General features: G+C 39.9%; 4 protein-coding genes and 1 long non-coding RNA gene across 12 annotated transcripts; 4 read left to right on the top strand and 1 right to left on the bottom strand.

Moving 5' to 3' along the window:
• The first annotated feature begins 11245 nt into the window (after positions 1-11245).
• LAPTM4A (lysosomal protein transmembrane 4 alpha) lies at positions 11246-29021 on the top strand. The gene is made up of 7 exons (XM_025454581.3): positions 11246-11851; positions 19732-19852; positions 23151-23227; positions 23333-23455; positions 26254-26349; positions 26906-27004; positions 28350-29021. Exons 1-7 carry the CDS (start codon positions 11741-11743, stop codon positions 28422-28424), a joined length of 702 nt encoding a protein of 233 aa, XP_025310366.3. The 5' UTR covers positions 11246-11740; the 3' UTR covers positions 28425-29021.
• An 11819-nt stretch (positions 29022-40840) lies between these two features.
• On the top strand, positions 40841-58023 carry MATN3 (matrilin 3). The gene is made up of 8 exons (XM_025454582.2): positions 40841-41060; positions 45826-46392; positions 48972-49097; positions 49816-49941; positions 50658-50783; positions 52211-52336; positions 54946-55056; positions 57052-58023. The coding sequence occupies exons 1-8, from the start codon at positions 40841-40843 to the stop codon at positions 57105-57107; spliced, it is 1458 nt and encodes a 485-aa protein (XP_025310367.1). The 3' UTR covers positions 57108-58023.
• Positions 58024-60376: 2353 nt separating this feature from the next.
• On the top strand, positions 60377-118802 carry WDR35 (WD repeat domain 35). Its single transcript, XM_025454585.3, has 27 exons — positions 60377-60564; positions 61255-61372; positions 63151-63222; positions 64486-64578; positions 66073-66201; positions 69576-69709; positions 70960-71125; positions 71263-71408; positions 75732-75857; positions 78951-79136; positions 84640-84700; positions 92113-92257; positions 95054-95123; positions 96141-96194; positions 98086-98195; positions 98660-98870; positions 104428-104508; positions 106950-107086; positions 107637-107840; positions 108672-108818; positions 109677-109809; positions 111726-111836; positions 113161-113325; positions 114201-114341; positions 114990-115146; positions 117251-117491; positions 117792-118802. Exons 1-27 carry the CDS (start codon positions 60541-60543, stop codon positions 117940-117942), a joined length of 3513 nt encoding a protein of 1170 aa, XP_025310370.1. The 5' UTR covers positions 60377-60540; the 3' UTR covers positions 117943-118802.
• LOC125752715 (uncharacterized) lies at positions 63218-122070 on the bottom strand. Of its 2 annotated transcripts, XR_007402844.1 has the most exons (5): positions 120198-122070; positions 118818-118934; positions 81736-81780; positions 64993-65061; positions 63218-64269 (listed from the first exon to the last, which is right to left on the bottom strand). It is a non-coding gene; the product is annotated as an uncharacterized LOC125752715 (long non-coding RNA). The 2 variants fall into 2 exon arrangements; XR_007402843.1 differs by lacking the exon at positions 81736-81780.
• A 282-nt stretch (positions 122071-122352) lies between these two features.
• Positions 122353-136973, top strand: TTC32 (tetratricopeptide repeat domain 32). 7 transcript variants are annotated; one of them, XM_049095310.1, is made up of 4 exons: positions 122353-124548; positions 128215-128381; positions 129134-131891; positions 135330-136973. In XM_049095310.1, the coding sequence occupies exons 1-3, from the start codon at positions 124397-124399 to the stop codon at positions 129265-129267; spliced, it is 453 nt and encodes a 150-aa protein (XP_048951267.1). In that variant the 5' UTR covers positions 122353-124396; the 3' UTR covers positions 129268-131891; positions 135330-136973. The 7 variants fall into 7 exon arrangements, with proteins under 7 accessions (XP_048951267.1, XP_025310371.1, XP_048951264.1 ...); XM_025454586.3 differs by having other exon boundaries at positions 134763-136973; XM_049095307.1 differs by lacking the exons at positions 129134-131891; positions 135330-136973 and adding exons at positions 125154-125251; positions 127178-127356 and having other exon boundaries at positions 128215-128351.
• Positions 136974-144179: the final 7206 nt, after the last annotated feature.

The following is a 144179-nucleotide window of genomic DNA, read 5'->3' as shown; positions in this document are numbered from 1 at the left end:
ACTTAAAAAAAAGATTTTAAAAAATAAAATACAATAAATTAAAAAAAAGATTTTATTTATTTGTTCATGAGAGACACGCAGAGAGAGGCAGACATAGAGGCAGAGGGAGAAGCAGGCTCCAGCTGGGAGCCTGATGCAGGACTCAATCGCAGGACCCCAGGATTACGCCCTAAGCCAAAGACAGATACTCAACTGCTGAGCCACCCAGGTGTCCCTAAAACACTTATTAAAAGTATAGTGGTTCTCTTCCCTAGCTCTCTCAGCTCTCCTCAATTCCCTGACCCACTTTCCCTGTACCTTCCTCATTTCCTTAGATCCTCTCTCCAGAGACAACTACTTCTGATGCTTATACCCCGTATTCTTTCCATCTCTCAGTCTACATCCTTCTGGAATGTGACTTTGCAGGTCCTACCATTGAGGGGGAAGAGTCTAGTTTTCTATCCCTTGAATCTGGGCTTAGCTATATGATTTGTTTGGACCAGTGTAACTTTAGCCAATGTGAAGCAAGCCCTGCAAATGTGTGTGTGCATTGGGTTTGCTGTTTCATGGGGCTCTTACAAACCCTGCAAGAACTATATGAAAGAGCCTGGGCCAGCTGTTTGCCTGATGAGACACAGATGCCTAAATCATCACCATTACCCCAGCTGACATGGAACCAACCACCAGATGGGTGAGAACATTCCAGACCATCCAGCCTTAGCTACGTTCACCAGATGACCACAGAGTTCAGCTGAGCTGGCCCAACCAGAAGAAATGCCCAGCTTATCTACAGAGTTATGAAAAATAAAAAGATGTTTGTTGTTTGAAGCCACTCAGTTTTGTGGTGGTTTATGACATAGCAAAAGCTTACGCATACATTCTTTCTGCTTTTTCTCCCACTGACATGCACATACTTCCATATTTTTAAAATAATAGGTATATATTCTATATTTTTACAAATCAGCTTTTGATACTATCTATTGGCTTCTGTTATGATAATGATTTACTACTCTTGCACCGTCATCTACTCTGCCCCCAAATACACATATTTTCAATGTTTTGTGAAATCAACAGTCAGTGTTTACTTGATGATGCCATGTAATCATGACCCACATCTAAACACTGTGGTATCCCCTGGTTAAATTTCTTTTGCAACTTTCTGTTTTTCTCAAACTTACAATAATTGCCTTGTTTACTCATCTGCTTCATTTTCTTTGTGCTTATTGTTTGCTAAGTCTTGCTACGCTTTCCCAGGGACTTTCATGACAATTTAGGGGATGTGCCAGTTCTGTTTTCTTCCTGACTTACCTTCTGGAGACCTTCTTTTTCTTCTATTGCACTGGCTGCTTCCCAGGCCTCCTGCACAGCTGTCATCCTGAGACTTTCCTTTGCACTCAGCCTTTGGAATTCCTTTTGCTTTTCTCCCAGATTTGATTCCCTAATTCCTAGTTCTTATATCTTCTTCTTGCTTGGTTTAAACCTTTGTTTTGGTGGCATGCATCTTCAAGCAGCTTCATCAGGATGAAAACCCAGTAGACCTGCAGGAGACAGCCATGCTGGTAGCCCTCTGTGTATTTTGCTCCTGAGGAGCAGCACTCCAGTCTGGACTGGTTGACCTCTTCAGGCAATGTGTGGTTTTCACACTGAGCCCTTCATCTCCTTTGGGAGTCTTCATCCACATCTCACCTGTGTCAGAGCTCTTGTTGTCTGTACCTCATACCTTTCTCTTTTGTGGCTTCATTTCACTTCCCTTTCTTTTTTTTTCTTTTTCTTTTTTTTTTTTTTTTTTTCACTTCCCTTTAATGTACCACATCCCCTGGTGGCTTTCCAAAGTGCAAGGTAAAATTTCTGAGCCATGTCTCAAAATACAGTTATTCTATCCCCATCCTTGATAGGTAGCTTGGCTGTGTGGAGAAATAAATTGGAAATCATTTTTCGCTCAGAGTTTTGAAGGACAGCCACTATTGTGTTCTGGTTTCCAGGGTTGTTGCTGAGAATTTCGAGGCTATTTGATTCTGATTCTTTCCATATGGCTTGTTTTTCTTCCCCCTCTCTGAAAGCTTGTAGAAACTTGTCTTTGTTTCTAGTGTCTTGACATTTTACTCTGATGTGCCTTGACGTGGATCTGTTTCACTCCAATGCTATGGTCATTGAGGAAGCTTTTCTTTCAGTCTTGTAAGGTCATTTCCATAGTTTTGAGAAATGTTACCAGAGTAATGATTTTCTTCTATTTCCTCTTTCTCTCTTTTAGGAATCTCTATTATTTATATTTGGATATCTTTGACTAATCCTCTCATTTTCTTTTTGTATGCTTATTGTATATATCTTTGTCTTTTGCTTTCTGAGAGACTTTCTCAACCTTCTTTTCCAACCTTTTGAAGTTTTCATTTTTGTACTTAAGCTTTTTTCTCTTTTTTAATTTTTAAAATTTTATTTAAATTCAATTAATTAACATATAATGCATTCTTGGCTTCAGAGGTAGAGTTCAGTGATTCATCAGTCTTACATAACACCAGTGCTCATCACATCACATGCCCTTCTAATGCCCATCGCCCAATTACCCCATTCCCCAACCCCTTCCCCTCCAGCAACCCTCAGTTTGTTTCCTACAATTAAGTCTCTTAAGGTTTGTCTCACTCTCTGATTTTGTCTTGTTTCATTTCTTTTTTTTTTAAGATTTATTTATTTATTCAGAAAGAGAGAGGCAGAGACACAGGCAGAGGAAGAAGCAGGCTCCATGCAGGAAGACCGACGTGGGACTCGATCCAAGTTCTCCAGGATCACACCCCGGGCTGCAGGCCCGGGGCTGCCCTTGTTTTATTTCTTCCTCTCTTTCCCTACAGTCCTGTTTCGTTTCTTAAATTCTACATATGAGTGAGATCATATGATAATTGTCTTTCTCTGATTGACTTATTTCACTTAGTACAATATCTTCTAGTTCCATCCACGCATCATTGCAATTGGCAAGATTTCAATTTTTTGATGGCTGAGTATATATATATACATATATACACACACCACATCTTCTTTATCCATTCATCTGTCCATGGACATCTGGACTCTTTTCATAGTTTGGCTACTGTGGACATTGTTGCTTTGAACTTTGGGGTGCAGGTTCCCATTTGGATCACTATATCTGCATCTTTGGGGTAAATACCCAGTAGTGCAATAGCTGTGTCATAGGGTAGCTCTATTTTCAACTTTTTGCAGAGCCTCCATACTGTTTTCCAGAGTAGCTGTAACAGTTTGCATTCCCACAGTAGTGTACTGGGGTTCCCCTTTCTCTGCATCCTTTTTAACATCTATCCCTTCCTTACTTGTTCATTTTAGCCATTCTTACTGGTGTGAGGTGGTATCTCATTGTGGTTTTGATTTGTATTTCCCTAATGACAAGTGATGTGGAGCATTTTTTCATATGCTTGTTGGCCATGTGTAGGTCTTCTTTGGAGACATGTCTGTTCGTGTCTTCTGCCCATTTCTTGATTGGATTACTTATTCTTTGGGTGTTGAGTTTAATAGGTTCTTTGTAGATCTTGGATTCTAGCCCTTTATCTGATATATCATTTGCAAATATCTTCTCTCATTCTATAGGTTGCCTTTTAGTTTTGTTGACTGTTTCCTTTGCTGTGCAGAAGCTTTTTATCTTGATGAAGTCCCAATAGTTCGTTGTTGCTTTTGTTTCTCTTGCCTTTGGAGATATGTCTAATATTAAGTTGCTGCAGCCAAGGTCAAAAGGTTGTTGCCTGTGTTCTTCTCTAGGCAGGATGGATTCCTGCCTCACATTTAGGTTTTTCATCCATTTTGAGTCTATTTTTGTGTATGGTGTGAAGAAATGGTCCAGTTTCATTCTTCTGCATGTGGCTGTCCAATTTTACCAAAACCATTTATTGAAGAGACTGTCTTTTTCCCATTGGATATTCTTTCCTGCTTTGTTGGAGATTAGTTGACCATACAGTTGAGGTTCTATTTCTGTGTTTTCTATCATGTTTTTAATTTTAAGAATGTTTTTTGCCCTGTGAATGTTCGTATTATGACATTTTATTCTTATTGTATGGATACCGTAGCTTCTCTTTTTTGTCTGAGGTTCTGTGAACATTTTCTTTCCTGTCATGGCTGCTCTCTCCTCCTTCTCCCTAATTCCTGATGGTTTGGCCACTGTCTTGCATGCCAGAGGATTTCCTTAGAGGTTGGCACCCTTTTATTACATGTCCTACATTAAAGGTGGGAAATTAAAAGTTTGATTGTAAACTCTGAACATATTGGTGGGATTTGTCAGCTTTCAGCTTCACTATTTGTTGATCTGGGTGGACCATTTACAGGAAAAACTACCAATGCTACTATTCCTAGGTCTTTCCTCTTGGGCTAGTCATAGTGGTGGATTTGGGTTTTGTGGGGTTATAACCTTACACACATGAGAGCACATTTTCAGCAACAGAATTCAAAATCACAGTTTCAAAATTAAGTATGAAAGTTAATATTTATTTCAAATTACATAAAAATCACAATAATGTACAAATGTTTAAAAGCTGATAACTACATCACAAAATTTTTTAAAAACTCAGAATTTTTAAATGAATTAATTACTTGATGCACATCTATATACTTTTTTCTTCTAGATTCTTCTATTGCCTCTTCATTGACAGTGATTTTGTAATATCCAAAAATAAAAGACAAAGAATTTGGTCTTTCTTATAGCATGGCTGTTGTTTTTTATTGATTTTTTTTTTAAGAAACAAAATTTATTTATGTATTTGAGAGAGAGCGAGCACAAGCAGGAGGAGGGGCAGAGGGAGAGGGAGAAGCAGACTCTCTGCCTCTCCCCTGAATGTGGAGCCTGATGCAGGGCTCAATCCCAGGATCCTCAGATCATGACCCCAGTGGAAATCAAGAGTCAAATGCTCAACTGACTCAGCCATCCAGCCCCCTTATTGATGGTTTAAGAAAAGACTTTTTTTTTTTTAAATTGACTTCATAACTCTTTACTGGGACTGCCAAGTAAGTTGTAGGATTGTTGTCAGATATGGGAAAACTGTCAAGAAAGTGGATTAGTGGTTCCTCAGGATAGGAGATGGGGATTAGAGAATGATGGCTGCAGGGCAAAGAGTTTTGCGGGGGAGATAAAATGTTCTAAAAGAGATTATGGTGATGGTTATATAACTGTGCTTATACTAAGAAACCACTGGGCTGTACACTTTAAAGGGATGAGTTTTTTGGTATGTGAATTACATATCAGTTAAACTCAATACAAAACTCTGTCCATATGGTTTCTTTCAAAGCTGGAAGGTTGGGAAGTATTCTGCACAGACTCATTTCTGTCTTGGAGTATTTCAAACCTTTTTTCTCTTCCATGACCAAGGTACTTCCAGGGCTGGTTGTTGAAAGACCTGCTCACAGGTAGTGAGATCCTTGCTTTGCCTTCCACCACACACCACCAGGTGAGTCAGCACAGTAGGAATGAAAGCGGTCCTGACAGCCATTCCCACGACAGGGAAATGCAATTGAGGCATGTAAATTTCTACCACACTCAAAATAATGAAACCCCAATTCAACTTCTCACTTGAATGTCTCACATCCCTATAGTCACTAGGACACCATCTGATATAAGAGGAAATATAAAGGAAAAGCAGAGGTGGAAACAGCCAATTGTCAAAATCTCTCAATTTTTGTAAATTAAACAAAAAACACATGATCATTTCTTAACACACAGAAAGAGACTTTTCCAGACCCCAAACAAGAGAAGTGTCCTGAAGCTGAAGCATGTTAGATCAAAGTCTTAAACAATTCGGGAATTAGTAGGCTTAAAGCATTTTGAAAGCCTTAATTTAGAGTAAGAATTATAGATCTAGAACTTGACATTGTTTAGTTTAACTCACTGGTTTTGCCCATGAAGAAAATAAAGCCAATTGAACTATGTAGGGGGTTGCCCAGGAAAGTAGCATAATATAAAACCCTCCAAAGTAACAATAAGGAAATTTAAGCAATTGAGAGAGTTCCTCAGAATATCCAGATAGGGGCTGAGGCAGGACCACAGAGTTTCCTACTTAGACAGTGGAGCCTGGACAAGGAAAATTTTACTTCTATTATAAAAATGATCATAGACAACTAACATTCTGATTACAGTTCAGCTTATCTATTTATTAATGATGTACTAGAAGTGAATAAAACTAGATTTCTTTTAAAACATTCTATAACTTGTTCTTTTCACTAATTTAGACCCAGGGCAAGAATTTAGAATGTTCTAAGGTTGCCTGATGTTTTATTATAAAATAAACTTTTTCAGGGTGCCTGGGTAGCTCAGTTGGTTAAGTGTCTGACTCTTGATTTTGGCTCAAGTCATGATCTCAGGGCCGAGAGATTGAGCCCTGCATCTGGCTCTGTGTTCAGTGCAGACTCTACTCCAGATTCTTTTTCCTTCTCCCTCTCTCCCCCTCTGCTCCTCCCTGCTCTACCTCTACTCTCATTCTCTGTCACTCCTTAAAATAAATAAATAAACAAAAATCTTTTTTAAAAAAGATAAATAAAATGAACTTTTTCAACAACCAAACACACACACACACACAACACACACACACACACTTACTCATTCACTGGAAATTAGATAAAAGGAATATCATAAACCCATAATTTTTACCAGCTTAACAAATACTGGTTTCCATTTTGATATATTTGCTTCTGGTTTGTGTTTAGCATTGCTGTAAACAGAGTATAGACAATTTTGTATTCTCTTTTCACTTAACATATCACAAATATTTTTCATTGTTTCATAATTTTAATAATGTTAGAGTATCTCATCACATAGGTGTGCCATAATTTACTAAACTATCACTGGTTGTTTAGGTTGTTTCTAATTTTTTTCTATTATAAATAATGCTGAGATTAAGGGTGCCTTCGTGCAGATCATTTCTTAGACTTTAGGAATAGGTTTTTAGAAATGTGAATTTATTGTGGCTCTTCATACACACTATCAAAGAGTTTTCCAAAATGGTTGTGCTAATTTACAATCCCACCAGCTATGTACAAAAGTATTAATTTCATGATATCATCAGATAAGGATATTTTCTTTTTAAGTTATATTCCTTCACTAAAGGGAGAGGAATAATATTTCATTTATATTTAATTTCAATACTTTGATTTTTCATTTTCCTGCATGTTTCTTAGGAAGCTTTGTCACTGATTGTGAACTGTCCAATCATAGCCTTTGCCCATTTATCTGTTTCTCTTGTGGATGTTTTACTTATGAATTTCTAGAATATATGTAGATAGCAAAGACGTTCAATTTGCTATAGATTATATTTTCACTGTTGCCCTTAGTTAACTCATTTTCTTTGGTACTGTTACTTATTCAAAAACTCAATTTTGGGGTGGGAAAGAAATCAATTGATTTATAATACAGCTTAAATGTTCTATTGACTTTTTAAAAGATATTTATTTATTTGAGAGAGTAAGAGAGAGCATGGGGGCGGGCAAAAGGAGAGGGAGAAGCAGGCTCCCCACTGAGCAGGGAACCCTCTATGGGGCTTGATCTCAGGACCCTGGAATCATGTCCTGAGCCAAAGGCAGACACTTAACCGACTGAACAACCCAGGCACCCCTGTTCTATTGACTTCTACTAATGAACTATTCTGTGAAGCAGAATTCAAAATTTCAGTTTTCTTCTCTTGAGTAAGTTTCTTTCAGGTATATAAAAAATTCATGAAGGAGTGCCTGGCTGGTTCAGTCAGTAGAGCTTGCAACTCTTGATCTTGGGGTTATATGTTTGAACCTCACATTGGGTGTAGAGATTATTTAAAAATAAAATCTTAAAAAAATTCATTGAGTGCTATTCATATTAACTTACAGAGAAATAACAATTCTAACAAAGCACAGACTTTGGGCAGGCTGCTTAGTTGTTTCTATTAAATAGTTGTGTTGTTTTGGGGCCACCCTCCTGTGTGATTAAAAGCCACACTTCAACACAACCATGAAATGTGCCAAGTCCGACTTTTAAAAAATGGATGTGACAACAAGAATTCAAAGGAAAGAACCATTGAGAAGATGGTTAAGGTCATCTTTTGAACAAATTAAATGAAGTGCTTTTTGAAATATTTCAGTAGAATATTAAAGGAAAGTAACTGGGTTCTATTATATTAAAGAGCATTTTTCAGTCAAAATAATTTTTGCTTCATGAAGGAGGATGGGAGAAAGACTAACCTAAATATTCCATCCATATTTTCCAGCTACCTCACTACTGATGAAACAATCTAATGAGGAGTAATGGGGCTTCAAATTGATTTTTAACTAATTCCCTTATTTCTTGGAAGTAATGAATATATTGCATTATGGATCCATTCATCTGCTATAAATGCTTTTATAGGCAGTCAGACTCTCCATGGTAGAAGTCTTTAAAAATAGTCTTTTCCTGGAGTGCTATGATGAAAGTCGATAGAGAAGGATAATGTAGAAGAGTACATTTTAACCATAAATTATGGTGTGAAAGGTGGAATTAAAATAACACATAATGAAGTAAATGAGTTGGGGTGGGAGTTTTACAGTTGAGGAATTGGAATCTGCTCATATATCCTTTTTATCTACCTTCCATGTCGTCACTGCTCATATTTTATTTTTGTATCTCTCTGTACCGAGTTTTGGGTCACTTTATTGGTGCAATTTTCTAATTCACTAATTTTCTCTGAAAATGACTCAATTAAGAATTTATCCAATCTATTGAGATTTTTGTTTTTTGTTTCATACTTTTCCATGCCGGTGGAATTCCTCCTTCTGTGAAGGCTGACCCTTCCATTTGGGCCCAGTAGCCAGTCTCCTCCCCCATTCTCCCCTTTAGCAGTTTACTGAGATATAATTCACACACCCACAGATTTCACCTAAAGCGCATGATTTAATGGTTTTTAGTTTCTTCAAGGTTGTGCCACCGTCCCTGCAACCTAATCCAAGAACACTTTCTTTTTTAAAAGATTTATTTGAGAGAGAGAGAGAGAGAGAGAGAGATAGGGAGAGGGAGTGAGCAGGAGCAGGGAGAGGGGCAGAGAGAGCAGCAGATTCCTCACCGTGCAGGTAGCCCTATGCAGGGGTGGATCCCAGGACCTTGAGATCATGACCTGAGCCAAGGTCAGGTGCTCTGAGCCGCCCAGGTGCCCCTGACCCTTTTAAAGATTCTAAGGACGTTTTCATCACACGCAGAAAAAATATTTTCAACACTGAAAAAAAACTATATTTAAAAAAGAAGATAGAAATTCCATCCCCTTTAATAGGTACCAACTATATCCACTGGCAACTACTAATCTACTTTCTGTGTATAAATCTGAGTCTTCTGGACATTTCATAAACATGTTTTGCACAATATGTGGTCTGTGACTGCCTTCCTTCACTTAGCGTAATATTTTTGGAGTGCATTATGTGTCATTTCTTTTTAGCCTATTAGTATGGATATACGACATTTTTTTTTTTTTTTTTTTACAACAGATGCACCATTTTATATTCTCCCCAGCAATGCATGAGGGTTCCAATTTCTCCACATACTGGCCTTGTAATCTTGGACACATAATTTAACTTCTCTGTGGAGTTAATATAAAAGTACCTGCCTTCTAGAGTTATTGTGGAAAGAGCGAAATGATTCAAAATAAAGTGATTGGTCCAAGCATGGAACACAGTAATGGCTGTGTAAAACTGAGGGGAGTGTTATAATCTAAAGTGGAGAGATTTCATAATTCATTATGAGTTGAATTGCTTCCACTCCACTTCATCCTTCGATGTAGCCTGACATACCTGTGGCCTCCCAGGTAGTTTGGAAGTAGTATCCAAACAAGGATAATTGTCCACGGACAATTCTTTCAATGTTGCATGAGTAAACAAAGTCTCTATCTTCTCGAATTTACATTTTAGTGGGGAGGTAATCAACAAATCAACATATAACTTCAAGCAGTGTTCCCTGAAACCATGTCAGTGCAATAACCTTTAGTCTGAATTCACTGTGGTCTCCATCTAAGAACATACTTGGCAGAGGAGAGGGCCTTTCTGTTCTCTGAAGGAAGCGTACTTGCCAAACAGTGAAACCATGTTTTTGTTTTTTGTTTTTAAGATTTTATTTATTTATTCATGAGAGACACGGGGGGGCGGGGAGGGGAGGAGAGAGGCAGAGACACAGGCAGAGGGAGAAGCAGGCTCCACGCAGGGAGCCCAATGTGGGACTCGATCCCGGGACTCCAGGATCACGCCCTGGGCTGAAGGCAGGCGCTAAGCCACCCAGGGATGCCCCAAAACCATGCATTTTTTTTTTTTTAAAGGTAAAAGCCTTAAGCCTCATGCAAATACGAAATGAACACGTGTCAAAGATTACATTTACCCAATGGGGAAACCAATAAACATAGCAGAACCGGTTTGCAAGGAAAATTTAAATCACCCATATTGCGGAATTGTGAATGAAAGATGAATTTACAAATAGATGCAAAATGGCTTTCTCCAGGGAGTGGTTAAGACTCAAACTCCAGTTTGACGGACAGGAGTATTTCCTCCTGCTATCGTCTGCAATAGTTATACAGAGCTCCACAGAGACAGACGGACAGCCCACGGAGGCTCAGGACACGCAGAATGACGTGTCGCGCCGTGGCTGGTTTTCTTTCTTTTTTTTTTTTAAATTTTTTATTTATTTATGATAGAGAGAGAGAGAGAGAGAGAGAGGCAGAGACACAGGCAGAGGGAGAAGCAGGCTCCATGCACCGGGAGCCCGACGTGGGATTCGATCCCGGGTCTCCAGGATCGCGCCCTGGGTCAAAGGCAGGCGCCAAACCCTGCGCACCCAGGGATCCCCGTGGCTGGTTTTCCACTGAAGGCACCCCGTAGTACGCGATCTGTCGGTCCGTTTCAACGTATTCAATTTTTCCCGATAAAAAAATCACTTTTCTCTGTATAAACCAGCAACTAATTAGTTCCTCCACTTTAGCTTTTATTTCCCTCAATCTTCTTGCCTCTTAGTTGCCTAAATGTTTGATGGCACTTAATTGCTCCCAGCAAGGAGCCTCCAGAGCGAGGGAACGGGGAAACCTAAACCTGCACTCCTCCCACAAGCCCCAATTCCCACTCCCGCGGCGAAGGAGGCCCGGGAGGGGGCACTGGCCCCGCCCCTTCCCGGTGGCCCCGCCCCTTCCCGATGGCCCCGCCCCCGGCCAGCCAAATAATCGAGCAGCGCGCAAAACGGTCACGTGACCAGGCGCGGTCCCGTGACGCCTCCGAAGCAGTACGTGGCAGAGACATCACTCAGAAAAGGCCCTTCGTGCGCATTTTCTGCCACCAACTGATCTCGTCCCTGCGTCTACTCACTAAATGCCTCTTTTCTTGCCCCTCTCGCCCCGGGAATGGTAAACTACCAGGCTACTCCGTACTCTTCCGAGCCTACGAGCCAGCCCCTGCTCTCGCGTAAGAGGCGGGGATCCATTAGCGCTAAGGCGAGTCGCACTTCTGATTGGGCGTGACGTCCTGTCAATCTCCAAGGTCTTCCAATCAGGGCCCACGTCCACCCCGCTTTCTGCTCTTCCATTGGCCTGTGTGCGGGGAAGGTGGAGAAAGAAGGGTAAACCGAGGTCGCGCGAGAGCGGCGCTCGGCACTCAGTGCGCAGGTGCGAAGGAGCTGGCTGGGGCCCGGGCCGGGGGCGGGCTTGAAGACGCGTCGTTTGGTTTTGGAGACTGCGGCGGAGCTATCTGGGTTGGACCTCTGGGCGGAAAGCGTTTGTCAGGGGCCCGTCCTAGAACGAAGCCTGTGGGATTCCCGATGGTGTCCATGACTTTCAAGCGGAGCCGCAGCGACCGGTTCTACAGCACCCGGTGCTGCGGCTGTTGCCATGTCCGCACCGGGACGATCATCCTGGGGACCTGGTACATGGTAAGGGCGGGCGGGGCAGCAGGGTTGGGGCTCGGGGCAGTGCGCATGAGCGGGAAGTGGGGGAGCCCGGGCTCAGACGGAGGGGGTGGGCCTGGAAGCGGGGTGTTGGGTGGAGCGGGAAGGCATAAGCGGACTTTTTTAGGTTCCTGTAACTTTGAGGGAGGAGAATGTGGCCGGGGGTGGGGGGTGGGGGTGGGGTGGGTAGGAAGGGGGAGATCGTTCCTCGGCTCCAATTAGAGGAGAACATCGGAGCAGGAAGGAGCCGGGGCGTTGTGGGCGGGGGCGGGGCGGGGGAAGAGGGGTAGGGGTGGGAAGGAGGGATGAGGATACTGGGGTTTCTTGGGGATTCCTGGAAACTACCTGGTGTCGGTTCTTTTTTCTACCTCCGTGATCAGAAGGGTTCACCGGCTCCCACCTATGCTCCCTGGGATTTTTTTTTTTTCCCTCCCTACAAAACAACTAGGAGTGGACCTTGAGAAATGCGACGCTTTCGACGTTGTTTTGCCTGAAAGGAAATGGAAAGATCCTTCTGTAAACGCAGTTGCCTGTGGCTTCGGACGTTATTTGTTACGGTGTGTTTGTGATGTGTTAGGCAGAAAGGCCTCTGTTGCGAATCTGGATTCTCTTGGAGGCGGTGCCTTTTGCCAGGATTTACACTCCCACCTGCCTTCTGGACGCTTTTTGTATCAGGCTCGTTCTGTTTTTTTTTAAGAGCCCTTTATTGAGAGCCTTCTCTCTTCTGGCCACATCCACTAGCCATTTCCTGGATTCCAAGATCTATGTCATTCTGTGTCATAACCAAGTTGACAGTAATACTTTTGTGATTTCTTAACCACCATCTCCAGGACCCGTACACATTGAAACTAATTTGTGACTGTTGGAAATAGCTTTAGGCTATAATGATTTCACCGAGGCTTTGACAAACTTCTCATCCTGTTGACTTGATGAGCTGCTTTCACTGACAACTTTGTAATTTGTTGTCTTTGTGTTTCGGTATGGAGGGTTGTGGTGCAGGGATACCGTATGGTTTCTGTTAACTTCTGTGAACTGCAAAAACAAAACACAAAAAAGGAAAAGCTTAAAAAAAAAGGGAAAGCGTATCACATTTCTTTTTGCCTGTTATCATTACTTCCCTACCCAGTTCCTTGAAATCATTATTGTTTGAACAAACACCAGATGAGAATAATCTTAGGCAGATTACGGTTTCACGGCGCACACTGAGGGGACTACCTGGCCCTCAGATTATTTCTGACCACCTTGTTTTTTTTTAGTTTTGCTTTATTGATGTACATTAAAAACAATAAAACTTGAATGTGTAGGCTTATTTGCTTGTTTCTAAGCTTATTTTAATATCTCCTGTACTTTCATAGTCAGAAACCTCATTTTATTGGTATATCAGATTTTCCCCCCAAATTCCTTCTTGTTTTATATTCTAACTGATTTAAATTAATCAATTAACGGCAGTAGCAGTATTATATTTCTAACCTCCTTTTATCTCTTCCCCATTTTGCTGAGGGTCTGGGTCTTCAGTTTCTTTTGTCTTTAGCTCTGCCTTCCATTCCCCTAAATGGATCATTCAAATATTTAGGGTCCTCAAGCCTCTTACTCAACCCTGTCCCCCTCATCCCTAGGAGATGACCCTCCTCTCTGCTACTGAACTGAGAAAGTGGTGCAGGGGTCCCCAGCTGGGACTCATTGCCTGCAAACCTAATCTTCCCGTTTCTTCTCAGACCCTTCCCTCCATTCACAGAACAAAGGATTTCTAACTTCGCAAGGGAATAACCACCATCCCAATTTCAACCATCTGAATATAATTGGCTGTATTTCTTTCCAGTCTTTTCTAGGCAGATTAAAAAAAAATTTTTTTTTTTTAATGCTATGGGCTCAGCTCATAAAAATGAAAGGAATAGCAGGGAAAATTTTTAGTTATATACAGCAAAACCCAAAATGCAGAGAGAAAAACTTTAGTAAGGATATTTATTCTTATAGGGAGTGAGAAGTTTAAATTTATTCACCACTGGAGGCACTTGACGTGAAAACAGTTTACATCTCTCCCTTTTTCCCTGCTTTAGTTTTTGCAATTTTAGAAGGAGGCCGTAGCTGTTCTTATATTGCATGGACTTTTGGGTTAACAGAGCAGTAGAAGTTGCTAGAATCAATCTGTCTTAAGTAAGGGACTTGTTGATGATTTGCAATGTAAAAGGCTTTAGTGGATATACAGAATAAATTGCAGGGACCATGTGTTGTCTTTTGTATTTCTATTACCTGCCACACAAAGGCTCTCAAAGGTTCCTTGTCTTGAAAATGATGCTCTGCCTTGGGGAACGGTATTACAGAGATTTCTGGAGCACATATACAAAAATGAAACTTATGGTACAGTGACAAGAGAGGAAAATGTGATTAGTAACATCAGATTCTAATTGGATGAAGGACTGGGAAAAGGCTGGGAATTTGTTGGTGACTTTCAAAAGTGTAGCTTCAATACCACAGCAACATAAGCACAAATACTGTCTAGTTGGGAAGACGTGTAACCTTTGGGAGAACAAGGCCACCTAGACAAAAGTGTAGTATAATGCCTCTAATCAAAGAAGACTTGTCCAAACTGTTATTTTCTTGCTAGAAGCTTCTTTACTAAGAAGTAATAAGGGATTGAGGGAGGTAGAATGTTATGTGCATCCTCCATTACCTTGTCAAGATACTCCCTTAGTTTCAAGTGGGAAGATATTTATGATCTTCAGATTGCAGCTGTGCTGTTTGAAACCTGGGATTGGGGGGTGCAGGGGACAGCCCTCCCTCCTGCTGGGCCAAGACCAGGTACTGTGAATGTATCTGATACAGTGACATTGCTTTCTGGCAACTGGTCTACTGTTAACACCATTTTGACACTGTATACTAAAGTATTCTGTGGTATTAAATAGTGCAGTAGTACATAAAGAAGCTGGAGCCAGTTTTATGCATGAGAGAGGTACTGGCCCTGAGGCGTTAGCATTTGGGGTTTTAGATAGGAAAGAAGCATAATCTCTAGTTAAGTAATACAAAATTTCAGAATGAGCTCTAGTTTAAATTCTAGCATTCCTCAAATTGTTTTCTCTATTTATTAAAAAATTTGAGAGGCGCCTGAGTGGCTCAGCTGGTTAAGCCTTCGGCTCAGGTCATGATCTCAGAATCCAGAGAGGAAGCCCTGCATCGGGCTCCGAGCTCTGAGGGGAGTCTGCTGCTCCCTCTCCCTCGGCATGCAACTCCCCCTGGTTGTGCTCTTCCTTATTCTCTGTCAAATGAATAAATAAGATATATAAAAATAATAATAAAATTTGAAGCCATATGATTTCAAACAAGTTTGTTACATAGCATAAGTTCAAATGTTCATTGAATAATTGAAAATAGGCTAACAAGTGGGCGGTAGGAGGCATCCTTCATGTTTGAAGGGCCCCTGGGTGGCTCAGTTGGTTAGGTATCTGCCTGCCTACTGCTCAGGTCATGATCCCAGGGTCCCGGGATTGAGCCCTATGTCAGGGGCTAAGCAGAAGCAGGGAGCCTGCTTCTCCCTTTCCCACCTGCTAGAGCTCTCTCCCTCTCTCAAGTAAAATCTTAAAACCAAGAATACATTTTGAGCACTTGTAATAATTATAGGTCTTGGAAAGACTTAATATATATGGCTGATTTTGCATGAATGTCTCAGACATAAAATGTCTGTCTGAAATTCAGTAGCTGTGTGAGAAGTGAGGACAGGTTTCCTCAAGCTCTTCCTTTCCAACCCTAATTCCTGGTTCCTTTAAGTAACAGTATAACCTATTTATATTTCAGAGTTACTGTCTTTCCTCAAACACTTTTTTTTGTGCCTCAGTACTTTTGCATGTACTATTTCTTCCCTCTCCCTGTCACTTTTTAAAAACTTTATTAAGGAAAATTTCAAATATAAAGAATAGTGAGGTGGTATTAACATCTCCCATTTACTCATCACCCAACTGTGACTATTAACTTTTTGCCAGTTCTGTTTAATTTTTTAATGGTCAGCTCAAATGTTATCTTGGTAAAGCTTTTCTTGTTTCCCAGCCAGAGAGATCTGGTTTCCTCACTGTGTACCTGGAAAAGTTTCTACATACCACTTGTATGTACTTATTAAATACTACTTATTACATGATTACTAGTAATTATTTTTCTCCCCTACAAGATGTTCTTGAAGTAGAAAGTTGATAGATCTTACTCTATAAAAGTGTATAGTTAAGCTAGCTTGCTACTTAGAACATTTGAAGTATTCATAAGACATTTGTAAAATTAATTGTCTCATCCCCAAAATAGTAAGAATAATTCATTTGTAACTGCACATACCAGTAAACAACAAAGTTTATATGTGAAACATTTAACATAATTTTTAAAGATTGGCCATTTTGATCTTTATCTGCTGACAGTTCTTCACTGACTCACTCCCAGTGGAGATACTCTGCCTATGAAACCCTTACCAGAATGCCCTGAAGCACATACATTGTTTTAATTATAATCTCAGCCTGTGCTGGGTTGTGGCAAAATATACTGTGGGAACCTAAAGAATAATTATTTAGAACAAAAATCAGCCCCCAAAGAATCTTCTGGAATGGGTGTGGCAGTGAGATGAGGAAGCAAAGAGGAATTCCTCTCTGGAGGCTGAGTACTTCCAGGAGTCTGATAACTGTTCCTTTGTAACAAGTAAAATCTACACTCTGGTTTTTGTAATTGTTCACTTACACAAGGTATGCAAAAGGCTTGCAAAAATAATGCAAACCATATAATTTGACCCAATAAATTTACAGGACTGCTTCTACATTGAATGGTATGCCTGCCCATGCCGTTAACATATTTGCTATATTCAGTACCCTCCATATTGAGAGCTTTAGAAGTTATTTTAATTGCATTTTTGTTTTCTTTACTGAAATTAAAGGGAAAAAAACCAATTGGGAATAAATATCCTAAAATTGAAGATACTTGCTATTTTCAGAGAAATTGTATATCAGAAATTTTATATTGCAAGACTATAAAGCTGATTTTATGTATTTTTTGGAAAATGCTATGTGGAACTTAGTCAAAATACTGACCCATCAGAAGTAAATAGCACAGGGCCTAAATAGGAGCACAGTTTAAGATAGGTGCTCAGTTTAAGATCACAAGGATGGATTTTCCAGGAAAATGCTTTAAAATGTAAGTTGAAGTTCTAATGAAATACAACTCAGTGAAGATTTGAAGAATGGTTTGAGCTTTTAAAGAAATAACACTGCAATTTATTTTATCATTTCTTGATCATTTGATTAGAGCTATGATTTTTGTTTAATACGCTGGGTTGTGACAGTGCAATGAAACTTGAAGTGTTACTAATACTACAAGAGAAGATAATAGTGGATGAGTCTGGCTTATCCATGTAAGAGAACAGATTTTTATAAGTCCAACATGCAATAAAGTATTTAGGAAGAGAAAAATTAAGCTCCTAAGTATTTTAGTTGTGTCTTTTCCTTCATTTACTCATTTAGTTTGTGTGTTTCTCTTGATAAGAGAATGTTTTTACTGTGCAGAGCTTTTTAACTAAGACCGTACTGTGTTTAACAAAGGATACTTTGCTGAATTGATTTCAAACTGATTTCAATACGCAGAATCTATAAGATTTCAGTAGATACATCTAATTGTTCAATAATTAATTTCCCGAGTTGTATGAGCTCCTACTCATACACAACATGGTAGCCAAAACCCGTTGCAGTGAAAATGGGGGGAAAAAATCAGCCTTACTAGAGAGCCACCTTGCGAGTATGATTATCCTCTGTAAGACCTTTCAGGAGTTGAAAAGTAAAGTACTTTGCTTTGGAGCATTGCAAGGGAAAATGCATGTTACCAAACATACTTATTTGGACAGTAAAGTATAAATATTTTATAACCTTAGATAATAGTTTCTTTTGGAAAGACCTCAAAACAGGAGTTGCTTAGGAATAGACATAACTAACCATGTGCTATGAAGCAGGTTGTTTTAAAAAATCAGCTTTGTATCCTAGCTCTATCCTCTATTAGCTCAGTGAACTCATCACAAGTTATTTCGCTTAACTTTCCACATCTGCAAATGGGCTTTAGTAATATTTGCTTCACCAGTGGTTGTGAGGAATAAGTGAAATAATATATGTAAATATAACTGGTGTATAGTATAGACTCAGTAAATGTCAGTTGATTCTGAATTTGATATTGTGACATTGTTTAGATCCCCTAATCTTTTTTTTTTTAGATCCCCTAATCTTACTGAATGATAAAACTTGGGTTGCTTGTTTAAAGAATATGAAGTGCCTTCAACTGAGAAACTATTATCACCTAGTTGTATGAGCTTAGGATGAACAAGAGAGCTACATAATAGAGTTTGTTTAAAGTACTGTTGATGATAAGGCTCTAATATATCTTAAAAGTATCAAATATTCAAATTTCACAAAGGGAGAGGACAGATTTGGTAAACTTTTAAATAGGAAGCCTAACTCCAATCCAGGTGGTTTTCTGTATTGAATCATTAACAGGACTGTTCTTGAGCATCTCAAGGAAGTCGTGCTTCCTGGGATACTGTAGGGATTCACTAACCATTAGAGGCATGAGAATTTTTTTTTTAATAGATTAAATTAGGAAAATACATCAGATATTATGATGGAATTTCAGCAGTAAGTTTGACAAAAACTCAAGATGTTTCTCTGAAAGTGATAAAGAATTATATTCAAAGATTTCTGATTAATGCAAAGAGGACAACCTCTGGATACCTCCTGTGGTTGGTCCAGTTCTCTTTTACTAGTGACTGACATGGAGATACTGATTGCATGCTGATCATATTTTCAAATGCTGGAAGCTAAAAGAGATAGGAAATCGGTGGGGTGTCTGAATCTAGATCCAGAACATCTTGATGGGCAAGAATATAATGAGATTCCAGTGCGAATGTATAAAGGCTTATGCTTGGGCCTCTGAATCTAACTGTATGGGTTCAGGTGGTAGCTTAGCAGAATCAAATGTGAAAAAGAATGAAGGGGTTTAGGGAGTTACTCTTATATGACATTCCATTTATCAAGCCAGTACCATTTCAGGCTGTGCAGGTTAAACTTTATTAGCTTAGGCTATAAGAACCGAGATCCCTATATGCTGTGACCAGGCTGATCTTAACTCATTTTAATGGTATGTCCAACAAACTGGAGCGTGTGTCTAGAGGAGAGCAGAAAGGAAGTAGTGAGGTAGCTGGACAGTGTTAAACCATTAGAGAAATGGTTTAAGTACCTGAATGTTTATTCTAGAAAAGAATATTTGGAGGCTCATGTCCACTCCCCTTAGGTGTTAGAGGAGCATTTACTCAAAAGGGAGAGCACATGATCTCAAAAGGTAGAATTAAGGCTAGTGGGTGATAGTCAAAGTGACATAGTTAAAATCTTGGAAAGTCTTAAGCATTTGAGTCAGGTCTAAGAGAAAATAGTTTTCTATCATTAGGACACAATGTGGAGGAGTGTCAGGCTTATCTGATAGATTACATATATATGTTTAACTGATGGGTATTCTGTTTTTCTGCTGGATGAGTATATTGGATGAGCTGTAGTTTCTTCAAGCCCAGAAATTCTTAGATTGGTGTATGAATAAATACATAACTCTGAACACAATTTGTAATGATTCCTATTGTTTATTAACACAGGTTCAGCCAACACATCTTGTCTCTGAAACATTTCGGTTTATTCTTCAAGAAATACTATTTTTCAACTATTTTTAGAGTGGTATTGCATGTTATTTTATCTATAGGTAGTCTGCTTCTATTTTCTCTTTGTTACTTCAAGTAAAAAACAGTTTAAACATGGGAAGATGACTGAAGATGGTTTCCTGATTAATATAATTGATAACATCTTTATCTCTCTCAGGTGGTCAACCTGTTGATGGCAATTTTGCTGACCGTGGAAGTAACTCATCCAAACTCAATGCCAGCTGTCAACATTCAATATGAAGTCATTGGCAATTACTATTCATCTGAGAGAATGGCTGGTATGTTTTTAGTTGAAAATATCTCCTGCTAATTATACACACAAAATATTTAGAGAATTGATTATATTTAAGTTATTCTACTTGCTGTGGCATGAAAGTATTTTTATGGGTTTTTCAAAGATATCCAGTGAGAATTATAATTGAGAACTTCCGGCCAGAATATGCTACAGACTACTAGAAGATTTCTTGAGAAATATACATTGTGTACCGTGATTCCTGTCAGTCCTGGGATGATAAGGAATTACAAAAAGACCTGTGAGCCTTCTAGGGTCAGCTGGCAAATGTAGTAGAGGATGGCGAGCAGATAAGGTTACAGGAAAATAGGGAATATGAATTACTGGAATATTTGCTGATATCCTTCCAGGGTCACAATTCTAAACATATTTCTATCATTTAGATGAAGGAAGACAATGTTGGAGTTAAAAGTAGAAGACATTTGTGGAAATTACCTTTTTAAACTTGTTTATTCTTTGACAGCATTTTCATTATCTTTCTCTAAACAGGTGCAGAAAAATTCTAGTTTTTGTATTATAAATTGTTAGAAATTTAGTGCTTAAACAGAAAATTATGCCTCAAACTTTTCAGTGTGGAGTTTTTGCATGTTTAAAATTTCACTTCAGAAAAATATTGAGTTTTTTTGTGTATAGTTATAATATTACAGGATCTAAGTTATATTTTTAGGTTATTAGCTCTTATTATAAATTCTTGAGCTTCATTATATTTATGATCTTCTCTGATAAATTTATGAAGTTTTTTAAACAAAATTTTGGTTAATTCAAATAACTTACTGTCCATAGGGCTCACTGCTGTATCTAGGATTCAGTAGAGTTTTGTGGCCATCTATTGACATTGTAGTATGAGAACACTTAAAATTGTTTACACTGTTTTAAGGGCTTTTTAAATGAGTCTGCTGATTGTCTATTCAGATGTCTATAATCCTTTAATTCTGTTGTCAAATGTGATAAAATAAATAACCAAGAATGTATTAGAAACATCCCTCGTGGTGTCGGTTTTTTTCTTCCTGAGTTAGTCTATTTCTATTTAAAAATCAAAATACAAAAAAATAAAATAAAAAAATAAAAAATAAAAATACAAAAATGAATAAAACGTTAGTTTTTAATGGCTATTTTTGGTACTTTAGGCTGTAAAATTATACAAAACCTGATAATGTCAGCATTTTTTTCAGGATGCAGTGTCAGTATGTGTTTCTCTTAAAATCAAGGTGTAGAAAAAGATTGATGGCTGTTGACATTCATGTAGGTCTGTAGAACTGGCTGCCTTGGCTAGAGCTGCAGGGATGAAGTCACGGGTTTCCTGCATGTTGCATGAGTGCTGTGCCTGCTGTTGAGAGAATCACATGTATTTGTTATCATACTTACGTTGCTTGCAATTGTGCCAAAGCCCCGATGCTTGAGAGAATGTAAAAATGCATAGTTCTTGGTCATATGGTAGTTTGTGTCTCTTTGGAAGTGGAAAGTTGACTTTCCCACGGACCCAGTGTTACAATGGCAAGTTGAGTTCTGATCTTTGGCCTGCTGGTGATTTTATTTTATTTATTTATTTTTTTAAAGACTGTTTATTTGAGAGAAAGAGAGTGAGTGAGAGAGCACAAGCTAGAGGAGAGGCAGAGGGAGAAGCAGATTTCCCACTGAGCAGGGAGCCCCACACAGGGCTCCATCCCAGGACCCTGAGATCATGACCTGAGCTGAAGGCAGATTGTTAGAAGGCATCCTGGCTTGCCAGCTCATTTTAAATGATAAGGTTCATGGTTAGTTATTTCTAATCAGCTAAACAGGATATATCCCACTCAATATGTATGAAATGCTTTTGCAACACATACAAGCCGTTTTTCAGTCATGAATTTAACTTTATTTACATTTACCTTGGTAATGGGTGAACAGTTGGGGCCCCCTGGAGGAGGTTCTTGAATGTGGTGGTGGCTGGAAACCTGAGATTCATATATGGGTATTTAGCCCTCATATTTTGTTTGCTTTATTGACTCACAGATATTGGAGCATCTCTTATTATTCTAGGTATTATATATGTATTTTTCCCCCATCATCCCATTTCTCCCCTATTTTACTACAGAGCATCTAGAGGATATCCTATATCCTCTAAAAAAAAAAATCTAAAGAGGGCTATTCTTACCCAATTTATTGCCAGATACTGATGTTTGTACTGCCAAGTGACAAGATGATACATGACATTTGTCTAATAGTGGGAATATTCAGCAGTTATTCTAATCATTATTATTAACACTCTTCTTGTTCTTAATAATCTATCTAAAGTCAAAGAATTTATTTTATTTTATTTTTTTTTTTTTATTTTTTTATTTTTTATTTTATTTTTTTTTTTAAGAATTAATTTTAGATCTGTGTTAAGAAACTCAAGTCGATGGGACACCTGGGTGGCTCAGTGGTTGAGCATCTGCCTTTGGCTCAAGTTGTGAGCCCCCAGGTCCTGGGATTGAGTCCCGAATCAGGCTCCCTGTAGGGAGCCTGTTTCTCCCTCTGCCTATGTCTCTGCCACTCTGTGTCTCTCGTGAATAAATAAACAAAATCTTAAAACAAAACAAAACAAAAAAACCTCAAGTCATATGTGGCTTAGTAATGTTGAGATGTTTTGTGAGACAAATAATGAACTTGGGTAATGTAGAAGAAGGGAACAACCTGAGAAAGAGGCCTGTAAAGTCACAGAGAAATCTTGGAAGGAACAGGGAGTAGTGAGTTCATATGTTGGGGTGGCAAGGAGGTTGTTAGTGGAGAACCTTGAATTTCTGATGATGTATTTTATCTGAGGCCAGAGAGGCGCAGCTGTGGCACTCTCTATTTATTACATCTGTGTGTTTCTAGTAAGTACCAGCCTCTCCCTCCTGTTGAACTCTGACTCAGCCTGCAAGACCCAACTTGTGTCCTTTCTTCCATATTTTCTTCCTGATTCTGCTTTTGTTGTAGCACTTGCTACATTGGATTATCATTCTCTTTTTGCACACCTTCAGACTCTAAGACTCTGGGCAGAGATCTGTCTTCCTAGCTGAGTGACTGATGATCAGAGTTCAGTGAATTGTAGCCAATTTAATAAACAAGAAAAACAAATGTGAAGATTCTTCAAACATTGTTTCTTAATGCTGAGACAGATTGTTTTTTTAACATGCCTGGTCTTAGATTTTTTATTTCATAGCCAATCTTGAAAATACTTGTTTTTTTAAGCTAGCTTGAAAACATGATTTTGTCATGAAGAGTTTTGTTCTTTTTATTATGTAAGTGGCTTAATTAGATTTTTGTTTTTGTTTTCTTAGATAATGCCTGCGTTCTTTTTGCTGTGTCTGTTCTTATGTTTATTATCAGTTCAATGCTGGTATATGGAGCAATTTCTGTAAGTATCCTCTATTTTTGACTTTTAGAGTTTGACCTTTATCGAGTGGTACTTAATAATTTCTTATTTGTGCTGTGACTTTGTGGTTGTTATTTTTTTCTTCAGTATCAAGTGGGTTGGCTGATCCCATTCTTCTGTTACCGGCTTTTTGACTTCGTTCTCAGTTGCCTGGTTGCTATCGGTTCCCTCACTTACTTGCCAAGAATCAAAGAGTATCTGGATCAATTAGTAAGTGTGTTTGCCAACTGAGTCTTTTTCTTTATTTTAAGTAAAATATTTAAATTGAAATTTTGAGTTAGCTTTAGGGACTATTTTTAATCTACCCTACTTATTTTTGAAAGTGTTTTAAAATAATCATTACTACTCTTAACTACCGTGTTGAAACCAGTAAGGTGTAAGTAGCATATTTTCTTGCCATACCATGTGGATATTCCAGTATTAAAAGTCTCTAAAGATGGATGTCATAAGAACATAAGGTGTAGTTGAACTTTTGTTTTGAGCATACTGTAATAATTTGGCTCTAGAGGTTTCCCCCTCTATTCAAAAGTAGAGCATTCCTGTGAAATCTTTTGTAAGCTGAAATATTGTAAATGTTTGTTCCCAAACCCTCACCCCCACCCCCAAATAATCTTGTTAGTCTTTTCTGATACCCAAGGGCACATCTCGCTAAGGGATGCACAGAATAAATGGAGGTAAAGCACAGATATGCACAGACAGTTCAGAGCTCTGGCAGCTGGTTGCTGAAGATGCGAGTGTAGCTCTTCAGGAAGGAGCTGGGCGGGGCCACTCTGGCTGCTGGGGGTGTGCTCTGCCTCTCTAGCAGCTTGCTACAGCACAAAGCTGGATGCTGGTTTTGCTTTTCCTCTTTTTTCTTTGTAGGCATCCATAGCAAATACTTGAGTACTTACAGTATCCTTTCCTCTATTTGAGACAAATCATTGGTGAATGGTGTACCTGTAAGCATAGCTTCCCTCTCTTTGAGGAGCAGCCCATGGATTGGAGGAGTTAAGAAATGAAGAGGTTATCTGTGATAATGACCTAGAACTGTCATAGGACAGCATTTGTGGAGCTTAGATTAGCGCTGTATGATGAAGCGAATGGGAACTCTGTGGGCCGGGGTATGGTCTGGAAGGATGCATGGAGTCCAGATAAACGAAAGTTCATTTCAAAAGTGCTGTCTTTTAGGAATTTTCTCTCCACTTTCATATTTCCTGCCTAGTCCATCTTGCATAAGACCACATTTATCATTCATTCATTCAGAAAACATTTGGTAGTTGTTTCTTATGTGGATGGCACTCTGCTGGGTTCTTGGGATACATCAGTAGAACTTATTTGCTAGTGAAGGAGTTAGAAAGTTGACAATTACTGCATTAAAACTGGTAAAAAGCTGTGAAGGAAAAGTGTGGGCTGCATGAGTAGATGTCACACAAGGGTTAGACCTGGGCTGGGAAGCAAGACTTGAATTGTGCGCAAGAGTCTTGAGTAGGAGTTAAGACAGAGCAAATACAGAAGCAAATGTTCCAGGTCACAGAGACCCCTTGAGGCTGGAAGGAACATGGTGAGTGTAGTCAGAGGACTAAAAGGTGACCATGGCAGCTGGCACTGAGTAAGGGAAGGAAGCAAAGCAGCATATGATTAATGGGAGAGAAGTAGCTGAGGGCAGGGTCTAGTGTTTTGATTGGCAGTGGTAGAAGCTTCCTCATTCTAGATCTCTCTTGTCATGTCTGGCTGAAAAATTGCAAACCTTCTGAATAAAAGCTGTAGCATTTCCCCATGAGCTGGTCTCATTCAGTTTTGTCTTTTTATTTATGAATGAAACTTAAAGAACAATTGTATCCCAAGGATACACTTAGCTAGGGTTTGGAGTTGGTGCGTGCATACTTTTTTGGTCCTTTGGGATTTTTGCATGCTGCTTTTTTAGGAAAATTATTTGGGCCTTTGTGTTGACATTTCCATTAAAAACATCAGATTTTAAAAATTAGATGAGCTTTAAAGGAGAACATTAGAATGAATTTTTTACTATTCTTTTAGACTCCAGTGGTTTCTCCCCTCTGTTATATTCACTTGGTCTCTCATACTGGCAAGTACCTTTACTATTGGCCAGCTTGTAAATCCTAAATTATTCTTTGAGAATGCCTTTTTGGAACTCATCTCAATTGCCTTGTACACAGTAAATGCTATATAAATATTTAAGTAAATAAAATTGACCCTTCACAGTAGAATGTAGTAGGTCTGCAGTAAATCAGAGTCTTGCCTGCTTTGATAACCAGGGATGTTCCTTCTATTTGCCCCTTTCTGAGGAACGTTGAGATTGATGATTGGTTTTTAGAAAAATTACTTTACCAGGTAGGAGTCAGTGACCCATGGAACTTAGATTTAGCACCTCCTGACTTAGTGACCCAAGGACAAATCTGCAGTTGTATACAGGAGGTGGTGTTTCTCCAAAGGCCAGAAAGATCTAGAATAGTGAAAAGTAGAGAGAAGATCAGCTCAATTTGGACAGCAGTGTTCAGATGTGTTTTAAGTGTTCAGTGGCGTGCTTTGATGATGATGAGGCTTAAAAGTACTATGAGTTAAGTGCTGTTTATAAGTTTTTATTAAAAATCACTTCTGACTTTGGTGCCCTTTTTTGTGTGTATTTTTAAGATGCTCTCTAGACTATCATAAAGTACAAGTGCCATAGCTGAATTTTTAGTGTGTGTGTGTTAATAAACTTCATGGTTTAGAGCAGTTATAGGTTAACAGCAAAACTGAATGGAAAGAGCCACCCCTCAACCTTCCCCAGTGACCACATCCAAACCATAGTGGTCCATCTGTTACAGTTGATGCACCTGTACTGACACATGACTATCACCCAGAGCTCGTAGTTTACCCTAGGTTCACTTGTGGTGTGCATTCTGTAAGTTTGGACAAGTGTGTAAAGATGTATATTCATCACTGTGGTATCAAACAGAATAGTCTCACTGCCCTAAAAATCCTCTCTACCCTGCCTGTTCACCTCTTCTCCCCACCTCCCTTTTTTATAGCCTGATTTTCCCTACAAAGATGACCTCCTGGCATTGGACTCCAGCTGCCTCCTCTTCATTGTTCTTGTGTTCTTTGCCTTATTCATTATTTTTAAGGTGAGTTACTGACTAAATACTTGGGCGACCAGTTAGACTGTGACACTGTCTAAACCTTTTTTGCCTTTTCTCTTTAGCATTCACAGTGAGGGGACAGTATTTATTATGACACGGTAGTAAAGATAGCATCTGGGGGGATGTCTTCCCTCTTGTTTCCAGAGAGAGGTTGGAAATGGCCAGGATCCTCCTGAATGTAAGGAACATCGTATTTTTAGTTCATGATTTTATTTTAGTTCATGTTTTAGTTCATGATTTGACTGAAAATCTGTTAGAATTCCAAAGGTTCAGAGAGAATTTCTTTTGCAGCACAGTAGTTACCGCACCTGAAATGAAACCTCATTTATGGTTTCTCTGTAAAATACTGTCAATAAAACTTGGGATATTTAAGTGGGAGCAGGTAGGAAAAGGGCCTGGCCTGGCCTGTGCTAGGTTCCAAATGGGTATCTGTTCCCTTCTCTCTAGAGCACATGTGGTGGAAAGCATAAGTCCCCTTAATTTTAGAGTAGGTGATCTGTTGAGTTTCTAGCGTATGGAAATTTTGTTTGCATTCTTTCAGGCTTATCTAATCAACTGTGTTTGGAACTGCTATAAATACATCAACAACAGAAACATGCCAGAGATTGCCGTGTACCCTGCCTTTGAAGCACCCCCACAGGTGAATGACCTTTTAATATATTAAATCTTCAGTAGCCATTGACTATTCTCAAGAACCTAGATCTTGACTTCCTCTTCAATGCCATATGATTTTGGGCGTGGGTAGCTTACATCTGCAAGATTTAGCATTTCCCTTTGGAAACATGGGTACTGAGGTGAGAGACACCCCCCGCCCCCCCCCCCCCGCACTGCTCATTCAGCTTCACTCCTAGGTTGTCTCCGGGGCAGGGGGTTGCATTTTGTAGGAGAGATCAGATGGAAGTGGCCCTGTGAATCATGCTGGCCCCTGGAACTTCTAAGGATGGGGTGCCATCATGTGCAGCTTGTGTTGCTTTCAGAAACATCCACGTGATCAAAAGCGGAAACTGGTTTTTTTGTGGGGAGATGGGTTCTGTGAGTCTTTGGGGAGATCTACTTCTAGGGGCCTTTAGTTACTGCTGTATTAACTTCTCTAGGTTTTCAGCAGAATATATATGTGACCCCTGTAGGGCCAGTCTGTCACACTTGGAGTCACTTAGGTTGGAATGGCACTCCTACACAGATGTGCCCTTTTACCCTAGAGGAAATGATAAAAGTGCCTGATGATAGATTCTGATGAAATTCAGGATCCAGCATCATTTATTGGAGGCTCCCTTGAGCGTGATTCGGCGGTGCCCTTAACCTGGATTCCCAGCCCCCAAGGCACTGGTCCTTAGTCACACGGAGAGCCATGCCACCTACTTCCTTTCCCGTCAGGGCTTCCTAGTAGCCTCTGTTTGTTCAGAAGCAAAGTTCTGCCGCCTCCCCGCCATCCCTCGGTCTTTAGTAGTCTCAGACCAGACAGCTCCCCTCCATTACCAGTCCTCTCTACACCCGGGAACTCTTCAGCTAACAGCTTCTTCAGCTAAAATCTGAAAGCTGGGGGCACCTGGGTGGCTCAGGGGTTGAGCGTCTGTCTTCCCCTCAGGGCATGATCCCGGGGTCCTAGGATCCAGTCTCACATCAGGCGCCTCCTGGCAGGAGGAAGCCTGCTTCTCCCTCTGCCTGTGTCTCTGCTTCTCTCTGTGTCTCTCATGAATAAATAAAATCTGGAAAAAAAATCATTATTTAAAAAAATTAAATCTGAAAGCTGAATTATTCCAGGTAGGATTTTTTTTTTTTTTTAAGATTTTATTTATTCATGAGAGGCAGAGACACAGGCCGAGGGAGAAGCAGGCTCCATGCAGGGAGCCCGATGTGGGACTTGATCTCGGATCCCGGGATCACGCCCTGAGCCGAAGGCTGAAGCTCACCCACTGAGCCACCCAGGCATCCCATCCAGGTAGAATTTTAAGTGCTTTAAGTCCAATATTTTTTTCTCTCCTCAGTATGTTTTGCCAACCTATGAAATGGCCGTGAAGATGCCTGAGAAAGAGCCACCACCTCCTTACATACCTGCCTGAAGAAATTCTGCCTTTGTCAATAAACCCTATACCAGCTTTTTGTCTTGTTTATTTTACAGAATGCTGCAATACAGGGCTCTTCAAACTTGTTTGATATAAAATACAGTTTCCTTTGTTTAAGCATTTATTTTTAAACACTAACAAGCTTTTTGGACATCTATTCAAAGTCAGGAAGTCAGGTTTGGGGTTTTTTGGTTTTTGTTTTGTTTTTTTGTTTTTTTTGTTTTTTTTTATTTTGGTAAGTCTATTACATTTTAATAGTTTCTGGAGACAATCTAGGTTAAGCAAGAGCAAAGTGCCATTGTTTGCCTTTAAGGGGGGGAGGGGGTATTCTCTACACATTTTCTTTTTTAACTTTGCACTTTCTTTATATAATAGTTTGCATTTTGGTTATTTGCTACCCTGGATACTTTCAGGAAGAATGAATTAAATATTCAGGGTGACTGAGTTAGGTATAAGATCTGAAGTTTTCAGCTGTGAAAACAGGAAAAATATATAACATTTTAACTTGACTGTGGAAAATGACGGTTGCATGTTTCTAATTTGTATGTTTCCATCTTTGTGATAAGATGCTTTAATAAATCTCTTAAATATTGACTGTTGTCATTTTTTAAAAAAATCTGTTACCCTTTTTTGGTAGGTAGAATCTTAACATTTTCCATTACAGTAAACTCAGACTGTCAGGTCTTTTGGCACTTGGAGAATACAATGCAGACTTAATTAGAAGGCATTTCTTTAGTCCGTAGCTCACATATTATTTAAAGTTATGGTGAAGATATGCTCGAATCACAGGCCAGAAATTAATATTGATGTTTTGTTAGAAAAATCATGGGATGAGGGTAGCAAGCTGTGGTTTATGTGGAGATTTAGTATTTAGGTAATGAGTTCATCAAGAATAATTCAAGAATAATTTAAAAGTGCATCAGTTCGCCTTCAGAGGAAAGCCAAAGGAGAAAGCAAGTGAACTGTGGCTTATAGACCACACAACTAAAAATTTTCTCCTGAAAATATTCCACCTTGCATCTTGCTAAGAATGTAGCAGTAGTGGCCTTATACACATCTACCATGTAGACACATGAGCGTATTTCACACATTTCTCAAAGGGTGAACAGAATTGTTTGGCTGCAATATCACTTTTATAAACACCACCACCAAAATAAAGGGTAGACAATATTTAGAAAGGAAGTACAGTTGTGTCTGGGAGTATACCCAGTTTTGGGTAGTATAAGATATTTTACTGACCTTAAAATTTTAGAACATTTTGGGATGCCCGGGTGGCTCAGTGTATGAGTGTCTGCCTTCAGCCCAGAGTGTGATCCTGGAGTCCTGGGATCGAGTCCCATGTTGGGCTCCCTGCATGGAGCCTGCTTCTCCCTCTGCCTGTGTCTCTGCCTCTCTCTCTCTGTCTCTCCTGAATAAATAAAATCTTTTAAAAAAAAGATTTTAGAACACTTGAAAATCGGGGTAACTTCTCTGGGCTAGGTCTTAACTTTGTTTCTTTATCAAAACTACAATAGAAATCTCAAATTCCAAGTTTCCTTAGATATTACTGTTGGGTTTAATTGTGTTTTCTGTTGAAGATCATGCTAAACAGTATTTGGATACTAACTGAACTCTTACTAGCTCTTTATTAATGATGGGATTACATCAAAATGTGAACACATCAGGACCCTGACTTGGGGCTCCTTTTAGGGCTGGGGATGGGAGTGGCATTTGTCCACAATCCATAGCTCAGTGGGCCCAACTGGGCATTGTTCCTCCTAGAGTGGAAATGGTGAGCCATTATGACCTTTAATCGCAACTTCATTTGAAGCAGGTTTATCTTCTGGAAAAGGACACAGGCCTTGAACTTGATAAAAAATAGTCACAATGTGTTAAACCCAATCATTTCCCCTAAGGAAGGGGAAAAACATGATTGTTAAGGGGTCCTGTTTCCAGTAAAGGGAAATTTGTTGTGGCATAACAAATATCCTCGTAAATATGCCAAAATTGTTTGCTTTAAGAAGGTAATTTTGGAGAAAATTCTGTTTTTGGAGAAAAGCATAAGTAGTTTAGAATATTTTATTCTAAAGTGCAGGTAGATATAACACTGAAAGATAAATATTTAGATGTTTGGGCTTGTTTTAAAATAGGAAGTAGCTTCAGCTTAAGTAAGGAGCTCATAAATCTCCCCATTCTGACTTCTGAGTTAGGCACTGCCTCTGAAATTCCCACAAAAAAGTCTCATGAGATCCTAATGCCCTCCTAAATCACAAATTCGTTATGCTTGCTTGCTTTTCTTTTTTTTTTTTTTTAAGATTTATTTATCCAGAGAGAACAAATGTGTGAGCATGGGGAAGAGCAGGGGGAGAGGGAGAGAGAATCCTAAGCAGACTTCTCGCTGAGCACAGAGTCCAAAGTGGGGCTCAAACCCAGGACCCTGAAATGAGCTGAAGTCAAGAGCCAGATGCTCAACCGACAGCCATCCAGGTGCCCCCCTATTATGCTTTCTAACCTCAGTTTTGGCTTTTATCATCCAACGTTGTTAAGTACCCAACCTCAGCTTTTCCAACTTTTTGCTGAGGTTTGCCTTTGTCATCTGAGTTTCCTTCTGTACCTCCATCTGTTTTTGTCCACTCTGTGCTCCACTTTGGCCTTCTTGCTTCACTTTCTCAACATTTACTTAAATGAATGTGGCGGGCTATAAAGCTCCATAAAGTTCCAAGTGTTTCTGAGACCTATCAAACAAAACTTGAGCCCTGTGAGGCCCTTGTTTCCAAAATTGAACTCACAGGAGTATGCATATGCATATTCCCTGACCTCATTAGCACACTTGATGTAATGGAAAGAGGATGGTCTTAGGGATTATCTGCTGGGTTCAGTACCCAATTCACACTCTAACTTTGATCAAAAGTTTAATATGTTTTGAGCCTGTACTTTATTCTAAGTGCAAGAGACAGAGTGATGGGCAAAACAATAAAAGTTCCCTGGTCTCCTTTTGGTGAGAAGAGAGATGATTAAAAACTATATAGTAAATTAGTGATAGAGCTATGGAGAAAAGGAGACCAGAAAAGGGGGGTTGTGGGTACAGTTTTAAAGGATGTCAGGAAAGGCTGCAGTTGGAATAAGGGGACATGTGAATGAGACCTGAGGGACGAAGAACATCTCAAACAGAGGGATCTGAGGAGCACACTTGGCATGCTCAAAGAATAGCCAGCTCCAACGAAGAGAGTGGAAAGGGCGGAGAGTGGTGGGTAGTAAGTTTGAGGAGGTATGGGGTTGGCCACCATCCTTCATTATGACTGTTTTAGTGGGAGGGGAACCAACTGGAGGGTTCCAAACAGATGAGAGTCCTAAAACGACCTGTGATAGAACTTCTCTGAATCTATTTTCTCATCTAGAAAAAGAGTCTCATAACTCACGGAGTTGCAAATAATAAATGATAGAATTGATGTACAGAATCTAGAACAGTGCCTAGCACAAAAGAAAAAATCAGTAGATACTATAAAGCAGGTTGTATAGAGGAGTTGTTGAGAAATCAGATCCTGGATTCAGATAAGCTTGGTTTTAAACTTCAGTTCTGCCTCTGTTTTGTTGTGTGGGTCTGGCCCTGTCATTTATCCTCTGTGAGCTTTAGTAAGCCCCAAATGACTTCCTAAGAGAAGGCGTTGTATACAGTGCTTAGCACAACAGCTGACTGACTTGCAACAAGTCCTCAAAGAATACATCTACATATTGAAATAGGCCAAAATATTACTTAGAGGGTTTCACTACATTAGGTAACTTCTGTAAATTGGCCACTTTCTCTTTTGATCATTTGGTAAATGGGCTACCAATGACTATGCTTTGAAGAATGATTTGTTGAATGGGCCTGCTTCTTTTCCTCGAGTACCTAAGACATCCCTCCATTACAGCTTGTGTTTTATTGCATCTGTGTCTCTGTTAGCAAAAAACCTAGAGGTGAGGCCTTACTCTTTTTTCCATTTACAACACTTGGCACAATGACCAAAGTTGGGAGGGAAAAGGAGGGTGGTGAGTGTTCAGTGAATGAAATACTTAGTCTCCATAAAACTTTACACTGCTAATAGACTATTTTCAATATGAATTGGATATGATCTAAATGTCGAGGATACCACACCTACATTTAAGGGTACTTGGAATACAAAACCAAGAGACTTTCCACAGATGAATTGTACATTTTCTTCCATCTGTACCTAATCCCTGTTTTCTAGTCTGACTAATCTGTTCATAGTCATCGTGAACTGAGTTCAAATTGTTCCGATGTCCCTTGCAGAAAATGATAAAAGTCGTGATACTTTTCTCATACTTCGAGTAAAATAAGATGAGTGCCAAACAACATGGAATTCAGGCACATGAGAGACGCAGTAGGGGCTGGTGAAATGAGCATGCAATCTGGAGTCAGAAGATTGAAATTTCAGTCCTCACTCAAGCTATGAATCCCTTATGCTGGGGACTTTAACTCAGGTCTGAGATTTGATTTCTGCATATGTAAAATCAAGAAGATGCACCCCTGACATACACACTTCTGGGAGTTGTTTTTAGGATCAAGTGAGAACACAGACATAGAGGAGTTGGGAACTAAAGTGTACATACTATCACAATGGGTGTGTGTGAGTAAGACAGGGCCAGAGGAAGGACTCAAAAGAGAGAAGAGAATGTGACCTGGAAACCAGAGAGAGAGCAACTGTTTCTGGTCTCTTAGGAGTTTGTTACCTGCCACCATTCAGTGAGGTAGCTTATAGGAAACCTGATTTATATTCCCTGGCCCTCCCACCATTCAAGTGACAGTCAATAATTAATTTGCAAATGAGTGGCTGACTAGGTTCCTTCTTGTTTTGACTTTCTGTAACACTTATTTTTAGTTACAGTTAATTATCTTTTAAAGAAGAAGATAATTTTTTAAATTACATATGTACCCATTCAGTTACCATTTCTGGAGTTTTTCATTCTTATTGTAGATCTACATTTCCACTTGGTATCATTTTTCTTCTGCCAGAGAACTCCCTTTAACTTTTTTTTTCAATGTGGTTCTGCTGCTGCTGAATTTGTTTGGCCTTTGTATGTCTGACTATGTCTTTATTTTACCTTTGTTTTCAAACAATTCTATCCCTGGATTTTGAATTCTTGGTAGTCAGGTGTTTTGTTTTGTTTTGTTTTCCAGTGCTTTCAAAATGCTTCTCCACTGTTTTTTTTTTTTTTTTAAGATTTTATTTATTTATTCATGAGAGACACACAGAGAGGAGCAGAGACATACATAGGCAGACTGTCTTCTTGTACACATTGTTTCTACTTAGAAATTTTCCATCATCTTTAACTTTGTTTATTTTTTTCCTTGTCTTTTGGGGATTAAAAGTTTTGCTCTGTCACTGGTTTTAAGCGGTTTTTTTTTACATGTTCCTTGATTTAATTTTTTTTTTTTTTGAGATATAAGATAGACAAAAAATGCAAGGTTTTTTTTGTGTGTGTTCCTTGTGCTTGAGGTTCATTGGGTTTATCAGTTTCATCAAGTTTCAGATGTTTTTCAGCCATTATTTCTTCACATATTTCTTGTCTTCCCCTCCTTCTTCAGGGATTGCGTACAGCTGGAAAGATAAGGATAAGCTTCTGTAATGAAGCGATTTGAGATAGGCTTTGAGAACTGGACATTTGAGAATTGAGATTTGAACTGGTGGAGATGTGGGTAGAAGACTTGGTAATTTTATTACTTTTTTTTTTTTTTTTTTTAAGATTTTATTTACTTATGACAGACAGAGACAGAGGCAGAGAGAGAAGCAGGTTCCCTGCGGGGACCCTGATGTGGGACTCGATCCTAGGACCCAGGGATCACACCCTAAGCCAAAGGCAGACACTCAACTACTGAGGCACACAGGCGTCCCAAGACGTGATAGCTTTAACACAAGGGGATCAATAGAGGATAAAGGACATCAAGCTTCATGCTCACGTGGCTGAGAGAATGCTGATTCCACAGGTGAAGATGAGGTGTAAAAGGGAGCTTGTTGGAGAGGAAGATGTGGAGGGTCACCTGGCTGGCTCAGTCAGTGGTGCATGCGACTCTTGGTCTCAGGGTCATGAGTTTGATCCCCAAGTTAGGGCTTTAAAAAAAAAAAAAAAAAGGAAGAGGAAGATGTTGAATTCATTCATGGAGATGGCTGAGGTGCTTTTGTGACTTTTGAATGGAGCATACAATAGGCAGTATTATTAATGTAAGTCTGTTGTCCAGGAGCAGGACTGGGACAAGAGATATTGATTTGAGAATTACCACTCAAAAGAGAGATGGCAGCTGAAACCACACGCAATGGAATTCCCTTTTTTTTTTTTAAGATTATTTATTTATTTACTTGAGAGAGCGCAAGCACTAGCTGGGGGAGGAGAGAGGGAGAGGGAGAAGCAGACTCCCGGGGTGGGGAGCCCAACATATGGCACCATCTTGGGACTCTGGGATCATGACCTGAGTTGAAGGCAGACGCTTAACTGACTGAGTCACCCAGGCACCCCTCAGTGGAATTCCTAATCTGATGGTACACAGAGGCCCAAGAAGGCCTAGTCATTGAGTCATTCTACTTCCAGCAAGTTCTTCTATGGAAAGAATAATAGTTCATAATGATTCATAAAAGGAGATTCATTGAAGCACTGTTTATAATTAAAAACAAGTAGAAACTGGGACGCCTGGGTGGCTCAGTGATTGAGCATCTGCCTTTAGCTCAGGTCATGATCCCAGGGTCCTGGGATCGAGTTCTGCATCGGGCTCCTCTTAGGGAGCCTGCCTCTCCCTCTGCCTGTGTCTCTGCCTCTCTCCGTGTCTCTCATGGATAAATAAATATTTTTAAAAATTAAAAACAAGTAGAAACTAAGTGTCCCACAATGGAGAACTGCAGAAATAAATGTAATATGATGGAATACAGTATAGCCATTTAGAATGATGTATTAGAAGAATATAACAAAAATGTTCACTATACATTAAGCACAAAAAGCAAGTAATAAGATCACAATATACAGTGTGATCTCATTTTTAATAAAAATATATGAATATACAAGCAGAGAAAAAGATAATACCACATAGCTTATCTTTGGACGGTAGTGTTTTGGACAGTCTTTATTTTCTTATTTTTTCTGATTTACATTTGCTAAACTCTCCACAGTAAGTTGTATTACTTCTATGGTTAGGAAAAAAATCTATTACAATTTTTTAAAGGCTGACCTAGAAAAATCTTGTGGATATCTAGACTGTGGAATATGGGAAGCAAGAAAGGCAGTAGAAAAGGATTTAGACAATTCATGTAGAATCAAGATTACACACCAGCTTTGCTGAAAGGTGCTAAAACTGGGACACTTGCCAAAAGTGGAGCTGTCTGAACTTTCTGAAGAAGACTTTGGATTTGGTGATCTGAATTTTAGTGACTGCTCTTGAGAAATGTGATGAAGGAGAGAGACTATAGTCACTCCCTGGCCCAAGATGTCTTATGACCACACAGTCAGTCCCTCAAAGGCTGTCTGTGTTGGGTCACCACCTCCTTGCACCTGCCCTTGCATTGGATCCTGGTCTGAGCCCGGTGTTGAGACCATTAGAACCAGGACATTGCAAATTCCCTGAGGTGGCCGTTGCCTACGGAGATTGTTGAATGCAGATTCCTAGGCCCAGTCCCAAACCATCATCATAAAAGAATCTGGGTACTTGCCTTTTAGTTCCTGAGTATCAGGAAGCTGCCTTTTAATAAGCCTCCTGAGTGATTCTTAGGCTCAGCCAAGTGGGAGAACCTCCGCCTTGAGGCATGTACAATATAGGCCTCCTTCCTTTAGGTTTCTGGCTCACAGAGTTGGAGAGAATTGAATCTGGGAGTTTCTTAAATTAGCATAACTAGGTGTTTTGGTCACGAATCAGTAAGTCCAGGATGTGAGAAAATAGCTCTTGGAATCCAACTGACACCGTGGCCTTGCCTATGTTCTGGAAGCTTTTTGGAGCTGGGCAGCAGTACACAACCTGAGGGTAAGAAGGGGCATGGCTCCTGGTGGTGACAACATTTCAGAACAGGCTTACAGAGACATTTTGCAGTGGGTCTGAGCTGAGAGCTAGTGTGGCTCCCCTACTCGCAGGATACCAAGCAGCAGAAAGAAATCAATCCACTGAGGCTCTCCACCTGTGTAGAGCTGTTAGATGGGGTCAGGATTAGGGAAGCCTGGCTGGCTCAGTTGGTGGAGTGTGGCGCTTTTGATCTCAGGGTTGTGGGTTTGAGCCCCACCTTGAGCGTAGAGATTATTTAAAAATAAAATCTTAAGAAAAAGAAGTGGTCAGGATTAGATGGCCCAAAGGAAGGGGCCTCAGGTGAGAAGTCGATTAGGATTTGGAGGCCAAAGATTCTTACTAATCCAGAGAGGAGACATCAGGGGGCACCCATCCATCCCATTATAAAAGATGTATAAATAAATTGTGCTAGATTGTATTATGGTTTGCAATGATAGGCTGTAAAAGCCTTCTACTCCTGGAGGAGAACACAGGCAGCAAGCTTTGTGACCTTGGCCACAGCAACTTCTTACCAGACACATCTCCAAAGGCAAGGGAAACAAAGGCAATAATGAACTATTGGGACGTTATCAAGATAAAAAACTTTTGCACAGCAAAGGAAACAGTCAACAATACCAAAAGACAACCAACAGATGGGAGAAGATAGTTGCAAATGGCACATCAGATAAATGGCTAGTATCCAGGATCTATAAAGAACTTATGGAACTTAACACCCAAAGAACAAATAATCCAATAAAGAAATGGGCAGAAGACATGAACAGACATTTCTCCAAAGAAGACATGCAAATGGCCAACAGACACATGAAAAAATGCTCCACATCACTTGTCCACAAGTCAAAACCACAGCGAGATACCACCTCAAACCAGTCAGGATGGCTAAAATGAACAACTCAGGAAATGACAGATGTTGGTGAGGATGCAGAGAAAGGGGAGCCCCAGTACACTGTTGATGGGAATGCAAGCTGGTGCAGCCACTTAGAAAGTAGTATGGAGGTTCCTCAAAAAGTTGAAAACAGAAGAGCGACCCTAAGATCCAGCAATTGCACTACTGGATATTCACCCCAAAGATATAAATGTAGTGATCCAAAGGGGCACCTGCACCCCAGTGTTTATAGCAGCAATATCACGATAGCCAAACTATGGAAAGAGCCTAGATAAAATGAAATCTTGCTATTTGCAATGATGCATGGATGGAACTAGAGGATATTATGCTAAGTGCACTAAGCCAATCAGAGAAAGACAATAATCATATGATCTCACTCATATGTGGAGTTTATGAAACAAAGCAGAGGGTCATAGGGGAATAGAAGGGAAAAAAAGATGGAAATAGAGAGGGAGGCAAACAATAAGAGATGGTGAACTGTAGGAAACAAATTGAGGGCTGCCAGAGAGGTGGGGATGGGAGGATGGGGTAATGATGATGGACATTAAGGAGGGCAGGTGATGCAATGAGCACTGGGTATTGCATACGCTTGATGAATCACTGACCTCTACCTCTGAAACCAGTAATATATTATATGTTAATTAATTGAATTTAAATAAAATAAGATTTACATTTAAAAAAACCTTTCTAATTCCCCACTCTGGGACCTGGCTTGCCCACATGACTTGCTTTGGCCAATCACATGTGATTGGGATTGATGTACTCCGCTTCCTTACAGAAATGTTAAGATCTGTCATCTGGTTCTGCTATCTCTCATTTCCTTCCTTTGCCCTAAGACCTGGTTGTCTCAGGTTGGGTCCGCCCCTAGCCCAGATTCCAGAATGAAGACGACATGGGGAAGAACTGCAGCCAGCCTGTGAAAGCCACATAACGGAGCAAGAAAGAAATTTTTCTTGTTATGAGCACTTGGGATCTTACGGTCATTATTACTACAGCCCAACCTAGCCAGAGCTGACCAGTAAAGAAATAGTTTTTTAGGATTGTAAAAACAAAGTAGCAGTGTTATAATGGATTTTTAGGGAAAATTACTCATAATTCCTTCCCTACCCTAAACAGTCTTAATCTTCACATATGCTGACATGCAAATGTGCTGAAACAGACCATTATGTTTTATGTTGCTTCTACCTCTGAGTTTCTTCGGAGGAGCCTGGTGGTGGAGGAGGACCTAGTCCCCACTAGAGGAGGCCAGAGGGAAGGGCTGTCTGTGGAGCCACTGCTCAGCACAGAGCCTCCTGTTGTCAGGCAGTGAAGTGAAACTGAGCAAGACCACTTCCTCAGCATCCTCAGGCTCTTGGAAAAAGGGATGCCGGGTTATTTCTTCTTTTAAAAAATATTTGATTTAAATTCAATTTGCTGACATTTGGTGTAACACCCAGTGCTCATCTCATCATGTGCCCTCCTTAATGCCCATCACCCGTTATTTCTTTTATCACAATCTATCGTGCCTGTTTACTATCCTGCCAAGGCAGGGTTAACATTCAGCTCTCTATGATCTTCTATTTCCTAAATATTCAGTCCCACTATAGACTGTGAACCTGCATGCAGTAAGATGGAATTTATAGGAAGTCAGCACCAAACAATGCAGGCAGGCGTCAGCTCTTCCCTTCTGGAGGCTACAGTCTGGTGGGGTGTAAAAATAAATAAATTTAATATATATCGAATAATTACAAATTGAGTAAATCCCTCAAATGAAACACAGGACGCTCTAATAGATTGGAAAGGCAGAGACAGCAGGAGAGAATCTATTTAAGACAGAATTTTTTAAACTGCCAGCTGTGGGAAATATTAGGGAACCCTAAACTTATGTGCTCATGATCACATTAAAAAAGAAACGAGGGGGATCCCTGGGTGGCTCAGCGGTTTAGCGCCTGCCTTTGGCCCTGGGGCCTGATCCTGGAGACCCCGGATCGAGTCGTGGAGCCCGCTTCTCCCTCTGCCGGTGTCTCTGCCTCTCTCCCTCTCTGTGTCTCTCATGAATACATTTTTAAAAATCTTTAAAAATAAAAAAAAACTTAAAAATGAACTAGAACTGAATGGAGGTGAATAGAAGAGCATCCAATGTGGTAAGCGTTAGTGTCGTCTTGTGCAACCATCATCTCTGTGGATATACGTGTTATCTATTTATGTAGCTGCTGGCTCATAACATAAAATGTAGTTGTTATAATGGATTATGGTTAAAAATAAGTTTGAAAAACTAATAAAGAGCTGGCCTCTGATGACCAAGATGGGAACAGGATCGGTGTCCTCCAGGACACGGGGGAAGGCTAGCATGGTCGAAGCATGGAGAGCAGGAATATAGTTCTGATGTTGGTCAGTGCTGCAGAGGAGGTGGGATTGAATCTCAATGAGCCAGGTTGGCCCTGAGAAGGAATGTGGATTTTACTGGAAGGGAAGGGGCAAGGTTTAAGAAGAGAAGGGATTTTAAGGTTACTGCCCGAGTGTGGATTTTAGAGGGCTCACAGTCTGGAAGCAGGAAGCCTGGATCGGATCCTTTGGAACTCACATTCATTGTGAGGGATTTTAGGATCCAGGGCAAACCTCACCTGTTTTTAGAAGCCTTCCTGCTTTCCTCAGGCAGAGCCAGTCTCTTTTTCTTAAATTCACCGTGTTCCCTTAAACAGGTAGACCATTTATGCTTTCCTCCCAGTAGACAGGGTCCCCTGGGTGGCCCCCAGCCCTGGGCTGCCACATTGCTCTTCCGGGGAGGAAATGGGATATGGGGGCGCCTTGGAAGCCTCTGTGGGCACAGGCTGCCCGTCCAGCTGGCAGGGGGCTCCCTGGGGAATGTATGTTTGACTTTCTATTCCTGGTTAATATAAGTTCAAATGTTTACGGATGTTTGAAGCTGGGATGAAAGCGTTTCTATTCATGCTGCTCGAATCTGTGAGGCTTTTTTTTTTTCTTTTTCTTTTACTGAGAGCCCACAGCAAGACTCGGGTTGCTTGGCGGGGGCAAGGAATGCGGTGCGAGGAGGGGGGCGGACCCCGCCGCAGGCACCGCGGGCGGCAGCGGGAAAGCAGAGCCCGGGGCCTCGGCTGCGCCCGGGTCGGGCCTGCAGCGCGCAGGAGGGCGCGGGGCGGGCGGGCGGGCCGGGGGTCCGCAGGCCCCGGCACAGGGTCGAGGGGGCGCGCGGCCAGGGGCGCCCGGCCGAGCCCACCCAGACGGGCCCGGGCTCCGGGCTCCGGGCTCCGGGCACCGCGCCGCCGCCGTCTCGCCCCAGACATTCCGTTTCTGCCGCCGGAATGCGCCGACCGGCTCCCGCGGGCCCCGGGCGCCGCGCCCGGTGGCTCCTCCCGCGCTCCGGCGGGGGGCGGGGCGGGATGTGGGCGGGGCGGGGCGGGGCGCGGGGCGGCGGGACCTTTAAATTGGCCGCCAGGGCGCGCGGCTCGGCGCTGGGCTGCTGCCGCGAGCCGACCTTCGACGACCGACCCCTGCCGGAGCGCGGAGCCCGCTATGCCGCGTCACCTCTCGGGACTGCTCCTGCTGCTCTGGCCGCTGCTGCTGCTGCTGCCGCCGCCGGCCCCCGCCGCCCCCGGCCCCCTGACCCGGCCGGGCTGGCGGAGGCTGGGCACGCGCGGCCCAGGGGGCAGCCCCGGGCGCCGCCCCGCTCCGGCCGCCCCCACCCGCGCGCCCCTTCCCGGGGCCGGCCAGCCCGGCGGGGCCCGCGGCGCAGGTACGGGGGCGGGGGCGGGAGTGGGACCCCCCGCCTGGGAGGGAGCGGCCGGCGGGAGGAAAGGGGGCGGGAGGGATGGGTCGTAGGGAAGCGGAGCATCGAGCAGGAGACGCCCCCTGAAGCCGCCAAGTGCTTGGTCCAGCCCAGCCTGAGCCAGACTGCGATGCGGGAGAAAGAATCCCCTCCCCCAAGAAGCCTGTGGGGAAACAGGTCCAGAGAAGGGAAGGGGGATGCCCAAGGTCACTCGTAGTCGGGGCTAGAATTTGGGTCGCCTGAAGCTCAAACTCCAGCCACTTTCCCTGGAAGACGAGGCAGCGAGGGAACACCTGCGCCTCCCAGCCCCCTGTGCCAGCCCCTAACTGCGCAGCTGAACAGACCCTTCCCGGGACTCTGCCTTCGGTTCTCAGGAATCACTTCATCTATAGCCCCAGGTCGGTGTGTGACCCTCCTTCCTCTGGCCTCAGCCTTCAAACCGTCTCCGTCCAGTCTAGGATCTGGACCAAATTTCAGACTGGAATTCACACCAGGGAGTGGGGGTGGGAAGCCAGGAAGGAAACCCAAGGTGCCCCCTGGATGGCCCCAGACCTCTCTTGTGACCATCCTGTTTCCACCTCGTCTTCCGCCCCTGACCAGGTGTTCTGTTTGAACAGACTGGGTCCCAATCCCAACCCCTACTCTCTTAGATCCTCAAACACCCAAGACACTGGATCTTTCATGAACAATTCCATTGCCCTTTTTGGTCAGTCGTTGGTTCCTCTGGCAGAGGTTCCTAGAGCAGCAGTTAGAAGCTCATCTGACACAACCCCTAAAAGCATATAAACTGAGGCTTATCAAATGACTCAGGAAATCAGTGTCAGAGCCCAGAATAAAACACAGGGCTTCAAAATCCTACACAAGGATCTTTCTGCTGCTACCATCTACCAAGCTCTTGAAATCGTTTATGTAAAATTTGGTCTTCATTACCAAAACATCCAGTGTCGGTCTTGCTGAAGAGAGGCTGCACCAAACCATTTTCTGGGTCTCCAATCTCATTCATCCAGGGACTCAAGTCGGTCTCTTTTGTCTATGCCCTTCTGCACCTTCCTGGATAATGTTGAGAAAGAGCACAAAAGATTCTTTGCTGCATCAGCTCCAACGGGCTGGATCCGAAATGGTGACAGCATTGTCTTTGAGCTGGAGTACCACGGTTCACAAGGATTAAATTCAGAGGGTGGGTGGGTTGGCAAGTGTAGGGAAACCTTTCTTCTAAAAGGCAACCTGGCCTCTGGCCCTGACGCACCTCCCTTGGGAGCGGGACTGGGAGAGGGAGGAGGGATCTGCGCCAGTTGTTCATGTTCCCCCAAAGCAGCACTGGCCCTGCATTGCTTGGAATCCAAACTGATCTTGCTTGAGTGATAACCCCTTAATAAACATCATATTTCACTCTTCCCCAAATTCCCTCCTTTTTGCAACTGGAAATTGCTACGCTTTGCTATGGGCTTTTGTTTCTAGCAGGACTATCAAAAGTCAGCAAAATTGTAAGTATGGAAATCTTTTAGGAAATTCAGATTCTCCCTTTCTTGGTTTCTGAGAGTCAAAGTGCTGCAATCTAGTAAAGGGGAGTGAGATTCAAAAGCAATGATGTTGCAGAGGGGGTCCAAATCGGGAGTAAGCAGATGCTCACAGAATTTCCCGCCATCCTTGTTGAAGCCCTGTATTAGATTTCTATTGCTGCTGTAACCAATTAGCACAAACTTAGTGACGTAAAAACAGTACACAGTTATTATCTACGAGTTCTGTAGATCACAAGTCCAGTACTAGTCTCAAAAGGCTAAAGTCGTGTCAGCAGGACGGTGTTCCTTTGGGAAAGATTTTGGGGAGGCTGTTTCCTTGCCCGGTTCAGCATGTAGAGGCTACCTTCACTCCTCGACTCATGGCCTTTTCGCTATTTTCAAAGCCACCAAGGGCAGGTTGGGACCTCCTCACATCTCCTCACTCTGATCTCTCCTGCCTTTCTCTTCCACTTCTCAAAGCCTCTGTAATTACACTGGACCCATCCCAATAATCCAGGATAAACTCCCTATCTCCAGGTCATTAATATAATCACATCTGCAGTCTTTTTTTGCCATGTAAAGTAACATATTTACAGGTTCTGGGGGTTAGGACCTGGACATCTTTGGGGGGAGGAAGCTTTATTTTGCCTACCATACCTCCTGTAACCTCCCATAAAGGATTCCGTGTGAGAAGGAAGGAATCCTGCACATTAACCATGAGAATATAACCTTGACATTAGTAAGGATACCATTTGGGTATTAGTGAAATCACTGTCAAATATGGATTTTGTATCACCATGTATTTTTCTTTTTATTCCAATTATGTAAAAATACCTACATCTATGTCCAGGAGGGATTTTCATCATGATTATTCTTCCTTGCTCCTGTTTCATGGTAATTAAGGGATGAAATGAAATTCGAGAGTTGTTTTAAAAAAAAAAAAAGACTTAATTCCTTTTGACTTAACTAAATACATGACATACAGCATATTTCAGGTGGTGGCTCAAAGTCAACAAGCAGGATGTTTATTTACTGGGTACATGAGATAATGTTGATTTTTTTGTGGTGGAAAATATTGCCTCAGAAAGAGAGGCAACCATTCAGTGGAAAGCCCCATTAGGCTGGGAGTCAGGAAACCTGGAGTCCAAACCATGACCTGCTGTTTTCTGGCTCACACACCTTCCAGAACCTCAGGCTTCTCGCCTATAAAATGGGTATTAAAAACAACCTCTGCCTCTCTGACTTCACAGGGTTGTTTTATTTGTATCCTGTGATCTCTAAAATGTTCTTGAAAGTAGGGTATGGTTTATTTTCTTAATTGAATACCTCTAGGAAGCAGGATAAAACTGAGAGGATAATTTTCCATTTTTAGAAGAAAACTATATGGAGGCATCATTCCTGTTCCAGATAGGGCTTTTTCTGTCATAAACTGTCTTGCCCAGGAGTTTGTTTTGAATCTATCTTTTCCCCTTAGTCACTGAGTAAATCGCTTTCTTATAGTAGCGTCACCGTCCAGATCCTGGAAGGAAAGAACCCTGGTTGATGCTTTATGCCCAAGCACCAGTCACATTTCCATTTAGGACATTAGGGGTGTGTGTGTGTGTGTGTGTGTGTGTGTGTGTGTGTGTGTGTTTGTATAGAGGAGGAGGAATGACTCGGAAAAGATGTTTAATTACTGTTTTTTCTCTCAACCAATCCTGACTTTTGGACTTGATTTTGGTGGCTAGGAGAAGAAGGAATGTAGAACAAGACTGGGGGGAAAGGGGAAGAAAGAAGAGATGAAAACGAGCACGTGTGTGGTTTCTTTCTTTTTTTTTTTTTTTAAAGATTTCATTTAGGGGCATCTGGGTGGCTCAGCTGGCTAAGCATCTGCCTTCTGCTCAGGTCATGATCTCTGGGTCCTGGGGTTGAGTCCTATGTCAGGCTCCCTGCTCAGTAGGGAGCCTGCTTTTCCCTCTCCCTCTGCCCTGCTCCCCTTCTCCCCCAACCCCCTCTGCTCTCCTGTTCGCTCACTCTATCTCAAATTTCTCAAATGAGAGAGAGAAAGGGAGAGGGAGAAGCAGACTCCCCTCCCCTAAGCAGGGAGCCTGATGTGGGGCTCAATCCCAGGACCCCAGGATCATGACCCAAGCCAAAGACAGACGCTTAAATAACTGAGCTACTCAGGAGCCCCAAAGATGTGTGGTGTTATTACAAGGTACTTGGTACTTTTTTTTCCCCCAGAGATTTATTTATTTGAGAGAACACACACACACACACACACACACACACACACACACAGGATCTCAAGCTGACTCTGCACTGAGCACAGAGCCAACTCAGGGCTTGATCTCAAGACTCTGAGATCATGACCTGAGCCGAACGCTTAACCCACTTGTGCCACCCACGTGCCTGGTGCTCGGTACTTTTGAGTAGGAAACATACAAGCTTCTTTGCTTCTGTAGCCCCGGGGTTGAATACATGATATGTCCCCAGAAAAGTATTTGGTGAATGAAAAAAATGGAAGAGATGACTGCGGGAGTTTGGGGGGGGGGGGGGCAGAGGGTAGACACCAGTGGGCATCTCTGCTCCTGAAAACCAGACACACGCAGAGTTGGAAGCATGACAGACATGGATCAGATTAAGTTGTCATTCCTCTTTTCACTTTTAAGTATCTCAGACTCACGAGGTTCACTAAAGCCTGATAAATGATGAGAAGGAGAGGGTGCTGACTGGGGGCAGTGTTTACCCTGCTGGTGGTGAAGTAGAAGAAGAAAGCCTCCAGGAAAGCACCAGTGTGCTTGTCTCTGATGCAGCCATTGCCTGAGGTATCTGTGAGGCCTGGGCAGGGCAGCGAGGCTGTCCTGAGTTCACCTTTCACGCCATTTAGGGACACTGTTCCATTACCCTGTCCCATGGTCCCATGGCCCAGGTGCCCAAGAAAGATCTGGAAACCTTGGGAGTCAAGAGGAACCTTGGGAGCTATACCTGAAGCAGAGGGATGAGGTTGTAGGTGGAAGTTTGGGGTTCAGCCAGCCAGTAGGGAGATATTTGGAGGAACTTCACCTCTTCTGTGAATTCTCATAGGGAATTTGGAAGACCTTGGTGCTTTCAACCTCTAAAGGGAGGATGGTCTTGGGGACGAGAACAGATAGTAGCGCCTCCAACCCCAGGGCTCTCCGAGGATTGCCCTGTCTCTGATTGGGATCCCATCATTGCTCAGCCATGCTTGTTGCCCACATCTTTCTCTGCAGGTGTTTGCAAGAGCAGGCCGTTGGATTTGGTGTTCATCATCGATAGTTCTCGCAGTGTGCGGCCCCTGGAGTTCACCAAGGTGAAAACCTTTGTCTCCCAGATAATTGACACTCTGGACATTGGGGCGGCGGACACACGGGTGGCAGTGGTGAACTATGCTAGCACTGTGAAGATTGAGTTCCATCTGCAGACCTACTCGGATAAGCAGTCCCTGAAGCAGGCCGTGGCCCGGATCACACCCTTGTCTACAGGCACCATGTCAGGCCTGGCTATCCAGACAGCCATGGATGAGGCCTTCACCGAGGAGGCAGGTGCTCGGGGGCCCACTTCCAACATCCCTAAGGTGGCCATCATTGTGACAGACGGGAGGCCCCAGGACCAGGTGAACGAGGTGGCGGCTCGGGCCCGGGCATCTGGTATTGAGCTGTATGCTGTGGGCGTGGACCGGGCAGACATGGAGTCCCTCAAGATAATTGCCAGTGAGCCACTAGATGAGCATGTTTTCTACGTGGAGACCTATGGGGTCATTGAGAAACTTTCCTCTAGATTCCAGGAAACCTTTTGTGGTAAGTCTTTGCTCTCAACTAGAAAGGATGTTATATTCAGATGTTGTGTATCCAAAGAAAAAAAGATCTATTTATTTATTTATTTTTTGGTGGAAACTTTATGGAAAACTGAAATATAAGCAGTGCTTTCCTTGTGTTTTTTCCCAACTTAAACACACTTTGTTGGTTTAGGAATATAGAGTTGCTTTATATGTAACTTGGTTTGCTCATAAAAATCTTCATGTTTGCATTAGAAATGTGAAGGTCTGGAAATATCCAGAATAAATGATCCTGCTGTTCCCTGATGAGCTCAGAAAAAAATAAAAATGAAAAACTCAAGACACCTCTTTTCTCCTCTCTGCCCACAACTCCATTTTTCCTAGATATTTTCTTTAGCTTTACCATCTCAGGATTTTAACAGAACTCTGCTTGTTTTCCTGCAGAAGACAGGGAGCAGCATCTGTCTGCCCATGGAAGGATCAGTTGGTGTTCCAGTGTAACTGTCAGGGTTTTGCTTATTCTCTAGGTACTCTTAGTTTTCAGATTCTGCTCTTCATCTGATAATTCTTTGTGGAGGGACAGGATTAAGAACCAGGGGTGTGTGGTGGGTGGGATTTCATTCCACTTGTGCGGTAGCCAGAAGCAGATTTAAAAAAAAAAAAAAAAAGATTGTTACTGTCCTTCTGTCTTTTTTCCTTTAGGATGGAGTTTGAGAATGAGCATGCTAATTTAATTGGAACTAATTTAATTCATTTAGCATGTATCAGTCAAATCCATGAATATGAATCCATTTACTGCTGGGCTCTATTTTTAGATCAGAATTATGAATGTATGAAACATATTTTTTTACTTTTAAGTTTCTCTTTTTCTTTGCATCCATCTATCTGTCTATATGTCTGTCTTTCTATCTATATTCATGCTTTATTTATTTTTTATCATTTAGAGATACAGTGTTTCAAAGCCATCTGTGGAATTATCCAAACAGGTGTGGGCAAATTTCTAGTTCAGGTGAATTTTTAAATGTAATACCTTTTGCTGTATCACCTACTCCCCATCTCTTTATTTGATACATATTAGTGGATCACTGATGACACAAGGATAAAGGTATCTTTACAAAGACAAAGGTACCTCCCTACTTTCAAGCAGTAGTCTGGGGATGGTGATGAGACACACAAGTGAATCCGTAATTACAATTGTGAATTTCAACAAGACTTTATATTGAAATCACTGTGGAGCTCAGCAATCACCCTAGTTTGTCAGGAAATGGGAGATGAAGTCTTGGTCTGGAGCAAAGTTTGGCCTCAACTCAGCCAGACCTGGCTGGTGGCCCCTTGTCTTTCCTGTCCCAGGACACTGGGCCTTCACAAGCTGTCCTTGGCTTTGGTGGCATCTACTTGGTATTCATTGGTTTCTCAAAAGAACATGGCTTTCTTTCACCCAGGAAAACCCCCTGTGCTTGCGGGTGAGAGCTTTTCCATAAAGACACTGGCCTGTGGCAGAGTTGGGTCTCAAAGCTAGCACCTGGGGTTGGGCTTGCAGGCCATAAAGTAGCAAGTGGTGAGTGGTGATCTTTTCCTTCTGGTACAAAAGACCTGCTTGTTCTGGGGGAAAAAATGTCCTCTCTATGGAAAAAAGACTGAGGGGCAGCTTGTTGTAGTCAACGGGTTGGAAAGATCGCTCCATGAAAAGGCCCTTCTTTGGGAAAATATTAGCCTTGACCTGTTGCCAAAACAGTCGAGGCTGGGTTACCTGCCCAGGAGTGCCAGCCTCCTCCAACAGGCCTCCTTGGTTTCTCAGAAATGACTAAATTCATTGATTTTTCTTTCAAAACATGTCACTAGGAAAAAAAAAATCCAACAAGATATAAACACCTCCAAGAGTGAAAAGATGGGGATGCAGCCTAGCTGACATAATCTCATTTATTCCATTCTTCCTTTTCTTTTTACCTGCTTGTGTTGAGCATGGGAGCCCATTCACCTTGTAGACGTTAGCGGCTGTGAGGCTGCCTACGTGGACGTTTAGGCTCATGCATCCGTGCTGCTCATTCAGAAGGCAGTTACCTGCCTTGCCCTCCATCGTTTACATGTTCACATCTTCACATCTGTAACTCGTCCAAGAATGAGTGAGTTCCAGGCTAAGAGGCCTACCTGTGTGTGAATTCTGTTCTGACCCAAACTGTAGAGCCCTTGGAAAGCAGATTCTGGCTGCAACAGGACAACTAGCTCATAGATCTTCAAGAAGTATGTTGTAGTTCTCCCCAGGTCTTGAGTTGGGAAGTAGAAGCCTTCTTCCTGGGCTAGGTGGATACACTGAATAAAATATCAAGTTGTCTGATCCCTGTAAGTGTTGGCTTCAGCTCCAAATTCAAAATTTCCTTTTTCTTTGAGAAAGCTGACGAGATCTATAATTTTAAACTAGTAACATGATTAATGTGAGAGTGGTATTTCCAGTGAGCCAGAGGCAGAAAACAAACAGGCAGTTTTTAGAGTGCCCTATAATTGAAAAGGAACCAGAGAGCGAGGTCTTTTTTGACATGGAAGAAAGTGTCTGGAATGTTTTTGATGTTTCCATACTGATTCCTGTAAACTTCCCATGCACAGCTTCGGACCCGTGCGCACTTGGCACACACCAGTGCCAGCACGTGTGTGTCAGTGATGGGGACGGCAAGCACCACTGTGAGTGTAGCCAAGGATACTCCTTGAACGCTGATATGAAGACATGTTCAGGTGAGGCCCGCTTCAGGGAGAGTGCCTGGCTGGGGCTTATCTGGGGACCTTCTCTCCTGGCCATGGACCGGCCTTCTGCTTTTCTCCTAATTGCTCTTTAGTGGGTTCCCTGTTGCTTATCAGTGTTTTTCCTCCAAAACTATTGGAGAGAAGTGAGGTAATACATGAATCAGCTTATTTATAGTTCTTATAATTAGTTTTAGAGAACAGGGTTAGTAGGGAAATGGGTTAGTAAGGAAGGGAGTCAAAACTTGGTCCTTTTGAGGATTTGGAACTTGTCCTGGATTTTACTTGATTAAATACAAGCTGCCCCTTTGTCTCTGTGACCACAGCTGCTCATTGGATTTAGGCACAGAAGAAAGTTTAGACAGGTTCTTATTTATCTGGTATGTGAATATACACACACGATCAGTAAAGATGGGAATTAGGGCCATTTTGGTTTAAATCCTCAGAAAAAGTTTCTGAGAGGAAGGAAACTACTAATTTTTACAGATGATGTAATTGAGAGCCAGGGAAGGAAGACTTACCCATGTCATGGGGTCTGTTAGTGAAAGAGCCAGCACAGAAATCAGTTCCCAACCTCCTGTCCTGGGGCTTTTCTGTTGTGCTAAGCAACCTTGTTTAGGTAGTATGAGATGTGTGTGTGTGTGTGTAGTACTCTTAATTAATTTGCCACGTTTTCCATGCATTCACCTTTGTTCTGATGATCTTTTGATAGCTATTGATAAGTGTGCCCTTAATACTCATGGATGCGAACACATCTGTGTGAACGACAGGACTGGCTCTTATCATTGTGAGTGCTATGAAGGCTATACCTTGAATGAAGACAAGAAGACATGCTCAGGTAAGTGGGGGAGAAGGCTTTATTTTTGCTACCTCCCTCTCTGCATACCTACCTAGCCAGTATTGGAGGGTAGGTCATGCTGACAAGGTACTTGGTTTTTCTCTCTTGGGCATTTGCAATTTCCGAGCCTTCCTAGAAAAGTCAGAAATGGCAGTGTGTTATGTCTGTATCATGGCCCACATGGGGGAGTGTGTTGTGCATTCCATTCTCTGTACCTCGCCCTGGCAGTGCTTTCCAAATGCTAAAGACAGTTTAGTGAATTACAATGAGAGAATGAAAAAATAAAATAAAATCAAAGAACGCTCTGGGGCGCCTGGATGGCTCAGTGGTTGAGCATTTGCCTTTAGCTCAGGGCATGATTCCAGGGTCCTGGGATTGAGTCCTGCATCAGGTTCCTTGCTCTGTGGAGAGTATGCTTCTCCCTCTGCCATCTGCTCCCTCTGCTTGTGTTCTCTCTGTCTCTCTGACAAATAAATAAGACCTTTAAAAAAAAGACAAAGCAGTTGGGAAAGGAAAAAGAATAAGGACTGTGCACATAGGATTTTATTCAACTCCACTAACTTCCAATGTGAACCGATAGTACGGATGGCTGTGGAAGGTTTCCAATAGATTTGCTTCTTATCGATTTCTAGCTACAGGTAAGAAGATTTCTACATATGGGTAAGAAAAGACTTTTCCATTTTTAATTTCTTTTCTTCTGGACTTTTGTTTGGCAGCTCAAGACCAGTGCGCTTTTGGTACACATGGCTGCCAGCACGTTTGTGTGAATGACAGAGCTGGGTCCCATCACTGTGAATGCTACGAGGGCTATACTCTGAATGCAGATAATAAAACATGTTCGGGTAAGATCACTCTACAAATTCTTTCATAGCTGGCACTTTCTGTGGCAGTGAAACCAACTTGCGATTCACACAGGAAGAGATTCTTGAAGATATTTGAAAGAATCGGGCTTTAGACCTTCCACCACACTTATAGACTAACACATGCATTGCTCAGACAGCAGTGAGCTCACTTGATTTTGCAAACAGCGCACTTTAGAAATGGGTAGGGAGTGAGGGCTATGAGAAACACTCATTGAATGTAGAATCCTTATCCAGGAAAATTTTATGGCTCCGTCCACTGGGGACTTGTAAAGCAAATGGGAGCTTTAGAGGAAGTCAGTTGGACAGTAACTGTTTGGTGTGATAGGCTGAACTGATCTTTTTCCAATTAAAACTTGGCCTGGAACTTTTCTGTAGTGTTAATCTTAAAGCTGGATCCTTTTAGTAAAGGAGACTTTGTCAATGACTGAGTTAGACCCACACAGGTCTTCCAGTAAGTTGGAAGTAAGTTCTTCCCTGACAGTTTCTAGATGATCAATCTTCTGTGAATCTGAGCCTTATGACTTGGCTAATCCTCATTAATTTGATTTAAGCTCACTGGCAGAACAGGGGGGCATTTGTAATGTGAAAACACTTCTGAGAATTCCTACCATTTAAGACGGTGTTTAAAATTTTGGCCTCATCAAACTTTTTAAAGATTTTTATGTATATGCTCCAGGTTTCTCAAGGAGGGATATTATGTGACCTTTTCAAGAGAGACGAAGGGAAATGGCACATCACCAATTCCCTTTAAAAAAAAAATCAATTAAAGAGTACTGAGCAACTATTTGGTTCCCAGGACTGTGCAAAGCACTGTGGGGATGTAGGGAAGCACATTTTCTGCCTCTGAGCAATTTACAGGCTGGGCACAGAAAAGAATGAACATCTTGAGAAAGCAGAGACTAGCCTGGGAGAGGGGCAGACAGTAAGGGAGGGCCCACTTTGTATGCTATCAAGGGCAGGCCCTTGGTCATCACAGCAGCAAATTTATGTGAGCATCAAAGTTAGTTCCCTGTGCAAGTGGGTCGCTAATATGTTATTTTTGATGATGGTGAAAATAATCCCTGTGTAGCTGGAGATGTTGGAGGCATTTATGGGCATTGGGAGAAGCCAAAGGTAAGTTCTGGGATATAATCAAGTCTCAGTGCAGCCCCAATACTCCAGGCAGGAGAAAAAGGGGAGGGGCTCCCAGATATTGGCAGGAAATGAGTAGGCAAGGGGGGAGGCAGTAAAGGGAGTGATGTGGGATGTAGGCAAGGAAGACAGGTTTTCTCCTGAAAGCTGACAACTAAAGGGTTCATTCTAAGCATCTGTTGCAACCAAACCAAAGCTTTTGTCTCTCAGAAATCCATGTTTACTTTCGCATTGTAACCTGGGAATGTTTTCTCTCCTGCCCTGCTCTCGGGCAGTTCGCAGCAAGTGTGCTCAGGGCTCTCACGGTTGCCAGCACATTTGCGTGGATGATGGGGTGGCCGCCTATCACTGTGACTGTTACCCCGGCTACATCTTGAATGAAGACGACAAGACGTGTTCAGGTAAAGGCTGTTCCTTGTAGCCTGTTTTGTTTGGAAGGATCATCTTCTAGGAGGAAGCTTTACTCTGGCCCAAGTCTTCTGGAGGCCCTCGGCTGTCTTCCCAGCCATTCTTCCCTTGTGATTCCTTCCTCTCTCTTTGTGTTTCTTTCTAATCAAAGTCTTTTCCTAAGTTGGATTTTTTTGTTGTGGTGGTGGTGGCAGTAGATCCACATAATGCACAATTTCGCATTTTAACTATTTTTAAGTGTATAGTTCAGCTGTGTTATGTGCATTTCTACAGTTATGTGATGGTTCTGTTGTCCATCTGCAGAACTCAATCATCCGAAACTGAAACTCTGAACCTGTTCCCTTCTCTCCCCGCTCCTGGTAACCTCTCTTCTTCACCCATTCATTTCTTTTGCCTCTGCTGTCCACATTACGTGGATGAGCAGATATTCCAGGAACGTGCCGTGCCCGTTTCCACCCTTTGCTGGGACCCCTTTCCCTCACCACTCTTACTTGTCAAAATCTAAGGACAACAATCCTTGCCAACATTGGGTTTTGTTGGATTCAATTTTTGCCAGTCTAGTGGAGGCAAAAAAGTGTCTCCCCGTGGTCTTCATTTTTTCATTTTCTGGCTCCTCGAGAGGTTCAGCTCCTCTTCCTGTATTTATTGGTCATTTGAAATTTTTATTGGGAAATGCCACTTATGCACTTACTTTTCTATTGGGTTATTTGTATTTTTATTACTGACTCAAAAGAATCCTTCACATTTCTGCATATAAATTCTTTGTTGTCCTGTGTGTTGCAAATGTCTTCTAGTGTTTCTACTTTTACTTAAATGATGTCTCTGCAACAGTATTCATAATATTTTAATTCTTAAGTTATGTAGTAGCTTTATTAATTAGTGTTTATTTTTATTATGCTTTATCACTTGCCTAAGTGTTCTCTAAATTACTTTGTGTGAGTCAAATGCTACAAAATAGTGTTTGTATGTATTTCTTTAATTCCCAGGCATAGTTCAATCTTACCTCTCTTCCAGAGTTCCCCTTTCCCTTCCATTGGGCTCTGTCCTCTTTCAGCCCAGGACACCTTGTGTTGGGGTTACTTGTGTGTTCCTTCAACCATTCTATCAGCCATTCAGTAAATAGACCATCTACTATGTTTTAGGCACTAGGTATATAATCGCAAACAAAACGGATATGGTCTTTGATAACAGTCTAAGGGGAAAAGACAAGGAAATAGCAATTTATGAATGAAGAGCCATGTGAAAAGAACAGGGTCCTGAGACAGTGGGGACAGTGGGGGTTAGGGAACTTGCTTCGGGTTGGGAGTGTCTCTCTGAGGAAGTGACCTCTGAAACCCGAGGACCAGCTGTAGTTAGGTTGGGATTGAGGTGCTGGCAGAAGGAGGGAGGGCGGTGCAGAGGCTTGTGTGGTGGCTTCAGGGGGAGAGGAGGGGAGAGGCAGCCCAGTGTGAGGGAAGCACCAGCAGCCCAGGGAAGTGTGGTGCCAACATGGTGAGGCAGGGGCCACGTCATCCTGATCTGTGGGGAGGGAAAGGAATTTGTATTTTGTTCTATGGAAAATGGGAAGTTGGGGATCCCTGGGTGGCTCAGTGGTTTAGCACCTGCCTTCGGCCCAGGGCATGATCCTGGAGTCCTGGGATCCAGTCCCGCATCGGGCTCCCTGCATGGAGCCTGCTTCTTCCTCTGCCTGTGTCTCTGCCTTTCTCTGTGTAAATCTTAAAAAAAAAAAAAAAAAAAAAAAAAAAAAAAAGGAAAATGGGAAGTTGCTGGAGAGTTTTAAGGAGCTGTTCCTAAAAGTCAACAGAATTTGGATAGATTATATTTAATCAAGTGAATTTATGGTCACGTTAGCCCTATATCCTTTGTAGAATGTGGGAGAAAACATAGCAGTGAAGGACCATTCTCTGTCCTCAGATGATGGTAATGCTCAATTGGAAGATTATTCATCAGTCTTCAGACCTGGGAAGTTACTCTTATTTCTATTAGGCAACTTTAGGGGCTACGATAGTGAGTAGGAATAGCTGCCTCACTGTATTTCAGAAAGAACTAGGAGTTAGCGTTATCATTCTCCCAGGTTCTTTACTTAAATGAGGATACAAACCTGAATTTTTACTTCCAAAGTATTTATGGAACTTTCAGTTCAGACCATTCAATAGAATAAGAGTCTGTATAAAAAAAATCAGGAATTATCTGATTTTAATTCTTGAAATATTTTGGCCAAAGAGAGAATTGTTCTCATTTTTATTTCTTAATGAGGACATGGTATCATAATAAGATTAATTATCTTAGCTCTGTGTTCTTGGCTTCCCTACATCAACTTTTTACATATTTATATCATTGAAAGGTTTCCAACAGTCACAAAAGTATAGTGAATGTAATGAACTCTACTATAATCAACAGCTAGGTTTGACAATTCCCAACAACTAATTCAATTTCTTCTGACATTAATATTCCAAAGTATTTTTTCCTCTATGTGCTCTTATATCCTTTTACCTCCTGGAAAATGCATTTAAGTCTTACAAATGGAAGGACTGAATTGTAGATTTCCTGGTTTGCTATGATTTCTAACGAGCTATAACATTTTGTGTACTGTCGTCATCAGCCATTGAAGAAGCACGAAGACTCATCTCCACAGAAGATGCTTGTGGATGTGAAGCCACACTGGCATTCCAGGATAGGGTCAACTCATATCTACAGAGATTGAATGCCAAACATATCCTTTCTGGAAGGTTTTCTTCTTTGAGCCATCCTAGGTAGTACAAATGAACCAAACATTTTAGGACATTCCATGGATAAGGGCCCTATTCATTACATTTTAAGATGAGCAATAGTAATACAGTGTTTACTTTTTTTCAGTGTTCTTTTAAAATGTTTTACTAGACTGTTTTGCTCATTTAATATTTACATGTTAAAAGCTGCCGAACTACTTCTTTCTCTAGTGCTTTTCCATAGCAGTATATGCTAATTGAGTTATTAACAGATGGAACTATTGTGCTGATTCCTTAATATGGGCTTTCTTAGTTCAGAATCTGTACATGTATGGAAGGAGTTGGCTGATTAGTGAGGGGATAGCTCAGATGACACATACTTTATGCTGGCCAGCCAAATGGTCAAAAGCAGATTTCAACATGTAACATGTACCATCCAAGAAACATTCAAAATCAGTTCTTTGACCAAAGGAATAACTCAGGAAAAGTACTTTTTCTTAGCTCAAGTTAACAACACTGTCCCTAGGGATCTTAGAGGAGTGGTATTCAAATTGTGATAGGGATATGGGGGGTGGGGCACAGAAAAGTTTTTATAAAAATCCCTTTGTAAATCCTTAAATTGACCTACCAAAAATGCCACAGGGGGTCAGTTGGCATTTTCTGTTCCCATTCCTCACTTCACTTTGCCATTCTCCTAACTTTACAGAAGGAAGGCATACCTCTTATCTCACCTGAATCTTCTAACGTGAATTTCTTGGAAAAGTAAAATCTCCAGAGAGCCAAACAAAGGGACAGTTCAACAGTTTTTTTTTTTTAAATTGGAGTTCTATTTGCCAACATATAGCCTAACACCCAGTGCTCATCCCATCAAGTGCCCCCCTCAGTGCCCGTCACCCAGTCACCCCCACTTCCCACCCACCTCCCTTTCCACCACCCCTTGTTCATTTCCCAGATCAACAGTTTTTTAAATGAAGGCTTCATAAACACTACTCCCCCCAATTTATTCCATTAAGAGATATTTTTCCAATTAAACTCTGCCTTTTATTTTCAGTAATTTTATGTCAACATTTATAATTTATTTGTCATTTGATCAATTATGTGCTCATAATAGTTGTAATGATAACTCAATCCTGATGATTAAAAAAACTGGGGGCCTTATGGTCAAAGAAAACTAAAGGTAGTTTCAATATAAGTGTTTATGTGCTTTTTGTTTGTAAATTTTCCTCAAAGAAACCTTGGCGATCAAGAAAAGATTTTCAAGATTCAAAGTAGAATAAAATTCTGTGGAGAAAGTAGAAAGGAAATACAAATACAAGGAAACACAAATTGCTTTAACTATTTTATTTTAGACTTTGGTAGGTATCCATTCAGTGTGGTATTAGTATACAGGATACACTTGAAAGACCAATTTAGATTTTATATTTTAATTAAAAAATGTTTTAAAGACTTATTTATATCTTTCAGAGAGAGACAGACAGACAGCATGAGCTGTGGGGAGGGTGCAGAGGGAGACAGAGAGGGGATGCAGACTCCCCGCTGAGCGCAGAGCCCAATGCAGGGCTTGATTTCAGGACCAATGAGATCGTGACCTGAGGTGAAAGAGAGTCAGACGCTTAACCAACTGAGCCAACCAGGTGCCCCTAGATTTTATTTTAAAAAAATCATTATTTATGATATGGTAGAAATTGTATATTTTGTAACTGAAACTTAGGATGAAAATTTTCATATAGTTTAAATATGCACAGACATCACTTATTTGTCAAAATTATTTTAGGGGATAGGAGCAAAAATGTTTGCAGACAACTGCTGTATATCATCATCTCTGAGGACCTCTGCTTTATAACATGCTCTCTAAAGAATACCATTTGAATTTTAGAGTTTTGATGAGAATATAAATAGAACGTAATTATTTTCTGTTATCTTGTATTGAAGTGTTTGAAAGTGTGTTTATGTTTTCTGATGTCTAAAAATAAAAGGCATTGGCCTTAACAACTAGTCACTTGATGACATTTTGGGGAAGTTGCAAGCAGATGAATACGGACAAGTACGTCGTTGAAGTACTCAGATTTTTCACCTGGAAATACCAAGAGCTTGATTTACTTCATATTTTTGCATACTTCAATGTTCCTGCTAATAATTTGCCATTGCAAATGCTTGAATATTACTGGATAAGTAGTATGAGGGTCTTTTTGGAGAATCAGTATTATTTTTTTAAGGAAATAAACGTTCAGATCCTTAAGAGCAAACTTTAGTGTCTCTAAGCTATGACTGTGAAATGATTCATAGGAAATAGAATGAAAAGTTTAATATTTCTTTATTTACCAATTGAGCCATTTAATTTTTAAATGTTTATTTCATTCATTCCATTCTTACGATGGAAACTTTTGATCTATTTTCTTTTGGTAGTATTTATAGTATAAACCAGTTTTATTATGGAGAGTGTAAATTATACAAAGTATTTACACATTAAAAAGCTCATATAATTAAACTGAGGTGAATATAATTTAGAACTGTTTCTTTAAGGATTTGTTTTTTGCTCACTTTTTGCTGGAGTATTACTGAAGCTGTGATCAAGGGATTGTAACACACATATCTAGATCAAGTGAACATTACATGAAACATTATATAAGAAACACATAACTAAAGACTTTAGTTTTGAATCTAAGAGTATTATAAACTTTTTACCAAGGACAAAAAAAAAATCTTACCTTATCTTTACTGTTTGACTTTAGGATCCAATCAATAAAATTATGTACCTAGAAATACTGCTCTAACAAGTAACCACACACCTAATGGTGACTTTTTAAAGTTTAAGCGTAACTTTTCTTACATACTTGGTATATGTCTTTTTTTTTTCAGCTTGAGAGCTTATAGTTTTTAGAAGGGAACAGTCTTTTAAATTGTGACTACTCAATTTTTCTTTTTTTTTGGTTTCTATTGTCTTTAGTATAATAAAAAAGTTACTGTCTTTACATATTGTTATGACTGTTTTTGTGACCTGTATCAATTTTGTCTATTAACATACTTTCTTAAATTAAACTGAATTACCAATTATTTTGAATATATAATGGTTTCTTTTCAAAGGACACAATATTGTAACTCTTCCTATAATTTAATCTCATAGTTTTAAAGTTAAAAATTAAGTTCAGGTTAAATAGGTTTTTATCAAGAATGTTATGGGAGAGGGAATAAAATGAAATGATTTAAACTTGGATAAAATAATGAAGTACATTTATATAAGCACCTGAAAAGTAAATATAACATAGAGATGTAAACCTAAAATCAGTCAAAAATCTAAAAAAGAGGGCAGCCCCAGTAGCCCAGCGGTTTAGCGCCGCCTTCAGCCCGGGGTGTGATCCTGGAGACCCAGGATCGAGTCCCATGTTGGGCTCCCTGTGTGGAGCCTGCTTCTCCCTCTGCCTGTGTCTCTGCCTTTCTCTCTCTGTCATGAAGAGAGAAATAAATAAATAAATATTTTTAAAAAAATCTAAAAAAGAAACTTTAAAGGAAGAAATGAAAAATAAGTACATCAAGGCAGTATATATTATATGAAACGTACATTGTCATTCCTCGACATTTTTGAAAGATGACTTAGAGCAGTATTATCTTCCAAACTTATTTCAACACAGAATTGGTAATATTTATTAATGTATCACCGACAAATGGTGCTGTAGGAGGAATAAATGACAGCTCTTGTGCAAGCACTAGGGGAAGTTATTTAAAAATGATTTTTTTAAGAGTGTGGCCATCAGTAACTAGTTTCAACTAATCATCTCTTAAACTTGACTAATTGGAATCCCCTGGCTTAGATAATTCTGATTTGTTTCATGAGCTCAATATTGGGAACTCATCGTACAAAGGTGCCAACAGATCTTAAGGATTTATAGTTTGATGTTGAAAAAAGACACACGTTTGAAAACAAATGTATTATCTGAACGGAATGGGGGTTAAGTTTGGAAATAATTTCTCAGGGAGACCCGATTTGTACATTTGGCGAGGCACAAATGGCAGAGAGGGTAGGATCATCACAGGACATAAAATGGCCTTGGAGGCAGAAAGCATATTGGCTTGCTTAGAGTGAGGGCACCACAGTAAAGGCATTTCCCTATTGATGGAAAATCTCATTTAGCTGTTTTTTTTTTTTTTTTTTAATCTATTTATGAGAGACACACACACAGACAGAGACATAGGCAGAGGGAGAACCAGGCTCCCTGCAGGGACCCCAGGACCAGACCTGAGCCAAAGGCAGACTCAACCATGGAGCCGCCTGAGGGCCCCTAAGCTGGGGGTTCAGATGTGACGGGAAAGGCACCTGACCCTAGGCAATCCTTGACTGTGCTGGGTTAGTCAACAGACTCACTTCAAAGGATCTGAACAGTACTTAATCTGAAATGTGGAAAGACTACATGGGAGAATTAGCAGTCGCTGCTGCTGCATCAAGTGCCAGCCAGATTATACAACAGCAGTAGCCGCAGAATACGGTAAAAAAAAGAAAAAAGAAAAAAAAAGAAAAAAGAAATCAGACAGAAATGAAAAGATGAGCTAGGCTAAATAATTGCATGGGCCTTTCTGCCCTGTGCCCAAATTGTGGGGCTTTGTAACTCTCCAAACATTCCAAAAGGACAAGGGACAACGAGGAAAAGAATTAAGGTAGAAAAAGAAGAGAACAGAGAACAGTAGGCCCCAGGCGAGAAAATACCAAGCACACTTAATGGACTCAAAAACCGGCAGGCTGGGCTTCAGTGGCAATTACAAGCCGCAAAGGCCCAAAGCTCATACACATTCCTTTTACATGAACCACCGGGCTGCAGTCATAGCTTATAAGCTGTTAAAAAGTCCTAAAGCAAGCAGAATGAACACCCATCTCCTGCCCCCGAAATGCCAGGGGGTTCCCGGTCCCCAAAGGCGTAGAGGGAAGGCCCGCGCTTTGCTTCAGCCGGCGCCGGCGCCAGCCCCAGCCCCAGCCCCAGCCCCAGCCCATCGAACACATGAATGACCTTTCCCTGCAACACGCTGGGGCTCTGGGGCTCACCCCAGAGAACCCCCAACCGTGTGACCCTTGTGACCTCATCTCGCCGGGCGCCCGCTCCCGAGCGGATACCGACCCCGCAGGCGAGCTGCACTGTAGCGGTCGGAGGTGCGCCGCGTCCTCCGAGCTCCTGCAGGGCGGACAGCGGCGGCGACGAGGCGCGGCGCCGAGGCTCCCCCACCGGGCCCAGCCGCTCAGCCCCGCGCAGGACCAGCGCGCAGCTGCAGCTCCCCCAGGCCCCCCGCCCCCGCCCCACGTCGTCCGCGCAGGCGCACCACGTCCGGCGCCGCGAGGCCGAAGCCGGAAGTGTCCCTCGGCGCCCCGGATGCGCCGGGCGGCTGTGGTTGCCACGGCGACGGGCGCTCCCCGGGGCGGCTGATCCTCGCGCCTGGAGAACTATTAGTCCAGGTTTCCTTTGGCGGGCCCGGACGGTTGGGCTCGTCCTCTCGGAGTTCCCAGAATGTTCTTTTACCTGAGCAAGAAAGTGAGTTTTCCCCGCGGGGGCCCTCGCTTCCCCTTGGCTCTGGCGACCCGCGGGCGACTCCCGCACCCTGCGGGCGGGATCTGGCGTCCTGATGCCGGCTTCGCCTTTTCCCGCCTTCCACCCTCCTGCGTCGTCCAGCCTCGGACGGTCCCGACCCCGGATCGTTGTCGGCGGAGCCCTCAGCCCTCCGGCCCCGCTCTCCCATCCCTGCCCCCGCCAGCCCTGCAGGTCGCTGCGTGGCTCTCTCTCTCTTTCTCCACCTATTGTGTTGTCCAGGTGACTTAAAGTCTTCGGAGTCTCATCCGGAGAGAAAAGTAATTATAAGAGGGTAGCCCAGGTGTTGGCGTGTGGAAAGGGAATATGGACCGATGGTCTGGGTTTATACCTCCTCCTTCCCTTCTTTCCCGTAAAAAATTCATCAGGTGCCCCCCCCCCCCCCCCCATGTTCCTCCGCAATCAATGCCCTAACTCTGTGCACTTCCCTCTCTCTTTCCCAAATGGTAGGGCGCCAGGCAGGGCCGAGGGATCGTGCCATGGCCCTTTTCAGAACAGCTTACGCTTTTTTTTCTTCTGGGGGGCAGTGGAGGGTGGGGTGGGGGTGGGGCGGTGGATTTTCTTCAGCCTTCACCTGTAACTCGCTAACCAGCTCCTTCGCGGAAAGCTGTGCAAGTGGCTGTGGTTGCTTTTCAGATTGCCATTCCCAATAACGTGAAGCTGAAATGTGTGTCTTGGAACAAGGACCAAGGATTCATAGCATGTGGTGGTGAAGACGGATTACTGAAAGTTTTGAAATTAGAGACCCAGACAGGTAAATGAATGCAAGCCCAAGTGTTTGAACCTGATGGAAAATTGGCTAGTTATCATTTGTGCAGTGAGATTTGCTCACGGAGTTTGTCACTATGCGATTTTAATTCTTTTGAAACGAGAAAAAAAAACAAAACTCCCAAACGTTTAGTGGTGTTTTGGCAGTAAGTTAGTTCAGAGAAAGTAAAATGTAAAAATCAGATGGCTTTTTCTGAAGTTACTGATGGAAAAGAATGAAGAATGAGAACTAAATCACTATGTTGCCTTTTGCTCTGTCTGTTTACTGTGCCCTATTATTTGGAGTCTTAATAAAAATGATGTGAATTCGCATTTTGGTAAGGTCACAGAATCTCACATTTTGTCAGATTATTTGCAGGCCTGGATCATCCTTTCTGGTTCTCAGGTGTGTTAATAATTATTCACCTAGTTCCCAAGAACAGAAAACGAGACTTCTAAAAGTATTTTTTATCAATACATTTCTTGTGATTGCAGCTTGATTTCTCTTTTTTTTAGTTCTCTGGAATCATAGCAAACAGTTTCACATTTCCTTTAGCATCTGTAGTGTTGCTCTAGAATGGAGAGCTAAACAATCCTCCATCTACGTTGGAGATCTAGATGAGATTGGAGTGGGGATCTCAGCTCTGCCATGCTGAATGACTTTCAGAAAGTTGGTGAATGTCTTTGGGTTTAAGTGCACTCTTCTGTAAGATAAAGGGCCTAACTAAATTCCATTTTGGATTCAAAAGCTCTACACTGCAGCCCCAGAGCCTTTGCACTTGCTATTTTTGAGCCTGGACTACCCTCCCTTTCTCCATCTTTTCCCCACCTCACTTGGCTATTTCCAATTTATTCATCAGTCTCAGTTTATTTATTTTTAAATTTTTTTAAAATTTTTATTTATTTATGATAGTCACAGAGAGAAAGAGAGAGGCAGAGACACAGGCAGAGGGAGAAGCAGGCTCCATGCACCGGGAGCCTGATGTGGGATTCGATCCCGGGTCTCCAGGATCGCGCCCTGGGCCAAAGGCAGGCGCCAAACCGCTGCGCCACCCAGGGATCCCTCAGTCTCAGTTTAAACATAATTTCTTTAGAAAGTCTTCCCTAGTTCTCCCTCCCTCTAATCTAAATTAATCTCCCTCTGTTACTATCTCTTTATTATGCCTTTACTTCCTCAATTTTTAATTTTACATATATGCATATATATGCATATATATTTATGGGAGGAGATGAATGTGTGTTAAATATCTATTCCCTCAGTAGACTGCAAACTCTCTGAAGGGAGAGGCCTTAATATTTTGTGTATCATTTTATATTCAGAAGCCTCCACAGTGCATGGTACAATGTAGACATTCAGTGAATGAACTAATGAATAAAAGATTCTGCAAAATATAGTAAAAACCAATTTCCAAAGTCTTTGCTTTCTGATCCCTCTTATGCTTTAGAATTTTCAGTCTATATGTCATAAATATTTCTATTTGTGATCTTTTAGGAAAGAATAAGTAGCAATAATAATTACTAATATATTTAACATACTGGGTAAACAATGCTTTTTTAAAAATATATTTTGCTTTATATTGTCAGAATAATATCTTTATAAGGGGGCACATATTATTGTCCATGTTTCTACCATGAGAAATATAGATCAGAATGAGGCATACTTAAAAAAAACTTTCTAATATCATCCAGGAATAGAAACTCCTTTCAAAATAAGCAAGAAATGTCAAGTCTTATAATTAATAAGTCTTATTTAATATATTTGCCATACTATATCTTTTTTTCTAGATGATGCAAAATTGAGGGGTCTTGCAGCCCCTAGTAACCTTTCTATGAATCAGACTCTCGAAGGTCATAGTGGTGAGTCATGTAATTTTTAAAATCATATTTGAATAGTCTCTAGGCATTTAGAAACCATCTGCTTAAGGCAGAAATGTTATCATTTTTAATAATGGTGATATTTAGAGTAATCATTTCTGTTGAGCATAATTAGTTAATTGAGCCTAGAGTCCTTCAACAACTTTTACATGATTAAACAATATCTTCAGTAAATCTGAAACAAAGTAGGTCTTATTTTATATATTTATATATTAAAAAATACTGTTATTTGTCTATGGATAGAATCCTTTTTTAGAATCTGTCCTATGGTTCCAGGTGAGAGTGGACTTAAAGAGATATGACAACTGAATGCACTATATGATCCTAGATGAGAAAAACAAGTATCTATAAAGGACACTATATATGTGTGTGTGTGTATATATATATATATATATATATATATATATATATATTTAAGATTTTATTTATTTGTTCATGAGAGACACAGAGAGAGAGGCAGAGAAAGAGGCAGAGGGAAGAAGCAAGCTCCCTGCAGGGAGCCCGATGTGGGACTCAATTCCGGGACCCTAGGATCACGCCCTGAGCCAAAGGCAGATGTTCAACCACTGAGCCACCCAGGCGTCCCAATAAAGGACACTATTTGGACAATTGATAAAATTTGAATATGGACTGGCATTAGATAATAACATTGTATCATTGTTAAGTTCCCTAATTTGTAATATGGTTATGAAAGAGAATGTCTTCTTAGGAAATACACTAAAGAATTAAGGGATTAAAAAAAAACTAAAAAAGAAACAGTTGTTCCTATAACCCAGAGGTTTAACATATGCTCAAGAGTATATTACTAATAGAATGGAAAACAAGAGGGGGAAAAAGAGAAATTAGGGCATATATCAACCACAGATGGTCCCCACTCCCCTAAAAAAAACCCAGGTAATTAATATGATGTCCTTTGGGCATTATTATCCTTGGGAGTCATGCCAGTTGGGTAAATCTTACTTATATGTGTTTCTGTCATTATATCTATGGCAGCTCTTGCATCTGACCATAATAGGTGCCTCTGCTGGCCTGAAATAGGAACAAACATGAAAGTTAGTATCACATGTTGTAGGAAATGAGTAACAAGAGCCACTATGTTCCTATGAATATTTTTGAGTGATATTAAAGATGGGTTAGTTGCACAGGAACTTTATTGATTTTAACATGCACTTGATGTTTATTATAAAAATACAAATTTGAAATTGTAAACTTTTTTAGTTTCTAAATTGTTTTATAATTTTTTAGGTTCTGTTCAAGTTGTAACATGGAATGAACAATACCAGAAGTTGACTACCAGTGATCAAAATGGGCTTATCATTGTTTGGATGTTATATAAAGGTAGGCTAGGAGAGCTTATGTAACATTTCGCAGATTGGAGTCTGAGTTACAGCATTTGAATGGGGAAACAACATATTAGAAATAGACCCCTTTTAACCAGCAGCAGGAGTTCATCCTTGACTGCATAAGGGTATTATTTCTGGATTTATTCTTGCTTACTTTTCCTTTTAACTTTATTTATTTATTTTTTTGAATTGTGACCTTGCATAAAGAAAGTGAACTAGGTGACTGTTGGTTTTCTCCAAAATGAACTTAGGCCTTTAGCAGAATAGTTTCTACTTGAGATAGCTGTTTTTCCCCAGTTTCCAATAAGAATTATTTTCTGTGTGATCAGTGGCTAGAGTTAGTCCAGTGGGTAAAAACATTTATTAAGAAGTCAGGGGCAATATTCATTCCCTTTATTGAGTCATTTACCTTCTTTTTCTTTTATGGTACAGATTTTATCTCAGTTTTGACTATTGGCTCATGATTTGTACCTTTTGCCTACAAGAGAGAGCGAGAGAAGGATTAATTTAGGTGCATCACTATTACTAGAAAATAATGCGTCATACATGATCTCTTGGGGCCTGTAGCCATCATCTTTAAATTAGAAGGCTACCTTAGTTCCTGTGTGTTGTTTTGAAAATATTCAGGGTATACCATTTAAAAATTCTTAACTAAAAAAATGTGCTGTGGTACATGAATTTATGTTTTTCAAAGTTTATGTATGTGTGTATGTCTGTGCAGGGAGTAGAATGTGAGAACACAGAAGATGAGGCTAAACTGTGTTTTTTTCCAAGGTGGGTCTTCTCTGAGCCTCAGTCCTAAAAATGCCCTCCTTGACTAGTTATTCCAAATTATGAGATAATTTGCTTGGCTGTAGGCCAGAATTCCTGATACCAAAATGTTGTCAAAAACAAAACAAAATAGCGTTGTGATTTGCTTCACATTTGGTTACACCTTGAGACCTCTCACTCCAGCCTTGTGTACAAGAATGTTTTTGTTATTCAGCATTAGTGATGTAAAATCACTAAGTGATTTGAACTGTTGAAACTTTTTTCAAGCAGGCTTAGAGTTTTTAACCTAATGTACATGTATTTATTAATATGTTTATAATTAAATCACCGGAGAATTTCTGCATACATATGAAATTACCAAGGTTATTTTGTTTTTTTCTTTGATTAGTCTCTGAAGTTTTAGGCTTTAAGAAAAATCAGTGTTTTTGGCCTGTCAAAAGCAAATAAAGTTTTATTTTTTAATGGATGTAAAGGAAGAAAGAAAGAAAAGATGGGCATTTATTGTGTTTCCTGAGATAATCTTTGAAGCAGTTGTTGGTCAAGGCCTCAGCTTATTTTTTATTTTGTTTTTGCTGGATTTGAAGGTTTTATAGTTTAATGTCTCAGGCTGTAGAACATTTTGCAGTTACTTATTCCACAGTATATTTTATGGAATGTTTTCAACTCTTATGTGAAAGTTTTGACTTGTATTTTTTTTTTTTTTAATTTGTGCAAATAGGCTCTTGGTACGAGGAGATGATCAATAATAGAAATAAATCAGTGGTTCGAAGTATGAGCTGGAATGCTGATGGACAGAAGATATGCATTGTATATGAAGATGGGGCTGTGATAGTTGGTTCAGTGGATGGTAATGCTTTGTTGCACACAATACTAAGATCAAGATTTGGTTGGCATTTTTGTCTTTAGAGGTTTAATTATATGTTGGCTTTTTGACAGAAAAAGAAACATAAAAAAGAGAAAACAGTTGATATACAATTTGACATTCAGGGAACGTTTATTTATTTATTTATTTTTTATGTATCTTTTTAAGTAAACCCTCCACCCAATATGGGGCTCTAACTTAAAATCCTGTGATCAAGAGTCACATGCTCTATGGACTGACCAGCCGGGTGCCCCTAAGAAACATTTATTTTTAAGTATACTCATGTAAACAGTCTATTTTTTTTTTTTTATGTAAACAGTCTATTAAAAAAAATTTCCTACAGTAGCACTGAAAAAAAAAAAGTGAATTTTTCAGGATTAAAAAAATAAAAAAAAATTTTCAGGATTATTTTAAATGTGTCTGCCTAGTTATTTATTTTTATACTTGTTAGACTATTATAAATATGTAGATCTTAATTTCAAAAAGTATATAGGAATATAACAATCTGTCTATTTAAAAAAATTGAACTGTTGCATATAACTGACATAACATTAGTTTTAGATGTACAACATAATAATTTGATATTTTTATATGTTGTGAAATTATCCATCTGGTCATCTTTTAATAGAGCTGAGCATGTTATTGTGACTTGTGTTTTATAGCTTTAAAATCTATGTTTTTCAAATCTGAGTTCATAGAAAGCAATGGGGCTTCTGAGAGTCTGTATCTTCATTTTAATGTGAAACCCTATAGAGAAGTAATTTATTTCAAAATGATTTTCATTTTTCTTTTTGTTTTTTTCTAGTATAACTTCATTTATTCCACAAATATTCTGAGAGCTTACAAAATCACAGCTATAGTTCTAGGCACTAGATATGACAAAAAATATTTCAGATCTAGAGCAGGAGAGATGGATAAGTAACCAAGGAATTACTGTGCCTTGTGATGAGTGCTGAGACAGGAGAAATACAGCAATATGTAGTAGAAGTATCTAACCCAGGCTTGGAGGGATCAGTGAAGACATCCTGGAGGAATTGATATCTGCTGAGGCACTAGCTAACAGGACGGTTGGTTTGTAAAATGTCCTAGACCTATCAAGTAGCATTTGAGGAGGTCCACAGGGTTTGAACTTTAGCCATATGTAGGGTATTGAAAACAATTTTGAGAGTCAGTATAACATAACACCAAAAGGAGAAGAGTTTTATGTGATGAAATTAGAGACATTAACGGAAGCCAGAATGTGAGTTATACAAGGAGTTTGGACTTAACTTTATGGGCATTGAGGAGCAAATGAAAGCTTTTAAGAATGGGAGCAATGCGATCACATTTATTCTTTGGAAGCATCTCTGTGACTGTAATATGAAGACTGAAGGGAGCAAGAAAAATAGGGGGCCGGGTGTACCAGTTAGGGAATTATTCTGGTAATTCAGGTGAGAGGTGATGTTGGGTGGTAGCTGAACCAGGATAATGACAAAGAGGATGGAAGTAAGTGGGCATATGCTAGAGATACTTAGGAGGTAGAATAAATAGGACCTCGTTATTGATCAGTTTGGGGATGATGGGATGGGATTGTCTAGAGTAATAGTAATAGATTTTTAGCTTTGACAACTGGATGGATGGTGATACCATTGAAATAAGGGATGTGGGAGAAAGACTGATTGTGAGGGAAGATTTTGTTTTTGGGCATGTTGATTTTGTCATGCTGTAGGACAGCCAAGTAAAATATGTCTAGACCATAGTTAGATATATACATCTGTGGCTCAGAAATATCTGGGCTGGAGTCATAGTTTTGGGAATTACCAGCATTTAGCTGGTAATTTAAATCATTGTAGTAGATGAAAATCTGTGGGCCACCTGTGGAATCAGAACTTGCAACATTTAATAGAAGAGAATTCCATAAAGGATAGTAAAGTACAAGTGTTGGAGATAAAGGAGTAAACAGACTCACAGAAACCAAGGAAGAAGGAAGAGGTGGTTAAAAAAAAAGAAAGCCTGCAGTGTACCTAGCAACAGGCCATTAGGGACCTCATGAAGGCCATGTCTGTGGATCTGTGGGGGCGGAAGCCAGATTGGGCAGGGCTGTGGGTTGAGGGGGAAGATGGGGAAGTGGTGACTGCAGGTGTGAACTCTTTCAGGAAGCTTGTCCGGGAGAGGAATGGTGGAAAAGGGTAGTAGTTAGAGAGGAACTTGGGGTTGAGGGAGATGTTCTTTGTTTTGTTTTGTTTTGTTTGTTTTTATTTGAGGTGATAGTTTTGAAGAAGGATAGATCTGAATATATTTAAATACCTGTAAGAAAGGGCCTGGGAAGAAGAGTTTAAAGAGAAAGAAAATGTGAATAATCAGTAGAGGGAGATCTTTGCACATCAATGAAGGGCTTAGACCAGAAAGTAGGTAGACAGGTTCTCCCTAGATGGGTGTCTGGTTGGGGATATACCTCTTTCCTTTGTACTAGGACCCAAATAAAGGGTCAATGTGGATTTGTTTTTTTTTTTTTTTTTTTTAAAGATTTTATTTATTTATTCATGATAGTCACACAGAGAGAGACAGAGAGGCAGAGACACAGGCAGAGGGAGAAGCAGGCTCCATGCACCGGGAGCCCGATGTGGGATTCGATCCTGGGTCTCCAGGATCGTGCCCCGGGCCAAAGGCAGGCGCCAAACCGCTGCGCCACCCAGGGATCCCTGGATTTGGTTTTGTCCTGAATGTTTGAAAGTGGGAATGAAGGATTTTTCTTTTCTTTTCTTTTCTTTTCTTTTCTTTTCTTTTCTTTTCTTTTCTTTTCTTTTCTTTTCTTTTCTTTTCTTTCTTTTCTTTTCTTTTCTTTCCTTTCTTTCTTTTTTTTTTTTTGATTTTATTTATTTATTCACGAGAAACATGGAGAGAGAGAGAGAGAGAGAGAGGGGCAGGACATAGACAGAGTGAGAAACACGTTCCCTGCAGAGAGCCTGATGTGAGACTTTATTCCAAGACCCCAGGATCACAACGTGAGCAAAGACATGAGCTACAGGCAGACACTCAACTACTGAGCCACCCAGGCATTCCTAGGGATTGCTTTTTTTGAAAGCTTTTATTTTCTTTCCAAAGTCGAAGGTGAATTCATCTGCTAATTGGAAGTAAGGTCCAAGATTAGAATTTTGAAGAGAAGGCAGAAAGTTGGAAGCAGCTTCTATTTAAAATGTTTAATAGGCTGTCTGGCACATAGTAGTTGCTCAGTAAATATTTATTGACTGCATTATTGAACAAACACATAGTGCTGTGAAGAATGTGAGAGCTCTTTAGGGAAATATTTTTAGGGGAATTACTGGAGAATCATGACTTGAATTTTTAATGAAATAATTATGTTTTGTGTTTTATTTTAGGGAATCGCATTTGGGGAAAAGACTTGAAAGGTATACAGTTATGCCATGTAGCATGGTCTGCAGATAGTAAAATCCTACTTTTTGGAATGGCAAATGGAGAAATACATATTTATGATAATCAGGGGAATTTTATAGTAAGTTTATATACTTTCATATATTCATTAGTTTTAGTTACACAATTTTATGATGGTTTTATATATCATTCATATATGTATACACATTTATTATGATAGTTTGTTATCAAGAAAGTCTTCAATTTAGTTTTTTTTCCCATTTAGATTTTTTTAATTAAAAAAAAAAAAAGAGTTGCTTCAAGGTAAATGAATGCTTTTAGTTCTGAATTCCTGGTAACTGGGAAGGACAAGAGTCCAGTGTATTGAAGCTGAGGGATAATGAGTTGGATGAGGTATAGTTTATTCTTTCTGTCTTCTAATAGCAGAAGCCAAAGTTTACATGAGATACCATGATATATATTTAAAGGTATTATTTATTCATGAGAGACAGAGAGAGAGAGAGAGAGAGAGAGAGAGGCAGAGACATAGGCAGAGGGAGAGGCAGGCTCCATGCAGGGAGCCCAATGTGGTACTTGATCCTGAGATTCCAGGATCACGCCCTGAGCCAAAGGCAGATGCTCAACTGCTGAGCCACCCAGATGTCCTGATGTATGTATTTTTTCCAATGAGATTTTTATAACAAGCTATTCAAAGGTTGTTTGGAAAAAGAGAATGGAAGACTTAAACAGTAAGGAACAAAAATCAGGTCCATAGAAGAGGCTCAGCTGGCATGATCTCAAGGAAAACTCTACCTTTGTGAGATTCAGCTACATTTGATCTCTGATCTTACTTATGGGGCAGTTTTGTGTGTCGTGAGGGTGAGGACATTACATGAATCTACTTTTTGGTAGAGATGATAATAGCCAGCTTTCCCATGACACTTTGCTATTTTGTAGGTACTTTCATATGCCTCTTGTCACTTAGTCTCATAAATTCTCTGAGATTTTTTTTTTTAAGATTTATTTATTTATTCATGAGAGACACACACAGAGAGAGAAACAGAGACATAGGCAGAGGGAGAAGCAGGATCCATGCAGGGAGCCCGATGTGGGACTCGATCCCCAGGACTCCAGCATCATGCCCTGAGCCGGAAGGCAGATACTTAACCACTGAGCCACCCAGGCATCCCATCTGAGATTTTTTTAATTCTCATTTTGCAAAAGGGGAAAACTGAAGTTTGAAGTGGTTTGTCCGTGGATTGGTAAACCAGTAAGTGATGGGCCTGACATTTGAAACCAGATTCTTAAATCCTGTCTTCAGTGTTCTTTCTATAATACTCTATGTTACTCTGTTTTAAAATATGAAATATTAACCTAACTGATTCTCTTTAGATGAAAATGAAACTGAATTGCTTGGTGAATGTCACTGGAGCAATCAGTATTGCTGGAATTCATTGGTACCATGGCACAGAAGGTTATGTGGAGCCAGATTGCCCCTGCCTTGCTATTTGTTTTGACAATGGGAGGTGCCAAATCATGAGACATGAGAATGACCAAAGTATGTAATTTTTCTTTCTCTTTTTTTAGGGTAGAGAACTTACAAAATATCTTTCAATTGTTCTGAAGATTATAAAATTCTGTAGGCTAATTATTTTGCCATAGCTAATCTCACTTTTTTTTTTCTTTTTTGACTAGATCCTGTTTTAATTGACACTGGCATGTATGTGGTGAGTATCCAGTGGAACCACATTGGCAGCGTGTTAGCTGTGGCAGGCTCCCAGAAGGTTGTCACTCAGGATAAAGATGTAAACACTGTGCAGTTTTACACTCCATTTGGTGAGGTAAATGTCTTTTTTCTTTTCTGTGCAGTAAGGTAGGGGAAGAAAGAATGGAGGAAGAGGTGTAAACTTGTCACATTTTTGAAAAGGGACATTTTTTTTTAAAATTTTTATTTATTTATGATGGTCACACAGAGAGAGAGAGAGAGAGAGAAAGAGAGAAAGAGGCAGAGACACAGGCAGAGGGAGAAGCAGGCTCCATGCACCGGGAACCCGACATGGGATTCGATCCCGGGTCTCCAGGATCGCGCCCTGGGCCAAAGGCAGGCGCCAAACCGCTGCGCCACCCAGGGATCCCGAAAAGGGACATTTTGGGTAAAAATGTTGGAATACTAGGAATCTTGTCTTTGAGTAATATCCTCACTTGTAAGTCTTGATAGTTGTATTTTATCACGGAATTTAGTTTGTACTCTGTGCATTTAGAAAATGAGCTGTTTCACCTAAGAAATCACTGTGCAGGAGTTATTTTCTCTGTGATCTGAATGTGCATCTCTTTTTCCCAGCTGGTTTTCTTTTTTTTTTTTTTTTTTCAGAAAGGGAACACAAATAACTTTTAACAATTTTATTTGTTTGGTTTTCTTTTTTTTTTAAAGATTTTATTTATTTATTCATGAGAGACACAGAGAGAGAGAGAGGCAGAGACACAGGCAGAGGGAGAAGCAGGCTTCATGCAGGGAACCTGATGCGGGACTTGATCCTGGGTCTCCAGGATCAGGCCCTGGGCTGAAGGCAGCGCTAAACTGCTGAGCGCCCCCAGCCTGCCCCCAGCTGATTTTCAAGTTGGTTTTAATGGAATTTAGTTTCAGCTTAATATTTTGGATTTTATTGTGATATATTAAATCTACATAGATATTAAACACAACATATCTGTCTCTCCCTCCTTAAGACTTCTTTTTTTTTTTTTTAAAAGACTTTATTTATTTATTTGAGAGAGAGAGGGAGGGAAAGGGAGAGAGGAGAGAGCAAGGAGGGAGAGGGGCAGACGGAGAGGAATGGAATTCCAAGCCGACTTCCTTGAGCTCGGAGCCTGATGTGGGACTTGATCCCAAGATACATAAGATCATGACTTGAGCTGAAATCACCAGTTGGACACTTAACCAGCTGAGCCACCCAGGCACCCCTCCCTCCTTCAGACTTCTAATAGTTTTAATTTGTTGAAGAATAACCAACTATTTTAAGAAAGTCTACCTTAATAACTAATCTTAGGTGATGCTATGTTAAAATACAAGCATTGTTTTAATAAATGCATGTGTTATCCTTCTCAGTAGTATTATTAATATTTTAAGATTTTGTTCATTTATTTGAGAGTGTGGCCTCTGCAGAAGGGGAGAGGCGAAAGGGAAGGGAGAGGGACAAGCAGACTCCTTGCTGATTGCAGAGCCCAGTCCTGGGCTCTCTCTTAGGAACCTGAGATCATGACCCGAGTAGAAACTAAGTCAGTTGATTAACCTGCTGAGCCACCCAGGCACCTCTAAGGAATTTAGTTTTTAAGAAGAATTTTATTGAAGTAGTAGTGGAAAATATCCAATAGGAGAATTAATATATTGTGAATTTTAAAGAATTTAGAAAGTGAGAACTTATTAGTAACTAAACTTGATAACTTTTTACCAATTTTATTTTCTGTCTCTAGACTCTATTTGGTCCCTGTTGTTTTTTTACAAATTCATCACAGACTTGAATAATATGTGTTTTTGCTACAGAAAAGCCTTACCCGGTTGTTTTAATATTTTAAAATACATTTTAGTAATTTCTCTGATGGTAAGAAATAGTATCAGCTTGTGCTTTTGAATCAGTGTCTCAGAATACCCAGTTGAATGTGATGTAGAGAACAGATTGTACGTGCTAGTTAATGATATTTCTGATAGATGTTAAAAGCCAAGGAAGGGCAGTCCGGGTGGCTCAGTGGTTTAGTGCCACCTTCAGACCAGGGCGTGATCCTGGAGACCCAGGATCGAGTCCCATGTTGGGCTCCCTGCATGGAGCCTGCTTCTCCCTCTGCCTGTGTCTCTGCCCCTCTCCTTCTCTGTGTCTCTCATGAATAAATAAATCTTTAAAAAAAAAAAGAAGCCAAGTAAAAACAGAAATACAGTTCTCAAGGTTCCTAACTATTAAGAATCCAAATTTGTTCTTAATTCATGTTCTTTATTGGTAATTTTTGTCAACCACTGGCTTATTTATTATATTATTTTATCTGCTTATTTTTCTTAGTTCAACCTTCTTTAAGTAGAAAAACATGGATTCTAAGGCCTCCTTGTTTTATCTTGCAAAACAGTGTTATGTGTTAAATTGAAAACTGTAAGTTGGTTTGGTTGTGATTGAAGGTATCTAGCATAGTTCCTCAATGTATAATTAGTTGCTGAGTATTTTTTTGAATGAGTGAGTATATGGGGGACTTATTTTGGATTTATGTTATTAAGATCAGGAAGGTAACTTGGAAGGACATTATCTAAAATTTAAACCTAAGGGAACCTCAGGGAAGCATTTATTTTTGATTCAGAAGGCTTGAGTCTTCTGGCTCTTACCCTGTAGTCTTAGCCAGGGAAGGGGATAACAGAACATGCGTTTGTAGTCAAGTTGGCCTGGTTTTGGCTTTGAATTCTATTTCCTCAGTGTTGTCTCACTAGGAGAACTTATTTCACCCCTGAGACTCAGTTTACTTATGTTCTGAAATAAAGGTAACACCTCATGGCACTATTATAAAAATTACAGGAGATAACAATGAGGAAATGCCTAATCCAGTGCTTAGTGAGTGAATGCTTAACTACAACGTGGGTTTTCTCTCGTTGCTGCTGCCATCACCTGGCTGGCTTGCAGAGTTGGGAGATGGCCTTATTCTTCTAGGGTGGGCCCTTGATACCAGGAGTGCTGCTTGTGAGAGCCTGTCTTCTCCCTTTGATTTCATACAGGCAACAGGACAGATAGAATGGACCCTCCTAGGTTAAAACATTTTTAACCCCTCATCAGTTTCCCTGGCAACATGGAGTTTAATACATTAAATCTGACTTTCGAGTGTATCTGCTTAAGAACAAGGGACACCCCAGAACAATTTGTTAAACTTCTTTGGTCTGTCCCAAAAGCATAGATTTGCAATATTTTCTTTTTATGGCCACATTAAAATGTCTTTGTATTAACTTATTCATTTGTTAATTTAGCCATAAAATGGGCTATATTGAATTGAAAAGTGTAAGTTGGTTTGGTATGGTTGTAATTAAAAGTATGTAGCATGTCTTCATATATAAAGACATTAGCTTGAATGCAGGATACATTTATTTACTTAGTAGATATTTACTGAGTACCTGTTTGCCAAGCAGTCCATGAAGGGATAGGGACATAAATGTGAATATGATGAAGTTAGAGCTCTCAGGTAGCTCACTCTCTGAATTCTTTGGACCCATAGAAGGAGGGAGAAGGCAGGAAACAATATTAAGGTTGTGTCTTGGAGGATGGAGACCAGGATGCAGGAGGTAGAGTAAGGCCAGAGAGGCATGGGGAGAGGGAAGGAAGATCTCAAGCAGAAGAGATATATTATCTGGGCCAAAGGTTTAGAGGCACAGTAACATTTTCATGAGGGAGGATGCAGGATTATGGCTAAATAGTAAGTACTGAGGTAAAGAGTATAGTTTTGGGCCACATGGCAAGAGGCATTGTATACCCTGCTAAAGGTATGGAAAGAGGCTGGGAATGAGAAAAGAGATGAAAGGTAAAAATTGCAGTTAGACCATTACCATAGTTCATTCAGGAAAGGAGGCAGAGGCAGTGGAGGGTAGATGGGAGTGAAAGCAGTAAGCCTTCGTGACCAGTTGGCTGCAGGGGTTGAAAGAGAAGCCAGACTAAAGATTGCATTTATTCTACCACAATGCTTCATTCATTCCAAGAGGCACAATTTTTTTTAAAGATTTTATTTTTAAGTAATCTCTACACCCAACATGGGGCTCAAATTCACAACCACTGACTGAGCCAGCCACGTGCTCCCAAGACACAGAATTTTTTACAACTCAAAATTGGGATGAATCCTGTAATCAAAGTTAACCTATTTTAATTAACAATGTGTCTTATTCTTTCCTGAGTTGTACATAAAGATGCATATTTAGATCTCAGGCTTCTTAGATTTGATGAAATTAGATACTGAATTCTTTCACTTTTGTTCGTAAATTTCTCATATAATGTATGTTTTTCATTATAAAAATTCAAGGAAAATAATTTTAAAGTGAGTAGTAACCTTTCACAAAATAATTTTTATACCACCTCTGATCTCTATGAAGTGATTGGCAATGTTTATTTTATTTAATTGTGATTCTTTAGGCTAAGTATAATTATTTTTTTCAGCATTTGGGTACTTTGAAAGTTCCTGGAAAGCAAATGTCTGCACTGTCTTGGGAAGGAGGAGGACTGAAAATTGCACTAGCTGTTGATTCTTTTATATATTTTGCAAATATTCGGCCTGATTATAAGGTGAGTATTGTGAGCAATTGTTAAAAAAAAAAGCTGTATTTACTAAATAATTTTGTTATCGCTCAAAGTATAATGTATATTTTCTGCCTGTATTCATAGCCACTTTATTTTAGAAATCAGATGAAAGGAGGTGTTTTTACTGTGAAGACTTGATTTTTTTAAAGATTTTATTTATTCATGAGAGAGACAGAGGGAGAAGAAGGCTCCCCTGGGGAGCCGGATGTGGGACTTGATCCCTGGACCTCAGGATTGTGCCCTGAGCTGAAGGCAGATGCTCAACCATTGAGCCACCCAGGCGTCCCAGTAGGAAGACTTTAGAACCAGAAAACTCAGGCTCAGCATACTCAAAAGAATAATTGAAAAGAGATTGATGTAGGGTTTATTACAAAGGTACAAGCAGGCTTAAGGGGTCCAGTAAGGGATGACAGTACAGGCATCCAATGATTGGCAACAGTGGGCAAGATAAAGAAGTATTGTTCTTGGAACCCACTAGAGCTGTGGCTATGCAAGAGAGATTATCCTGTGGGAGCACAGCCTCTGCCGGCTTGCTGAGTAGAAAGAGCTCTGGGGAAGAAATACTTCAGCCCATCTCTCTACCTGCTCTGGTGCCTTCTATTGGCCAGACCCAGTGGGAAACCAGAAGGCAAGGTAGGCCCACATGATGGAGTTCACAGAAGTTAGTCTTCAGGGAAGAGAGCAGGGTAAAGAAAGGCAGAGAATAGATCAAAAGGGGAAAATGAGAATAAGCAGCATAATACTAAGCAATATTTTATCTTAAATTTAACATTTGACCCAAAACAGGTTTGGAAGAATGAGATTAATTAATCTGGTAAACTACTAAGAATATTTGTTATGAAAAACTTACTTCATTTTTAAAAGGCAAAACACCTTGGAGAACTGTCTGATTTTAGGGGTAAGGTGGGAAAAATACATGATGAGCCTGGAGCCTCTGATAGTGCCAGAAAGTAAGGAAGTGCTCAAAACACAAAAGGATGGGGCTTACCTGGAAGAGTTCCTGAAGGCCAAAACTAGAACAATTTTTTTTTTAATCTTTTTTTTTATATTTTTATTTATTTATGACAGTCACACACACACACAGAGAGAGAGAGAGAGAGAGGCAGAGACACAGGCAGAGGGAGAAGCAGGCTCCATGCACCGGGAGCCTGATGTGGGATTCTATCCCGGGTCTCCAGGATTGCGCCCCGGGCCAAAGGCAGGCGCCAAACTGCTGCGCCACCCAGGGATCCCAAACTAGAACAATTTGAGCAAGAATATAAATGATGTAGTATTGGATTGTAACTCACATTATAAAATAAATGCTCATGAGCAAAAACTGATCTAAAATAAACTAAATAAATGGGGGAGAAGAGACCAATATTCCTTACAGAAGTATTCGAATTACTTCAATACTACTACCCCAGCTGATACTCTGCTTCCCTCACTTGAATGGGAGTTGCATTTAGTGACTCACTTCTGAAGAGCAGAAAAGGGGAAAAAGAAAGTCACTTTATAGTGGAGAGACCTAGCAGATACCACCTTGTCCAGGTGATCAAGGCTGGCATCATCAGTGGTATCATACAGATATCATGTACCCCCTCATGCGGTGCATGAGAAGAGCTCTTCACTTCTGTGGTGGTCTCCCTGAAAACTGATAATCCTAATCTGAGCAGGAGAAAAACATCAGACAAATTGAAGGACATTCCACAAAATACCTAATCTGACCAGGGCTCCTTAAAACCATTTAGGTCATTAAAAATAAGGAAAGACTAAAAGTTATCACATTCCAGTGGAGTCTGAGGAGATATGACTACTAAATATAATGCATCCCAAATAGGATTCTGGGAGAGAAAAAAGACAATAGGGAAAAACTAATGAAATCCAAACACAGTGTGGAGTTTAGTTAATAAGACTGGATCAGTCCTGGTTTCTTAGTTGTGACAAATGTACCATGGTAGTGTAAGATGTTAATAATAGGGGAAAATGGGAGAGGAGTATAGGGAACTGTCTCTTATCTTCGTAACTTTTGTCTTTTTAAATTTTTTTTAGAGAGAGCACATGCAGAAGCAGGGATGTGGGGATACATAGGGAGAGGGGGAGAGAGAATCTTAAGCAGTCTCCATGCTCAGCATGGAGCCCAACACGGGGCTCAATCTCACAACCCTGAGGTCACTACCTGAGCTGACATAGTCAGAGGCTTAACTGATTAAGCCACCTGGGCATCCCTGTCATTGTAACTTTGTATAAATCTAAAACTATTTTAAAGTAAAAATTTATTTTAGAAGGTACTCATAGTATAAAAGGAAATATGCCTTAGTTTTGAATAATAAACTCAGTCATGATAATATCAATTCCGAATATTGATTTATTCACAATTACATATGAATATATTGGGAGAGTTAGCCCCAGAGAAAAAAGTTCCATTAAGTTCTCTAAGTTCCACAATCAATACATATGTGATACGGAGGTAAATAACAAAATAGTCGAAGCTCAGAGTTGTTCATGGCTCTCCCTGGGAGGAAATTAGTCAGTGGGGTCTGCATTTTATATTTGTTTTAAATAAGCCATATAGAATTATTTAACTCTAAGCTATGTGCATGTGTTACTCTGGTGAAAACAAATGTAGAAAATGTGGATGGGAGAAAAAGCAAAGAATCTGTTTTTGAATTTTGGCTTGGGGGCCTAGGATTTAAACTTTCTAGGGACCAGTCATCCTGCTGTCCCCCATGCTGCTGTTAATGACTGACATTTTTACCACTGAAGCTTAAATCTCATAAATGAAAATAAGGAAAGTTAAACTAAATTGATCTTTGCAGTACATTCTTTGTTTGACAACTGTATTATTAATATTAGATTTTTTTGGTTATTTTAGTGAGAGAAGGTAGTAGGCTGAATGTTCAGTCCTATATTCTGTCTTGTATTGTCTTGTATAATGTTCTGTCTTATATTCCTGAAGAAGATATTTTGTCAGCACCCAAAAACCACATATTTATGGTATACAGTAAGATTTTTCTTTCCCCGTGTTAAATATTGTCTCTTTCTCTCTCTCTCCCTCTCTTCTTCCCTCCTGTTCTTTGCATCTTCCTTTCTTCCTAGTGGGGCTATTGTTCAAATACTGTAGTTTATGCTTATACCCGACCTGATCGTCCAGAGTATTGTGTTATCTTTTGGGATACAAAAAACAATGAGAAATATGTGAAATATGTGAAGAGTCTCCTTTCTATTACTACCTGTGGAGATTTCTGCATTTTGGCTACAAAAGCTGATGAAAATCATCCTCAGGTAGGTGTTCTTTATATGTTAAAGCTGAGATGGGTTAACTTTTACCTTCTCAAGCATAGCTTCTGTACAGGTAGGTACCACAGAGTATTGGGTCTACTGGCCATGCTTGTCTAGACCTCTGTTTTGGAAAATTATGTGACTCCGTTGGTTCTTTATCCTGTACTTTTTTCTCCAATCAGCTAATCCATTAGCATTTCATATTGAGTGGCTGAATACAGTAGCTTTTTGCCTCTGAAATATATTTAAAATGTGATAATCCTTTGCTAAGTTAAAATTCTGCAGAAAAAATGAATATCCAGACATCTCAAGAAATTATGTAACGATAACCATTATAACATCTGGGGTAGCTTTGATGTGGAGAAATATACTTTTACTTGGAGTTACATTGCTTTAAAAATCAATGTCTCAGAGTAGAAAATAAATAATGTAAATAATACCTTTTAAAAAAGTATGGTAACAATTTAAATATTTGCAGAATCATAAATTTTTCAAAAAAGGCTTACCATTGTCCTTGGCCAGTTTATAAATTATTTTATCTTATTAAAAATAAAGAGTTTTTAGTTAAGGTGGCCATCTGAACAGCCACCTTTGGCTCTGTTCTCTCCTAAAACTCACTAAAACAACAGTAAAGGTATTTTAAAAAAAAAAACTCATAAGCCCATAGGGACCAGAAAGGGAGAGGAAATGGCAGCATACTTTCAGAGGTTAAAGAGAAGGTGGATTAGTGGTAATTACCTTAGCAGACCTAAGAAAGCTGAATCCTAAGTCATCAATGGAGAAGGCAAAGAATTAACCAGTTTTTATCCCAGAATCCCAAAGAGACACAGGACTTAATGGTACCTGGTAGGAGAAAGAATCAAATGGAAAAACAATTTGGAAGTACCAGGGCTTATGCAAAAAGGAGAAAAAAAAAAAAAAAAAAAGGCATGTAAAGAGTCCTATTTAGATAATCTGACCAATTCAAGAGAAAAGACCTCTTAAAGTTACTCCTGAGGAGTCCCCCTGGAAAGATCCCTGCCCTGTCACCTTACTATGAAGACCAGAGTCATGGGGCTCACCCATAAACAAATAGATTCCAAACAGCTTTTCAATGTCTTACTTTCTTTTTTTTTTAAGATTATTTATTTATTTATTTATTATTTATTTATTTATTTGATAGAGACAAGCAGGGGGAACAGCAAAGCGAGAAGGAAAAGCAGACTCCCTGCTGAATTGAGAGCACTATGTGGGGCTTGAGCCGAAGGCAGATACTTTAACCATCTAAGCCATCCAGGCACCCCTTAGTGTCATACTCTTAAATAGAAGCAGATAGGCAAAGATTGTCAGACATTTGAGAAAAGCATTTCGTTTAACAGACACAAAGAAATAAACACCAGGGGAAAAGAATTGGGAGGATGCAGAGACTAATGCAGGGAGAGGAATAATGCAGAAGAATCATTTCAAATTCTCTTTCTAGAGTTATGAGATACTACATCCAAAAAAGAAGGAAGGGATGCTATAGAAAAGGAAGTTCAAAATGATAATTGGGAATTACAAAAATGATAACAGCAATGAAAAATTTGGTAGAGGAGTTAGAAGATAAAATGAAGGAAAAACTCCTGTAAAGTGGAACAAGAAGGCAAGGAAGTGGAAACAGGAGTGAACAGATAAAATCAGAGGCCCAGCCTTGGAAATTCAGTGAACAGGCAAAGTGAAGGAGAGTAATTCTGAAGAAAATATTCAAGAAAATTTCCCTTGAGTTTCTAGATTGACAGTGCCTAGCTTAGTGAGTAAAAAATATGTCCACATCGAGGCATATCACTGTGAAATTTTAGAACACTAGGGATGAAAAGATCCTATAAGCTTTCCGAAAAACAGACTTCATAGAGTCATTCAACTTCTCAACAGCAATACTTCGGAGAATTGTTTTTGAAATTTTGAGGGACAGTGATTTCTCATGTTGAATTCCTTATCATAAGCCAACTATGAATTACAATGAAGGTAGGAGACAGATTTTGCTTCCGGCATGAAGGTTATGGACACGGTGGCGTCACTGGTGTAGGTCTCTGTGCTCATCAAGCTTGGCCACTACTCCGCCTGTTTCTCAGTGTCACCTATGGAGCCAGGCTCAAGTTACCAGAAGCCTCCGGCAGAAGAGGAAAGAAGAGCAGCTGAGGAGCAAAAGGAGCAGGACAAACAGCAATGGGTTGATAAGAGACACCTGGCCGAAGCCCAAGACGACAGCACACTAAAGTGAGCCTGCTTTTCTCTGGAACAGTGAGGATGAATAAAGCTTTCTGTGTTGTGTGAAGAAAATAAAATAAAATGAAGGCAGGAGAAAGGCATTTTTAGATGTACAAGGTCACCAAAAATTTACCTTCCAAGCTTTCTTATCTTAGATAGTTACTTCCGGATATGGCCAACCAAAATGAGGCCTGGGCCAAGAGAGAGGAAGAAACTGGATAACCCAACAACAGTGGTGAAGAGGGTACCAACTGACAGGGTGCGGCATGCCTCGGGCACCATCGGATGACAGTAGTCACATGGCTCCAAAGGAAACTCCAGATGATGTTAATAAAAGACTTAATGTGATTGAACCCTTGAGAGGAGACATACATACCTGGGAGGCAACTGGGAACTTGAGGCAGTAATGAATACAGAGGAACTAAGCAAAGGGAAAAAATAAAGACAATTACCAACCATAGGGAAAGCAAAATGCGCTTGAAAGGAGAGTAAATCGGGGTGTGCTTATAACTCAGCTTTGAATAGCTCTTACGTAGTTAAAATGATGTTTTTTTAATGAATTTTTTGATTACATGGATTATTTAATCGAAAAACCCTTTTATCTGGGGCATAATGACCATATTAACTCCTAAAATTCTGATCTAACAAAATTGTAAGTGGAAAGCTGGAGGGATGGAAGTGTGCCCCCTGTGTGATGGGAGGCTGGGAATGGGGCTGAAAGAGAGTTACATACCTCTCTGTGATAGTGGGAAGTCAGTAGAGAATATCCCAGATTGAAACAATAAAATAAGAAGTACCATCGTGAACACATTACTTAGGATTGTGGAGGTAAATATCAAAAAGTTGAGTTAAAGGATCTGAAAGTGGTTGCTTCAGGGAGCAGAAAATGGTAAGTTAGATGGGAATCTATATTTTTATTTATTTATTTATTTTTATTATTATTTTTTAAAAATTTATTTATTCATAGAGACACAGCTAGAGAGAGGGGCAGAGACACAGGCAGAGGGAGAAGCAAGCACCATGCAGGGAGCCTGATGTGGGACTCGATCCCAGGTCTCCAGGATCACGCCCTTGGCTGCAGGCGGCGCTAAACCACTGCGCCACCGGGGCTGCCCGGAATCTCTATTTTTAATAAGAAATCTTATAGAACTACTTCATCCATTAACCTTGAGCATGTAGATTATATGTGGATTAGAAAATACAAGTTACTTGTGATATATATTTTGTGGCAGTAAATCAGCTTATTTTAAGTAGTGGAAGAGTAAATTATATTTCAGTATAATTTTTGTCATTTAGTTTAAAGAAATTTTAAAACATTTTTCTATTTTTCATAACATTTTAATTTTACTTTTTGATTTTTATTTTTATTAATTTTTTATTTTTTATTATTTTTTAAATTTATTTATGATCGTCATACAGAGAGAGAGAGAGAGAGAGAGGCAGAGACATAGGCAGAGGGAGAAGCAGGCTCCATGCACTGGGAGCCTGACGTGGGATTCAATCCCGGGTCCCCTGGGCCAAAGACAGGCGCCAAACTGCTGCGCCACCCAGGGATCCCTAATTTTTTAATTTTTTAAAAAAGATTTTATTTATTTTTAGGGAGAGAGAAGTATGTGTGCCTACATGTGAGCAGGGGGGAGGGGCAAAGGGAGAAGGAGAGAATCTCAAGGAGACTCCACTCTCAGCATGGAGCCCAGTGTGGGGCTTGACTTCAGCACCCTGAGATCATGACCATAGCCCCAATCAGGAGTCAGATGCTCAACTGACTGAGCCACCCAGGAGCCTCTAAATTTTTAACTTTAATTCCAGCATTATTAATATACAGTGTTATATTAGTTTCAGGTATACAGTATAGTGAGATTCAACAATTCTATGCATGACTCAGTGCTTATTACGATAAGTGTACTCTTAACCCCCATCATCTATTTCACCCGTTCCCCCACCCTCCTTCCCCTCTGGTAATCATCAGTTTGTTCTCCATGGTTAAGATTCTATTTCTTGGTTAGTCTCTCTCTCTTTTTTTTTTTCTTTGCTAATTTGTTTTGTTTCTGAAATTCCACATATGAATGAGATCATACGGTATTTGTCTTTCTCTGACTTATGTGTTGCTTAGCATAATACTCTTTAGCTCCATCCATGTTGTTGCAAATGACAAGACTTCATTCTTTTTTATGGCTGAATAATATTCCATTGTATATATCTATATACCACATTGTCTTTATCAATTCATCTATTGGATAGAGACTTGGGCTGCTTCCGTAGTTTAGCTACTGTAAATAATGCTGAGGTAAACATAGGGGTGCATGTATCCCTTTGAATTAGTGTTTTTGTATTTTTGGGGTAAATACTCAGTAGTGTGATTCCCGGATCATAGGGTGGTTCTATTTTTAAGTTTTTGAGGAACTTCCATACTATTTTTCACAGTGGCCGTACCAGTTTGCATTCCCATCAATAGTCCATGAAGATTCATTTAGTTTATATTTATGACATTAAAGAAGTTTTACTTGAGAAGCTGAAAAAAGAAAAAAGAAAAAAGAAAAAAAAAGAAAGAAAAAAGACTATATGTAAATAGTACATGGAGAATTGGTTTATTTAAAATCATTATTTTTAAAAAAATAATTATTCTTATCAGAAGAACATCTAAGTAAAATAGTATTTTTAGCACAAAATATAGAAAAGGTGACTAACAGTAAGAAAAATGAAATCACTTTAGAATAATATGGTGTAAAGTGTGCATTATGCTTGTTTTCTCTAATATTAACTATTGGTAATTATGTTTGTGCTAGCCAGTAGGCATTGTAAGTAATTTTTCACTAGATTGGATTATGTTTTTTCTGAGTTAATTGATTTTTTTCTTAATTTCTCATGTCATTTTTATATTGCTTCAAAGGAGGAGAACGAGATGGGAACATTTGGTGCAACGGTAACAAATTAAATTAGTTCTTATATAGCTCATCATAGGATGAAAGTGAATTTTGAGGTTACAGGTGATCAGGAGTTTTAGAAGTATAGATAATGAAAAGTAGCTAGTGTACTTGTATTTCTTAGATGGCCTCTTAAAAACCACAGTATTCCATTATATTGAGGAATCAGCCTTGGTTTAATTTTAATTCATGTTTCCTTATGTTTAATGCTATGGAGTATATTCTTTGCACTTAACAATTTTATCAGTTATTTCCCAGTTGTGATACTTTAAAGAGATAAGCATGATATCTTAAGCATTGTTTCCTTTATTGTAAAGAAGCAGGAGTTCTGATAACTCTTTGTTTTTTATTCACAGTTTGTGCTAGTTCTTTGTAATTCTATTGGCACACCTTTGGATCCCAAATATATTGATATTGGTAAGGAAATGTTAATGCCTATTCTGTCTTTAGTCAAGTTTTATATGTAAAAACTAACTTAAAAACCTAACTATATTATTATTAGTTAAGAAGGTATTCTCTAAAGCAAGGATGACCGTTCTTCCTGGTTCGACAAGTCGAGCACCAGTTTATGCCTATTATCGTGGTAAAATTATCAATAATGCTCCACTTCACTGTCAGAAGTATCTTGTTTAATAGAGTGAATTATAAGGCTACTCTATCTAAACGCCCCACTAATCTCACAACTGCTATACTGCCATCATTTGCTTTCTTTTTTTTTTTTTTATTTTATTTTATTTTTTTTTATTGGTGTTCAATTTACTAACATACAGAATAACCCCCAGTGCCCGTCACCCATTCACTCCCACCCCATCATTTGCTTTCAACGGGAAATATAATTGTATAGGAATTGGTATGCAGCGTAATGATTAGCATGTAATAAACTGAGGATTATAGAAAGCATTTTGCTGTTAAACCACTTCTATTATTAATAAACTGCTTGTAAATACCTCTCTTCCATAAAAACACTTTAGCTGCTTGTAAAAGTGTATTTGCCCTTTCCAGATTTTTCTAATGAAATCAGTCTATTAATAGGGACAGCTTTTAAAAATTCCTGACTTTTTGTTTTCTGAAGACATTACTTTAGATTTACCATTCTCTCTAGCCGACAGCTATGAGTCACCAGTAAAAAATTGCACATCTTACTCCTAAATTTTTTTGTTAAAAATCATTACTAAATATTTTGTTGCCATTGCACTGCAACTTCCAAAAGTAATATTTTTTTAAAAGTGTGGTAGTTTATTTGGATATAGTATTAGAAAAATTATTAGATTTCAAAAGCTAAAAAACCATTGAATTATTTTTTGAATCTGAGAGTGTTTTTTATAATTTATTTTTTTTTAGATTTCATAGTTAATCAAATGTTAGTGTCTGTCTTCTAAGTATATTTGGCTAAATTCTTTGGGGGATACAAGCAAATGTGAGAAATACTGGCTTCAAAGATTTTATGCTGTTTAGAGTCTTGGTAATTCACTTTTATAGTGAAACTTTTCAACTTCATGTCTTACATTCATTGTTACCATAGTATGCTTATATGTTTATAGATGTGCATACATGTATATGTTAGAGTTTTAAAGGCTTCACTTAAAATTATTACAGATTCTTGTCACGTGAATATCTTCTGTTAGAAACATAATGGTCTTTACGGTGTAAATTTTGCCAGTCTTTATATGCTTTTTCTTTTGATGTCAAAAGTTTTAACGTAAAATGATGATGATAAGGTTAGCCTCAAATTTTAATCACAGGTAGTCTTTTTTTTTCCCCCCATACCAGATGTCAACCCTTCACTTTCATAAAATAGCCAATACTTGAGGGCATGATTATTTGTATTTTTGAGTCTCGAAACTTTTTTTTTTTTTTTTTTTTTTTTTTTTGCAGTCTCACTGGCTGGAATTTTAACAAATAGTTCTTTCATTGGTCTGCAGTAAACCCAGCCAAAGACTCAACATTTTTGTTTCATACATATCCTGTAAAATTCCTTTTTTCACTTTGTATGCCAAATTTTCATGAGAACCGGAGGCTAAAACGAAAAAAGTATATAACTGATGTTGTTCTGGAAAGTGTAATTTTTGTTGTGCTACGTACTCTTCCTCCTGACAAGCTCTATAGAAACTTTGTTTTTTTTTCCTTTTTTTTTCTATAGAAACTTTGTAAAAGAACTTTATGCATTATTATAGAAGTTTAGTTTGTGGCACTCTTGAACTATACGTGAGGACGTAGGTGCCCTTTTTTGATGCTCTTCCTTTGAGCCCTTAAAATACCTTTGGTGCTCTTCTATTCACAGTACTACTTTTTACTCTACACCGTGATTATTGATTCTCTTGTTTATCTTCCCCACAAGCTTTTGAACTTCTTAAGGATTTATGTCTTATTCATTTCTGTATCTCCTTTGCCTAACATGGTGCCTGCCCCATAACAAATGTTTATTGAATGTATGGGAAATATTTATTTTCTATCATGAAAATAGAGGATAATACATTTAACAAACCTTCAGTCAGTTTCAGGTACTGTACTTACTAAGTATCTGGAGCTAAAAGAAATTGACTATGAAACTTCCTGTAGGATATCTACACAAATAATGAAATACAGTTACTCTTTTGAACACTGGCTCACTGCTCCCCATCTGTCTAGGTTTTGTGCTGGGTATTGGGTAACTGGATGTTGGTGAGTAAGAATATCAGGGACATCTCTCCTACTTAGAGACAGTTTCATTGCAGCTGAATTTTGAAGGATAACTATTTCTTCAGGTGACATTTGAAGGAGAGAAAACAGCATTTGCAGAGGACCAAAGGCATGAAAGTGCCTGGAAAGTACCAGGTGCCTGTGCTTTAGCTATTTTGGTGGGAGCATGTCGGTGGCTTTCTAATGATGGTCTCTAACACATGCACTCTATATAATGTAGAGAAAGGCAATTTGATGAAAACATGTCTGTGCAATTTCAGTTTACCAGCTCTTTAAGGGGCTGAGAAATGAATGAGTAGGAAAGTAGGGGAACATTAGAGATGTAGACATTTATTTCAGGTCTCTGTTAAACTGTTATAAGCAGGTTTTACTTATATGTGAATTCCTAGATTGTTTTACATCCTTGCTTGGCTAGTAACTACTACCTCTCAGTGTTACAAAGTTCAGTTAATGGAAGAATAATTCTTTTTTACAAATTTGTTTCAGAGGTAGAATTTAGTGATTCATCAGTTGCATGTAACACCCAGTGCTCATTACATCACGTGCCCTCCTTAATGCCCATCACCCAGTTACCCCATACCCCCCACCTCCCCTCCGGCAGCCCTCAGTTTGTTTCTTAGAGTTCAGTGTCTCTTACGGTTTGCCTCCCTCGTAGTTTTCATCTTATTTTATTTTTCCTTCCCTTCCCCTATGTTCATTTATTTTGTTTCTTAAATTCCATAGGAATGAAATCAGGTGGTATTTGTCTTTCTCTGACTGACTTACTTTGCTTAGCCTAATACCTTCTAGTTCTATCCATGCCGTTGCAAATGGCAAAATTTCATTCTTTCTGATGGCTAATATTCTGTATGTATTACCACATCTTTTATATCCATTCATCTGTTAATGGACATCTGGGCTCTTTCCATAGTTTGGCTATTTTGGACAGTGTTGCTATAAACATTGGGATGCATATGCCCCTTCGAATCACTATGTTTGTATCCTTTGAATAAATACCTAGTAGTGCAATTGCTGAGTTGTAAGATAGCTCTATTTTTAACTTTTTGAGGAACCTCCACCCTGCTTTCCAGAGTGGTCGCACCAGTTTACATGCCCACCAACAGTGCAAGAGGGTTCCCCTTTCTCTGTATCCTTGTCAATATCTGTTGTTTCCTGAGTTAATTTTAGCCATTCTGACTGGTGTAAAGTGGTATCTCATTGTGGTTTTGATTTGTATTTTCCTGATGCTGAGCAATGCTGAGGATTCTTTCATGTGTCTGTTGGCCATCTGTAGGTCTTCTTTGGAGAAATGTCTTTTCATGTTTTCTGCCCACTTCTTAACTGGATTTTTTGTTTTTTGGGTATTGAGTTTGATAATTTCTTTATAGATCTTGGATAGTAGCCCTCTATCTGATACGTCATTTGCAAATATCTTCTCCCATTCTGAGGGTTGCTTTTAGTTTTGTTGACTGTTTCCTTTGCTGTGCAGAAGCTTTTTATCTTTTTTTTTTTTTAATTTTTATTTATTTATGATAGTCACACAGAGAGAGAGAGAGAGAGAGAGGCAGAGACACAGGCAGAGGGAGAAGCAGGCTCCCGAGCCCGACGTGGGATTCGATCCCGGGTCTCCAGGATCACGCCCTGGGCCAAAGGCAGGTGCCAAACCGCTGCGCCACCCAGGGATCCCAGAAGCTTTTTATCTTGATGAAGTCCCAGTAGTTCATTACTGCTTTTGTTTCCCTTGCCTTTATAGATGTGTCTTGCAAGAAGTTGCTGTGGCTGAGGTCAAAAAGGTTGCTGCCTGTGTTCTCCTCTAGGATTTTTATTTTTTTTAAGATTTTATTTATTCATAAGAGACACACAGAGAGAGGCAGAGACATAGGCCCCTTACCAGGAGCCTGCTGCGGGACTTGATCCCAGGACCCCAGGATCTCGCCCTGAGCCAAAGGCAGATGCTTAACTACTGAGCGACCTAGGCGTCCCTCCTCTAGGATTTTGATGGATTCCTGGCTCACATTTAGGTCTTTCCTCCATTTTGAGTTTATTTTTGTGTATGGTATAAAAGAGTGGTCCAGTTTCATTCTTCTGCATGTGGCCATTCAATTTTCCCAACACCATTGGTGAAGAGATTGTCTTTTTCTTAATAATTTTTCCCCAATAATAATTCTAAATATTTGAATTTTTTTCCAGATAATGAATAGTTGAAGTGCTTTTATCCTGGTTGTGTTCTTTTTCTAAAGTGTTCTGTTAAAATTTGCATTCTTACCTTTTTCTTGGAGGCTTAGTTCTAGGAAACTAAGAACCAATCCACCTGATTGGGTTAGATCTTTTAATGAAGATCTAGCATAATTTTTGTAGATGGAATTATCTACCTATATGAATTTGCTGAAATTACTACCCTACTGATTCAAAAGAATGTATGTTTCATATACATTTATATTGACCAGTAGGTTTGTGTGTGATTTTATTATAAAAACCTATGTAGGTATAAAAAGTTAAGACAGTAATAGTAACCACATCTAATACTTATTAATCCTTAATGAAAAGCTATATGCCATAGTGGTTAAGGACATGGCTTCTGGAGTCAGATTAACTGGGCTTGTGTTCTACCTTCTACTTTCCATATGTGTGCTTTAGCAAGTTATTTAACCCCTGCATCTTTCTGTGTCTTCACCTGCTAAATGGGGATAATAATGCTTGCCATATGGAGAGTTGTGTGTGTGAGAATAGGTACTATGAAGTATGTTCATTATATATTAATACAATTATATAGTGTGTGTATTATAATTACGTAATTATAATTACTATATCATTACATGTACCTCTCATATATATATATGTATATATACACACATATATATTTAAATTCAAGAAATATTGGCTTTGAAGTGATTATTAAACATTCTATTCCAGGTACCACACTATGCTTTATTTTTACTATCTCTTTTAATCTTTAAGCAGCTGTATAAGGTTGGTATTATTATCATATTCAGTTACAGTAAATAAACTGCGGTTCAGAGAGAATAAGTGATATATATAAGGCCACAGGTTAATAAGCAAGCACCTGTCACTTGAATCCCAAAGCCTGACTCTTTCCATGAACCATAAACATTTTAATTTTGAATTAATCAGGCTAACGATTAGTTATTGTGGTTATTTAGGATGTATCAGAAAGGAACATGAATATAATTTACAGTTGTAGGTAAATAGTGGTTAGAGGAATGCTTTTATATGCTTAGGAAAAATTATATTTCATTAGAAAATAGTTAAAAATTTTGTGAGCTTCCTTCAAATCATACTCCGAGCAGAATAGTCAGCATTACAGTATCTATGCTAGAATTTACTAAACATTTAACAAATGTACTAGGACTCAGTGAAAAAACGGAGTCCAAGAAAGCTGAGCAAAGCTTGGGCCTGGCAGGCTCGCTCATCCCACTAGGCGCTCCCCAGTCCTTTAGGACTGCCTTTCAACCACTTGTTCCCTACAGGAAAGGCTCTGGCTCCCTCTAGAGTTCAGCATCAGTATGTGTTTTGAATAGAAAAATGTTTAACAATTTTAATGAAAAAATTTTTTTTCTTACGATTCAACTATAGTAAGTTACTTAGCATATATAGGAATTCTTGGATTTGAGACTCAAAGTTGGTCTCAAATTGGTTAATATACTCAATTAACATTTTATCACTCGTCTGTTTTCTAATTCTTTGTCCATTTTCTAAGTCGGCCTTAAGCATCTACTTGGACTCTGGCAAGAACTCCATAAGTGGTAGCTGCTATTAACAGCATTCTTGTATTCTAACCATGTGAATACTTTGCTTAATATTTAATGAAACATAAATTTTATACTGTTCTGATTCTTCATGAGTTTAGAAAATAGGTATTAAAATGATCTTTTATGAAGGTTTTTTTGTTTCTGTTTTTTATATATTTTGTGTGAATATATGTGCCTAGTTTTATGGTGTTTAGTATGTTTTGTGACCTTGGACAAGTTATTTTACTTCTTTATTCCTCCATTTTGTAATCCTAAAGATAGACTGTGTATCAAACAATATGTAATAGGAGCTTAATTAAATGTTCTTTAAGAAACAGAACACATGAAAAAAAGTTATATGGTTAGGAGAATATATTCCTAAGTTAGAAAGGAACTTTGGAGAATTTTCTTTTCTAAATTAATGAGGAAATAGAAGATGTGAGATCAGAGGGAAGGATAAATGCCCAAACCAAGCAGTAATGCTAGTGGAGACAGGAGGAAGGAGTGGGAGTTGATTTATCTATTCATCGTTAATGGACATTTGGGCGGTTTCCACTTTTTGGCTGTCATGAACAATGCTGTTCTGAACGTGTGTGTGAGCTTTTGTGTGACATTGTTTTCATTTCTCTTGGGTATATACCTAAGAGTGGAGTTGATGGGGCCTATGGTAACTCTGTATGTAACATTTGGAGAAACTGCCAAACTATTTTTCAAAGTGGATGTACTACTTTATTTTCTGACCATTTGTGTACATCCTTGGCAATACTCATTATTGTCTAACTTTTTGATGCTGGCCATTATAATAGGAGGGAAGTAGTAGCTCATTGCTGTTTTGATTTGCATCATTTGCTTGATGGCTAATGCTATTGAACATCTTTTCCTTTGCTTGTGGCTGTTTATATATCGTCAGAGAAATGACTTTCAGATCTTTTGCCCATTTTTTAATTGAATTATAAGACTTCTTTACACATTCTAGAAACAATTCCTTATCACATATATGATTTACAGATATTTTCTTCTGTGGGTCGTCTTTTTACTTTTTTGATGGTGTCCTTTGAAACAAATGTTTTTAATTTGATGAAGTCCATTTTATCTACTTTCTCTTTTGTTGCTTGTGCTTTCAGTGTCATATCTAAGAAACTCTTGCCTAATCCATGGTCACAAAATTTATTCCTGAGTTTTTTTTTTCTAGGATTTCTACAGTTTTAGCTCTTACATTTAAGTCTTTGAACCATTTTGATGTAACATGTTTTTGTATAGTTCTGCAAGCTTTTGATTCTTTTTTTATTTCAGAGACTGTGTGTGAGGTATATTGTCTGAAATGAGGGGTTGAATGCAGTGCTCACTGAATTCCTTTGCAGCACAAACATTCTGCTATTCTGTGTAACTGTAACCTAATTGTTTTAATGCTCTTTTTAATAGTACCATTATTTGTTGCAATGACCAAAACCCATGTGATAGCAGCTTCGAAAGAAGCATTTTATACCTGGCAATATCGTGTGGCAAAGAAGCTCACAGCATTGGAAATTAATCAGATCACGCGGTCTCGAAAGGAAGGGAGAGAAAGGTATATCTTTTGACGCATGGTTTTTAGTAGCTTGACCATATCGCATTTAAATCAGTCATAGTTAATTATACATTGTCATGCTTGAGAACTGTAAATTGTTTTGATTACTAGAAATAATATTTTCCCATTGATTTCAAAATCTTTCAAATTATTTGTTTAAATTTATCAAAATAAATGATAAGTAGTGTGGTGTAATAAAAGAAAGCCCTCGGAGATAAAGAGTGGAAATCTGTGTTTTTATAAGGAAGTAGCTATTCTCACTCATCTACTCCTACCAAATTAGGGTTATTATGCTATACTTGAAATATGATTATTCAGTTGCATGTCTAAAATTCATTCTTATGGGTTAGTGGTATAGGTCTTTCTAGAGGGGTGGGGGCGATTGTAGTATCAGTCTCCACAGGGGAGGCAGGTTCTTAGATACGGAGAAGGTCTTCAGGGAGGTGAACTGGTCACTTGGCTTGTCTTGCCCTGGATTCCAGGGAGTCTAGGATTGAATGGTAGAGGGGTCTCTACCACACTGAGGAGTTAGGAGCTAGGATGGGGGGGATTCCCTGGGGTGCAGATGCATTTACTATGTTTTGTTAGTTTTGTTGTCTCTGTTGGTGATACTCTTTTGGCCCTTTTGTTGTAATCCTAAGCCTTTAAAAAGAGCATTTTGTTGAGTGTTTTAAGCTAATAATTCTTAATCAGGGTGTAGGCCTGTGTTGGTGGGAGTGGGCGGCAGGGGGTCATTTCAGATCATCTTCCTTCACACATGCTTGAGATCTTAATGCAGTCTTTCCTTTAAGACTCACTAAGATAGGAGAACTGTCCCCAGTAAAAATATTTTAGATATGCGAATTCATGTGAAAGCAAAAAAAAAAAAAAGCAACCAAAAAAAAAAAAAAAACAGTTGAGGGGCACCTGAGTGGCTTAGTTGGCTAAGTGTCTGACTCTCAATTTTGGCTCAGGTCATGATCTTAAGGTTGTGGGATTTGCCCCTCATCGGGCTCTGTGTTGGGCCTGGAGGCTGCTTAAGATTCTCTGGCTCTCCCTCTGCCCCTCCCCCCCTTTTCCCTTTCTTAAAAAAACAGTTGAAAATACTATATCTTGTTTTCTCAGTAGTTCTGAAAGTCTAAATGGGAAGAATCTTTGGCCTCTTTTAGAACAGCATGTGAAAGCAGAAGCAATAATAAGCAAAAGAACCACAGTCTGCAGGGAGATCTTAGGACAAAGTTGGGACCAAAGAGTCTAGCCTCTCCATAGAGAAAGTGTCCTCTGAGAGCTAGCTAAAGATATTCTGGCTTTAAGATGGCAGCATATGCCTCTATTTCTATCTGGGACACACGTGCTAGTTTTACAGATGGAGAAGCATCTCTCTGGGCTTTATCTGTAAAATATGGTGAATGATGGTGAGAATAGCCATCATTGATTGAATACTTTTAATGTGCTAGATACTACAGTAAGCCTAGTCAGTACTCTTATTAATCCTGTTTCAGAGAGGAAACTAAGACACAGGAGCTTAAATTATTTGCCAAAGGTCACCACCGGATAAGCAGAGATGGGCCAGGGAACCAGGTTGATCTTGCTCTGAAACGCTCACTCAGATTGGCCTTTCTTGCAGTACTCTACTTGTTTTATGAGATGGAAGGTGCTCACAAAATCTCTTAAAAGACCTCCTATTCTGACCTTTGACTTTTATTTTGTGATAACTAAGTAGACATATTAGCTGGATATACTTAATAGAAATGTATTAAGATGTAGAAATCTGGCACCTCTGAAATTATTTTCTATTTTTAATATATTTTCTTTCTGCATTTGATACATATCTATATAACATTTAATATCATTATATTGATGAAAGTACAATTACGATTTCAACTTAATGATAAAAATTTCATAATATTTTAAAGATAGGAAATGGTTTGATTTTTTTTTTTGTGACTATATTCCATGTATGATTTCTTGATGATCAACAGGCTCTGTGCATAGTGCTTTACAAACCTCACTTTATTTTTGCCTCTTAACCCTTCAAAGTTGCCCTTATTGTCCACATGGAGAAATTGCGGCTCAGAGAAGTTAATTAACTTGCCCAGGGCTTCATAGCTACTCTGATGTATCTTCCCTATTCCGCCCCACTCATTTTAATATTTTTCCAGCAGATTTAGAGCACCTGACAGTGTGTGGCACTGTGCTAGGCACTGGAGACATGGTCTTTGCATCCAGGAAACTCATCAACTGGTGGGAGAGACAAAGTAATAGAGATACTGTGGTGTGAATAGTATTATATTAAATGTATCAGATGGGGGAAGTCCAAAAGTAGTGCATCTTCATAACACAGGGAACAATTCTTTACTTTAGAATAAGAATTCCATTAACTACAGCTTCCCAAGTTTATTTAAACTTTACCTTTATTAAGCATATCAATAGAAGGGAAATTATGGAGAAATAACAGAGAAACTTACTTAGTGTATTAGAAATTATTCCTGAGTGATACTCATTTGCAGAATAAGGTAAAATATCTTTTGTAGCTTAATGAAATTCATTGGAAATATGTGATTGAATGTTCAAGTATTTTTTTGGCAGAACTTTCAGGAATGTAACACTTGCATAACTAGTAAACACCTGGTGGATGATTTCCACCTTTGTGGGATGCAACTGTGTCAAGAACTCTTTAAAATAATCAGGACGTTTATGTTATATAATAATATTCATGGATGTCATCCAATCCTTTAATTGTTCGAAAAATTAGGAAATGGTATCACCTTTACTTATTAGACCATCTTTGAAATTCTCACTTTTTTTTCCCCCCAGAATTTATCATATTGATGATACTCCTTCTGGATCTGTGGATGGGGTGCTTGATTATAGTAAAGCCATTCAAGTAGGTGATCTTATTATTGCCAGCAAATGTTGATATCTGTAAATTTGGAAATACTGTAACTTTATTTTGAGATCTGAGGAAGAATTTTTTTTACTAAATACCATCTTATTCTAGTAATTCTTTAAAAAAAGTCTGTCTCAAAAAACTGTTTTCTATGTCTGCTTTTTTTCTTTTGATTCTTAAAAAATTTTTGAAATAATTATAAATTCACAGGAAGTTGTACAGATAGCACATAGTGTCTCTTTACCCTGCATCCCTCAAAGGTGACATCTTCTATAACTAGGATAATATAAAAAACAGGGTATTGATATTGGTGATGACACCATTAGCTAGACTCCCACCCCATTCCTTACCCAGTTTTCCCATTAATGTACGTGTGCATAGTTTGAGGTAATCTCACCATTGGGAAGGGACTTGCCTCCTGCTATGTCTTTTTTTTTTCCACACTTGCTTTCCACCCTGTGCTTACCCCCTGGCAACCACTAATTATCTCTAGTTTCCTCACTCTGAGAGTTTTTTAAAGGAATGGAATCATGTTGCATTGAACCTTTTGAAATTGGCTTTTCTGCACTAAGCATATAAGCACCTGAGATCCACCCAGGTTGTTACAGTGCTGTGCTACTTCCCCTTCCTCATTCTGGCCTTGGCTGGCCCTTCTGCCATCTGTTCTTTTATGACAAAGCTCAGGTTTTTGCCTCCCCGTGCCCTTCTGTGTAGATGAGACGTTTCTTCCTTTGGTGTGCTTGTAACTCGTGAGCACACCACTACTTTGATCATACTGTACTGTAATTAGGTGTTTGGTTTGCTGTCTTCCCCAGTAGGCTTTGGAGGAATCCTGGAGGGGAAAGATTTTATCCAAGTGTCTCTCGTGCTTAGTTCAGTATCTATCACGTAGTAGGTGCTCATTAAGTAAATGTTAGGTTAAATACATTAAAGTATTCTTAGTGAATTGCATACTACCTTATACCAGATTACTTATTCAATAAATATTTGTTAAAGAATAATGATTTATTTTAGGGCACCCGGGATCCAATTTGTGCCATAACTGCCTCTGATAAGACACTGATTGTGGTAAGTTCAAAAAAAAAAAAAAAACTAGCATTATGTATAATAATTGTTTAAATTAGAAAAATAGAGCAAAGTGAGCAAATAGAGCAAATGCTTTGGATTTGAACATCATCTTGTGGGCACCTATTTACAAAGTCCAGTGTGAAAAATAAGAAAATTCTAAAGATTGCCTCACAAATTGTTAAGCATTTGCAAAAATAGCTGCTTGTAAAAGCAATAGAATAGTGGCCAGTTGGGGAGAGTTTGACACTGGGTCGAATGACCGTACAAGTTGGCAGGTGTGGAGTGGATTGGATAGCAGTAGTAGGTCTTAGAAAGCTTCCTCCTCTAGATGGCCTGCTATTTTGTGTTGGAGAAGTGTTTTGGCTCAGCTACTGTCATAAGACTTAAAATGAAGAGGTGATGTGTTTGCTAACCAATAAAATGAAGAAGTCTAGGAAAATTTTTCAAATAAAATCGATGTTGTAGTGTCTTTTCTTGAGCTCTGACATTGGAAAATACTAATTTTAGAACTAAATGTTTACTTTAATATTGTAATGCTGGTGAAGTCATTGAATAATTATGTAATCAGAGCCTTAATAGTGTGTATTTACAGTTCTGGTTACGTTCCTTAGCCATTAGATAATTTTATGATGGACAAAATCTTAAGAATGTAGTATTTGTTTTTCCTCATCAGTATTTTTAAAGCTGTTTGTCTTATAGAGCCTCTTTTTTTCTTTTTAGATTTTTTGCTGTATGGCAGGGAGTTTTTGTTTGTTTGTTTGTTTTGTGTGTGTGTGTTAGCTGTGTTTCTGACATTTGCAGAAAAATAACATGCAATTCATAGCAATCACAAAAATTGACTTAATTCCTAAATGACAGAGTCTACCTATAAGAAACATACTCGGATAGTTTTAATACCAGTCAGAAGTTTTAATGGAGAAAATATCTTCTGCATTTAAAACTGCTTTTCACTGTTGAAATGTAAAAGGTTTTAGAATAATTACTTTTTTTTAAACATTCAAAGCGCAGGACCCCTTTTTTCAAAAAGAAGATCTTATTTCATACCCCAATATGGTAAATCTTCTGAAACCCATGCTTCCCTTTTACATATTAAAGTATATTCTCCCTCTCATCCTTCCAGCCTTTCTGATAGTCCTCTCTTGAGAATCATGCTGCAAAAACAGTGCTGCTCTGATTAAAAAGGGGAGAGGGAAAGATTGGCTGAGCACAGCTTTCTGCTTTGTCCCATTGCCACCGCCAGAGGCACAGAAGCATTTGGAAACTACAGTTCTCTCCTGATCCTTATACCAACTGTTGATCTGTCAGCATTAAGGCTTGCACAGAGTTGCATAATAATTTATAATCTGTTTTATTTTTAGACCCATTTAAACTAATACTCATTGTATCACTGCTTTCTGATCATCTCCCTTTGCCTCTAACTAGTATCAGATAAGTGGCTATAGCGTAAAAATGTAGACTTTCAGTAACAACTGTTTTGTATGGTGATCTTACATTGGTTTTTCATATATATGAAATTTAATTCAGTAAGTGTTTTATATTTTAGCTTTTTTGTGTACCCTGAATATTAGCCTAGATAACAACTGTTAAATAACCCTTGTTATTTCTTCCTTGTGATGTAAGACTTTATGTATTATTGAACAGCTAGATTCCTGACTTCTTTTGAATGCCAAATAAAAAAAATCAGTTCACCTTCAGCTACTTTTAAAGGGTTTTAATTAAATCAGGAGATATATATGCACTCAGCAATGTGATTTAGTATTAGAATTGGAAATTAGTTATGACACTATCACTTTGGCTTTGAAACAAATGTATCAACATATAGAAAGGCCTGTAGTTGTAACTTAATTTTATTATGTAAATATGCTGTAGTAATCAAAAGTAATTTCCATAGGGTCGTGAATCTGGTGCCATTCAGAGATACAGTCTTCCTAATGTTGGTTTAATTCAAAAATATTCCCTTAATTGTCGAGCCTACCAGTTATCCTTGAATTGCAACTCTAGGTAAGTCTGAAATTTCTCCTCATGTAGTTGTGGGGTATAGAAGTTATCAAGTGGGATTGTTGGATTTATGTAATAAATACAAAGACGTGTGTTGTAAGCTTGTCTTATAGTTCAGTGTGATATTACTATACTAGATTTGTATTTAGATATTTGTATTATACTGTGTTTAGATGGTTTTCTCTAATTGGGCAAAATATAGAGATTCTAATGTAATACTTTAAATTGTTTGCATGTCAGTTGCTTTAATTCTTTTGGATACTTTTTCCTCACAAGGAAGCAAAACGGAGAATAGTCCATGTCTTCTATCAAATTTATAAAAATTTAAAACCAGTTATTTCTTTAAAGCCTTCTTCCCAGTTTTAATGAACTGATTTTGCAGAAGAACAGTAATAGGTCGTAATATTTGTGATTGCTGATCGTCATTTTACAATTTTGTTTCCCTTCTCCAACATCATTATTTGTAGTCGTCTGGCTATCATAGACATCTCAGGAGCTCTAACGTTCTTTGACTTGGATGCTCGGGTAACAGACAGCACAGGACAGCAAGTCACTGGCGAGTTGTTAAAATTGGAGCGGAAAGATGTCTGGGATATGAAGTGGGCCAAAGATAATCCAGATTTGTTTGCAATGATGGAGAAGACAAGAATGTATGTTTTCAGAAACTTGGATCCTGAGGTAAACACAAAAAAAGGAGCATTAACAGTACATAAATAATGAGCCAGATAATCAAAACGTGACTTTTTCCCTTTGTTTCCTTAAGAGGTTTGTTGGTGTTGGCTGCATGAATTTCTGAAAAGAAATAGAAACATCTCTGTGGAATTGTAACATATTTGGTCTTGAGTGGGAATAATACTGATTGTTTAAATATTTTCTGCTTTCTCTGAAAGGCACTTCCTGAGCATTTATCTGTTCTTTTTAGAAGATGGAGTCATGATCTCTAATATATAGTCTTTATTTTTTACTTGTTAAAGTTAAGAAAAAAAAATCAGTAGTAACGTTTACTAAAATTGCTTAAAACCTAACCAAAAAAATGCTGTTTTGAAATTGCTTTGTGCTTTTATCCTCTTTGCCTCTCTATCTACTTTAATCTGTGCTTCCTTGGTCTTATTTATATTCACACCAATTCTGTCAGCCACGAATCCTGGACTTTTTCACCCTGATAATTTTATGAATATGCAAGTGTGGACTGATTAATCTACCCTCTCTGGCATATCAGGAAGCCCCATGCTCACTAGTTTTAAAGTTCTATTTTTGATTTTCTCCTTGCAGCTCACAGCAGCTAATTTTTCCTTTGTCTGTCTGCATCAGCATTTGTGTTTAGGAAATTCAAAATCATTTGAGTGGTAGCCTAATCAATGCATCATTGAAATAAATCTTTTATACAATTTTTGAATAATTAATACATTTTCAATTGGGAATTTTCTTTATGCTTGATGTACCCAACAAATGTAAATAATAAGAGGTAACTTGATAAAGGCTGTACAATTGATGTGTGGATCTACAGTTTCCTTTTTGGAAAGAAATTGAATGCTTGGGTCCCTGAGGTGCCAAAGATCTTCTAGAGTAATTTGCTTAGTGGTAAACTATTTGTCCCTTTAATAGCCTAAATTATTTTCGCATTTCCTCATTTTAGCTCTACTCAGGCTCTGTGGGTTGGGAATTGACCTGATATAAATTGCTCTCAAAGGCTTTGTTAAGGGGCACCTGGGTGGTTCAGTGGTTGAGCTTCTGCCTTTGGCCCTGGGATTAAGTCCCATGTCAGGCTCCCCACAGGGAGCCTACTTCTCCCTCTGCCTATGTGTCTGCCTCTGTCTGTGTGTCTCTCATGAATAAATAAATAAAATCTGTTTTAAAAAAGGATTTGTTAAAACTTTTAGGGAGTCTTAAGGATCTTTGTGACTTTTAGTTTCTGGGTACTGTTTAAAGGAAAGGCATTTGAGGCTGCTGCTGCATTTAACCTGCAAGCAGGGGCTCCTACAAGGGTCCAAGGGAAATCTGATGCTTGCCACAAAAACAAGTGTGAGGGGGATCCCTGGGTGGCGCAGCGGTTTAGCGCCTGCCTTTGGCCCAGGGCGCGATCCTGGAGACCCGGGATCGAATCCCACGTCGGGCTCCCGGTGTATGGAGCCTGCTTCTCCCTCTGCCTATGCCTCTGCCTCTCTCTCTCTCTCTCTCTCTCTCTGACTATCATAAATAAATAAATAAATTAATTAATTAAAAAAAAGCGTGAAAATTTGACAGGTAACCACAGGATAACCTTGAGGATGGGAGAGGAATACTTTTTGAACGTTAGAGTCCTTTTTCTGTCATTGGCCCTGAGTGTCCTATGTGAGAAATCATATGCCTGGACAGGTGAGAGTGTTGTGCTGGGCTGTTTATAATGTGTGTGTGACACACCAGGGGAAAAGATGTCTTGGCCTGGTGCAAAGTGCTTCTTAAGTAGTTTTAACAGAACAGCCTTTTTCTTTTCTTTTTACTTTTCTTTTCTTTTCTTCTCTTTTCTTTTCTTTTTTTTCTTTCCTTCCTTCCTTCTTCTTCTTCTTCTTTTTTTTTTTTGAGTTTGTTTTCTGCCTTGGCAAGTAGTTCAAGTTATGTTGGATTTAAAACTAGATGAATTTCTCTCATCCTTACCACTGACTGGATTTCTGTATAAACCCTGCCATTCTTTTCATTCATGAGGACACTGGCTGGCTGTGAGCCCTGCTTGGTTAGTTACTCTGCTGTTCATTCCTGTAGCTGCTTTGACTGATCATGTAAGGACACACTCTTCAAAACAATTTACTGGGGCTGCTTTAGGACATTGTATTCTTTTATTATTCAGGAGATAGGCTATCGTTTGACAATTAATACTGAATACCTTCTTATCCATTTGAGTGGTGTTATGAATTCTAGATTCATACCTTTCCTTTAAGTTGTAAAGTTTTCTTCAGATTATATGGGAGAAAGGGTGCCATTTGTATGTGAAGTTGTAATTTACTGATAAAACACACTTTCTTTGAGAATTTGGAAATGAGTAATTTAATGTTGGTATTCCCTGCTTGATCATTTTTATCTCCAGTGACCCTCTCAAGGGACTCATTCAGCTTTTCTAGTCTTTTTTTGGATCTTCTCTCTCATTGGTGCTATTTCATATTTGTATTCCTTTCATATCTCATATTTTTGTCACTCACCCTCTCATTTTTATACACCTCTTTACCAAACAAGGGGTTTCCACACTTTTGAATCCATACCTTCATGTATGCATAATTATTTATTTAGAAGTTATATACATGTCCTACCACATTAATAAAAATATATTTTCAATCATGTCCCTGAAATAGAAATTTTAAAAGAATGAGAAAAAAAACAGGAAGTAAACCTTATTTTAAAACGTCATAGTATTATGGTTCAGGCTACCTTTAGCTGATATCTCAGGCGTAATGCACACTTTATATAGAATATGGAATTATGGGATCCCTGGGTGGCGCAGTGGTTTAGTGCCTGCCTTTGGCCCAGGGCGCGATCCTGGAGACCCGGGATCGAATCCCATGTCGGGCTCCTGGTGCGTGGAGCCTGCTTCTCCCTCTGCCTGTGTCTCTGCCTCTCTCTCTCTCTCTCTGTGTGACTATCATAAATAAATAAATAAATAATTAAAAAAAAAGAATATGGAATTATTAACTTAGTAAGTATAAGTCCCATGTTTCAAGTAGTCTTGATAATTTCCATTTTTTTTTTGATAATTTCCATTTTTTAACTGACTTTTTGTCAGACCTGATTAGACTACAATGGTTTTCACTCTGTAATGTGGTTAACCCTGGAATTTAATTTTTATTTTTTTTATTTTTTATTTTTTTTTTATTTTTTATTTATTTATGATAGTCACACACAGAGAGAGAGACAGAGAGGCAGAGACATAGGCAGAGGGAGAAGCAGGCCCCATGCACCGGGAGCCTGATGTGGGATTCGATCCCGGGTCTCCAGGATCGCGCCCTGGGCTAAAGGCAGGCGCTAAACCGCTGCGCCACCCAGGGATCCCTAACCCTGGAATTTATGCTAGGAGTAAGAAGGGTGACTGTTTGCTTGCTCTCACATTACCAATATTCTGCTAATTCACAGATTCTTTGCAGGAAGATTTTTAAACGACAGGTCCAATTTATGAAGATTAGCTAAAAATTATGTACTATAAAAAAAATTATGTACTATAATCCTTAAGTCCTCTAAGTCTGTACAAACTTCGTTATGTCACAATATGCTAGAAGTGAGTGGATAAGCCCTTCATGATACCTGTTCTGTTGTCCATGTTGAGACCTTCTGAGTTATGTACTGAATAAGAGTACTTAATATAGTATATAGATTGGTGAAGTTGTAAATACTTTCTTGATAAAAACAAACTTGTTATGCACTGCATAAGGGAATGTGTCCTGCTTTTGTCAGCCACTGGTCTAAAACTTCAGTTGAAACGTGGATGATATCTAGTGAATTTTGGAAAATAAAGAGAATTAGTTGAGATCCCTCAAGCAGAAGTTGACTTTTTAAAATCTGAATTACACAGATATTTGCATATTTACTTATGTGCCAATAATCATAGATTATTTTGGAAGTTCTTAATTTTTGATCTCTCCTCCTACCTGTATTTTCTTCCTTTCTCTGTTTTTGGTGTAACTTTTTATCCACGCATTATCTTTTATGACTTTTTTTTGGTTACCTTGCTTTGTGTTTTATCTAGCCAAAAATAAAATCATTTTCTAATGATAAACATTTTTATACAGGTATATTTGGATACATATAGTATCAAAATAATTAAAGGGTACAAAAGGCCTCTATAAGAAATATGTCATTATATACTTTCTTTTTTAATTAAATTTGTTCTGATTCTCTCTGGATGTTCATTGCTCATAAAGACATATTATTTGCCTTTACATAGTACAATTTTTTTTTAAGAAATAAAGGGATTTTGTAAAATTTTCTCAACAATTTTTACTTTTTTTTTTAAAAGATATTTATTTATTTATTCATGAGAGACACAGAGAGCGGCAAAGAAATAGACAGAGGGAGAAGCAGGCTCCCTGTGGGGAGCCGAATATGGAACTCTATCCCAGGACCTGAGATCATGACCTCAGCCAAAGGGAGATGCTCAATCACTGAGCCACCCAGGTGCCCCCAATTTTTACTTTTTAAAAGAAAATAATCACCTTAAGACTCAATAAACACATATAATATGTATGCAAGAGCCCTAAACTTCGACATACTGAATGATTCAACTTTCACCTGTAATATCCATCTTTTTAGTATCTTCCTATTGTAATTTTTGTAGTTTCTATCATATGAAGAACTAAGTTTCAGAGTCATAAATTCAGTATGTTTTTCCTTTGGATTTTGCTTTCTGTTTCATAATATACACGTAAACACATATTTTAAAAAATTACATTCTGCTATTATTTCCATTACTAGACATTATTTTATCCTTTCTACAGTGTTCTTGGGGGTAGTAAGTATATTGAGAGTTTTTTTCTCTTTGTTTACATAATATTTATACTTAACTTTTTCTACTACGGATTTAGGGCAGCTCACTTTACATTGTAATATGCGTTTACTACACTTGATTTCTATAAGCCTGCATAACACTAGGATAAGAGACAGACCTGCAACAGACTTGTGTATTCACAAATTGGCAAATTAAGTCTTCTTATATAGACAATCTATCAGGAATGCTCTCTGGTTAATGTTACAGAGGGTAGACTTTCAGTATGGTACTTAATTTCTTTGATATATGTACTTACATACAAATATAGTGCTTGTCAGGTAAATTTAAAATTAAATTTCCTGTTGCATTGCATGAATAAGAATTATCTAGTGGTATTGAGAAAAATTGGACTGATATTAGATGCTATTAGGGAAGTAATACTGATTACATAAGGTATAGTAATAGTAACGTGGCTATGTAAAGAGCATCTTTTTTTTTTTTTTTTTAAGAACATCTTTATCTTTTAAAGATATGTACTGAAATAGCTAGGGGTGAAATGTCATAATGTCTATAAATTTACTTGATTTACTTTTAAATACTATAGCCAAAAAAATTGAAGCGTATTTAGAAAAATGTTAATAACTATTTAGATGATGGGCATATAGCTGTTAATGACATTTTTTGTACTTTTCTGTTGGTTTGAAAATGTTGATAATAAATATAAAATCACATACTAAAGGAAGGAAAATTTTGTTCAATTTAACATAACATGTGTTTTTATCTTTAAAGGAGCCCATTCAGACTTCCGGATATATTTGTAACTTTGAGGATTTAGAAATTAAATCTGTCCTTTTGGATGAGATACTGAAGGTAATTCTTAAAAAACAATTGTATTTCTGTTGCTGGCTTGGCTGGATTTATTTTTTCACCAGGCAGTGTGGTGTCCCTGTTAGGAACGTGGATCGGCCCTGCTCTGTCACTTGTACCACTTTAGACAGGTTCCTTCACCTTTTTGGGGTTTTCTTTTTTTGGTATGTATGTATGTATGTATGTATGTATGTATGTATTTATTTATTTATTCCTTCACCTTTTTGAGCTTCATTTCCCTTTCGTGTTTATGAACCTCAATTTTTTGTCTCTAAAATATGGATAATAATAGAACCTATCGTACAGGATTGTTATTGTGTAAGGTAATGTGTAAAAAGCACTTACCACAGTGTTAGCTAGGATCAAAACTCAAAAAATGATAGCTAGTTGTTTTTGTCATTGTTTTTATATTAATAACAGAGGTACTGAAATTTGACAGTTTAGTCTTCTGTAATTCTAGGGTAATTGAGTAACTTTTTGTTTGCAGGGCTACTATCCTATTTTTTTTTCAGGCTTTATAAAACAATTCGTTTCTGATTTCAGATATCTTTTTGAACCTCTACTTTGGCCTTCCTTGACCAACTTTTGAGAATTTCTTTGCTAAGAATATATTGAAAACAGTTTTACCTTTGTTTTATACTTTTTCTGTGTACTTCATCCAGTTTTTTTGAATACTAGATTTTTATATTTCCAGAGTTAGTTGCAGTTGTAGCATGTTTTCATGTTTGGGTTTAATATGTAAATTGTACCCCTTGTGTTATAACTCACTTCTTTTTTTTTCCCATGAGAAATTTCTTGGAGGATTAGAACAGAAGGAATGCAAAAGGAAAAAGAAGGAATTTATTAAATTTACATTTACTAAAGTACCTCTCAAAGGAAGTGTTCATTTGTCATTTGTCATTATATATCATTGTTCATTTGTTGTTCCAACCATGCCTGGTACATATTACACAGATGTCATTTTTAGATGAAGAAGGCTCTTAGTGAGTAAAATGATTTACCAAAAGTTCATCTGTTCATTGACTCAGGAAATGTTTACTGGCAGTCAGTAAGACACAGTTCCTGGCCTCAAGTAGAGGGGTTGGGAAGATAGACAAATTCAGCAACTAGACAAGGGGTGGGGGTGCTGTCGTTCAGTTGGCAGATGTATCCCTTCAAAAGTCTGTAGTGAGAGAACATTGGGTCAGTTCTGAGACTGTGAGTAATATGAATAGCACAACCAGGCATTGTGCTAAATGTTTGATGTGTGTTATTTAATCCTTACAACTCTAGAAAGTAAGTTTGAGTATTATCTTCATTTGTTCAGATGAAGAATCTGAGGCTTGGAGAGAGAAACTAATTTGCCAGTGACACCCAGTTAGCAGTAGGCAGAGACATGATTTGACTCCAAGCTGTCTGGCTTCAAAGGTGGTGTGTGTAATTGGTAGCGCTGGCAGAAATGAAGAAGGGAACGGTCATGGGGATGGTTGGCCTGGGTTATAAGAGGCCTTGTGTGCCTTCTGTGGAGTTTGGACTATATCCTGGACTCATTAGAGGCATAAAGCAGTAAAGTGACATGATTGGGTTTCTATTTGGAGAAGTTGGAGGGAGGTATAGCAGGTTTTAGAAAGTGTCATATAGCCAGTGAGCATTGGAATTAGGATTTAAACTTAGGTCTGTTTGAATTCAAAACTCATGCTCTTTCCATACTACTTTCTACAGTGTGCCAGGGATTTCCCGGAGAATATTTTAGTTTCTACATGCATTGGTTTGGTTGCAGGGTGAGGAGGGGCACACGCAACTCAGTTCTGGTAGCCATTACTGATTTTTCTAACTTTCTTGTATGTTCCACTTTTTTCCCTTGGAATATGTAGGATATTGGTGAGTTCATAATTACTATTTTCTTTCTTTGCCCATTAGCTAGCTCTTTCCTGCAAGGCTGGCCTTCAAAATTTTTTATTTTCTTTTGGAGGGGTCAGCTTGCAAAATTAAAAGAGGTGATGAAAACTTGCTCTTTTTCTTTTATTTGCTTGTCTGCTGCCCAACAGCACCCGGAGCAACAGTTTCATTGCCCCTGGCAAGGAAAGAGGAGATTAAGGCATGAGGGGGTAGAGGCACACACATGTGTTTTCTGCTCTGGTGGAAGCCACAGCACTTTGGGCGAGGAGAATAGCAGCTCCTGGGAACATGACATTTAAGCTGAGGGAAACAAGGCTGCATAATTTTAAGAGACCCCCTTCTTCCATCACTGCCCTATTCCCCAGGGCAGCCACATAGCCTCAAGAGGAGTGAAGCTGGATTGTGGGTGTTTTCCAGACAACTCGGAAGACCCACACGTTGGAATAGCTTTTCTTCCCATTTTTGGATTATAACATGATGCGGTTGTTTGTGTGTGTGCGTTTTCCTGTAAAAAAGAAACACAACTCTAAAGGCAGCCATTTGACTTTTTTTCATGTTACTTTTAGAATCCCGAACATCCGAACAAGGATTATATAATTAATTTTGAGATTCGGTCCTTGCGAGATAGTCGAGCATTGATTGAAAAGGTTGGAATTGAAGATGCATCTCAATTCATAGAGGATAATCCACACCCCCGACTTTGGTATTTAAAAATAAAAAATCTGGGGCGCCTGGGTGGCTCAGTTGGTTAAGTGTCTGCTTTCAGGCTCAGGTTATGATCCCAGAGTCCTGGGATGGAGCTGCATGTTGAGCTCCCTGCTCCCAGGGGTGAGCCTGCTTCTCTCTCTCCCTCTGTCTGCCAGTCCCCATGCTTGTACCCCCCTCCGGTGTCAAATAAATAAGTAAAATCTTTAAAATTAGTTAATTAATTAATTAAATAAAATAAAAATCTTCCCCGAATGACTGGTATATGCTTTCAAAGTCTTAGCTCTATTGTTCCCTACTCTCATGGTAGCCTTCGTGGGGGTAGACTTCCATTCTTGCTCTTCTTTTTAAATACAGAAATTCATTTCAGATTTGGAAGTACTCAAAATGAGCATAATATTAAGTGAAACGTGTATAAATACGTTAATGACTTCCCACCCTGTTTAACTGAAAAAAATTGGTATACTAATTGAATTCTGGTTCAAGACTTTTTTTATCTCAGTAATTACAATAAGCTTTTTTTTTTTTTTTTTTTTTTTGTAATAAAGGCGTCTGCTGGCTGAAGCAGCTCTTCAGAAACTGGATTTGCACACTGCAGAGCAAGCATTTGTGCACTGCAAAGATTACCAAGGCATTAAGTTTGTGAAGCGTCTGGGCAATCTGCAGAGTGAGCCCATGAGGCAGGCCGAAGTTGCTGCCTACTTTGGCAGGTTTGAAGAGGCAGAAAGAATGTACCTTGATATGGACAGAAGGTAGGTAATGAAGGCCCAGGCCCCTGCTCTACTTTGGTGTTGGTGATTTTTTTTGTACAAACGAGCAAGGTACAGTAGACTAAATAAATGTATCCTACCATTTCTTTAGAAGTTAATTTCAGTTTTGATCGCTAGCTGGATATTCCACATGTCCCTTATTAATTTACATTTTATATTTCGGAAGCAGTTTTATTTTCTGTATTTATATATATTATTGCTGGCCATGGGAGACTTTTTCATTTGGTCAGAAAAAAACATAAGACTACAGAGACTGAGGGCTTTTATCCTTTATGCAGCTCAATATTTGGGTTTTCTTTTTTGGTTTAGGCCTTTATTTTTTGTTGTCAAGGAACATGAAATAAAAATGGTATTTAGGGATTGATTTTTATTCTTTATGTTCATTTTAGATTTATATAAAATAATGTATGAACTTCATTTCTTCTAATTTTTGTTAATATTACTTGTACTTCCAGGAGTCCCGACTATAGCTTCAGCCCTGAAAAGAAAGATAAAACCAAATTTGTTTATATGTGTGCTTTTTAAATAAGCCTGATTATGTCTAAGAAATTGATGAAAAGAAGTTATTATTATTTAAATCATTATTTTGCTAAGAAAATTGGAATCTAGGAAAATAAAAGGAAATTACTTCTTTATCCCTATTTCAGATTTTCCTCATTGTTTCCTTCCTGATTAAGTTTCTAAAATGTTTGGAGAGGTACCTTGTCTGTCAGTTCACTGCTGTGTATTCTAGTACCCTAGAATTGAACCTAGCATGTGGTAGACGGTTGATAAATATTTGTCAGATGAATGAATAAATGCTGTCATTTGCAGAGATCTTGCTATTGGCCTCCGGCTGAAATTGGGAGATTGGTTTAGAGTACTCCAGCTCCTGAAAACTGGATCTGGTGATGCAGATGACAGTCTCCTAGAACAAGCCCACAATGCCATTGGAGACTACTTTGCTGATAGACAAAAATGGTAGGTAGCCTATGTGGACCACCTCTTCCATTCGTGTGGCACTTAATATGGTAGCTGCCTGAGTAATTCCCTATGACACAGTGCTGGGGAAATTGAAGGCCATCCTCCTGGATCCTAAAATTCAAACGCCTTTAGATTCACATTAGAGAGCAAGAAATCCTTAGATAAGTATTGTAAAACTTTGCAGTTTCCAGACTTACAAAACATGTGCTTAGCTCCAGGCAGCTTTCTACTGTTTTAGACCACAGTGTGCATTTCAAAGACATTTTATGATTTATTTCTGAAAAAGTTAAAACAAAATTTTATATTTGCTTGTTTTATTATAGATTATTTTCAGAAATCATTGGCTTTTATTCTTAAGTTTTCATTTTGATCAGTATGCTTATTTATTTACCTCAGGGTTGGAAATAAAATATATCAGATTACAACAATATTTCTTATGAATATCCAAAGAATGGGGGCACCTGGGTGGCTCGGTTGGTTAAGTTTTTGCCTTGGGCCTGATTAAGTGTCTCCCAGGGTCCTGGGATTGAGTCCTGCATCAGGCTCTCTGCTCTCCCTCTGCCTGCCACTCCCCTTGCTCATATTCTCTTTATTTCTGACAAATAAATAAATACAAATCTTTAAAATAAAAAAAAATCCAAAGAATGTTGCAACTAAAATATGCTCACAGTCTTTAGATCTCCCCCCCCCCCAATTTATATATGCTTCAAAGACACACTGTAACTAAAGATGGTGACTAGAGTAATACGAGTAATACTAGGAATTCTAATGAAGGAATGTTTTTGGTGAAAGTGCTTATTTATCAGGAGATTCACATTATTTTTAAAAGTTACTGCTTTCTAAAATTTTCCATAGGTTGAATGCTGTACAGTATTACGTACAAGGCCGGAACCAGGAACGTCTAGCTGAATGTTATTATATGTTGGAAGATTATGAGGGATTGGAGAATCTTGCCAGTTCACTTCCGGAAAACCACAAGTTGCTTCCAGTGGGTATTACAAATGTTAGGTTTTAGAGTTATTAGGTTATTTTATAAGGTTTTTATGTTATAGTCAGGAAGTATCCTCTGCCACAAAGAAAATTTAAAATGAATCTATAATCTTACAGTTTCTTTGATGTGGGATGATACTTTTAATTTTAAAGCAATATGTCAGTGACAGAATGCTTGAAAATGGAGGGAAAATTAGTCATATTCCCACTACTTTAATATGTTCACAATCTATGGTAGTCTTGTCAGTTTTATAAAATTGATTTTAAAGTTAGCTGAACACATGAAATATTTCCAGTTAAAATGATAACTTATCAGAGATTTGCTTCAAAATGATCCAAGCTGGGTCTGGGGATTAGTGTGTTGTATGTATTTGAAATTTGCTGTAACAAAAGTTTAAAAAGATAGCTTGACTTTTATTAGGCTATTTTCCCCCCCTTTTATGAGGTTATATTAACAAAGTATTAATGTTAAAAAGAGAAATAAAAAGCAGAGTTCTCTGGAACTTTGTTTTGAATGTTCTTTTTAAGTGTCTTAATTATTGAATGATGTTAATGAGTTTATGTATTTTTTGTCTTATCTAAAATGTAAATCAGAGTTGTATAGTATCAGTTCTACCACAAAAATTTTGTCAATTCACAGATGAATGAATAGAATTCTGATAATTCGGTTTTCTCTATTGTGAATTAGAGCAGTTTTCCCTGTAATAATGGCATTTTCATGTACCTTTATTCTCAATCTTGTTTTTTCTTGAGTAGGAGAGAAACTGAAATTATTCTTAATCCTGGGTATTGGGACAGGTTACCCTACATTAATGTCATGTTAGGTGTGTCTGATGATGCAGAAAATAATGTTGTTATAGGATATCCAGAATAGTATTGTTGCTGAGTAAATACTAAGCAAAAGTAAATACTAATTATAGCTATAATAATAATTAAAGTGAATAAAACTTTTTAGTAGTGTAAACTTTAAATCAAATTTTTGGAGGAGTTATTAATAATATGGTAAAATGTATCTAATATTTAAGTAGGAAATTCAGGGTACAGACTATATATAATATGACAATACTTACACCAACTCACACATACATAAAGATTCATAGAACAAAGACATTAGGAAATTACATCAGAGTATTGAGATAAATTTCCTGTGGGTAGTAAGATTATCAGTAACTTTACATTTTTGTGCTTTCTAACTTTTTTTTTTACCATTAGAACGTGTTACTTTATAACCAGAAAAATACAAATACTTGAGTCCAAAATGTGCTTTTATGGTTTTCCCAAAATACTTTCAAAGTAAGAGTGGGGAGAGAAAAGCTCTGGCGAAATAGATATTCAGAAAGAAAAAGAAAATAGATTTTTTTCAAAATGAAGAGAAAGCCGGATGGGTATGGTCTGTTTTGCTGTGGTTCTCCCTTCTCACCACCACCCTGCAAGGCAGCTCTGTCTTGGATCTAGCTTCCTGAACTCAGGAATGGCCAGCTTGTCTGGGGGCATTTCTTTAGAGAGGTATGCGAGAGCTCTGTGAATGTGAGATTTCCCCTAGGCATTTAACAATGACCATTGATTATACCATCAGTTGCCTTAAATGTTTCTTTTACACACTAGTCTGGGGTTTGTTTCAGAACCTGACAATTCTGTAAAGTTGCTACTATACTGAGAGAAGAAAAGAGCGCAATGTGTTCAGGACCTGGTTAAAAATCAGATCTGTGAGCCAGTGAAACACTGGTTTTATAGAAAGTGATGCCTTAGCATCCTTTCTGGTTTGTAGCCTCTGTCCCTGTGTATGTTTCAACAAAAAATGACTGTAACCACCAGTAAATTTAATATTCCTGTGTCCCTATGGAGTTTTGTAAATGAAAATAAAAGTGATTTCCTTGGTCCGTGAAATCTGATAGTATTCTTCTGTCCTTACAGGAAATAGCACAGATGTTTGTGAGGGTTGGAATGTGTGAACAAGCGGTAACTGCATTTTTGAAATGTAATCAACCAAAGGCAGCAGTAGATACCTGTGTCCATCTCAACCAAGTAAGGAACTGAAAATTAAAGTCTCTATTCATCCTTTTAGGCTGTTGCCAGTATAGGCTTGAGGTGAATTTTGTGAAAGGAGCTAGATACTCCTGAGGACCTAGAAAATGTTGGAGTTTGCGCTTACCTCTTAAAGTGCTACCATTAAGAGTGACCCGCTCATAACTAACTCAATATGAGGACAAACCCTGTGCTTCTAGTCTGGCAAGTTTATGTCTGGAAGTAATTTCAGAATTTTCTGTATTTTATTAGGGTTTTGTTTCCAAAGAAGGACTAGTTAATGGTCATTGCAAGAGGAAGGAATTGAGTTACCTTATCAATATTTATTTTGGCAAATCTATTTTCCTGTCTCTTTATAGAAAATATATATTTGATATTTTTAAGAGCTGGAATTTAACTAAAATAAAGTGCAGAATTGTGGAAATTGTTGAATATCAATGTATTCCCTTCAAGTATTTTCTTGAATTATTTTTAAAAAAGATTTTATTTATTTATTTGAGAGAGAGTGAGAGAGCACAAGCAGGGGGAGGGGCAGAGGCAGAGGGAGAAGCAGGTTCCCCGCTGAGCAGGGAGCTGGACACAGGCTCCTCCCAGGACCCCTGGATCATGACCCGAGCCCAAGAGAGACACTTAACTGACTGAGCCACCCAAGTGCCCCCTTTTGAAGTATTTTATAAAGCTCCTTTTATTTTATTTATTTTATTTATTTAAAAGGCTTTATTTATTTATTTATTTATTCATTCATTCATTCATTCATTCATTCATTCATGATAGACACAGAGAGAGAGGGGCAGAGACACAGGCAGAGGGAGAAGCAGGCCCCATGCAGGGAGCCTGATGTGGGACTCGATCCCAGGATTCCAGGATCATGCCCTGGGATGAAGGAAGGCGCTTAAACCGCTGAGCCACCCAGGCTGCCCTCCATTTGCTTTTTAAAAATAACTTTTAAATGTTAAATCTGATAGGACATTTTCTTAACTGAAATTGCATATTTTCTTTTACTATAAGCAAATGTAGCTTTTTCTCAATCTTTGCTGGTGCAAAAGTGAATTAAAATATTCTGATTATAAACGTTGAGGCTTTCCTTTTCTGATGTACTTCTTAAGCAAATTAAAGGCTTAGATCATTTAATCATTTTGACACGTTTAACTTATAAGACATAATTGCTCTTGTTTTAGTTAGTTATTTAAAAAATATATACCAGTTTTTTATTTTGATGTAGTGTTATTTATTACTATAAACTGAAAGCTTTATTGTATGAATTTTATGACATGTGACTATAAATGCTTGGGTAACTGAATGGTAGGTATATTTTTCTCCTTAGTGGAACAAAGCTGTTGAATTGGCTAAAAATCATAGTATGAAAGAAATTGGATCCTTGTTAGCGAGGTATGCGTCTCATTTATTGGAAAAGAATAAAACTCTTGATGCCATAGAACTCTATCGGAAAGCTAATTACTTTTATGATGCTGCTAAACTGATGTTTAAGGTAATATAATAATCTTGGTGAGTATTTGGTATGTTCTAGTTACTACCAATGTTTTCTTGTGACTAAAGAACACATTTTCCATTTTCTTTGAAAACAAATACTTGTTATAGCAAAATCCCTCTGGTTTTATTAGTACTATAACTGTGCATTATCTTAGTATTATTACCTTTTACTAAAAAGGCTGTTTACTAGTGTTAGCACCTTATTGATACCTAAACAATTGAATGTTTACTTAATACTGAAGTTAGCAAAGAATTATAGAATTTTCAGGGACCATAAATTCCCTTAACTGGGAATTAAATCCTGTTGATAATAGAATTTTGAATCCTTTTAAATGTATACATTTTAAAGACATGACATTTTTTCATAATATGCATTTGGAAGGAAGATGAGCAGTACTGTATTGATGTATGCAAAATTTACATCCTATTCTATTTTTTTTGCCATTTGACTTAATGAAACAGGAAAAATTCCCCTCAGTCTTCTAAATAAATCTTTATTTCTTGTGGCTGTACCATGTTAAAGTCCTGTTATTTCAGTGTACTTGGAACATCATTTTAAAAACCTTTCTTATAGAAAGTGCTACCTCTTCAGTGAAACCTCTCTTCATTGTGACTTAATTATTTAAGAGCATTTGTGATTTTTCTGGGATTGTTATGAGTTGTAACTCTGTGGCTAAATGCTAAGGGAAGAATAGAGGCCTTGTAAACTAAGGAAAAGAAAATGAGTTTTAAAATATTTATCATAAATGAGTGGTGTTTATGTTCCATCCTACTGGTTTTCTCTTTTTTTTATTAAAGACCAAATTTCAGAAATGATTGTACAAATATAATTTGATTAAGGAATGTCTTCCCAAATTCTTTTAATGTTTAAAGATCGCAGATGAAGAGGCAAAGAAAAGAACTAAACCTTTACGTGTCAAGAAGTTGTATGTCCTATCAGCTTTACTCATAGAGCAATACCACGAGCAAATGAAAAATGCCCAAAGAGGAAAAGTTAAAGGAAAGAGCTCAGAGGTAAGGTAGAAGAATATTCTAGAACATGAAATCATCTGATATGTTTAAGAGAAGAAAAAAAAACAACTATCAAACTTCTCATTAGGGACAGACCATTTAATTTGCTTGTTTGCATTTATATTCTTAGAGGGGGGAAAGGAACGACTGACTTGGAATTAGTACTCACACTGAGAAATTTCCACATATAAATGCTGAGAATTTTTTCTGCAAGACTAATCTGTAGCCTTTGCTTTAATTTTTTTATGTGGTAAATCATTTCTAGCTAGTGAGTTTTAGAAACTTCTCTAGAATATGTATATTATTTTATATGTGAATGAATCTCTTATTAACTTAAAGTTTATACTCAGTTCTCTTTTAAAATTTGACCACACCATGGATCACAATGTGTTATGTGTCAGATCACGAGGCCCACTTTTACCATCTTGTAATTTTGTCAATTATACCTCAGTAAAGCTGAAAGAAATTTTTGATTATCCTGGATTAAAAAATTATGAATTGTAATGGAGAGATTAAATCAGTAGTGACAGTTTTGTCATGATAAAATGAGCTTACTTGGATATTTTAATGTCTAACCAAATCAGAAGCTATCTTCACTGGAATGACTCTCATGGTTATGCTGACAAAAATGTGGTTTTGCTTGACTCATAGGCTACTTCTGCTTTGGCTGGTTTGCTGGAGGAGGAAGTTCTATCCACAACTAGTCGTTTCACAGATAATGCTTGGAGAGGGGCTGAGGCTTACCACTTCTTTATACTTGCACAGAGGCAGCTGTATCAGGGATATGTTGACACCGCCCTCAAGACAGGTGGGCATATGACCTAATGTATATAATATGTCTAAAAATGATGAATAATGTATATAACATGTCTAAAAATGATAAATTGAATGCCCATATATTAATTTTGATAACACTTTTATCTATGGGTTTATTTTCATGTTTGAGATTTGCTGTTTGCAGTTTGTTTTGTTTATTCCCCTTTTTGAAGCTCTTTTAATTTTTTTTAATACACAGAAAGTAATAATTATGGTTCACATTTAAATCAGAAGTTTGAGATAAGCAAAAGAAACGTCTATAGCATTCACTATTCTGTTCATCCAAAGTCACTCAATAGCTCAGTCCATATACTTTTGAATATATATATATATATATATATATATATATATATATATAAATTTGTTTTTTTTAATGATATCAGGAGTATAACAGACCATACCTTTATGTCGTTTTTGAAAAATGATATGTTGTAAAATATTTTCATATTAATAGATCTTTCCATAGCATTAAACTTGTTTTTAATAAAATGACACCTATGTTAAAAAATGAAATTTATGTAACAATTTAAATCAAAACCAAAAAAATACAAAGAAAAAGGTAAAATAATCTAATAACTTGTAAAATAATCTTATAACTCAGAAGTAATGATTACTAACATTTGGGTGAACTTTCTTATAGACATTTCTCCATGTCTACAAAATTGTAGACAGTTTTCCTTAAAATAATATCTTACAGTATATGTTGTTCAAGAGCTTGCTTTATACTCTATGATGTATATTGCAGTCATGTTTCCATTTTGACAAACATATCTGTGGTACCATTTGTATTAACAAGGGGACTGTAAAGGTTTTTTCTAATCGGTTATTAGTTATACGTTAGAATCAGTTTTATTTTTGTATGTTTATAACTGACCTTCATTTAATTTTAACTGATTAATATGTGGTATGAATTATGAAGTTATGTTTTAAAATGGTTGGGTTAGGGCAGCCGGGTGGCTCAGCGGTTTAGTGCCGCCTTCAGCCCAGGGTGTGATCCTGGAGAACTGGGATCGAGTCCCACGTCGGGCTCCCTGCATGGAGCCTGCTTCTCCCTCTGCCTGTGTCTCTGCCTCTCTCTCTCTCTCTCTCTCCCTCTCTCTCTCCGTGTCTTTCACGAATAAATAAATAAAATGTTTAAAAAATAAAATGGTTGGATTATATATAACTTATACACAATTTCTAGACTCATAAGGCAAGTTAGAACTTTTTTTTTTTAAGATTTTTAAAAATTTATTTATTCATGAGAGACACACAGAGAGAGAGGAAGAGACACAGGCAGAGGGAGAAGCGGGCTCCATGCAGGGAGCCTGATGTGGGACTCGATCCCCGGTCTTCAGGACTATGCCCTGGGCTGAAGGTGGCGCCAAACTGCTGAGCCACCCGGGCTGCCCAGCAAATTAGAACTTTAACTTGAGAGTTTTCACCTACTAGATGAAGAAATCCATATACAATCTATTAATTCTACAGTACATTTTAAAGAAAGACTAGATCTCTAGTATAGAACAAGTGAAAATAAGATATGGTAGCTAAGTTTAAATGGTCTGAACTGACAACTTAGAGTTCATTGTCACTTCTTTTTTCTCAAACTTCTGTTGTTTCGGTGAGACAAACAAAAAAATGTGTTCAAAGAAATGCAAAGAAAAAAACATAATTTCATACTGCTTTGCTTTTTTTACCAAAAAGAAACATGATGTTATCTTGAAAATTGTGACTAGCAGTATAATACTAATTTACTTTTTATGGATTGCCACAGAAATTTCTAATGTATTTATATGAAACAAAAGATATGTGTTTTGATAATAATTTTTATTTTTTTGTCTGTGTGTGTATTTCTAACTGGCACAGCATGTACATCAGTTGGTGGTAGCTATTTTTGTGGCAGCTGGGCTGTTGGCTAGTTTTACAGAACTGTGAGATCACGTAACTTACTTCCTTACTTCCTTCTACCAGCACTTGGATCGCCCACCATTGTTTTCTTTAAGTTTATAAAAGTTCATGTAGGTTAAACTAAAACAGCATAACACAGATTCTTTTCCATGCATGATCATGATACTATGATTACTTTTCAAAATCTGAACTGTCCTCTTTTTTCTTAGCTCTTCACCTGAGAGACTATGAAGACATCATCCCTGCTGTTGAGATCTACTCTCTGTTAGCAATCTGTGCCTGTGCCAGCAGAGCTTTTGGTACTTGCTCAAAAGCTTTTATTAAACTTGAATCTTTAGAGACCCTCAGTTCAGAGCAAAAACAGCAATATGAAGACCTTGCTTTAGAAATCTTCACAAAACATACTCCAAAAGATAATAGAAAATCTGAATTGGACAGCCTTCTTGAAGGGTAGGTGGATTGTAACTAATATATATCATTCACTTATTAAAAGCTGGGATTTCTAGAAGTATAATAGTGTGATATAATTATTTAGGCACTTAATTTTAAAGTAACACTTATTTTATTTACTGTATTAGTTTTATTTTCTCATTGTAAGGAAAGTTTTTAATTGAAAGTTGCCTTGAGATGTTTTAAAATAGTTTATTTTTTATTAATAAATAGTTTAATTATGTATAATACATAGTGTAATAAATAGTTTAAGTAATTAGAAGTTTTAAAGTATAATTTTTTTCCTTCTTGCTTTTACAGAGGGGAAGGGAAACTGCCAACATGTGTTGCCACGGGAAGCCCGATCACTGAATATCAATTCTGGATGTGCAGTGTGTGCAAGCACTGTGTGTTGGCTCAGGAAATTGGCAACTACAACTTCTGTCCCTTGTGCCATAGTTCAGTGGCATAAAGAAATGACAAATTGCATATAACTGTAAAATATATGTAGCATATATAGATAGATAGATAGCTATAACTGTATATATAATGAGGTTGATTCCCATACATTTTATATGAAAATCGGTATCATTATTTCATAGTAGTATATTTACACAAAATTATATGTATAAATTATGTACATATAATGTCTCATATATATACACGTATATTATGTATACATATAATTTTTTGTAAAAATACAACTGTGGAATAATGATGCTGATTTTCATATAAAACATGGAAATCAACCTTATTTCCTTTCTGTTATGATTACATAATACTATGATAATACTCCAAATGAGAAATTTTTCTCACAGTTTCAAGGTTACTAATTCATTAAAAACTTTGAGGGGAGGAGGTAGGAGAAGCCTGGGAAGTGGGGCAAAGGTGAATCTAGGGAATTGACATAACCTGTATTAGAAGGAGGTTAAACAGTTGTTATAGTTAAATGAGCTCTGTTGCTAGCTGTGTTTCATTAAATAAGCATAGAATGTCTTCTGTATTTTATTTTCAGAAGTGAGAAGGCATTTTAAGATATTTTTTATAATTTGAATTATTTCAAATAGCCTTATTTTTATATAGCTTTTCCTTTTTTATCTACCCTTTTAGTCTCATCTGTGAGATGGCATTTAGCAGAAAACTTGGCTTTATTTATAATGATAAAATTTATACAACAATATCCATTTTGTAGTTATAGTTTTAATTGAAACATTGTCTCTAAGCAGAGATCTTCATTTAAACAACTCTTAAGGTATGGAGAATGATTCTTTCTAGATAATGCATGTGTTTTGACTTATCATTAATTAAAAAAGAAAAAATTATAACCAGCAATGGGTATTTTCTTACCTGTTTTATGTAGCTAATAGTGTTCTCCACTTTATTCCCATGAACTGTGTCCTTTCATTTTGCAGCTGCGGGCCAGACTCTAGCACTGCGTTACCACGATTATTTGCTCAGGTTTGGCTGATGTTTATTAGAGGTAATAAAGGGACATATGTCACATTGGTATTGCAGCTGTGATACATAGGTTAGTCACCTCTCTCAAAGTGCTATGTTTTCAGTGCTTTAGAGACAAACCTGTTGCAGATTGAGAGTAGTGAGCTCTGAGGAAAGGTTTAGAGCCTACATGAGCTTACAGTAGCAGGCTCATATGCTTAAATAAAATGAGAGGACCAGAAGTCTTAGAAGTTTCTGTCTGGGTTTAAGGGCCTTGTTGGAAGTTACTGTGATACACTGTTAGTCTCCAAATCTACTACCAAGCAAGCCATTCCAGAAGTCATGGAACAGGAAGGGGTACAGACCAATGAGGATGCTTTAAATCACGCGGTTTATTGAATCAATTTGAAATACACAGCGAGGAATAAGGAGAAAGTGATTGGGCAGTTATTAGGGTAGTGTCAGTGGGGTAGAAAGATTATAGTACCAGGATCCTGGGCTATGTTCTATTCTCATGTCCTGACTCCCATTTGCCCAGCTTCCCCCTGATAGTATGGTTATAAAGATAGTATGGGCCAGAGCCGAGGTTTGAGCCAAGTGACACAGTCACATGGAATGTGCCTAAAGCTAGTGATGGACACTTGCTGTATAGAAGGGGGTATTGCACACCAGGTCAGAACATAGGTTGCCAGTTAGTTGGCTGAACAGTCACGGATTTGATTGTATTTCTTGGGTAGAGGACTGACCAGAGTTAAGTGTCACCAATGGGTAATTGAGTCAAGATATCACACATATTGAACAATTTACAAGTCTCTTGCATATTTAGTGTGTCATGAATAGTACGTTGGTTGCCTTTTGTACTCCTAGTGCCTCTTTAATATGAGGTATGATCATACATATATGCTCTATTAACTTTGTCAAATACACCTCATAAGTCACCTACTTATTTAACAGTTTCATCTGATTTGTTTTCTTCTATGACTAGAATAGGATGTTCTTCCAAATCAGAAAATTACATACTATCAAAAAGCTCAACCCTAGGGAATATATCTCTTGTTGAGCTTAATTACATCGTTTTTAAAGAAAAAATTCATTTGTTTATTTGAGAGAGAAAGAGAGGGAGAGAGCACGAGCAGGAGGGGCAGAGGGAAGGGGATAGAGTCTCAAGCATACTGCATGCTGAGTGCAGAGTCCTACATGGGGCTCGATCTCACGACCCTGACGTGCCCTGAATTGAAACCAAGAGTCAGACACTTAACCGACTGTGCCAGCCAAGCACCCCTTACTTACATCTTTTTATAAGACTTTGTTTTCAGAATAAAATTATTCTCCACTTCATCAATGAAAGATGCAGGACTGATGTTCAGAGTTGTGATTCTTAGTCCGTGGTCTAATTCCTGATATATCTTCTTTCACTTTTCCTTTCCTATCCCAGGAATCAGCTGAGAACTCACTTAGATTGTCACTCCTCTAGACCTTACTGTGCTTGTTGATATACTGCCTGTCGTTTTCATTCCAAAATCAGCTGTTGGCTCCTCAAACTTTTCCTAACATATCTTTTGGGAACTCTCCTTTTAGAGCCTTCTCGTTTGCCACTAATTCCATGTTGCTTGAACTCTAGACTTTTTCTTCCAACGAATTATTTCAGGTAGATCCTGAGTTCCTCTACTTTTTATTCAGCTTAATTCAATCCACAATCCCTGAAAACAACCATTATACGTTGTATACCTAATTATCACATATGTAGATTGTGTATACATACATGTAAAAACACATATATACAGATATATCTTTTCTACTATTGTGAGAGCTTATGCCTGTTTGGGATTTATATTTCTGAAAGTTTTCGTAATCTGCCATAATATCTTGAGGACCTTTGTCTTGCTTAAACATACTAAGGAAAGATCCATAGTATGAATTGACCTAATTTGGTTTCTTCATCCTGAAGATAATTTTAGTATAACAACAAAAACAAACTCTTTCCTGATGAAAGGAGTAAAGAGAAGCAAAATTATCTATATGTAGCAAATACTTGGGAAGAAGTTGGACAGAATGATGCATATACTGAAGACAGTATAATGAAACAATTATGTTCTTTTCCTGTAAGAAACCTGTAAGGATTCCATTTAAGTCATGCTGAGTTGTTCTTTATCATAAAACTTGGCCTGAATTATGTGAAGTTTCAAAGTAGAATTATATTATATTACATTTCAGAGTTTCAAAATACTTTGGTAGGCCAAAGTATGGAGATGATGGGACCAACTGATGAAGTTTATAGTGATAACATGCTTAACAAGCAATATAACATTGTTGACCTGCTATCATACACAAATGACTTTATTACACATCTTTTTGCTAAAATACATTTTAGGTTTTTTCTGTTTGTTTTTAGAAGATTTTATTTATTTATTCATGAGAGACACACAGAGAGGCAGAGACAATAGGCAGAGGGAAAAGCAGGCTTCCCGAGAGGAGCCTGATGTGGGGCTCAATCCAAGGACCCGGGGATCATGCCCTGACCTGAGCCAAAGGCTCAACCACTGAGACACCCGGGCATCCCACTAAAATACACTTTGAATGATCTTTTTGTATTTCGAGAGCTGAGATTTTAGGTTTCATGTGGCACTAAGTAAAAAAAACAAAAAAAAAACAGAAAAAATAATAAGTATTGAGGTAAAAATGCTTGTATTTATTTCCAGTTTCCTTTACCTATAACTTACGGATAGCATGGTATTTGTTTGGGTTTGATTTAAATATTTAAATATTTTGGTGGGGATTGATTCGGAGGGTGTTAGGCTTCAGAGTGGAGGAGAGTAAGGGACAAGGAGGTCCAGTAGATGTATAATGTCATTTTTTTTTTTTTTGCTACCAAACAGAAAAGACCACTTAGGAAGGTACTAGGCAAATGTCAGATGACTAGAAGTTGCAGTGAATTACTCTAGAAGCCATGCAGAGTTCTCATGTAGAGGTTGGGGGGAAATTATTTTACCAGACTTTCAAGAGAGTATCTGAAGTGCTTGATAATGTTATAGCTCTAAGATATTGCTCCTGAGTTTCTAAAATGAAAATGGCAAAAAAAAAAAAAAAAAAAGGAAAATGGCAATATTATGTTGCCCTCTATTGTGTTGTCTATTCTTACAATTATTCTCAAATAATTTTTTTAAGAAATTAATGCTTATTTTTTGAGAATAAACCTATTTTTGGAGGAGTAACATATGTCCATGGTAGAAAACTACAAAAGTATATAGAGCATTTATGAGAGATGAGAAGTAAAAATGATTTTAATAACCTCTTTAAAATGAGAGGCATTAATGTAAGGTTTAGTTGAATTTAGAAGAAAAACCTGGTCAAACTGAAGAAATTATTGTAAGTTTTCTTCATGACAAGCTATTCTTAAGAAATTTCTCTAAAATTAAAAGAAAAAGTAGACATGAAGAGGCTGAGAGTTAATATTTTATTTAACTACTCGCTTATTGCCATAGCTTAAATTTCTAGTTCATAAAATCCAGAGAAAAATGGAATATGCTCACACATCCTCTAATAGCTAAAATTAAAACTGCCAAGTATTGGTAAGCGAATGAAACAACTGAAACCCTTATACACTGTTGATGCAAATGCAAAATAGTAGACCTGCTCTGGAAAAGTTGAGTTTTAGAAGTTCTCTATATATTCGGGGGGGGCGGAGGGGGACAGTAGATGTATGTGGGTGTGTATGTGTCTGTATTTTTTTCACTGCTTTAGTCAACTAAAGCAAAGCTTTACTGAGGCCCCAGGGCCATGGGGCTCAGGCAAGAGGCTGCCCTGCAGGGGAAGGAGGAACCCAAGGAGGGACCTTATTTGACTTTACTCTGAGGGCGTGGGTGGTTGGTGTGGCCACACTTTATGCAGCACTTGACAGTATGAGGTTGCAGGGGAACAGAACACTTTCAGGAGATCACCTTGTTGCTGCCATATTTCTGGGTGAGCTGGCAAAGGGGAGGCTTGTTGATGCCACCCCCAGGCAAAGCACCATGTGCAGGACTCCATGAAGATGGATGTGAGAGTCAGGGAGGCACAGCAACTGAGCCTAGCCCAGCTCCAAAATCACAGGGCAGGCCCTCCAGTGTCCTACAGACCAGGGCTTGTTAAGTGGGACAGACACACCATGTCAGAATCCTTTCTGTGTCTTAACAGTAGATGGATGACACCAGCCCAACATCTCAGTTTCCCTTATCAGGCATATGATTTGTAGAATATTTTCTCCCACTCTCTGGGTTGTCTTCGTACTGTTTACATTCTTTTAATGCAACAAAAGTTAAATTTTCAGGGAGCCCAGTTTGTTTTGCCTTTGGGGTCTATTCAAGAAGTTGCCAAATCCAATGTCACAAAGCTGTTGCCTTATGTTTTTTTCTAAGAATTTTCTGTTTCACTTCTTATGTTTAAGTTTTTAATCTATTTGGAGTTAATTTTTTATAGGGTGTTTCTGTCCAACTTTATACTTTTGCATGTGGATATCGTTTTTCCAGTAACATTTATTGAAAAGACTGTACTTATGGTAACACCATAGCGTTTTGATTGCTGTAGCTTTGCAGTTAGGTTTTGAAGTCAGGAAGTGAGTACTCTGTTATTTTCAGAACTGTTTTGGCCGTTTGGGTCCCATTGAAATTCCCTATTAATTCAGGATGGGTTTTTTTTTTTTTTTTTCTACTTCTGTAAAAACATCATTGGGATTTTTGAAATGGATTCCACTGAATCTGTAGGTCCCTTGAACATGGGGGCGTCTTTCCGTTTGTTAGTTTTGTAGTTTCCGTTGTACAGATCTTTCAGTTCTTGGTTAATTCCTGAATATTTTACTCCTGAAACTGTTCTCTTAATCTCCTCTCTTTACATAATTCCTAGACACAGTGTACTTAAGGACTCTCCGGGTTTCCCTTGGGCATTCCCGGCCAGGGAACGGGAACTAACGCGACAGGCCGGACTGTCGGCACAAAGTGTTCAACGGACCCTGACCCTACGCCAGGACTGCGGTGTGCAGTGCAGGCTCCTGGAGCTCATGCAGGGATACATGCGGGGCTTCGGCGGTGGCACCCGCTGGGGGCACCCGCTGCCCACCCGGCTCGTCCTCGCGGGTAGAGTCGTGTTACGAGTGGGCGCCGTAACCAAGGACGAGCTCTCCGTAACTCCCGCCCACGGACCTCGAAACCAGCTGGGGTCCGTCCATCTACCGCTTTCGGAACAGGAGGCGGGCAGAGCCGGCGGGCAGAAGAGAACCAGGCCGCAGGGGAACCGGCCAAGCCTCCCGGCCGCCCGAGCTCCGCGCCCGCCCCCAGCGGTTCATCTCGCGAGACGACGGGTCCCCGGGAGGCACACACTTCTTCCCCCTCTGCTAGCGCCGAGGTTTGCCGTCAGGTTCCATTCCGGGAGCGCGGAAGTGGCTGTGGTGCCGCCGCCGCCGCCGCCCAGAGAAGCCAACCGCCTTTTCTACACAAAGAGCCGAACCTTCGGGCGCTATGGATGCGCGGCAAGGGCGACAAAACCACGCAGCCCTGACGCTCGCCCAAGCTCACTTCCAGAAGGGCGAATACGCGGAAGCCGAGGAGCTGTACTCCGCTTACATTGGCCAGTGCGCCTGCGCGGGCTCCGCGGGCCAGGCGCCCGGGAGGTAACTATCGCGAGACGTGGCGCGGGCGCCTCCGCGAGGTGGGGGCAGGCGCTGCCTTTCCAGAGGGGCGGTGAGGGGCGCTTCCTGCGGGACGCCCGGGGCGCCGCTGCCCCCCCCCTCCCCGCTCCGGGGGGCTCTCCTCGTGCGGGCTCGCTCCGACCCAGAGACCCGGAGCGGATGGGGCCTCCCACCCGCCGTTTAACAGGCGGACCCGGAGAGCTGAGGCGGCGAGGTGACGCCGGAGCCTGGGACCGCCACTTCCACGTGTGTGTGTGTGAGTGTGTGTTGAGTGTGTGTGTGTAGTGGGGGAGGATACAGCCGGGCCTAAATATTGTCATTTCACCTGCACACACACACCCGTGGATATTTCAAAGTGCGTTTCTAAAAATTAAGGATTCTTACACAAACAGCCACAGTATCATTATTATTTTATTATTATTATTACTATTATTATATGATCCCTTGGTTAATAACGTGTTTATTTAGCTGATGTGTTTTTTAGCAGTTGGGTCAAGTCCGGATGCCCCCAGGCCTCTTAATCTATTAAGGCTCCCCTTCTTTTTTCTTTTCTTTCTTTCTTTTTTTTTTTTTTTCTGCCCTTGAAGTTTGTCGAGGAAGCCAGCCCCGTGTCTTGAGAGTCCGGATTTGCTGAATTCATCCCCCGGAGGTCATCTCCTGTGGTCCCCCGTCCCCTACAGCGCTTGTGAGTCGGTAGTTAGATCCTGAGGGGTGGTGCGGTCCAGATCCTGGTGGACGGCAAGTGCAGGTTATGGGTGGTGCCGTGGGCTTCTGTCAGAGGGCCTGAAAGTCCGTCTGTGACAGTAGCAGCTTCAGCCGCGAACACCTGCTGCCCGGGGTGCCTAGGGTTTATGCCTGGTTGTATGTAGCGTTTGTTGTTCCTCCAGGGTTTGTCTTTGTACTTGTGGATGGAGTGGCGTGGACCGGGGTGAGAAAAGAACACCCACAGCAGGGGAATGAACGGCTTTTTGACAGTGTCGAATCCTCTGCACCAGCATTCTCTCCCTGCAAAGATTTAGTTGTTGTTTTTTTTTAAGATTTTATTTATTTATGCATGAGAGACGCAGAGAGAGAGAGAGAGAGAGAGGCAGAGACACAGGCAGAGGGAGAAGCAGGCTCCATGCAGGGAGCCCGACGTGGGACTCTATCCCGGGTCTCCAGGATCAGGCCCTGGACCCAAGGCGGCGCCAAACCACTGAGCCACCCAGATTTAGTTTTTCTTGACAGGATACCAGCTTGTCTTTTGTATGAGGCTCAAAGTTCTTCTTCTGTTTGCTGAACTCCTGTGGAGTTAAACCAGAAAAATAAAACTGCTTTCATATTTTGATTAATACATCAAGGTTAACAGTTAGTTGAGGTTTCTGAACAGTCAATAAGACACTAGCACCATCCCCTGAGACTCCCCTCCTCTGCCAAAAAAGATCAGTTAACATAGAAAATGCAGTTTTCTATCATTTCAAGCTCAAAGGATGACTTATCTAGTTGGTTTCAAAAAGTATTTATCAGCAGCAGGTCTGCTGACACCAGATAGTCTCCTTTGCACATCCAGCCTAAAAGCACCTATGTGTTTATGGCAAATGTGGTATCTGCTTCTTCCCAACACAGGAAAGAAAATCTGCTGCCTTAGTTTGCTGGACACCCAGCACGCCTGAATGAACTTTCTAATTTCCTTACAGTTCTGAAATTCTTCTAGGAAGTCATGAATTTAAAATGGATTCTGTCATTTCAGATGTTTTCCTAAATATGTCTTTTAGCTTAAAATTATTTTTTAAAATAGTGGGTCACTGAACCACTGTGAAGAAGTATTTGTGATTTTTGCATGCCTATCACTCAGAATGGTTTATAACATTTACTTTTCATATCCCAAAGTGCAGTCTAAGCCATAAACCTAACTTCCAGGTTATTTTTGTTTGTTTGTTTTTTGTTTTTTTTTTGGCTAAAGTTACAAATGCAAAAAAGAAATCCACATTTGTATTAGGTAGTTAAATTCTAGTATGATAAATACTATCATTACAAAAATCTTAATACTACCAAAAAATTCATTTTCTATGATTAGTCCATGTTTTCATTTATTTTTTTTCTTAAGGATTTTTTATTTGTATATTTGAGAGAGAGAGAGCATAAGCAGGGATGAGGGAGAGGGAGAAGCAGGCTTCCCACTGAGCAGGGAGCCCAACTCGGGGCAGGATCCCAGGACCCCAAGACTATGACCCAAACTGAAGTCAGACGCCCAACCGACTGAGCCACCCAGGGGCCCCTAGCCCACATCTTTAAAATATGAAGCAGTTTCCGCATGAAAAGTAGGCTTTTAGAATTTGTTGTAATGAGATCTAATTCTAAACCAAACATTCTATGATCCTCTGGATGTAAGAAATTTATAACAAGGTTTTGAAGCTTAAAAATGGAATGACTATACCCTTCCTGGAGTCCTGAGGCTGCATTTTTCTTAAAACCCTTTACTGGGCAGCAGTTCTTTTAGTGTCATGGCAGAGTTGAAGGGAGTTGTGTCCTCCCGTTCCCCAGGTTTGAACGATGGTGCTTGTGGCATCTAGAAATATTCTTGCACCCAGTCTGTCATAGCTCACAGAAGCAAATTTTTCTCGTGTTGCAGTTCTGTCCATCGTTGGTGAACTCTTGCAGGAGCCCCCTGTGAGTGCCTCTTGTATCAGTGGTTGCTGTGCCTGTCAGATGTCAGGGATCTAGATATTAAGTCTCTCAATAGCACTGACTGCAGTCACAATATTTTCTGAGGACTATACTTTGCGCTATGGGGCATGATGAAGAAATCAGGTAAATGTAGCTTGCACCTTTTCTGTTTGGTTCAAATTTGAGAATCCCTTTGGAAAAAAAGAAAGGAAAACAGAACTGTCTCTGACACGGAGCAGAGTCCATTAATGTTCTCCGTGCAAACAGAATCGTCTGGCAGGAGAGGGTGACCTGCTGAGCCAGTGGCTGGTCTGAGCTCCGGGGGGCAGCCTCTGGAGCTTTCCAAAGCAGAGCCCATTCTGCACACAGGACCCCCAGAATGGACTTGAGCCGGATGTCCATCCTCCTTGCAGGAGGCCAGTTTAGCCTTGGGGGCAATTCCAGCTAAGACGAGAGGGAAGGCAGCTGTCTCCCCGCCTTGGGCAACAACATGTTGAATCTTCACTTACAGTTAACTTGTGCTTCTTTACTGGTGAAAAATGATTTAAAATCTCATTTTTGGTGGGATCACTTAAAAATTTGAGAATAACACTGGTGATTGATTTTGTGATATGTCCATTGCAAACTGGAACTTTTGGGCTGGCTTTTTCTCCTTGCTCAGCACGAATCCGATCTGTCTTCTTTGCCCCGCTGGTGCGTGCTTAGGAACAACCATTTGAATATTACATTCTGCAAAACCAGTTGACAACGAGCAGGGGCTCCAAACACACTATAAAATTAATGTGTTTTTCGGGCTGACGTGGTAGCACTTCCACCCTACCATGTAGACAAAAGTCAATTCCATTGCTTTATTTCTTTGCACTTCGTTTCTTCAGCGTGGCTTCTCAGCGTAGATACTGTGTGTTACAGGCTACGAAGTTTGACAATACCCCAAAGAGAATGAAAGTGGAAACAAGAGGAATTTGGGAACGCACGTTTTTAACATGAACTTTTTGTTTAAAGCAAATGCAGCCCCGAGGATTTGGCTACTGCATATAACAACAGGGGGCAAATCAAGTACTTCAGGGTTGATTTTTATGAAGCCATGGATGACTACACATCTGCCATAGAAGTCCAACCCACTTTTGAAGTTCCATATTACAACAGAGGGTTGATATTGTATAGGCTGGGTAAGAATTTTTTTTTCCCCTTTTGTCCTTGACTACATTTTATGAATTTAGAGCTCTCAAATATGAAACTAATGTAGTAATCATCAAGTCTTAAATTATATCAAATTTGGGTGTACAAGCCCGAAAAAAAGGAAGCATTTATTTTAGGCTTTTGGTAGGCTTTACAGACGACAGTGGAGCACTGGGGTGGGGATTGGACCTGACGCCGGATGAGGGTGACCCCATTACTCTGTGCCTGTGCATTCCCAACTGCGAAATGAGGACAATGCTGAGGACCACCTGTGAAACTTTTCTGAGTTAAAATTTTTAAAGGCACATGAGACCATATAAAGTGAAGGGGTTTTAGATCCTTGGATTAAAGGGACTGTAGGTACTGTTTCTTTTTTAAAGTGTTAAAAAGAATACTAATTTTCTGTTTCTTAATTTTACTGTAATCACGTAAAATAGGTGATAGGATTTTGTTGAGATTTTATGGCGATTTATGCTCTTTGCCTTTTAAATCTCAAGAAAAAAACCCAGAGCTAATTTTAAATGTTAATTTAAAGCTAATTTAAAATTTTAATTTTAATTATTCTATAAAGGCATGCAAAATTACTTTGATATACACATCCATATATCATAAGAGAAAAAAAATACTAGGTGTAGTTGAAAGTTTATAAATATAAAAGCATGTGTATCTGAACTTTACTAGGAAGAATGTTTGGAAATACTCAGTTTTATTATTCTTCTTCATTTTTGGGGTCCTGGTACAGGCTACTTTGATGATGCTTTGGAAGATTTTAAGAAGGTACTAAACTTAAATCCTGAATTTCAAGATGCTACACTGAGCTTAAGACAGACTATTTTAGACAAAGAAGAAAAACAGAAGAAGAAATTATTGAAATAAAATTGACTCATGATCCTTTTAATACTTGACATCTCATTGCTTATAACATAAAATAGGTGTTAAGCAATTTTTTTGTGTTCAGCTATTTTGATTTATATTTGAGATAAAGATATTCATGCATTAGCACTGAGAGTTAAATGATATATTTAAAGTAGTTAATTTCAGATTGAGTAACTGTTGAATAAGTATGCTTTTCATAAAATGTAAATAATATCAATGCATAGTTGTATGTTATTACAATAAAATATTTAAAGAAATATGTGGCATTTTCTTCAGTAAAGCTCTGTTTTTTATTTTCATTTTCAATTTTTTATTTTAAAAAATTTGATTTCTGGACTGAGCAACCCAGGTACCCCTTTTCTTGGCTTCTATTCTCTTTCCTTAATTTTGACTAGAGTCAGATGTAATATTAAAAAAAACAAAAACAAAAAAACAAAACACCACCAAAAAACAACTCCATAAAACAATTTATTTGGTTTCTTGGATTCAATGATTTTTCATCCTTTATAAGAAAAAGATAAAATCACTGAAAGTCAGAATCAACACTTGGTGATTAGAACCCAGATACTTATTTTTCTCTTGTCTTTACTGGAGATAACTGAAGAATAATCTATTTTTATCACTGGGTCAAAGCTGTAAGCATGACGCAGATTCTAAATTTCTCTTTTATTAAATAAGCTTTGCTGTGTGCCTTAAAGATACTCTTTTATGTGTGCTATTGCTCAGATTTTTCCTATTTTAGTAGTTCTACTAAAAGTACCCCAACTATGTCGTCTTCCAGCTTTTCTGTCTGCAAAAACAAGGCAGAAAACTGTGGTTTGTTACAAAGTAAGGTAAGAGAATAAATGGACTTATGTTACTTTTGAGCTTAGAAGATTACTCTAATGCTAATTGAAAGCCTGGAGCTATTTATGTTTTTTTCTGAAATCTAGGACTGAATGAAGCCAACAGACTTGCTTTATGATAGCAAACCACTCTGCTGGTGGAACAGGAGCTTTTGGTCTTTATCTCTTTGCAGTCTCCTGGATCTTCTCTGGTTTTTCTTTCACAGGCTTCTCTGATGTCCCCACACTCACTGCTTAGTCTTGTGCCCCCATCAGTTTGCACCTTTCTTGTAAGCCTTTCTTGGGGTGTGGCAGATGCAAACCTGCCTTCAGGGCAAATCAATTTGGCATTTAAGGTGGATTTTAGTATCATCTCTGCCAAATCTAATCCCCTTTAAAATCTTAACTCAGAGTTTCTAAACCTCTCTCTTGCCTAAAAACCTTATACTGAACCAATACCAATACCGAAGAGCTTACAGACAGAACGGAGAGTGCTGAAGTTTCGTCTCATCCACGCCAACTCGTGCTGGGTCACTGGGAGGGTATGGCTCTGCCTGAAGCTGTGACACCGAAATTTCACTTCTAGCATATTTATTTACTGTATTTGAATGAAGAGGTTGCTGTTTACAAGAATTGTTGACAAACACGTGGTATAACTTTTCAAGATCCTAGTGAAAAGTGAACTGAACAATCACTACATGAGCGAAGTGTGGTATTATAACAGCTTCCCGATAAATTCATGTTTCGGTGTTTTCTACATTTCTCAAAAATGGGACAAATTATTGGAAAGTGATTCCAGTTTAAATGGCATCTGGTCAGAGAGATCTTTTAAATTTCACATCTAATGTTAGGGGACTTAAAAAAAACATTGCTATATTCTTTATAAAAAAGGTGAGAAATACATTTTTTTGAGAAGTAAAACAATTGACAAGATTTTTTTTTAATTTTTTTATTTATTTATGATAGTCACAGAGAGAGAGAGAGAGAGAGAGAGGCAGAGACACAGGCAGAGGGAGAAGCAGGCTCCATGCACCGGGAGCCTGACGTGGGATTCGATCCCGGGTCTCCAAGATCGCGCCCTGGGCCAAAGGCAGGCGCCAAACCGCTGCGCCACCCAGGGATCCCCGACAAGATTTAAAAACATAGCTTATTATCTCAAAATCACATGATGAAAGAATACATCCATGTAGCAAAAAGACAAATGACTTAAAAACCCACAAGGGAAGCCCCAAAAGCAGAAATTATGACCTGTGAATGTACGCAAATGGTGAGCGAAGAGCACAGCAGGGCACTCCCAGGGCTGTGTCCGCCAGTGTATAATCTCACAGGAACGCTGTGAAGAAGTCTTATTTTTTGAGGAGGGTGAGGCTGAGGCTAAGAAATTCAGTAACTTGCCCAAGGTTATGTTCCAAAATCTATGAAAACATTCAAAACCGCAGTTAGTATCAATTGATTTTTGTTGCTGGCATCAACTCAAAGCAGACACAAGAACTCTTTTTTCTTTCTTTGATCCTGGGACAAAATTTAAATTGCTCATAAGTTGTCTTAGCATCCATCAAGGTGAGTAGCAAAACAATATTAAGATTGGTTTTTACAATCAAACATTATTGCAGTTCTAAAATTGCTTGTTGGTAATTTTCTTTCCTGATTGAAAACAGGCACAGAAGATGGTGAAAAGCAGATTAATACTAAGAGCAAACTCCATTTGGAAATTGGAAAGCCACAGCTGCCAATATGTAAATTCTTATCTTATTTTAAGAAAAAGTATCCATCTATAAATAAGGCAAAAAGGAAGATTGTGTATCCTTTCAATAATCTGCAGAGCATGGCCTAACAGACCACTCCCCTCCCCCCACCCCCACTCCGCTCCCCGGGGACTTTTTAATTCTCTGAGATTACATGTAATTTACAGATTTTTGTCCAGAGGAGACCAAACTGATTTCTTTCTGGTAGAAATGATGACCCCAAAGATCGTGGTTTTTATCACCTTGGAGAACATTAACTAGTTTCGATTCTAATCTAGTGACTTAATTTCCCAATTCTTTCTTCATTGACTATAAATACTCAATATCTCAAATGTTCTTTAACAGTCCTGGTGGTTCTCTCTTCCATGAGTTAAATAGACATTTGCCGTGTGTTCATTCTGTTTGCCGTGTGTTCATTCTGTTAGAAGAGTCATGCTTAGTTTTAAACAATTTATAATTTGATACTTTTATGTGGCATTTCTATACACTAACAATGAGACTGAAGAAAGCGAAATTAAGGAGTCAATCCCATTTACAATTGCACCCAAAAGCATAAGATACCTAGGAATAAACCTAACCAAAGAGGTAACGGATCTATACCCTAAAAACTATAGAACACTTCTGAAAGAAATTGAGGAAGACACAAAGAGATAGAAAAATATTCCATGCTGAGGATTGGCAGAATTAATATTGTGAAAATGTCAATGTTACCCAGGGCAATATACACGTTTAATGCAATCCCTATCAAAATACCATGGACTTTCTTCAGAGAGTTAGAACAAATTATTTTAAGATTTGTGTGGAATCAGAAAAGACCCCGAATAGCCAGGGGAATTTTAAAAAAGAAAACCATATCTGGGGTATCCCAATGCCAGATTTCAGGTTGTACTACAAAGCTGTGGTCATTAAAAAAATTATTTATTCATGAGAGACACACACAAGCAGAGACACACAGAAGCAGACACACGACACAGGCAGAGGAGGTGGGGCTTGATCCCAGGTTCCCAGGATTAAGACCTGAGCTGAAGGCAGACATTCAACCGCTGAGCCACGCAGGTGCCTCTGTAATGTGATATTTCTATAGATAAAACAAAACCAACTTTAATAGAGTTTACCATTATATAGTCTCTTAAGTATTTCTCACAAGACTAGGAGAAAAGCAGCTGGAAGTTTCTACGGCTTGTTTATTTGAAATTTCAATAATTCTTGTTTGGATTATGAGAAGATTAATTGACCTCTGACTGAAGTAAAGTATAGGAAGGCTTTAACCAAATTACAACCCATGTAAGTACTCCTTTGAAAAGTAGGCAAAAGCGCAGAGATGTATTATAGAAACGAACTCCCCCCATCACCCATCCGAACCACTGTTAAACTGTATCCCTTCCAGATCTTTCTCCATGTACAAATACACAGCAGACACATGTATGCATGTACATGCACGGAATTATGGCATACATATCATTCAGTGATTTAAATTATCGGGCACCTGGATGCCTCAGTGGTTGAACAACTGCCTTTGGCTCAGGTTGTGATCCCGGGGTCCTGGAATCGAGTCCTACATCAGGTTCCCTGCAGGGAGCCTGCTTTCCCTCCGCCTATGTCTCTGCCTCTCTCTCTGTGTGTCTTTCATGAATACATAAATAAAAATTTAAAAAAAATAAATTATTGATTATCTTGGACATTCCTCTATGTAAAAATGTAGAAATCTGCCTCGTTCGGCTTGGACCCATGATTTTAAAAAACCACATTAAGAAGGCTTGCCAGTTTTTTGTTATAAAATTAATAATGCATATGGTAATAAAAATTAAAAGCTAAATGGAGACTAAGATCCCCCCTCCCCTCCTCCTCCACATTCCCCTCCAGAGGTGACTGCTTTAACCAGAACAGCTGGAAACAAAGCGTCAAACCACTCACTTTCCTGTTCCCACCACTCACATCTTTAAAACATTAGTTTTTAGTTCTTTTCACCACCTTTGTGGATCTATGCCTGCTAGGCAATTTTGGCCAGTTTGTACCAAGAATACCTCTGAGTGGATGACCTGGGTGGCTCAGTGATTGAACATCTGCCTTTGGCTCAGGTCGTGATCCTGGGGTGCTGGGATTGAGTCCCAAATCAGGTTTCCTGCAGGGAGCCTGCTTCTCCTTATGCCTATATCTCTGTTTCTCATAAAAACAAAAACAAAAACAAAACAACAACCTCTGAGTCTGTCCTTCTGGCACCACATCTACTCAAACCTATTTCCCCTTTCTTAGAGTGCCCTTTTTAAGATGGGCATTGTCACAGTGCAACCTGCACTTGTCAGAGCTGGAGCTCTTGGGGGCTCCCCACTCTGCTCTCTGCTGCTGCTGGGGTCAGACCCCCGGCCTCAGACCCCCCAGCAGCAGCGGCACAGGCCTGCAGGCACCCCTCCCCTCAACCTGCCCCCCCCCCCCTTTTATTTGCAGGTCTCTGGTCTCTCAGGCAGGCAGGCTCTGCTCCTCTATCAGAGCAAGCAGCAGAGTTTTCCCAAAGCGCCTCAGTCAGTCGGGCATCTCAAGCTTGTGTTTGGGGCTCCCTCCCTGCCCCTCATCCCCACCCCCTGCCCTCTCCTCCTTCAGGCCTTTGATCTTTTGTCACCTAACGGTGGGGCAGTCTTCAGAGCACCCTGTTGAGACATGCAAATCCCCATCCCCCCCCATCATCTCCCCCCCCCCCATGTCATCTCACTTTTTCCTTTTTCCTCTGTCTACCCATACCCTGTGTTTATTCCTTGTGTCTTCCTGTCTTGTCCCCCTGGAGCTTAGGCTACTCCAGGGTGGGGATTTGGGGCTGCTTTGCTCGCTGCTCCATCATCAGCACCTCCAGAGGGGGCACACAGAGGGGCCTCTACTATGTTGAGTAGATAGTGAATTCCTTATCAGATCTACTCCTTAACTTGCTGCTTAGGTCTTACAGATGCATTGCTGGTTATCAGGTGTGGGGTGGACAAGTGTTTGATCCCTTATTTCTCAGTTGATCTTGAAAAAGGGCCTGATTTGTACTTGTGTTTATTTTTATTTAAACAGCTCACTGTTCTAGTTTAGAGGAAGAAAGTCCTCTAAAAGACAAAGTGAATTCAGCAGGGACTTTATGTTTTAACACAGCTTTGTAACAGGTACCTGTTCCGAGTTGAATTGTGTCCCCCCAAAAGATACGTTGGAAGTCTTTTTCTTTTTTTAAAGATTTATTTATCTATGTAGATAGATAGAGAGAGAGAGAGAGAGGCAGAGACACAGGAGGAGGGAGAAGCAGGCTCCATGCCGGGAGCCCGACTCAGGACTCGATCCCGGGACTCCAGGATCACGCGCTCAACTGCTGAGCCACCCAGGGATCCCCTTACGTTGGAAGTCTTAACCATCAGTATCTCAGAATCGGGATGCTATTTGGGAAGGGAGTGCTTGCGATGTAACTAGTTAAGGTGAGATCATATTGGAGCGGGGCGGACCCTTAATCCATTATGCCTGATGTCTTCAGAAGAAGGAAACTTGGATTCAGACGCAGTAGAGAGCCATGTGAATATGGAAGCAGAGACTGCAGGCCTGCAGCCACGTGCCAAGGACCACCTGGGGCCACCAGAGGCTGGAGGAGGGCCCCGAAAGTTCCTGTCCTAGCACCTCTGGAGGGAGCATGGCCCTGCTGGCACCTCGATTTCAGACTTGCAGAGTCTCCAGAACTGGGAGAGAACACGTTTCTGCTGTTACCAGCTCCCCAGTTTGTGGCGCTTTGTCACAGCAGCGCTGGGAATCTAAGCACCTAGTAAATATCAGTTTAATTTCCAGACGACAGGTGTTTTACACGTGTGCCGTCATGTCCTTGCACCCACAAATGCCACCTGCGGAAGGAGGAGTAAACACCTGGTCAGAATGAGCCTGCAAACTAAAGATTTCCAAAGGGGCCTTATCTCCCTTCCTCCTGACCAGATCAGGAGCGGGGCTCAGGACCAAACACCCCGCACAACATACCGGTTTGTCCCTGGCTGTCTGCTCAATTCATAACCACCCCGTGTGCCTTCAAGACACTCAACTCTTGGAGGCCAGAGGCTCCTCTGGCTCGAAACTGAAAAGAAAAGTGGGAGTCCTCTCAGGCTGCCAAGCAACAAGCCATTGCAGCAAGCCAGGTGAGACGCCATCCAAGTTGGCTGCACTGCCAGGACTGGGAGCTGTCAGTGGGGCTTGCAGGACAATCATCGTTTCCATTATGAAGCCAGCTGCCAGTAGACTTATTGGAACTGGAGCCACCTCTTGCGTGGGGAGGAGATGAGGCGGGCGAAGGGAGTGAGGCACTTGCACATGGAGCCCAAGCCTGCGTCCGTGGCGGATGCCAGCATGTGACAATGGCCTGTGGCGTGGTCCTCTCTACCCTCGTCATCCTCCTTCCACCTTCCTGTCTCTGCTCACCAGTGTTCTCTCTCAGAACACCCTCTTTCCCTCATTTATTCAAGTCCTGGCCCTTCTTGAAGCTTCAACTACCATTAACCCTTCCCTGCCAATATCAGCCCAGACTTGTGTCCTCATTCTCCAGTTTTTCGTTACGGTCTAGATGGAGCACGTTTTACCACTGGATGTGGTCCGCAGACCAGCAGTGTTGGCATCAGATGGGTCTGTATCTCAGAGTGTATTTCACCGGCCCCCGCAGAAGACTCCAGAAACACTTGTCAAAATCATTCAGCTCAGCATCTACTTATGCTCTTCATTTCCTGGGTGTTTATCCCTCCGACCTCAAGCTGGGGACCCTGAGGACATGATCTGCATTTGTATGTGTCTCCCTGGCACTTGGGGTGACTGATCAGTGTATCCTCCCCCAACCATCCATTCTATTTGTTCTATATTTGTTCTATTGGAGTAGTGGAGGAGGGAACAGGAGGAAAGGACAAAAGCTGAGAGACTCCCCTTGGCCCTCCTGAGTCTCTCCAGGACTTGAGTTTTTTCGGGGAGGGTGGGTGGTATGTTTCTTCTCTCAAATTGGAGATCACATTGGTACCATGGAATTTGGCATAGCGGATAACACTGAGTTATCACGCCTCGATCCAGGATTCCGTCTGCAATAGTTTTATGTGGGGTTTCCTCCCTGGAAAAAGCCATTGCTGTTGAGCCAATAAAGCAATGCTGGCTAACCGTTCCTTTTTCTGGATCAATAAGTCCTTCGTCTGGGCAAGTAGCGGTGGTTAGCTCTGCTGGCATTCAGTATCAGGGAGAAGGATTTTCAGACATGACGAATGTATAGGCTGCTCAGGCTGCCTACTCACGGGCTCTCATAAAACCCCGCTGCGTTCCATCATCATCAGTCCCTACCACAGCCAGCAGTCCCGGCCCGGGAAGCAGACTGTCCTCGCCTCAAGTGCTCTTCCTCCTCGGTCTGCTAGCTTTCACGTTTCGAGACATAATTCCTTTCGAATTGCTTAATGGCCACATAATTTTAATCAGACTCATATGACACTTGAACTGGAAGGAACTTAAGTCATCTCCTTTATTGTATCATTCGCTTATTTTAAAGGCTTTATTTTTGTAGAATTCCAGGTTTATAACAAAGTCAAGGAGGAAGGTACAGAGATGGACACATACGTTGTGTCTTCCACACAGGCACTAGCTTCCTTCATGACTAACATCACTCACCAGGATGGTGGGGTTTTTTTGTTTGTTTTTATTTTTTTACCAATAAACCATGGATGTGTCCATGTAGGACACCCAAAGTTTAGAGCTCACTTTGGGTTCACTCTTTGTAGTGCACATTCTGTAGGTTTGGACAAATGTGTGAGATATATGTCCATCATTATACAACAAAGAGTGTCTTCACTGTCCTAAAAATCCTTTGTGCTCTGCTATTTCTCTCCTCCGCCCTCTCCCCAATACCTCTTTATTTTATAGGTAGATGAACAGATGCAAAGGTCATACAGATCGTTAAGAACAGACCTTGAGCTCTTCTGAGCTCACAGTCTAAAAATAACAGTGGCTTCTATTTAGTGAAGCACCTCAGTTTCTACTTGTTTCCACTAATCTTGATGCCAAATGTAGACCTGCCTCAAGATCCCATTCTCTGTCAGTTACCATCCTCCAGAATGGGAGCCCCGCAGCCCCAACCCTGTGATGAACTGTGTGAGGATCCAGAAACCTGATGCAGAGAAGCATGATGTGCACAAGCACCCGAATCACACCCCTGAGTAGAGAGGACGCCCCAGGTGGGTTGTGGGGGAAAGGAAGCCGGAATGAAGAACTTCAGAAGGGTAGAGGAGAAAGGAGAACATAAACCCAATGGTAGGGATCCCTGGGTGGCGCAGCGGTTTAGCGCCTGCCTTTGGCCCAGGGCGCGATCCTGGAGACTCGGGATCGAGTCCCACGTCGGGCTCCCGGTGCATGGAGCCTGCTTCTCCCTCTGCCTGTGTCTCTGCCTGTCTCTCTCTCTCTGTGATGACTATCATGAATAAATAAAAATTAAAAAAAAAAAAACCCAATGGTATTTCCACCCGTGTAAATGTGGGTTATAATTTTATCTGCAAGCATGAAAAGGAGAACGGTAAATTCACATGAAACTGGAACTCTCCTGGGATTAGGGTCAAGGACTAGTTAGAGAAATTTCCAGTAAGACAAGTGCCTGTCAACTCCCATGTGTTCTCATAATATCCCTTCTGCATTGCTAATATTTCTATTTTACCAAAAAAGAAGAGTCCTGATTTTTTTATTTAAGATTTTATTTATTTATTCATGAGAGACAGAGACACAGGCAGAGGGAGAAGCAGGCACCCCGTGGGGAGCCCAAGGCGGGACTCGATCCCAGGACCCTGGGATCTGGCCCTGAGCTGAAGGGAGGCGCTCAACCACCGAGCCACCCAGGCATCCTGGGAAGGGTTCTGATTTAACTTAGGCTTCAATTAGCCTTTAATTAGGCTGGAGTCAGAGTTCATAGAAAGTCCCAGATTCTTCTTTTCCTTGTACCTGAGCTGCCGCTGGGGGTGACCAGCTTGAGCTGGTTTGGCCAGGACTTTCTTGGTTTTGAGACTGGAAGTCCGGTGACCTTGGGACCCCCCTCAGTCTGGGGCAAAACGAGCTCCTCCCTCTTTTTGCCCCCTGGGGGACAGGCAGTCTCCACCGGGAGCCCCTCTGGCTCCCACAGGGCCTGAGTCAGGCCTGCTTTGCTCAGCTGACTGCGCCAGCTCCCTGGCTCTTTGGTGAGGTGTGATGGAGTCCACGGCCCCAGGCTGCCTGCTGCCCGGCCCGGCTCCCGCCACACTGCATTTTACTGCGGAGTGCTGGTCAGACAGGAGAGTGCTGTCTGGCCGGGTCTACTTTAGCACAGATGACGAGGTTGACAAACAGGAAGAGAAGGGACTCAGCCATCAGGGGAGCCAACCCCCTGCTCTTTCCACCTTGGGACAAATTTAGGTGCAAGACTCAAAACTTACTCAGCTTCAGTGCAAGTCAAAAGGGACTTTATTGTAAGGATACAAGTTTCATGGGGTCCAAGCATGAGCTACCAGAGCCGGCCTGGGGAGGGGGGAGGTGTGGGAGTGGGCTGCGCACCTGCCAGTTCTTCCCAGCCCAGCATCCCTGGGGTCTGGAGGGGCCCAGTCAGTGGCATTGGGGTTCGAGCCAGACAGGCCACATATTTACAGGGGATGTTGGCCTTCTATGGAAGAAGGACCAGGGTGGAGGATTTAGCTTAGAGAGAGCGGAATGGTTTTCCAGCAGCAGAGCTTTGGAACTAGGACACGGCACCTGGCCACACTGCACTGCCAGGCTGCGGTCTCAGGTGAGACTCACAGTGGGGAAGAGACCAGAGAAGTGCGCAGGCTGAACGTGGGCTCCTCCGGGGACAGTGAGGGAAGGAGGAAGTGGCCCAGCTCTGCAGCTGGGGTCTGCCCCCCACTGCTCAGGAGAGTGGCCAGGGAGCCAAGGGGGCAGGGGGGCACTGCATGAGGTAAGGAGGGGGGGCGGGTATAAGGAGGGCACTGCCATCAGGGCTCAGGAGATGGGGAGCAAGGCTCTCCTCTCCCTCCCAACATGTGGCTGCCGTGGCCGTGGGTGACAGCCACCACCCACACTATGGGCAGGGGGGCCTACCCCTTGTGCTCCTGAGGCTTAGAGACCCCTTCCCCTTTCAAGAAGCTCTGGATTGCTACTTCCTTGCTGAATGAAGCCTTTCTCACTCTCCTCAGAGCTATTCTTCCTTCTCTGAGTTGGTTTACACCCACTCCTTAGGGCCTTTTGCTTTTTAAAGCGCTTCAAGTGTTCGTGATTACATGTGAATCCTGTCTTCTTAGGGCCCCTTTAAGAATCTCCTTTATGTAAACCAATGCCTGCACTTAAATGGTGTCCTTCCTCTTCTTTAATGCCCTTGGTGTTTCTAGAACCTTGATAATGACCTGGGGGCCTGAGGTCCTCCATGGGAGAAGATGCCAGCATCTTAAAACCCTCCTGGCTCAGCAGGGGTCACAACCCCAGTAGGGACTTCCGCAGCCAGGGCTCTTTTATGACCAAGGCCAAGAGCGGCCCCCCACCCACCCCACCTTGGCTAACCAACCCATGACGCTCAGCTGAGTTAACAAGATGGACCACCCATTTTTATAGCGAGAAACATTGCCCTCCTGAGACAGTTACGTGGGCCAGGAAGCAGAGTGGGGGCCGAGCTGAGGGCTCAGTCCATGACAGCATCATCTGGAAGCAAGACAAGCTCCGGAACTGGGCCCCAGGGAGACATTCTTACCACCCTCCTCAGAGACTGCTGTGGGACCCAGCCAGCGGGGGCCCCAGCAACAACAGGCCCACAGCTCAGGCATCAGATCACATGTGCGGGAAGCCAGAGCTGGGCCAAGGATCATCTCCAGGCTAGACCATGTGCTGTGACTCCCAGCATTGAGGTAAACCTTGACCCTGCGGGGGCAGGGTGGGAGGGGAGGATGGTGAAGACGGTCACATGGGCACCCCTGGCAAATACTCGTGTGGAGCAGTGGGGTAGCTGGGCTTACAAGCAGGACACGGTTGCCCTTCACAGGTAGGCAGCCTGCGGAAAAAGTGGGGGGCAGGCTGAAGCAGCCCCTGCAAATGCTCATGCTCCTCGGGAGCCCTGTCTCTGGGCAGTTCTCTCCCCCATGAATGGGCTCTAGGCTGCGGTAACTCCCCTTGTCCCCATACTTCTTTGCTCATAGGAAAGCAGACAACACGGTCCTGGTCCCTCATCTCATTTTATAAAACAAATGCTGAGTCAACAAGCTTGGAGGGCCTCTGCCGTGGAACATTGAGTGCTGTCCCTTGCTCAAGGAACGGGCAGGATCTCCGAAACAGCACATCACTTGCGGGGCTTTGCGGGCCACATGCTTGGTTAAGTGTGTTCATCATACATGAAATCAGTTGTCATTCATGGATCGACTCATGGGCTACCTTGAATGGTTTCAGCATGGTGGCCACTGCTGTGATGAGGAAGCGGGTAGCCAGCCAGGACCATAGCCAGGACCTTTGAGTGCTGCTCTGTGATGAGGGAAAAGGCAGGGTCTCAGGGGCTCACATGACATGCTGTCTAAAGTTTCCATCTCTGATCTTGACCATCTGGCTACCAGGCACGTTGCCCCCATAGTCACTGAACCCGGGCTGGATGTACATTTTCCTGGTCTGAGTTCAGGGTGGACATTGGGTGGGGGATGTCACTGAGGCTGGAAGACTGAGATTTTGGACTCATATGGACTCTCTTCCAGGACTTCCTTCTAGCAGGATGACCAGACTTGTTAAACATCTCATAAAATGCCTGAAAATTAGCATAGCCAGACACTAGACAAGCTTAATGGGTGAGAGCCAGGTGGTTTGGCCAAAGAGCCTTTATAACTCACCCAAGATCTGCAGGCAAGGCACCTTCAAGCAAGAGTTTGTTGGGCTGAGAAAGCAATATGGGTCTGCCCAGATGTTGCCTTGATGCAAAGTGCTGTTCAGACAGCTCTGCAGAAAGGGTTCAGAGTTTTGTTGGGACTCGAGGCAGCTCCCAGAAGGTTGGACTCTTCTGGGAGGATGGAGGGAAGAGGTGGGGATATTTGTGAGCAGGACTATGGACAGAACTTCTCAGTGTCACCACTGTACAACGTGAAAGAGCTTTGCCCTCACCTCTTCTTCTTCCCTCAGGAGAGCACTGGCTTGGACAATGCCCCAAAGGGTTCAGGTGTGGCCAGACTTGGGCCATGCACTGTAGACACACGCAAGAACAGAAGTAGGGGACAGTGGAGACTCCCTAACAGGAAGTTGACATATTGGATGCTTTATCAACACTTCTAAAGTCTTCAGTAACCTAAATGAGGTTCAAGGTCCCATTTTGCAAAAGTAGGTAGTGAGCTTAAAAAGGGGGAAATGTCTAGTCCAGTTCACATGGGTAATGATTGTCCAAGCAGGAGATCCCCTAGAGGTCCAACTCCTGCCAGGCTTCCTCCCACCAATGCTTACACCCAGTTACTTGTTACCTACTGCCTGTTGGATTTGACCTCTGAACGTTGATGCCAAATCACCAAGCAGTATGTATGAGCCAGATCTCTTCCCCCAAACCTAGAAAGTATCCAGGGCCTGGGGCTCCCCAGAGACTTTTCTTAGTGTCACCAAGCTGTCCATATACCTAGGAGCCTAAATTCTTGCTTTGTGGTTTTTCCAGAGCATCCCTCTTTGGGTCCAGATGCTATCTGCTTCGCCACCAGCCTCCTGAACCGTGAGGGGTACAGGACTCTCTCACTCTGGGAGATAGGGTCAGAGTCTACCTCCAACAGGTTATTATTCTCTGCAGCTGACAGGAAAATCTGGAGACAAGGCGTGAGGCACTTGGAGAAAGCTTGTGTACATCAGCATCTCCCTCCGGTCCACCCTGGCCCCTTCCTACACTCAAGGAGGCCTGCACAGGGCTGGAGAGAGATGCTCGGAGGTCAGGGGAAGATCTTGGCCGAGAAACAGCCCAGAAGGAATGGATTAGTTTTTTGGTAGGTTCAGGTGACGCTAAGATCCACTGGGAGATTAGGTCCCCAGTTTAGCGGTCTTGCTCTGACACATGAGATGTCCTTACAGAATCTCGAGCTATTATATCCAGTAGGATTGGATTTCTGGGTCTGCCCCTTCAGCTTTTAGCTGAGTCTGTTTGGCTTTTACAATGGGGTCCCACTGGGTGCTGCTGTCAAATTCTGGTGACGCTGACACTCAACATGTGTCCAGGGGTAATTCTGCTGTGGTATCCACAAAGCTCATCAGCTCCACCTCAAAGAATACTGACTCCAATGGCTGACTCATGGTGTCATTTCCTCATTGTGGAACTTGGCAAAGGACTCATCTTAGGAAGGGAAGCATTTAGTATACTCATGGAGAACTTTCTTTTTTTGCCTTCTTGCCTCCAGAATACCCTTACCTTTGGCGGCTACTCTTGTCCAGATCTCCAGGTCTCTTTGGCCCTTCCTGGGCTCTGCTGAATGAGAGTGTCAAGGTTAGGGCAACTGGGTGGAAATGCTCAAGGGAAGTTCTCCCTCAGTCTCTGATCTGGGACTGCAACACCACTGAGCCATCTTCTGGTGACTGAACAGCTTTCTTCCTTGGCCTGTCCTCATGCCTGCCCCTCGGGTTAGTGTTTCTTTAACTTGGTATTAGCCTAGCAGAATGGCATTAGCCTAGGATAAGAGTGGAATCAAGAGCAGGTTCTTTGATTTGTGGAATTGCAGAATGATAGAGGACTCAAGGTAACTCTGTTTCATGGACAAGGGGACCTGTGGACTGGACAGGGTTAGAGACTTCACCAAGGTCTCAACTAATGAATGACAAAGATGACAGAATTGGGGTTTGAGCCCAGTACAGACAGCCTACTACAGAGATTTATTCTTCTGGTCTTTTCCATTGGTGAGTGGGCTATATTCTTGATGGATCATGATCTAGTCATGTCATAATTTGTTTATAGCAACAGAAGATTAGGTAATCTTCTAAAGGAGAGGGTCACTCAATATTATTCCAATTTACTTATACCTCCAATATGAATAGGTATCTGAGGAGGAAAAAAGGTAAAACAATAGCCCAAAAAGAAAAAGAAAACTAAGCATGGAATCTAAGCATTCTGACATTTTGAGTTTCTTCTACAAAGTCTTCTTCAATGTTCCCTTCCCTAATCAGGTGGGATTCCCTTCAGATGGGGGTGGGGATAACTGTGGGGCTAAGCTCAGGGACACATGTAACCTTCTTTCAGAGAGTGCTCATCTCATCTGGAGTCAGGGTTTCTAGTGATTCTTGGCCATCCTTTCACAGCAAGGGCTTCCTTCTCATAGATGACTTCATTTTCATATGCACCATAGTCACCTTTAAAGTAAATAGCCCAAGATTTTAGAGTATATTG

The sequence above is a fragment of the Canis lupus genome, chromosome 17 (assembly GCF_003254725.2).
Source record: "Canis lupus dingo isolate Sandy chromosome 17, ASM325472v2, whole genome shotgun sequence".
Classification (NCBI taxonomy): Eukaryota; Metazoa; Chordata; class Mammalia; order Carnivora; family Canidae; genus Canis; species Canis lupus.
This window is presented reverse-complemented; position numbering and strand designations above follow the sequence as displayed.

Excerpts from the sequence above, each read along its gene's own strand:
- LAPTM4A (XM_025454581.3), top strand. The coding sequence starts at position 11,741 with ATGGTGTCCATGACTTTCAAGCGGAGCCGCAGCGACCGGTTCTACAGC. Across the intron at positions 19,853-23,150 it reads TTCATCTGAGAGAATGGCTG|ATAATGCCTGCGTTCTTTTT; the intron begins GTATGTTTTTAG and ends TTGTTTTCTTAG. Across the intron at positions 23,456-26,253 it reads AAGAGTATCTGGATCAATTA|CCTGATTTTCCCTACAAAGA; the intron begins GTAAGTGTGTTT and ends CCTTTTTTATAG.
- MATN3 (XM_025454582.2), top strand. The coding sequence starts at position 40,841 with ATGCCGCGTCACCTCTCGGGACTGCTCCTGCTGCTCTGGCCGCTGCTG. Across the intron at positions 52,337-54,945 it reads AGACGACAAGACGTGTTCAG|CCATTGAAGAAGCACGAAGA; the intron begins GTAAAGGCTGTT and ends TGTCGTCATCAG. Across the intron at positions 55,057-57,051 it reads ACAGAGATTGAATGCCAAAC|TTGATGACATTTTGGGGAAG; the intron begins ATATCCTTTCTG and ends ACAACTAGTCAC.
- WDR35 (XM_025454585.3), top strand. The coding sequence starts at position 60,541 with ATGTTCTTTTACCTGAGCAAGAAA. Across the intron at positions 64,579-66,072 it reads TGTTTGGATGTTATATAAAG|GCTCTTGGTACGAGGAGATG; the intron begins GTAGGCTAGGAG and ends TTGTGCAAATAG. Across the intron at positions 115,147-117,250 it reads TGACACCGCCCTCAAGACAG|CTCTTCACCTGAGAGACTAT; the intron begins GTGGGCATATGA and ends CTTTTTTCTTAG.
- TTC32 (XM_049095305.1), top strand. The coding sequence starts at position 123,940 with ATGCAGGGATACATGCGGGGCTTCGGCGGTGGCACCCGCTGGGGGCAC. Across the intron at positions 124,549-125,153 it reads GCGGGCCAGGCGCCCGGGAG|TTTGTCGAGGAAGCCAGCCC; the intron begins GTAACTATCGCG and ends CTGCCCTTGAAG.